The following is a 144179-nucleotide window of genomic DNA, read 5'->3' on the forward strand; positions in this document are numbered from 1 at the left end:
ATCAAAGAATGACTGAATTTTAAAGCTGGAAGGGCTTTAGAAATCACATTTTCTAACTTCTTATTTTTAAACATGAGAAAGCTGAGGCACGATAGGCTGAATTATGTCTCTGAGGTAACACAGCTGGAGGAAAGCTGGGCCAGGATTGGAAAACAAAGGTTTGCCAGTAACTTTATTGCTGCTTCTTACATGTGATGTACACATGAATAGAAGAGGGTAAATACAATATGTATGCATAATGTAATATGTAAATACATTCAGCTATATTTGCATATGACATTTTTTTAAAAACTGCTCTTTCTACTTTTTTTATGTACAGACATGAGTTCAAAGATCTATTAAGCTTTAATGCATACATTCTTAGATTAAAAATTTGTTATTTGTTGAATATCAAACTATATCCTTGATAATGTCACTCCTTTTATCTTTCTGTATTCTGCCTTTCAAAAGCTTCTATGAGAACTTTTCAGGATAATGATAAAGGAAGTAATGAGGTTAGCTTGACATATGCTTAAGTTCTCTTTGATAACCCTGTCTAAGGAAAGGTTCCTCAGGAGACAGAATGGTCTCTGAACTACGAAGAGAAGAACAGGAAGCAAAGGATACACAGACAGGGGTAGAGGTAACAAGAGAAAACTGCAGGACCTGGGCACTGATCTCTAAGTTCCTGCTTGGTCTCTTTTGGAGACCTTTGCTACTTTGCATATTCACCTTTGAAACTTTCTCTGGGTTGCTTCTTTTAAAAAGAGCAGTCTCTTTTCAAAACAAGACATACAGACAGCCAACAATCATATGAAAAAAAAGCTCAACATCACTGATCATTAGACAAATGCAAATCAAAAACCACAATGAGATACCATCTCACACCAATCAGAATGGTCATTATTAAAAAGTCAAAAAATAGAAGTGTCTGTTCATGTCCTTCGCCCACTTTTTGATGGGGTTGTTTGTTTTTTTCTTGTAAATTTGTTTGAGTTCATTGTAGATTCTGGATATTAGCCCTTTGTCAGATGAGTAGGTTGTGAAAATTTTCTCCCATTTTGTAGGTTGCCTGTTCACTCTGATGGTAGTTTCTTTTGCTGTGCAGAAGCTCTTGAGTTTAATTAGATCCCATTTGTCAATTTTGGCTTTTGTTGCCATTGCTTTTGGTGTTTTAGACATGAAGTCCTTGCCCATGCCTATGTCCTGAATGGTAATGCCTAGGTTTTCTTTTAGGGTTTTTATGGTTTTAGGTCTAACGTTTAAGTCTTTAATCCATCTTGAATTGATTTTTGTATAAGGTGTAAGGAAGGGATCCAGTTTCAGCTTTCTACATATGGCTAGCCAGTTTTCCCAGCACCATTTATTAAATAGGGAATCCTTTCCCCATTGCTTGTTTTTCTCAGGTTTGTCAAAGATCAGATAGTTGTAGATATGTGGTGTTATTTCTGAGGGCTCTGTTCTGTTCCATTGATCTATATCTCTGTTTTGGTACCAGTACCATGCTGTTTTGGTTGCTGTAGCCTTGTAGTATAGTTTTATGCAGCCAAAAAACACATGAAAAAATGCTCACCATCACTGGCCATCAGAGAAATGCAAATCAAAACCACAATGAGATACCATCTCACACCAGTTAGAATGACAATCATTAAAAAAATCAGGAAACAACAGGTGCTGGAGAGGATGTGGAGAAATAGGAACACTTTTACACTGTTGGTGGGACTGTAAACTAGTTCAACCCTTGTGGAAGTCAGTGTGGCGATTCCTCAGGGATCTAGAACTAGAAATACCATTTGACCCAGCCATCCCATTACTGGGTATATACCCAAAGGACTATAAATCATGCTGCTATAAAGATACATGAACACGTATGTTTATTGCGGCATTATTCACAATAGCAAAGACTTGGAACCAACCCAAATGTCCAACAATGATAGACTGGATTAAGAAAATGTGGCACATATACACCATGGAATACTATGCAGCCATAAAAAATGATGAGTTCATGTCCTTTGTAGGGACATGGATGAAATTGGAAATCATCATTCTCAGTAAACTATCACAAGAACAAAAAACCAAACACCGCATATTCTCACTCATAGGTGGGAATTGAACAATGAGAACACATGGACACAGGAAGGGGAACATCACACTCTGGGGACTGTTGTGGGGTGGGGGGAGGGGGGAGGGATAGCATTGGGAGATATACCTAAAGTATAATAATAATAATAATAAAAAAAAAAGAAAGGTCAAAAAATAATAGATGCTGGCGAGGTTGTGGAGAAAAGAGAACACTTACACACTGCTGGTGAGAGTATAAATTGCTTCAACCATTGTGGAAGACAGTGTGGTGATTCCTCAAAGACCTGAAAAACAGAAATACCATTGGACCCAGCAATCCCATTACTGGGTATATACCCAAAGAAATAGAAATCATTCTATTATAAGGACACATGCATACGTATGTTCACTGCAGCACTATTCACAATAGCAAAGACATGGAATCAGCCTAAATGCTCATCAGTGACAGACTGGGAAGAAAATGAGGTGTGTATACACCACAGAATACTATGCAGCCGTAAAAAAGAACAAGATCATGTCCTTTGCAGGGACATGGAAGGAGCTGGAAGCCATTATCCTCAGCAAACTGACTCACGAACAGAAGATCAAATACCACATGTTTTCACTTATAAGTGGGAGCTAAATGATAACACATGGACACAAAGAGGGGAACAGCAGACACTGAGGCCTATTGGATGGTGGAGGGTGAGAGAAGGGAAAAGATCAGGAAAAATAACTAATGGGTACTAGGCTTAATACCTGGGTAATGAAAAAGTGTGTAAAACAAACCCCCATAACACGTGTTTACCTACATAACAAACCTGTACATGTACCCCTGAACTTAAAATAAAAGTTAAAAAAAACAAATAAATATAAACAGCAATTGTGTTGTAGATTCAGGTAGTTCTCTCTGAACTCACACAGCTCTTGTGCTTTGTTGATATTGATTCCCAGAACTCAAAAACAGCCTTCAGTAGCCGGCATAGGCTCATTAGTCATCATTTCCTATTTTTACTCTTCCTTTCTTGTTTTCCATCAGAACCTATACCATGAATTGTCAAGTCATTTACTTTAACAAATGTTTATATATTTATCTTTGAAAAGAGCACCGTCAAAAATCTTAATTTCAAGTTCCCACTCAGTTACTTAACTGTATGGCTACAACCAAATCACCCAACTTCTCAGAGCCTTACTTTTTTCCTCTGTAAAACTGGAAAATTTATACTGGATCTGCTACTCTGATGAGATAAAGTGGGAGGTGCTTGTTATTTTTTGGTAAGTGTGATGGGCAAAATTCAAAGATGGGCCCTGAGATTCCCAACCCCTGGTATATGCCCTGTGTAATCTTTTCCCTTTGAATTTGGGTGAGACCTTAAGTGAATATGATGGAATCTCACTCCTATGATTTGGTGGGTAATCGATCAGCTGATTATGAGTTAAGCAAGAGGGAGAAAATCCCAGGTGGGCCTGACCTAAAGAAGGGAACAGTTAGAAAGGAACTGGAAAGTACTTGACAAAAGACATGAAACCAGGGAGATACTCCTGTATCTCTGAAGAAGGAAACAGCCTTCTTGTGAATTACCTACTGAGGGGTGCACCTGTGAATGAAGGAAGGGTCCGAGTGTGGAGCTGAGAGTAGTCTCCAGCTGAGAGCTGGCAAGAAAGTGGGGACCTCAGACATGAAGCTGAGCATGAACAAATTCTACTACCACTTTATAGAGCTTGGAAACAGACTCTTCCCCAGTCAATCCTCCAGATGAGAATATAGCCCTGCTGAGGCTGTGCTGGAATTCTGACTCACAGGAATTGTGAGATAATAAATTTGTGTTGTTGTAAGCTGCCAAGTTTGTGGTAATTTATTATGCAGCAACATAAAACTAATACACTGGGTGCAGTGGTGTGTGCCTCTAGTCTCAGCTACTTAGGAGGCTGAAGCAGGTGGATCAGTTGAGCCCAGGAGTTGGAGGCCAGCCAGGGAGACATAGCAAGACCCCATCTCAGATAAATCATTAAATAAATGCAACTTAAAATATGCACAATGGCCTAAAAATAAACAAATAGAAAACTAATATAATTATCCAGTACTGCATGCCAAGAGGTGAGGGATAAAGAAAGTGTATATTCTCTCTTCTCACCTCCCAGTACCTAGAGGACAGACTTGTGCCCACCTAGAACAACAAATCTGGAAGGAGGAACATCCAGACCCAGAGACCAGATGCAGTGGCAGCAGTGGCAGATGCTAGTGGTGCTGGAGGTTGGGATAGCTTTCAGGTCAGATGTGACTATGGCATGACTTTGTGCCGCACAGGGCCAGGTTCCCTTAGTTCCTGAGTGTTCTCTGTGTTCTAAGGCTCACATAAATTCTGTGAATTTTCATCATTTTCCCAATACATTTATTTCTGCTGCAATTAATCAGACTTGGCTTCTCTTGTTTGACTCCAAGAACTTGGATTGTTATGGACCATATATGTAAGAGTGCCTTGTAAACTGTGACAAATACTATACTATAAATGTAATGCACTATTTTAATTGTTTCTCTGCTCTCGTTTTCCTTTAGGCTCATATGTATGAACTTAGGCCCTCTCTGAGTCAATTCTTGGTGTCATCCTGCATGCTGATAGTCCCATAAATAAGTGTACCTTTATTCCAATAAATACATGAAAATAACATGTGAATCTATGTAAAAATGAAAAGCTTATTGACAGATCAGATAAGTGAGAACATTTAAGGACTCAAAGTAGAGACCATTTCCTGAAGGGCTTGTTTAGGTTTAACATACTTGCTTTCAGTTGAACTCAAAGGTCAAACAAAGCAACCTCTGTTTCTGTCTTACACCATTGAGAAAACAAATGTCTGCTACTATGAGTGTCTCCAGGGAAGAGGTCTCCTTGACCATTCTTCAGAATGAATGGGAGTGTCAGGAGTATGTATTCTGATGGGTTCAGATTCACATCTTCACTTGCCAGGAACCAGAACAGAGTTCTGTATGTATCTTTCCAGACCTCTTACAAATTCCTATTATGAAAGGTGCAGAACAGTGAGTAAATGCAATGAAAAGTTTCATCTTTGAAACTTAATTGCAAAGCACAGTTAAAAGCAAGACAAAACAAAAACCATTGTGTTCTTCAGAGCCATCTCAGGAGCCTTGCAGGTAGTGGGGGAAAGAAGGGGTGAAGCTTTGGCAAGTAACTACACTCAATCCTTGCAGCTATGCTCTGAGAGTTGCATGTTGAGGTTTTGAGGCTCTAAAAACTTTGAGGGTACCTGCTAGCAGAGCTATTTGTTTTGATTATCTAAACCCAGAACCATTGGGTAAATTTACATATGGCCGCTGTGTCTCTGCAAGGCAAAAGACTGTAACGATGACTTTCTCCAGTCACTACATTTGCATCTAGTCTCCAGCAAGAGGAAATAAGTTTTTTGGCTCTGATCCTTGGGAGAAGAGCTCCAGTGAAGCAGAAGGCTGAGGTTCAGTCAGAGAACGCACATTTTCTGAAGCACAGGGAAGGAGGCAGGAAAAAGAGGAATTAGAATGGTGTGTGGTGCTTTGCTGAATAGCTTCCCCAGGACAATGACTATGAGGACTTCATTTAAGTTCCTAAATACAGAAAAATGCTGTCAACACAACCTCAGTAGAGAAAGCTGCAAAAGTTAATAAATACAGCAACTTCGGCCAGCAGTTTACTTGTAGCACTTGGAATAGAAATGATGAATGCACCAGAAAGTCGGCTGCCAAGTGGTGATGGGAGGGGCAGAGTGCCTTGGTAGTAAAAGCTGCTGCTGCAAGGAGAGGCAGAGCAAGGCCAACTGACCTCATGAGTATCAGAGCCAAACTGGAGAGGACTCCCCTGGGAGCTGTCCCTGGCCTGCCTATGTCATGGAGGAAACTGTTGCTCTGATGTTCCCTAAGTTGATTTAACTTTAATGGTATATCCTTCAACACAGAGGGCAGAGTGTGGCCAGGGGACTTGGTAGTCTTGGAGTCCTATGTCATCTATGTGGTCTGATATGGTTTGGCTCTTTGTCCCCACCCAGATCTCATGTCGAATGTAATCCACATGTGTTAGGGGAGTGGCCTTGTGGGAGGTGATTGAGTCATGGGGGCGGAGTTCCCTCCTGTTGTTCCCTTGATAGAGGTCTCATGAGATCTAGTTGTCTGATAAGTGTCTGGCACTTCCCCCTTCTCTCTCTCTCTGTCTCTCCTGCTGCAATGTAAGACGTGCTTTCTTCCCTTTTGCCTTCCACCATGATCGTATATTTCCTGAAGCCTCCTACCCATGCTTCTTGTTGAGCCTGTGGAACTGTGAGTCGATTAAACCACTTCTCTTTATAAATTACCCAGTCTCAAGCAGTTCTTTTTATCAGTGTGAAAAGGCATTTGAGACTTTTATTTCAGAGTCACAGGCTTGGCTGGAAATAAGGATTGTGTACCACTTGATGCAGCAGAATCCACCTGGCAATCAGCTCCTTTTGGTTGATATGAGGCCAGAAAATCTGTGCCTGTGTCCCTTCAGTCTGCATTTATGAACATGGGCTGTGACTTGGTGAGAACTTGTAACTATTAAATTCCCTGTAGACATTGTGCCTCCAGTGAAGGATAGTATAATTTCAGAATTTCAAGGCTCAAAAGATTATAAAGCAGAGCTAAACAAAGCTCAAATTATATCTCCTGGTTCATATAAAAATGAATATGGCTATGAGTGAGGCACTTGATGTTTAGAAAAATTGATCACTGATTTATACACATTGTTCACTTTATTCACATTACCGGAAAATCAGAGCTGCAACTTTTAAACTAAAAGGCTTAAAGTTATATGAGAGAACAAGGGATGCTGATATTTGGAATTTCTTTGACTTACTGCTGGAACCCAATGTGATCAAGGCAACTTTAATGTGCATTCTAATTGGTTGCCTTGGCCAAAGTTTTGGTGTGACTGAGAGAGGGGGGATGATGAAGCCTAGTTAGGAGCTCTGCTACCTACCAGAGAGTGACAACTTGTCCCGGAGTGAAAATATGAACAAGAACCATGTAACAGACCAAGGTCAATAGCAGTGGCACCTCTGTATTGAGCATTTATTCAGTGTCAACTATTGTGCTGGGCTTACCTTCACAACAAGACAGTGAGTATTACCGTCATCATTTTACCAGTTAACAGTTACCTACATAAGGCCATACCGTTAGTAAGTGGTCGAATGATAATGATGATGATATTAACAATCATCATGAGAACTTACCTGGCATTGTGCTTTTCTGTTTACAGAATGAATTTAAATAAATAATTGCACTTGATCCTTATAGTATGTTGGTGTTGCTATTATCATTTTCATTCTTTGTGTGGAAAAACTTGGACTGAAAATTGCCTTCAAAAATAGCACATATTAAAATAGTAAGTCAAAATTCTTTCTTTATATTCATTGAACGTATACCAACTTTCAGCTGTGTGACATTAAGCAAGTTATTTAACTTATTTAAGCCTTGTTTTCCTTGTATTGACTACTCAAGAGTACAAAGAATGAATGCAATGATTATCTTACCTTGTTTGGTGTTGTTGGGGTTCAATAAATATTAGCCATTTTAATATTATTATTATGTGAGTTTCAGATTTTCTTGGGAACTTTCCATGGGACTTATTTTACAAAACCATCAAAAGGACTTTTTAATAAGGTGCTTATATCCTTGAAACAGTATCCTAGTGTAACCAAGGACAAACTGGATGGAAGATGTATTGTTTACTTACGTCTTTTTCTTAAAGAATATTTTCTCCTCAATATATTGATTCAAGAAATGCATAGTTAATGTCTCCTCTGTGTCCTTTATTGTGCAAGACATCGAAGATAAGCCAATAAACCAAACCCGGTCCCTGTTTTCAAAGAGCTTTCATTCCAATGGAGCAGCCATTTATATGGATAATACCAACACACTGTGGTGAGTGCATTTCAGTGCAGGTGTTTCACTTCCAGGTATTTCCTCAAGAGAAGAGAAAACATATATCCAGTAAAGGCCTTGTGTAGGAATATTCATAAAAGCTTTATTAATAATGAATCAAACTGAAATTGACCCAAATGTCTAAAAAGAAGAAAATGGATTAACAGATTGTGATGTATCCATACATACTACAGCAATACAAATGATGAAACATGGATGCAAAGATATGAATGAGTCTTTAAAACATCATGCCTATACCAACGTAAAGAAGCCAGACTATGTTCATCCTATACAACTTATATGAAATTCTATAATGACACTAATCTATGGTGAAAGGAATCAGAACAGAAGTTGCCTGGACTTGGAGGTGAAACAGGGATTTACCAGGAAGTGGCATGGGAGCTTTCTGGAGTGATGAAAGTGTTTTATATCTTGACAAGGAGAAAGGGACATGGCATAGGATACACAGGTGTATGCATTTGTCAAAACTCATCAGACTGAGCATATGAGATCTGTGTATTTTACTGTATGTAAATCCTACCTTAATTTAAAAATTTCTAAGTATTTTTTGTTTTTACACTATTATAAATTGTATTTTTGGACATTTTATTTTCCAAATCTTTGCTATTAATATGAAGCAATACAATTGATTTTTGTATATGAACCTTGCGTCTTCAGACACTGATAAACTCACTAATTATTTCTAGTAATCAGTTTTTAAAAATACAACTTTTTGGATTCTGCATGGTAGACCTCCTTCAATCTTTCATTTCTCTTAACTTCTCTTATGTTTCCCATCTTTTGTCTCTCTGTGCTACACTTAAAATAATTTCTTTTAATATTTTAGTTCTCTCTAGTTTTGTCCTTTCTTCTCTCAAACTCATCTATTAGGTTTTTTATTTCTATATTTGTATTTATTTTATTTATTTATTTATTTTGAGACACAGTTTCACACTTGTTGCCCAGGCTGGAGTACAATGGCACAAGTTTGGCTCATCTCTGCCTCCAGGGTTCAAGCAAATCTCCTGCTTTAGCCTCCCAAGTAGCTGGGATTATAAGCGTGCACCACCATGCTTGCCTAATTTTTGTATTTTTAGTGGAGATGGGCTTTCGCCATGTTGGTCAGGCTGGTCTCAAAAGTCCTGACTTCAGGTGATCCACCCACCTTGGCCTCCCGAAGCGTTGGGATTACAGGAGTGAGCCACTGCTCCTGGCCTGTATTTGTATTTGTATTTCTAGAAATTTTACTTTGTTATTTTTCATATCTGCTAGGTCACTTTTTTTTTTGTACAATTTCCTGTTTGCTGCAGATATTTTCGATCTTTATTTCTTTAAACATGGCTATTTTGTAGCTTGCATCTAATTGTTCCTATACCTGAAGCCTTTCAGAGTCTATTTATGTAGTCTATTATTGCTGCTGTTTCTTTCTCATCATAACTTACTTTCTTGTGGCTTGGTTACCATGAACTCTGCACTGCTCATTGTCTAGAAGACATGATTTCTGGTAATTCCTGTGACTTGGGTGAAGGTATCCTTCTCCAAATAGTTTTGCCTTTGCTTCTGTGAGACATTTAGGAGCACTACCTCTCTGTAACCAATTTATATTAAAGTTATGGCTTGAAGTTTTCTGGTCCACCCGGGGTTTCAAATTTAGGCTAACAATTCTCAGAAGCTAATCTCTAGACAGACTACTCAGGGACAGGTTATGTGTTGTTTTTGTTTTTCTCCTTTATTTAGCACTAAGACACTGCTATCTTAGGACTTTTTTTAAACAAGAGGAACGGGTAATTTTTACTTCCTGAAGGTTTTACCTTTGGGATTCTAGGTTAATATAAGTGGGGGTCTAATATTAACTTTCCAATATGGGTGGGCTCTAGGCTTTTGACTTCTGTCCACCTTATTTTGTGAGGTCTTCAAAACTGGAGCCCAGTTCTCCGTACGTTCTTAAGACAAAAGGCTTTGTTTGGCTGTGTCTCCACCCAAATCTCATATGATATAGTTTGGCTGTGTCCCCACCCAAATCTCATCTTGAATTCCCACGTGTTGTGGGAGGTAATTGAATCATAGGGGCAGGTCTTTCCTGTGCTGTTTGCGTGATAGCGAATAAGTCTCACGAGATCTGATGATTGTATAAGGGGTAGTTTCCCTGCATAAGCTCTCTTCTCTTGTCTGCCGCCACGTGAGACATATCTTTCACCTTACACCATGATTTTGAGGCATCCCCAGCCATGTGGAACTCTGAGTCTATTAAACCTTTTTTTCTTCCCAGTCTCGGGTATGTCTTTATCAACCGTGTGAAAATGGACTAATACAGTTTCTTTTCTAGGTAACTGGAATCTCTTAGATCTTGATCTGGTAATTCTTTATTATCTTGTCAGTTTCTTGATGCTTTAAAGGATACTAGAAAATTATTGTATTCATTATTTTTAGTTGATTTTAGCAGGAGAGTTGACCAAAGTCGCCTAGCTCTTTACTATTAGAAATGGAAAAAATAAAATTTGGAATTTGTGTGGTCTGTCTTTCATCATTTCTAAGTATAAAAGTAATCCCCCAAGTTGATAAGTTTCACTATGTAAATTTTAAAAAAAAAATCTGCATGGCAAAAAAGAAAATAAAAAAAAGAGAAAATAAATCACAAAGAGGACTAATAGACATTCAACAAGCAAGAAAAAGCATTTAAAATTCTAATCAAGAAACTCAAGCTCAGGAGAAAGAGACCGATTTTCTTTCTTTTTAAAAAGTTTACCATTTTATATATTTAATTCATTCATTCTTAGAGATGAAGTCTCACTCTGTTGCCCAGGCTGGACTCGACCTCCTGGGCTCAAGTGATCCTCCTGCCTCAGCCTCCCAAATAGATAGGACTACAGGCACTCATCATTGCACTTGACTTAGTTTTCTTAATATATCAAAAACTCTATATTATTATCAAACTATATCATTATCAACTCTATATTATTATCAATTTACACTATTTTATCAAGTGTAAAATATTGCCTCAAAACTTAGCACCCTAGGGCAACAAACATTTATAATCTCAAAGTTCCTGTGGGTCAGGAATCTGGGAGCATATTAACTGAGTGATTCCAGCTCAGGGTCCCTCAGGATGTTGCAGTGGAGACATAAGTCAGGGCTGGGTCCTTCTAAGGCTTGCCCAAGGCTGAAGGACCCCGGCTAAAGTCATTCATGAGACTCTCAAAAGAGCCTCTGCTTCTCACCACGTGGTCTTCTTTATCCAGGGCTGCTCAAGACCTGGCTACTGGTGTCCCCCAGAGCAAGTGAGCTTGAGAGAGCCACCAAGACAGAAGCTGATTATCTTTTATGAGCCAGTCTTGGGAATGACATACCATCTCTTCTGCCATATTTTATTGGTCACACAGAGCAACTGTGGTACAATGTGGGAGGGGGACTATGTCAGGGTATGAATACCAGGAGATGGAGTCATCTGGGGCCATCTTGGAAGCTGCCTACCACAAACTCCTACAGTTCAATGAGACAAGCAAAAAACAAACCCCAAGCAGAAAAATGAACAAGAGATATAAGGAGACACTATATATAAATACATGTATAGTAAAGATAAGGACAAAGGTGTATCTTTATGTTAAAATACATCTTAAACATCAAAAGATGCTTGACCTCACTCAAATTAAGAATAATGTAACTTAAAACTGTATTGGGGTGCCACTTCTACCCATAAGATTGGTAAAGATAAACACAAAGTTCTAGCTCACTGTATAGTTGAGAATTTGGGGAAACAGAGCCTCATATTTTGTCAGCGAGCGTAGACTTTGGTAAAACCTCTATGAAGAATAATTTGGCAATAACTATCAAAAGTAAAAATATACATATCCTTTGATCCGATAATTTCACTTCTAGGAATTTATTCTAAGTATATTCTGGCACACTTGCAAAAATGATGTCTGCGAGAATATATTTATTGCAGTATTGACTTGTAATAGCAAAAGATTGGAAACCATCTGAATTTCTATCAATAGAGAATTAAATAAATTATGGTAATATACATATAATAGAATTCTATGCATCTCTTGAAAAAGAATGAAGCAGCCCTCTTTATACTGATTTAGAATTTTCTCCAACAGGTACTGAAAGATGTAAAAGCAAGACACTGAACTGCATGTCATCATTTGTGAGAAAAATACGTACATGCTTGCATGTGAACCGAATATCTCTACAAGTATATCCAAAGGGTTGAGACTTGTAGCTGTTTTGTAGAAGGGAACCAGGTGGGTACAGTGTAGGAGTGTGAGGGAGACTTACTTGTTATGCATTTGTTGTTGTATATGTTGAATTCTATACTATGTACATGTATTAACCACTCAAAAATAACTTAAAAATATATTTTTAAAAAGCATACTGTAAGCCTGGGCAACGTAGGGAGTACCTTGTCTCTACAAAAAATTTAAAAATTAGCCTCGTATGGTGGCATATGCCTGTAGTCCCAGCTACTGAGGAGGCTGAGGCAAGAGGATTGTTTGAGCCCAGGAGGTCGAGGCTGCAGTGAGCTGTGATTATGCCACTGCACTCCAGTCTGGGTGATAGAGAGAGACCTTGTCTCAATAAAAAATAAAAAATATAAAAATAAAAATAAAATAAAAGGATATAGTAATGACCTGAAATTTAGGTGCCCTAATCTAAGTTGGCATCAATAGAAATAAAGAGAAGTAGAGCTGGCAGGACATGGTGAATCGTTGGATTGGAGAGTGTGAGAAGAGTTCAACTTGATGATCCACTTCCTGCTACAGGCACCTGAGTAGATGGAAGATAGGGAACCTAGGAGAATACCTCTGATAAGAAAACTTACGTATTTGATAAAATGATTAAAGTTTATAGAAAAAAATACATTTTTAAAAAGTCAAGGCTATTCTTTTTTGTACTCTACTATAAGCTTCTTGCAACTAGATGTTATATTATAAATTTTCTTATAGCTCTTACAGTACGTAGAACGGTGTCTTACTTGTTATAGATGCCCAATAAATATTTGTTAGATGAGTGTCTGAAAATCAAATTTCTAAAACACTGTTTTATCTTTTCAGAAGGTGGATTAAATATTTGCCTAAATGCAAAGTGTGAGCATCAAAGAGGTTGAAAATGTAATATCTCATTATCTCTTTACTCAAGGGTGAAGGGGCATAAGTGGAGAAAAGATGAAGTTTATGCAGCAAATTGCCAACTGGAACAAGGCACAGAATTTTCAAAACACAAGATAATTAGTTTTACTATCTCTTAAAAAAAGAGAAGAGTCCATTTAGCCACCAGAGGGCTCTCATCTTCCCATTTAATAGCAGGCCTAGACCCAGACATGAGATAATGTAAAAATGCAGTTGAAAACTAGAAGAGAATATATATATATGTTCAACTACATTTTTTATTTTGTATTTTGTATATATAAAATACACACATATATAGGTATTTCCTTTCTTCCCCATGAAATGTATACTACAATTGTAAAAACATCCTGCCAAGCCTTCTTATCACAACATAAGAAGATAGAAATTCATCAAACGTGCTTGAAATACTCTATCTCCAAATATCAAGGAGGGCCTCCTTGTCTTTTGTTAATTGCAAAATGAGGCCGGGCGCAGTGGCTCACGCCTATAATTCCAACAATTTGGGAGGCCGAGGAGGGCGGATCACCTGAGGTCAGAAGTTTGAAACCAGCCCGGCTAACATGGCGAAATCCCATTTCTATTAAAAATACAAAAATTAGCCAGGTGTGGTGGTGAGTGCCTGTAATCCCAGCTACTCGGGAGGTTGAGGCATGATAATTGCTTAAACACAAGAGGTGGAGTTGGCAGTGAGCTGAGATCACGCCACTGCACTCCAACCAGGGTGACAGAGCAATACTCCATGTCAAATAATAACAATAATAAACCAAAACAGCAAAATGAATTTGTCTCTAGGGCTCTGTAAGGCCAGGACTGCTTGGGAGGCATGCCTATACACCGGTGGGAAGAAGGAGGGCGCTACAATGGACTGCTTTTCCTTTGCGTAAGCCTCCTGAAATTGGGTTATGTGTTGAAATGTTAATGCTTTGCATAGACTTAGAGGGTTCTAAAATCTAGGATTTCTAGACTCCATGGCATTTACAATATTTCATTGCCTTCCTTTATTGTGTTTGAACTTCAAGTTGAGGAATGGGTGCTGAAACATGTGATTTGGGATCCTCTTGTTGATGCTGTGAAGCCATGCGGACAGTAAGGGAGCTTCCCTTCCATGAACGCCTTCTGCATCCTGGTCCTGCCATCAGCTCCCCTTCCATGAACTCCGTCTGCATCCTAGTGCCGCCATCAGCTCTCCTTCCATGAATGCCTTCTGCATCCTAGTCCTGCCATCAGCTCCCCTTCCGTGAATGCCGTCTGCATCCTAGTGCTGCCATCAGCTCCTCTATACTATGATTTCACACTACTTCTCCCAGGCGTTCAAATTATAACCCGTAAGTAGCCTCCATTGGATTAGTAGAGACTTTTAGTTAAAAGAACAGAGAAAGAAATGGGTATTTATTGGATGCTGACACTGGGCTGAATGTTCTCAGCCTATTATTATTATCAACATCATCATCCTTCTTCTCAGTAGCACTAACACAAAGCAGGTATTGCATTCCTCCTCTCTATATGGGGAAACCAAGCTCTGAAAGGTTGAATGAGTCACCCGAGATGGTAAATGCTGTGGAAATGGGACTAACTGAATTTAGAGTGTCTGTAAAGCTTGTGTTCTTTCACTCTGATGCTTTAGTACCCCCGTGATGTGAACATATACTTTGGGCTTTCTTTGTCCCTGGGATACCACCCCCTGTCTATGGCATTCAGGGATCTCTGGGGCCATAGCTTGCAGGTGGAGCTTTGAGACAGCATGTCCCATGGCTCTGCAATGTCCACTGAGAATGTGGCTTAATGATGGTTGCAGCAACATGACAGGGGCCCCTCTGCATGTGTGGTAGGAAGGGATAGTGCCTCCTCAACCCTTCATCCTTCACAGGAGGAAGACATGGTGGCCCACAGCTGAGAGAATGCACGCTCAGGGATTTTCCCTGACTTCCCCTTGCCTTAAGCAATGTCATATGAACAGGGTGGTGGCATAGGGTTGGTAGTGAAATCTGTAGCCATGCAGGACAGTGGCCTTCAGTAGCTTGTTCTGGAGGCCAAGCCCTAGACCACCATCTTGTAGGCATCACTAGCCACATGAGACCATGTGCCAAACGCAGACCTGAGCAGAGCAGATGGAGCCCTGTAGCCTGGCCTCTGAGACGGAGCCTGTGGGACACCAAGTCCCTTCACTGTCATGTGTGGAACAGTCTCCAACATGAATTTTCAAAGAAACACTCACACAGACAGAGTTTTCTTTCTGAAATCTGCTCTACTGAATGGCTTCATCCTAGGGAGGAGAGACTGTTGTTTCCTTGATGGGATGATGTGGGATTTGGGGAGACTCTTGAATGAAAAGAGAAGAGTTTGGCAAGCAGAAGCGGAAGGATTATTATAGGCCTATGAGTCACAGATACTGCAGGCAAACGACGCGGACAGCGGAGGGTGGGAGGATCCAGAGAAAGGAGGTGAGGCCAGGGGAGCCAAGGAAGAGGAGTGTAGCAGTCAGGGATCTCCAGAGAAGCTGGATCAATGGGATGTGTATGTACCTAGAAAGAGATTTATTTTAAGGGCTTGGTTCCCGTGATGATGGAGGCCGGCAAGTCCCAAATTATCAGGGCAGGCCAGCAGGCTGGAGACCCAGGGGAGAGCCCGGGCCACAGTTCAAGTCCAAAGGTCATTTGTTGGCACAATTCCCACAGGGTGCCTCTCCGGCTCCAGTAGTCTGGCCTCTTGCTAAGGAAGTGCACTGAGGTCCCAGGGAGACAGGAGACAGCTCCACCAGAAATCTTTGCAGAGGCATCTGAGCCATTCCCGGAGCCTGGCTCCACACTCCACCCCAAAGTCACCTCTGCTGTTGCACCCAAAGAGACCAGGCAGTTGGTCATGCCATAAAATGTGCTGAGCACTTGCGTGACTAGGCAATGGCTTTGCAAGAAAGCTTGGAACAAAGGCAGTGGCTCTCTCAGATGATGTTCAAAACAACCTGAAGACCTCAGCTGCTGCCATAGGCAAGGAAAATGGACAAGAATTCCCATACTCCAGGTGGCCTTCAACCTTGGCTGTACATGGGAATGACCTGGAAGTGCTTTTAAGATTTCCAATGCCCAATCGCAGCCCAGACCAATTCAGAAGCTCTGGAGGAGACATCTAGGCATAAGTACTTTTAGAAGGTCCCCAGGCGACTCCGAATCTGCAGGCGAGGCTGAACGGCTCTGCCATATACTCTTAGCAGCAATTTGTATTTCCCCTTTCCCTTTCAGGTCCCCTTCTGTCCATTTGCCCACTTGCATGCCTGTTAAGGCTCGGGCTCAGGAAAGAGGGTGTTTCCACCATAACACCCGTGTCCCTGAGCTTGCACCCTTCCCACAGTGCCTCAGAAGATTTGAAATGAAAATGTTTAATGTTTTCACCTTGAGGAGACAGAAGGAAGGGCTGATGTTCCAGATATTGTGAAGGGAACAGAAGCAGGATTTGGTAGAAGTTGTGTGGTTTAACGGAAAGTGGGTAGGTGTCAGAGCCAGCCAGAATGAGCTCTGTGCTGTCACTGGGTAATTCTTTGTTGGAAAAATCTGTCAACCTTACTGAGCTTCAGTTTCTTTATCCTTAATATTGAGAGAATGATGCCTGTCTCTCTGAGCATGGTGAGACCTAGAGATAATGAATTGCAAATGCCTATCCTGTAGTGGGCACTCAACAGATGGTATACATTACTGGTGACTCTTTGAACCAGGAAAGACACATGAGAAGAGTTAGAAGCTGGAATTTAGCATCTCAATCCCCTCATTTGTCAAATAGGGATAATGCATTGGGTTGAATATGGTCTCACCCCTTTCACCCCCAATACGCATGTCCACCTAAAACCTCAGAATGTGACCTTATTTGGAAATAGAGTCTTTACAGATGTGATTAGTTTAGGATCCTGAAATAAATGATCCTAGACTTACAGTAGACTCTAAATCTGTGACTAGCACCCTTATAAGAGAAAGGACAGGGAGATTTGAACATAGATTCCAGATTCTCTGTAAGGTAAGAGGTGCAGAGACACACAGGGAAGAATGCTATGTGGAAACAGGCAGATATTGGAGTGATGTTTTTAGACACAGTCTAGTTCTGTCACCCAGGCTGGAGTCTAGTGGCACGATCTCAGCTCACTGCAATCTCTACCGCCCAGGTTCAAGTGATTCTCCTGCCTCAGCCTCCCAAGTAGCTGGAATTACAGGCGCCTGCCACCACGCCCAGCTAATTTTTGTAGTTTTAATAGAGACGGTACAAGGGGTTTCACTGTGTTGTCCAGGCTGGTCTCGAACTCCTGACCTCGTGAGCCACCCACCTTGGCCTCCCAAAGTGCTGGGATTACAGGCAGGAGCCACCACACCCGGCCACATTTCTATCATTTTTAAGCCACCTAGTTTGTGATACTTGGCTATAGTAGCTCCAGGAAACTAAAACAGATAATAATAGTAACTATACTACTTCTAAGTTATTGTAACTAAAATAAATTTATATTGCAAATATAACTCAATTTAGTAATAGTGAAATTTTAGCTAAATGTGAATTGGGATTATTTAGATGCTAGATAAGCAGTGTAGGGTGATGATTTCTGTGCTAGGAACAAAGGCCACTGGTGCTTGGAGGGCCTTTCAAGTGTGACTGTGTGAGGGATACAGTGAAATGGCAAGAGTTGAGTTCAGGAAGGGACAAGGTGAGACACAATAAGTCAACACCAAAGAGTGCCCTCTCGGGCACCTCCACTCACCAACCAGGAAGAGCAGCTGGTTATCCTTTGATCTCTATCCCACAAGCACCTCATGCACAAATAGCTTAGCATCTTCTTGGCTCTCATCTTGGGGATCCCCCTTAAAGTTATACTTTCAATGCCATCCCCAATAAGCGACCACAGAACCACGATTCATGCAGCCGCGGCATTTTCGTTAAGCCCTAGAATGAATGGGTAAGTTTCCCTTTGTCATTGTGTGTATAGTCATGCAAATAATCCCTGCCTTCCATGCTTGGGGTCTAAAACGGTTCCCAAGTGGACTTAGATATGTTCCTCTGTGAATTGGAAGGGCATTTTGGAATGGTTCTTTCCTTCCCCTTGATTTGAGGATTACATGGAAATCCACACTGCTGAGTGGGAAAACTCTGAATTGGTGTCCAGCAGTTCTTTTGGCCTCTTCCTCTTAGTTTGGTGATATGTGATGGTAATAAAAGGTCATGATGGCAGGATGAGCCTGGAAAAGGAGAAATACTGGCAGTGATACTGCAATCTATTTTACAAGAAAGAGAATTTTATTTAACCACATGATTTTAAAAATTGGCAAAGTTGCCAGGTGCGGTGCCTCATGCCTGTAACCCCAGCACTTTGGGAGGCCAGGGTGGGTGGATCATCTGAGGTCAGGAATTCGAAACCAGCCTGACCAACATGGTGAAACCCCATCTGTACTAAAAATACAAAATTAGCTGGGCATGGTGGCACATGCCTGTAATCCCAGCTACTCGGGAGGCTGAGGCAGGAGAATCACTTGAACCCAGGAGGCGGAGGTTGCAGTAAGCCGAGATTGTGCCATTGCACTCCAGCCTGGGCAAGAAGAGCAAAACTCCATCTCAAAAAAAAAAAAAAAAAAAAAAAAAAAAAAAAAAAAATTGGCAAAGTTGAGTTAATGCATATATATAAAATGACAACATAAGTGCATTTTAGAATGTAGCTAGAAAAATTTTCATAAGGAATAAAACATGTCTAGATGGGAAGTCTTCAGAATCACGTACCAGATTCCTGGCAAGGTATTGTAACAGTCATACAGTACATGTTTTCCTGACTCTATGTCATCTAACTTCATTATTAGAATCTTAATAAAATTTAGTGTTGAGTGAAGACAAATCCCTAAATTGTAACCAAATATATTTGCTCAGGCCAGACTTAAGCCTCAGCGGAAGGTTTTGTAAGCTCTTACGGTGGAAGGGATCTTTTTCTTCTTCCTGTTAGCATCTCAGAGGAGCTGAGTCTAGCGGAGCAGCTGCTAACAGAGGAAGCTGGGAAAGCCAGGCTTGGCTTCCCAAAGGAACGGCAAGATGAAAACATGCAATCCTCCATGCAGGCCTGCAAATGCCAGGTGGATGACCACCATGACCTTATCCTCAGGCCATGGCATGCATATGGCCAGGGACATACACTTAGTAGGCACTTTATAATGATTTGTATAACGAATGAATGAATCCTGCAGTGTGGTGGAGTGTAGTGTTGTCCAACTTACCGAACTAAGTTGAACCCTATCATTAATATTATTGGATTAAGAAATTCATTATTTTTTAATAACACTATTATTGGATTAAGAAATCAATTTCATGGTCACGACATATTTTAATGGAATAGGAAACAATATCATAGAAAATAAAGGAGCACGTCACCCATATTAAAAGCAAGTATGAGTTTATGAAACTTTTCACACAAGCGTGTGTGTTATGTGTGGTGTTTCTACTGGGTTATGATGTAAAATGTATTTCTGAGGGTATCACTCAAGAAAGATTGAGCACTGTTGGTGGAGTGGAAACTATTTGAGGCATTTGGGTCAGATAGATCTTGATTTGAATTCCAGTGCCACTGTCAGACACTGAGCGTGTTACTTAAATCCATCTGAGCATCACATATGCATTTAAAGTCAACCATATAGTATGCACTGTGCTCGATGAGGGAGATACAGTGGTGAGTAGGACATACTCTTGCCCTCAAAGAAACACAAAATATGCCCTTAATAAGTGTCCACCTCTCTTCAGCACTTCAGGATCTCTGTGACTGATTGGTAAGACAGATGTCTGGATAAAAAGAGATCTTGGAGAAGCTCAATACTGCTTGAGGTTCTTCAGGAGCCAAAGGAATCCTAATTTTTTCTTTGCTCTGTCTTCTTTCTTCTTAAGCATGGCATCAACTCACAGGTAGTAAAAGCTGTGATACTCATGCATTTTGAGGGAAATTTGAGAAATATCAATACCCAAAGCTTCTACCATGGAGCCATTCATGTTATCCAGTCTTTGTTTCCAGAATCATCGTAGGACCGTGATGACAGTAGCACCAACTCTCAAACATAAATTCGAGAAAATGAAAAAGTGGCATTGAATATCTACACGGAACTTCAGAAATACAACAAACACACACACACGCACACACTCATACACACAAACTCATGAGCAATCATAGTAATTTGAACAACAACAAAAACCATGATGTTGAAATTTGGAGGATGTAGAACCTAAGAGTCTAAGAAAGATTAATTTATGCTACCAACAAACACACATTTAAATTGTGGGAAAAAAAGCATGGTGGCAACACAACACTACTCTCTCAAGACACAAAGCAGGCCAGACGTGGTGGCTCATGCTTATAATCTCAGCACTTTGGGAGGCTGAGGCAAGCAGATTGCTTGAGGCTAGCAGTTCAAGACCAGCCTGGCCAACATGGTGAAAACCTGTCTCTACTAAAAATACAAAAACTATCTGGGCATGATGGCACATGCCTGTAATTCCATCCTCTTGGGAGGCTGAAGCATGAGAATTGCTTGAACCTGGGAGGCAGAGGTTGCAGTGAGCCAAGATTGCACCACTGCACTCCAGCGTGGGTGACAGAATGAGACTCCGGCTCAAAAAATAAATAAATAAAAGACATAAAGCAAGTTTAAATTCCTGTAGTGCCAGCCACATAATCAAGGCTGGAAACAGAGTGGCACATCACAGCTATGTCCCCTCTGTCCACCCCTCCAAGGACACGCAGAATTTAGTTGACCTATCAGCTGCCAAAATCATGGACCAGCTTCATTTTGGGGTGCTCTACCCATCAAGTAGCTCTCTCAGGGAGGGGTGCAGAACAATCATAACCTGCATCATTGGCAACTTATACGGTGAAAAATTATGAACTAGACAAGTTTTGTCCTTGGAGTCTACAGCTGACCCTTCCGCACCTGTTCCTTTACTAACAATATCCTCATTTTTACTTTGCCAAGCGCGCCCTCCCCCACATTAAAACTTCCTTTCAAATCATCAAATATCCTTCACTGAGAATTGAACATGCATGAGTTTCATAGGTCACTTCTTTCAGAAGTATTTATATGTTAAATCTGGCTCTCCATATGAAATGGGCGGCTTTATTGGTGAAAGAATTTTTTGTACATTAGCAAGATATTTAGGGTGGCAGTGAGAACAGAGGCCCTTTTCATGGCCCCGAAATAACTACACCATGCAAGAGGCTGACGACATCATGGTAATGATGATGTGCTAGTCAGACTAGACTGGGCCTTAATGATAAACACTTGCCATCTGTCAGGAAGGGGTGAGAAGTCACCTAAGGTAAAATGAATTATGATGTAAACAAGGTTTGTCTTCAACATCCCCCCGCCTCCTGTTTAAGGATCAGTCTTCCTGACTCGGACCCTAGTAGCCCACAGGCTCTCCTTTGAGTCATCAGGGCCATCTAATCGTCCATTCTAGAGCTTCCCTGCACGCAACCCGTTTATCTTCCAGGCCATTCCTCATCTCCTTCTCCATTTCATCAAAGGTATCTGCTATGTGTCCTCTTCTATCAATGTTCATTCACTACCAGTCCACATGAAACTGTAATTTGCTCATCACTGTAAATAGAATTGTGGTATGTAAGATGGACAGAGTATCTGAAATGAGACAATAACTCTAATGTTGAGACTATCAGCTTCCAGGGAAGCCTAGGGTGGAAGATAACTGGTGATGATGCCTGTAAGGTTAAGAAGCTATAAGGAATCCTCAAGTCCGTCTGTATTTTTGAGTACTTTCTAATGGTGCAGAGTTAGGCTTTGTTGGAGATATAAAGAGGTAGACATGGCCCCTCGTCCCAGGAGTTTGCAGTCAAGCAGGTGGGATGGTGAATTAGGCCATTCTTGCATTGCTATAAAGAAATACCTGAAGGTGGGTAATTTATAAAGAAAAGAGTTTTGATTGGCTCACAGTTCTGTAGGCTTTACAGGAAGAATGGTGCTGGCATCTCCTGGGCTTCTGGGGAGGCCTCAGGAAGCTTACAATCATGGCAGAAGGTGAAGGGGAGCAGGCACGTTATATAGTGAGAACAGGAGCAAGAGAGATGGGCGGAGGAGGTGCCACACACTTAGACAACCAGATCTCGCCAGAACTCACTATGGCAAGGCCAGCCCCAAGAAGATGGCATTAAATCATTCATGAGAAATCCAGTCCCATGATCCAAACACCTCCCACCAGGCCCCACCTCCCCATGATCATGGGGATCATGATTCAACATGAGATTTCGGGGAGACAACACCCAAACTATATCAGACGGAGATCTTGGGAGCCAGGCACTTGCATCCACCACTTTAAATAATCTTATTTAATTGTGGTAGTATCATTATCTAACTTTGCAGACAAGGAACTGAGGCTCAGAGGAGTAAACTATTTTTATCCAAGGTGAGTCTCTCTCCAAGGGGCTGACTGGTGCCCCTCTTAGGACAGTAGCAAGTTGGAATAAAATCTGGCATGCCTAAGGTCTTTAAGGAACAGGGGATGCTTACTTCTTTTGCGTTCCTTTGGCGGCCTACATAGCATACTTAAGCTCCTTCTTAAGTATGTGTCCTCTTATTCACATGCTGAAGTTGCTATACATTTTTAAACAAATAATAAGCGAATAATATATTTTTCTAAAAAGTAACTGATTTTCTCTAGGTTCAATACAGATAGCCAGCCATGGGAGTCAGAATTTGAACTCAGATCTGGTCTGGTTCTGAAGCCTCTCTTCTTTCCAGCTGTGAGACAAAGGAGCAAATATGAGAAGCGCGTTTTGCTCAATTCTGCTTGCCAGGAGAATTTCACAAAAGCCCCGGACTGTGAAGATGTTTGGAAAGATGCTTTGAAGACGAAACCTTTAACAGGGTTAGTGTTTATGCCTCTGTAATATACAACTAGATGCACTCTTACACCCAAGCTTTGATGGGATTCTGCTGCGATGGAAATTCTGAGCAAATTTGATGTGATTGTGCAGGTACCGAACCTCCACTTCCTGTCTGTAAGCAGTGGGCTGAAATCCTGGGCTGGAGCAGTCTCATAGGATCTCTCTGAAAGGCTGTTCCCAGGCTGTAGGCCTTGGTCTGTAGTCCCCAGTAAGACTTCTGAATACAACTAACTTCAATTCTTTAAAAGCTTGACTGTTTTCTTTAGTCGGCATGGCATTCCATACCATTCCAGAAACAGAAGCCAGGGGGATACGTGAAGGAGAGAGCAATGGCGTAGTGTGCGGAGCTGATTAGCTGTTAACTAGCAGAATTGAGACAAGGCAGCTGGCCAAATGCCCTGGAGGGGCAAGGAAAAGCTTTTTCAGAGAGTTGGGAAGTGGCACTCCAGTGAGGTCTGAAGCCATGAAGGTTGACTTATTTATTCCACAGTAGCTAGAAGAAGAGGGGTCTTTCTAGGGAGTGTGACCAGTTGAAGCAAAGCCTTGGGAGGAGGAATAAAAATGTGCTGGAAGTGGGAAAAGGGAGCTGGTTAAGGGGCTGAAAGTTATTCCTTGTGGACCACCTTCTCATCACACGCTCTTTGACCTCATTGTAGTTCAATGAAGGGAAAGAGAGTCAAAAGCAGGAGGGAAGTTTCTCTCTAAGCAGACAGGGGCTCAGCAAACCCAGCCTTCCCTGCAGTCTTACCTGGAGCCATTGCCTGGAGAAGAGGGTGTTCAGGCCACAGTATCCCAAGGCTGGGGGCACCTTTGCTCAGAAGCCCCCTGTGGTGCTGCTCCTCAAGAACCTCCTGGGAGGAAGGGCCAGGGAGCCAGGTGGTTCTCCCTTCCCCTTCTGGAATCCTGGCCAGTTTCCATGTACATAACCCAGCTTAATCCATAGAAACAGGAGCTGCAAGGCATGTTCTTTCTCTTTTTCCTCTCCAAGACACGGAAACCTTTATTTTCTCCCTACACCACAAACCGGTACTGTTAAATAATATTGGATAATTGCACCTGTCGTACTCCCCATATTGTGCTGAGGAAAAATAATTGCTGGTTTTCTGCTTTGCCGTTTAGCTGTGACTCCGTCATTTGACTCGGAGCATGTCATTTTCTCCCATTTTAGACTGTGTACAGTCAAACCCTGTGAAAGGACTCACAGATAGCGGCCCTGCGTGTGTGAGTGGGCGCGGGCCTCATTCAGCAACGATTTCTAATTTATACAGCATTGAAAATCCACAGCTATAAATAAACAGTTCTGACTGGCTTTGCTGCCTACTCAAATGCTTTATTAAAAAAAAAAAAAAGTCACCAGCAACTGCATGAGAAAGGAAAACAAGAATGTCTGGATGTGGATTCTGGCTTCTGAATCCTGGGCTTCGGAGTGGGGACACCCCACCTTGGGACCAGCTCAGTGCTCAGCCCCTCCAGTTTTTGGAAAGCCTGGCCTCCTCGCTCCTCGCTCAGCCCCTCACGCTCCCCACGTGTGGGTGCAATGTGTTTGGGGATTACAGTATATGAAACTGGCTTCCTGTTATGACAAGTATTGCAAGTGAGTAGGTGCGGAGGAGCTGAAAATAGCTTAAGAAATGTAGGACCCTTCTGGGGAGAGAATGGGGTTAAGGCATTGTTTAGGCAACAAGACAAGTCTTCTACCCAAATTCAAAATTGGTTTCAAATGTGAGACAGCAACACTGGAACAGAAGCATGAGTATAGGCCAGTCCCTGGGGTAGTGGTGTCGGTGTCCTTCCTCCTCCTGTAATGGGGACAGTTTCCACCAATTTGGGATCTCTTGACCACCTTCTTTTGTCCAGTTCTGCAAGATGTGGACACATTTTTGTTTTGTTTTTTAAATAAAGGTTTTTGGATGACCCGGTACTGCTTTGCTCTGTAAGAAAGAGGAAGGACAGTGGGCTCAGGAGTCAACTATCTGTGTGGCCTTGGACTTGTCATTTCCCTGCTCTGAACGCAGAAGTGTGCTGGAGCCAGTTTGCACAGGCTCTCGAGGACTAAGTGGTTGTCCGCATCTCTTCCCAACTCTACATTCAGCAACATGCTGCCAGCTTGAAAAAGGCCATGGTGAGAGTGTTTACACCATGGAAATGAGCACACATTATCAATCAGAGCCTAACATCTTTTCCCCAGAGAGCTGGTTGTTAAACATTTCCCAGCACACCACCATCAGAAACTCAGTTTGCTCATTTGTAAAATGAGAACATAACTCATCTCCTACTTACAAAGTTTCCGTGGGCTAAAATAAGTGGGAGTGGTGATAAATTACTTGACACTATACAAATATTGCTGGTATCATCATGTGGTTGCTACAGTTGTCATTTTCTATTAAGGGCCTAACATAGTGCTACGCGATCTGCAAACACCATATACCTTTTAGCAAATGTTTAATCAGTGTGTTATTGTTTTGTTGTTTATCTTTTCTTAAGCTACTGCAGCACCGAGCATGCCCTTGTGTGCTTAGGCGTGTGCTCAATGGGAAATGGTTCCGAGACATTTCTAGTGTTGGAAGAGATATTGCACAATGGCCAGGCATGCTGCAATCAAGGTTTAATTTGGTCCTAGGGCCAGTAAAGCCACAAATAGAAATTTGCAGGCTCATCCCCACCAAGAGCTTACTGTGACTGAGAGTTACATAGCCCGAGTCACCTCTCGGGTGTGGAAAATTTGGGTGATCCCCTGAGGGCTTCACGTTTGGGGAATTTCCACTGTGGCAACTGCTTCTGAGCTCCCGCTGAGACCAGGTGCTTGGAGCAGTGAAGAGGCAGCAGTAGATGTGGAGAAAGAGGTGGTATTCCCAGCTCCATCTGGAAAAGACTTGAGGCCCATATTAACAGAACAATAGAAAAAGAAGTGGGGATTAAACATGTTTCTTGGTGCCTGTCCTGGTCTTCCCTTGGGCTGCCTTCCTCCCTGAGATATTGTGTCCTCTTCTGTAACCCTTCAAGACCACTCTTGCTCATTTTTACCAAATTTCTCCTATATAATGTTAGGTTGGGAAGTCCAAGTCCAATTTCCTTCAGTGTCCACACCCCAACCCATATGAGCCTAGTGACATACTAGTAGACTCAAATATGTTTACCCACCAATAGCCATTTGCCATTTGTGTTCTTTAAAAAATGTGCCCACAAATAAAGGCCAGGAAAATAACACTAGGAAAATCACAGCAGGGCTCTTGAATCCTTGTTAAGCATCTGGAAATCAGCTTTGTTAAACCACACACTAATTCAGAAAAGTGCTTTGTAGCAAAGCAATCTCAACAGCCCTTATAATTCTATCACTTCCCATCCAGATTCTTCTGCAAGTAAAATGTATTAATATACCATTTATTTGATGAATTAATCAGTATTCAAATGGAAGAGGTTTTGACAATGTCACTATGTTTGATGTTTATACCTGCCCTGAATGCTTGCTCAGAAGAGAAACAGATTTCCCCGTATTTCTTATAACTTACTTTTCCATTGTCTTCAATTAATTTGCTACTATCCCAAGTAGACAGACAACTTCAGTAGTAGCCATCTCCCTACATTTTTAGATCACTGAAAAAAATGGAAGAGCAATCCATGAAAATAACAGCTTACTGAAATGCTTGTTTTTTAAAGAAAAGTTGGGATTATTTAAAAAAAAAAAATGGCCCAGGACCGGTAGCTAGGAGATCTGAGAGAGAGAAGTCATTGCCTTGGTTCTGACACTAAGTAACCCTTTTGCCTTGTGCAGGGGTAACTTCTCATCTAGGTCCTCAGCATCCTTCTCTGTAAACTGAAGAGTTTAAATGACTCTAAGTTCCTCTCTCTCTCTCTAGATGTTCTCTAACACCAAGTTTATGTGAGTTTCTTTGGCCAGATTTTAACCAGAGACCATCCTCCACGAAGGTCAAAGGTAATTAATTCTGAGATGGCAGGAGTTGTTTTTGGCCTGTGCAGTCAACCTTTCAAAAAACCAAGAGTTCTCAAGTTAAGCTACCTTCACGAACCTCTTATTAAATTTAAGTATCACTCTCTGTCCCTCCTACTTTCTATGTTGCTCCACCACCTCCCTCCACCAGAAAAAAAAAAAAAAAAAAAAAAAAAGATGAGAAAAATCTCTTGTGTTTTCTTCCTTCTTGGTTCTTGGAAAATGGTGTGCAATCACTTCCTCTTCTTCCGTGGCTGCCTCATGTCACCTGTACAAACAAGAACAGAGACAGACCTCAGGCTTCAGGCTTTCCCTAATGGGTATTTTTGTGTGGGTAGAGATTCACTCTGACTTGGGGCAGTGGAAAGTTGAACACACTTTTCCCGAGGTGACAAGATACAGTTTTAGGAGTTATGAAAAACAGCTGCCACGATGACAGGGGCAGAGAACAACTCTGCCATCCTCCCTCAGTGCTGGGTTCACAGTTAGCCAGGCACCCACGACGCTGTTTGCCTTCAGGTACTCTGCATAGCTAAGAGGAGGCATATTGCTGTGGCTCTGAGTGAGTGTTTGCAGGCTACACACAATCCATCAGCAAACTTTGAGACTTTGCAGATGGAGATGAAGAGACCACATCAAATTAGAGAGGAAATAGAAGGGTGGATGTTCACCTAATTGGGGTCATTCTGTGACCTCTTAGCAAATGAATTCATCAGCCTGGTGGAAAAGTACTGGCATATGGATTAGGTTTGAGTAAGCTCATTAGAGGGGCATTATTCTACTGAAATTATAGCATTAGATTTGTAGAATGACTTCTATTCAGCCAACAAGTTGGTACTCCATATTTAATGATCATAAATCTTTGTGTAAGCTCTGCAATTTATGAAATTTCATTAGCTCATTATCCTTTGTGCTTGTTGCCACATACTGTCAATGCTACTTTAAAAACTTCTCCTCCATTCCAGAACTTACAGCACTGGTAGTTCTGGCTTGGTATTCCTGCAGCAAATCCATGCTCCTAATTCCACAGTTCACCCTTCAAACCCTGCCACCTTCATCAATTCTATCCTTAACAGTAAACACTGGATATCTTATACTCACTCCATTCTGTTGGAACTCCACTTCTTAGAGGCTATCGTGACTGGTGACTTGAAGTCCTGTTTGTGGCCCCTTAATCACACTGATTTCCTAGGATGGCCACCTCTTGATCATGCAGTCCTCATGGCTGTCCTTGTATTCATCTCATGCAAAATTTTCAAGATCAAAGCTCTCTCTTCTTCCTCTGCTCCTCATCAATTTAGACTACCCCAGTCACTTCAGCTGAGGCTTATTGTTTATCAAGCTTTATGGGTTTCACATTGTTTTCATTGGTGTGTCTACTTCTTTCTCTTCTGTTTTTCTTCTGTTTTTCCTTTTTTTTTTTTTTTTTTTTTGAGACAAGGTCTTTGCCCAGGCTAGAATACAGTGGCACAATCTCAGCTCACTGCAGCCTTGAACTGCTGGGCTGGAGTCCTCCAACCTCAGTCTCCTGACTAGTTGGCACTAGAGGTGCACACCACCATGCCCAGCTTTTTTTTTTTTTTTTTTTGCTTTTTTATTAGATACAGGGTCTTGCTATGTTGCTCAGGATGATCTTGAACTCCTGGCCTCACCACAAGGGATCCTCCCATCTCAGCCTCCCAAAGTGCTAGGATAACAGGCAAGAGCCACCACCCTTGGCCTTATTTTCCATTTTTGATGTGAATTCTCTCCTCCCTAGTTAGGCCTTCTCTACATTAGGTCTATAAGTACAAGCACAGTACCTCCTCTTTCTGTAGAGTATACTCCGGGCCTTTAATGAATTCTTTTTCAATTAAATAACCAGCTCACATACAAGAGGGACAATATAAACTTGGTCAATATAAACTTCTCAAATTCCTACCCCTGCAGTCACTCTGAGGATTCCTAAAACTTTCTTTTATCCATGTTGTTTACCAATCCCCAAGCCCTCAAGCCTAACTGTAATCATAACCTCAGTCCTTCCACCCCAGGTGTTGAGGACTGAAGATTCCCTTCTCCATTTAAGAAATGCAACAGAACACGAAGGTCTGGAGAAAAGCCACCCAGGAGCAGATGTGGTGGTGTGAAGCTCTGCTGGGGGAGGAGAGCAGGTGGCTCCTTCCATTGGATTAGAGTCCTCTGTCCAAAACCAAGTAGCTAGGAGGAACACTCAGAAATGCCCACATACCCATCCACATGCTAGAGAAGGCACTGTTCCCAAATGGGTCTCTGTGGCGCTCCCAAAGTCATTTTATTCTGTAGGGACTCACATGAAATGAACATTGCAAAAATCATGTTTCTTTTTGCTTCTAGCAGCTGGGAACTGCGAGTGGGGTCTTAGTCTTGAATTCTCACAGAGTTAAGCAGTTTCTAGGCTTCTTTAAGTCTTCAAATTTATCTCTGACCAAGCTTTTTATCTTTTTCTTTTTTTTTTTTTTTTGAGACAGGGTCTTCCTCTGTCACCCAGGCTGGAAGGCAGTGGTGTGATCTTGGCTCACTGCAACCTCTGCCTCCCAGATTCAAGCGTTTCTCCCACCTCTCAGCCTCCCGAGTAGCTGGGACTACAGGTGTGCGCCACCACACCTAGCTATTTTTTTTTTTTTTTGTATTTTTAGTAGAGATGGGGTTTCACCATGTAGGCCAGGCTGCTCTTAAACTCCTGAGCTCAAGTGATCCACCTGCCTTGGCCTCCCAAAGTGCTGGGATTACAGGTGTGAGCCACCACACCCGGCCCTCTGACCATGTTTCTATAATGCGTAGTTGGAAATAAGGAAACGGTTGACTTAATAATAGATCATATATCTTACCCAAACCAAATTCACAAAATGGATTTTAAGTTGTAATTGGAAAATTACGTTTATTATAAATATTTTCTTGATTGAGAAGCATTTTTCCCAGTTGAAAGTATCCTAGTTGGCAGATAGGAAGTTAGATTCACCCCGACTTGTTTTATTCCTTTAACTGCTGTCAGATAGTACCAAGGGCTAGAAATATTTTTATAGCCCTGATATTTCGCCTGATATTCTTGACCAGTTGGTGCTTGGCTAGTGACTTCCAATCGGGCCACTGGAAGCAGAGATTCCAACTGTGTCTCAGGAATTCAGAAGCAGATTCTAGCCTCCATCTTTGCAAGATCTGAACAGAAACTGCAGGCATGGCCAAGAAATTATTGTTTCAATCAACATCATCATAGATACCATATATAATTATATGCCTTATTATTCCAATAGTTAGAACTCAGGATAAATAAAAACATAGTATTCTCAGAGATTTACACCTGTGTATCTACAACCACAAAAATGAATGCCAGGAATTGAAAATTTGAAGAACATTTGCCTGGTTTCAGTGGGCTGACTCAGAAAAGGGCAAGAAGATTGTTGGTTGGAGGGATAGCAGGTGTTAGAGAAATGAGGTCTGAGCACTGATAATCCTATGTTCACACTGCAGAAGTCTAGGGAGGACAGGGAGCTGAGGGCTGGCTGGAGAAACTCCTGGGGGAAAGAGGCTGAGGAAGAGGCAGGGAAGCTAATCCAAAGCGGGCTCTTTTTGAGTTTAGGGAGATGAAGTTAGGACAAGAAAGGCAAAATGGAGATAAATTTTTGTCATTGACTAAATGCTGCCCCAGCAGGACCATACTTTAGAAGTACCTGTGGAGTCATCGCATGATAAAATTCTTTTGTTATGGAATAAGCAGAGTTAATAAGACAAAACTCATCTAATTCCTTCATGAATAAAACAAGGAGGTGGACTAGATGGCCTCTAGGCAGCTTTCATCAAGAAAATCTGCCTTTTAAAAAACCTGGTTTATGGCAAATAATATTAAAAGAAAGTTTCCACGTCATTCTGTCCAAGACATATTCCCAGCGCCACTTGGCCAGGCTGGAATTTTCAGCTTACAGTCTGTCCTTAGGATGAGAAGGACCTATGGTCTTAGGGGCCCCGACAAAGGACAGCCTGACTCCTGGCATGTGTCCATCAGGGGCATAGGGAGAGGGGTCGCAGGCCCTGGGTAAGCTGACTGTCTCTCCAACCACCCCCACATAGCAGAGGCCCTGCCATTTGGGCCTGGAGGTGCTTAGCCCCTTTCTGTGCCCCATATCTCTTGTGGGATGATTTTCTCTTCCTGAGGAGCTTGTGTGCTGGTGTCAGCATCCTTGTGTGCTATCAATCATCAAGGAAAAAAAAGAAAATTAAGCACGTAAGGGGCAGAGAAGGGAGCCTTTGATAGGATGTCCTGATTGCCTCTTGCCACCAGTCAATGTGGAAGAGAACCTGCCCCAGGCATGCCTGGGTGTTCAGTCATGGTCATGGTGAGCCAAGCTCTCAATGTCTTGCCAGAGACAGCTTCCCCCATCTGCTTCTATCATGGTTTGAAGTTAACATTCCATCTAACTCCTCCCAAAAAGTAGAAATTGAATCTTTCTTGGGGGATGACTGGTCCCAGTAACTGACTCTGTGCTTGCCCAACCCTCTGCCTCATGACACAGAAAGGCTAGCCCAGGGCAGGGAGTGAGATGGTGACAGGTCAGGCCAGGCAGCCCTGAGGAACCTTTTGTGAGCTTTTTGAGCCTCAGTGCGTTCTTGAAGGACCTTCCTGTGGGCCATGACAACACTTGCCTCCTTGACGCTCAAAGCCAGTTCCCTGCAACTGCGTGCCCTGGGAGGACCTCATCATATACTTTCCAAGTTAACATGTGATTCCCAGTATGGTTTCTTATTGCTGTCCTTCTTGCTCTCTTGTCCATATTCACCCACTGATGTGGCACAGGAGGAGGGAGAAAGTGAGTAGATGTTCAGCTATTGTGACCATCACCACCAACACCCTTCTCAGTCCAGCAGCCCACTGAGGAGAGCACCACACTGCACAAGGATGCCGTAGACAGAATTATCCACCCTGGGAGGAGTCCAGGGTCCTGAGATGTAATAGAGCCTTGTCCTCAGACCAGCAGCCTCAGTATGTCTGGAGTATGCGTTAGAAGGGCAGAATCTCAAACTGCACCCCAGATCCACTAAGTCAGAATCCACACTTTAACAAGATCTCTGGGTTCCCCAAGATCCTCATTTTGATGAGAATCAGAGGTCTACACAGGTTTGAGAAGCGTTGCTCTGTACCAGTGGTTCTGGATCCCGATTGCAAGGTAAAATAACTGGGAAGCTTTAAAAAATACCCATGTCGAGTCACCATCTCTAGAGATATGGATCTAATTGACCTAAGGCAGGCCTGGGAATTATTATTTTTTAAACTCCCCTAGTGTTTCTGTGATGTAAAAAGCCAAGGTGGAGAACTACTGCTAGAGAGATGCTGTCACATTGAGTGGGTCTTGACTGATACTTCGCCTGATATTCTTGACACTTGGTACTTGGCTGGTGACTTTGAATCGGGCCACTGGAAGCAGAGATTCCAATTGTGTCTCAGGATTTCAGAAGCAGAGATTCCAACAGATTCTAGACTCCAATAGCCTGACCTCCTATTCGCTATAAGTACCTGAGGACGTGCATCATCTCTGTCCGTCCGCTGTCAGGTAGCTGTCACCTTTAATCACTTGCAGCTGGGAAACTGGTAATTTATACATCAACTCGAAGGGGAGAATGAGGGAGAATAAGATGACCAGCAGCAGTGACTAACTCTGTATGCCAGGTCCTGCTGTAGGCGCTAGATCCTCAGCAAGTCATCTGAGGTTCTCCGTGAGCCCAGGAGGAGGCCACTAGCATTATCTCCACTAGGACAAGAGAAAGCTGGGGCACAGAGACCTTCAGTGTCTTACTCAGTGTCACAGGTACAAGTGGCAGGGCCAAGATAGAAACTGAGGCAGTTTGGCACCAGAACTTTTCTTCTAACCACAGCCCCCGACTGCCTCCCTAAAGCATTCATTTGAATGTCTCCTGTCATCAAAGGGGGCTCAGGCTGTGGAAGGAGGGAAAACATAGGCTTAGCTCTGGCTTTGGACAGAATACGTGGCTATCTATAAGTTTCCAGAACCGAAGATCTGGAGAAAGGCTCACTGGTAGGGGAACCAGACAACTGAGTGCCCAAGCCTAGACGATATTTAACCTTATGAATACTGGCACAGCAGGAATAGACAGTGATCATCTCAGGCCACCTGGGCTTGGTGGTCACTGTACTTAGAGGCTGTTTGATCACTGAGGAATTGAAGTGCATCGCCGTAGAATACATGGTTGGTTTGCGGCCAGGTGAGGGACATACCCTTTTTTTTTTTTTTTTTTGAGACGGAGTCTCGCTCAGTCGCCTAGGCTGGAGTGCAGTGGCGCGATCTCGGCTCACTGCAAGCTTCGCCTTCTGGGTTCACGCCATTCTCCTGCCTCAGCCTCCCGCGTAGCTGGGACTACAGGCACCCGCCACTACATCCGGCTGATTTTTTGTATTTTTAGTAGAGATGGGGTTTCACCATGTTAGCCAGGATGGTCTCGATCTACCCTGGCTTTCTTGATTCCTATTCCAGTGCTCTTTCCCCTGTTTAATACTTTCTGCCCTAACATGCGTGTCTTCAACAACTCTCTAACTGGTACGCCTTGTCATCACCCTCCTATACTCCTTAAAACTCCCTGCCCGATACTCTACAGCCATTGGAGTCACTCCTTATCTGTCATCTCCAGAACACCTTTGCAAAAAGTTGTACTTTACACCTAGGAAAAAAGGCCCTTGGATATTCTATTGTCCGCACTGATTGAGGCAATGAGAAAGCTGATGGAAATAGGGGATTTTAAGATGAAAAAGACATACCCCTAATCCGTAAGACACCCGAGGTCTAGTGGAAAAACAAATCCCTAAAGCAGTAGTGAAACAGCAGACATGATAAAATGGTAAGTCTGGTGACTGGGAGATAAAGGGGGAAGCACTGGGAAGGACATGAAGTCCAACCTGGGCTGACCAGGGAAGGCTTCCTGGAAGAGGCGAGTGTTGAAATGAATGAGTATGAGCCAGGCAAAGACTGGAGGATAGGAGAGACAGAACCCCGTGGACGTAAGAAACAACATCAACGTGGAGGGAAAACCAGCAGTTTGGTGCCACTGGGGCACAAATATAGAAGAGGAAAAGCCAAAGCAGGGACTGGGTCACAGAGGCCTTTGTGTGTCATTCCAAGGGTGTGGACTTTCTTCAGTCAATTGGGGGAAGCCTTAGAAAGTGTTTTCAGTAGAATAGGACATGGGGAAATGTGTTCACATAGGTTATTTAGCTTTCAGCAATGTAAAAGTGTTCACTGCATTGCAACTTTAACAAATCTAATAATTCTTATTAAATTATGTATAATTAATAAAGATCTGTTCAAGATTTAATACATTTCTGATCTTATTCTGATGTTAAATAGGACCTTTTACCCATTCTCTTCTTTAAAAAGTTAAAAATCTAGAAAGACCTTGAGAGGTAAGTACAGTCATTTACAATCGTCTCTTTCACTTACTTGAAAACTTGCATGTACATGAGGTAATTAAGGGTCCATATGATGCCAGCTTATCTGTTTATTGGGACCTAATTATAGTTAAAAATTGGATGCAGTACTTAAACAATGAGGCCTGTTAAGAACATTGTGTTGAGAATAGTAATTTCAATAATAATAAATATGATGATAATTTTGTTTTTTAATTCAATGGGTGTTTAAAATTCACCGTAGAGTAACAATTTAAAAATTAACTCAATACATTATTGAACTCAATACAACTGATTTTAAAAGTTATTGTTCTCTAAGCTCTAAGTAATCAAGTTTTTCTCTGTACTTCTTATATCTTAAAGCTTCTTTAAATATATATATAGAGAGAGAGATTTGGGGAAGGCATCAGAAATCTTTACCCAGAACTTCAAGGAGCCAAAACTAGTTAGAATTATATGTCAACACATCTGAAATGTCAACACATTTTTTTTTTTGCGATAATTTTCTGTGATTTGGAATCCTGATTGGGAAGTAATTTTTAGTATTCCATTTTTTTAAGTGTTTGCTTTCAAAGAGAATTTTGCCCTTGAGAGTTTCTTAAACCAGTCAAATTCTCCAAGAGTAGAAAACATGTGATACATCCAAGTTGCATGCTTATTTCTCCAGGGTCTCAGCTTCCTCTCAGAAATGCACACTCTGGTACTGAACCTTCTGAAACTGTCAGGTTTTTTTTGCATACACGGGCTTATGTTTTCACACCAGTTCATAGATTGGGCGGAAGATGGCACTTCTGCCATCTCTATTTTGATAGAACAGAATGGCATGTGGGCGAGTGATGTGGGGGACTGGGTGTGACTCTTTGCCTTCCTTATATACAGAATCAGGGGAGAGTTCCTGCGCTTCTCCTGGGGTAGGGAAGCAAGTCATGGGTGTTTTACAGCCTGACTTTCTGGTAGTTACTTTTCCAACAATAAAAAAATATTCTGGGGTGGGGTGGGGAGAGAGGAAGCAGGAAGGAGAATGAAATCTTCCATTTTAAAATTAACTAAGTTAAGATGATTTTTTTTTCTTAGGAAGAAGCAACAGGATTGTACCCACCTATAATGAGAAAGCTTAACTTACTGACATATTCTCATTGCTGAAGACTCTGTCTGAATGAGGATTTCAATCTCAAGTCTAGGATGTGATTTCGTCTGGTAAATGTCTTATGGAAGGCTGAGGAGCAGCCTAATGAGGCACTGCTGAGTTGGGAGGAGGCGGGAGGAGCTGAGAGAACTATCTGGACTCACTTCCCTCAAAATGAAACCTTGATATTTTCAAAGCTTGTGTCCCTGGAGCCCTCACTTGGGTTAGGGGGAGACCCCTAATTTTATTTATTCATGCTAGGGATGGTAATACCTTGTTCTCTAGGTCCTGGGCTTTCTAAAGAAGATTATTTTTAGCTCTAAAGTTAAATGACACATTGTTTGGGGGAGGAGGGGAGATCCTTTGATGGGGTCCTTTAAAAGAGTGCCCCACCCCCAACGCTCTCCTCTTGCCTTGGCAGGACCTCTTGGCAGGACCTGTCTGAGTCCTTTGGACAAAGACAGTAAGCATCATTGCTTCTGTTTGGGGCTAGTTTTTCTTTCTGTTTCCAGGTGAAGGGGAGAGGCGGGCACGGAAGAAGCACATCTGTAGCTAAGAAAGAAATACACTGACCCCATTTCCAGTGGTTGAGCTTCTCTCCAAGTAGGTAGATGCTGGCGATGAAGACGTAGCTGAGAGAGAAGAAAGCTGCTAGACCCACGGGGCTGAGTTTGGCAAATACAGGATACACCCAGGTACCCGTCTCAAAATAGAGCCATAGGATGCTGCAGGAAAAAAGAAGTCATGGTGTTTAGAGCAGGAGGAGAAAAACAAGCCATTTTCTCATCAGGATTAATGAGGTACTGGAACCCAGGCAGGGGAAAAGAACCCATCAGGGACGTTTGTCAATAGCTGTAGTATTTCCACAAACCTAAAGAAGTGAGGCCTTTCTGGGTAAATCAACTTGATTCAATAAGACATGCTGTTTGATGGGCTGGGATGGGCTGCTTTACCTAATCCATTTAAATTCAACATTGGTGAAAGAATATAAGAGAACATAGGGCCAGGCACTGTGGCTCATGCCTATAATCCCAGCACTTTGGGAGGCTGAGGTGGGTGGATCACCTGAGGTCAGAAGTTCGAGACCAGCCTGGCCAACATGGCGAAACCCCCGTCTCTACTAAAAATACAAAAAATTAACCGGGCATGGTGGTTTAGGCCTGTAATCCCAGCTACTGGGGAGGCTGAGGAAGAAGAATCGCTTGAACCTGGGAGGCGGAGGTTGCAGTGATCCAAGATCATGCCACTGCACTCCAGCCTGGGCAACAAGAGTAAAGCTTTGTCTCAAAAACAAACAAATAAACAAACAAACATAGAACCATCGTTAGCTAAAGAGAGTATGTGGGAACATGAATGATCCCTTTCCCTGAGAGGTATGGCCTGCTGAGACATCGAACCTGCTATTACGGCATTCATTTTGCTGGCTCTGAGCCAGAGAAGTGGGGTTTGCTTTTTTGGATCTAAGAATCAGGTGCAGCTTTCCATTAGCTCTCCAAGTCTGCTGGGATGAGGGAGCAGAGATGGAACGTTATTGCCCTAACACAATATGCCTAGGATTTAACTGTCAGCCCTGATTTTTACCCATGCATATAGCCATAAATAGAGTGTTAAGCAGTAATGCATGGATTTGCAGGGAGGCTCAGATCTTGCTTATGTGAGGATAGGCTGTAAGTCTTTTCTGGAAGCCAAGAGAAGGAAAAGAAATGCTAGGAGAAGAGCCACGATGTCTAAGTGAAGCCTAAAAATGCAGTTTGCTGGAAACCAACTTCACTGGAAGGTGCCAAAGTCTGAAATAACTTTAAAAAATTAAATGTGGGGAAGCTGATGCATCAGCTACAGTTCATCATTGGTTAGGAGCACAGAATCTGGAACTGGGCTTCTGTGATTCAAATCCTAGCTCTGCCACCTAGTAGCTATGTTACCTCCAGCAATTTTGTCAACCTTTCTGTCCCCATCTCCTCAATGTGTAAAGTGAAGATCCAAACAGCATACACCTTCTAAGGCTGTTGTAAAAATTACAGGAGTTAACACGTGTAAAAGACACAGAACAGTGCTTGGCACATTGTAATATCTGACAAGAGTTCAAAAGCTTCCATCTCCACTGAGGGATGGCACAATGGGAGTGCTCTCAGAAAGCCTTCTTTGAAGTTGCTGATCTCTTGTAACCATTAGGAAAGGCCAGGTTATGCTTCAAAAACAACATTTAAATTTGAATATCCCACATTGTCAAAGGAATTCAGATGGAAGAATGAAATTCTGTGCTTAAACTTTCAGAAACCCAAGGGTGATCTCTGTCATTTCAAATACTTGAAGTTTGTTAAATGGTTTGTGGAAGAGTCAAGGGCTATATTCAGGACCGGGAGTAGGGTGAAGCAAGAGAGGCCCTAGGGTGTAAAACTTAAGGGATCATCTCTGCATCAAAGGACACAATAAACAGTGTGAAAAGGCAATCCATGGAATGGGAAACAATATTTCTAATCATATCTCTAATAAGGGGTTAATATCCAAACTATGTAAAATATTCCTGTAACTCAACAATAACAAAAAACCCAAATAACCCAATTAAAAATGGACAAGGGATTTAAATAGATCTTTTACAGAGAAGATACATAAAAGGCCGACAAATGCATGAAAGGATGTTCAACATCACTAATAACTAGAAGAAATGCAAATCAAAATGACAGTGAGATATTGTCTTACACTCATTAGGATGGATACTATTTTTTTTTTAAAAAAAGACAAGATAGCAAGTGTTAGTAAGGACATAGAGAAATTGGAACACTTGTTCATTGTTGGTAGGAATGAAAGATGGTACATCTGCCTTGGAAAACTATATGGTGGTTCCCCCCAAAATTAAAATAGAATTACCATCTGATCCAGCAGTTCCACTTCTGGGTACACACCCAAAAGAACTGAAAACATGGCTAACATGGTGAAACCCCATCTCTACTAAATATACAAAAAATTAGCCAGGCGTGGTGGCAGGTGCCTGTAGTCCCAGCTACTTGGGAGGCTGAGGGCAGGAGAATGGCATGAACCTGGGAGGCAGAGCTTGCAGAATTGGAGATCACACCATTGCACTCCAGCCACTCCAGCCTGGGCGACAGAATGAGACTCTGTCTCAAAAAAAAAAAAAAAAAAAAAAAAAGAATTGAAAACAAGGACCTGAAGAGATATTTGTACACCCATGTTTATAGCAGCATTATTCACAATATCCTGAAGGTGGAAGCTCCCCGAGTGCCCACTGATAGATGAATGGATAAATAAAATGTGGTCTATACATAGGCATTAAGAAGGAAGAATATTCTGATGCATGCTACCACACAGATCAACTCTGAAGACATGCTAAGTGAAATAAATCAGTCGTAAAAGGACAAATACTGTATAATTCCATTTACATGAGAAACCTACAATGTCAGATTCATAGAGGGAGAAAGTAGAATGGTGCTTGCCATGTGATTGGAGGAGGAGGCAGTGGGGAATGCTATCTATGGTTTTGATATGGTTCGTTTGTTCCTACCAAAACTCATGTTGCAATTTGGTCCTGCGTGTGTTGGTGTTGGGAGGGGGAGCCTAGTGGGAGGTGTTCGGGTTATGGGGATGGATCTCCTAAGAATGGTTTGATGCTGTTCTTGTGATAGTAAGCTCTAGAAATGGATTTTTTCTATGAGAATGGGTTCTTATAAATCTAGGATGCCCCTCAGGTTTTGCCCTTTTCACACGTGTCCATTTCCCCTTTGATCTTCTCCGCCACATTGTGAGGCAGCAGTAAGGACCTTGCCGGGAGCCAGGGCCATGCCCTTGAACTTCTCAGCCTGAAGAATATGAGCTAAATAAACCTCTTTTCAATCTCTGATATTCTTTTATAGCAACATAAAATGGACTAAGCCAGGGAGTTATTGTTTAATGGGTAGACTTTCAGTTTGGGACGATGTAAAAGTTCTGGAGATGGATAGTGGTGATGGATGTACAACAAGGTAAATGTACAAAATGCTACAGAGCTTAAAAATGATCAAAATGGTGAACCACTTAAAATGGTTAAAGTTGTAAATATTGTGTACCTTTTACCACAATTTAAACATATCTAACGAGGTGTCAATTTTAGGGTGATATAAATGTAGGGCTGGCATTTAGTTCCTCGCCTGGGCCCTGCTGGTATCACTCTGCTTTCCCAAACTTGTCTGGATGTTCCCCCCAGATTGAGAATGAGGTGACTAGAACAAACAATAATTATCATCATTATCACTAATATTATAATTCTTTTTTTTTTTTTTTTTAGATGGAGTCTCGCTCTGTTGCTCAGGCTGGAGTGCAGTGGTGCAATCTTGGCTCACTGCAAGCTCTGCTTCCTGGGTCCAGCAATTCTCCTGCCTCACCCTCCCGAGTAGCTGGGATTACAGGCGTGTGCCACCATGCCCAGCTAATTTTTGTATTTTTTGTAGAGACAGGGTTTCACCATGTTGGTCAGGATGGTCTCAAACTCCTGACCTTGTGATCCGCCCGCCTCAGCCTCCCAAAGTGCTGGGATTACAAGCATAAGCCACCACGCCAGCCTAGAATTCTTTAAGATATGCGTTCCATGGATGCATTACAGGATGCCCACAGTGATTCTTACCTGCATGGCTACTTCTCATGGCAGGACAAAGAAGGTATATGGCATAGAAAATAAATAGTTTCAAGTAGATAGGGCTAGGAGTTTGGAGTCAGTGAGGAGCTCTGAATATACTCCAAACAAGTTGCATCACTTAGTTCACTTTGTTTACTTTATATAGTTGAAATTAGGGCTTCTGAATTCCCATGCACATTTATGTAAGATAGTCTATAAATAAGGACATCCCCCCAGAGGCTTGGAAAATTTCTGTTTACTTCATGTTTGTTTCCTTCAGCATAAGGCTTGTAAAGGTAAGTTCCCGAGGTAAGCTAATGAATTGTGTACTTTCACAGATAAAGTGCAAGGAATGTTACAGGTGTGGTAGCTGACAGTAGGAAAAGTAACAGAGATACAGAGTATGAGGCAAGATGATAGTAATTTACCAAGGGTGCTCAGCAGAGAGGCATGAGTGAGGACAGAGTCACACTTTTAGTTGACATCACTTCTTTATGGCTTGCCCGAATATGAGGGGAAGGTGGGAAGAGAGAGGGGCCTGCCCATGCCCTGCCTCCATCCACAGATCTGCGGTCCATCCATATTGAACCCTTTTGTTTCTTGAATGAACTGAGCTCTGCAGTTTCTTGGCTTTCACACCTGCTGTTGTCTTCACTGGGTGAATGTCTGACATTTTTGTTTCCTGGAACCTACTTCTCTTTGCCCTGTGTCTGGCTGAATCTTACTCACGCTTCAAATCTCAGCTTAAAAGTCTATTTCTCCAGAAAAGATTTCCTGAAGCTCTCTCCCCCAACCCTGATTCGGGTAAATGCTTATGCCAGGTGCTTCCTCCACCCTGGAACTTACCTTTGTTACTTATTTGATTGTTTTTCTCACTAGTTTGAAAGCTCTGCAGGGGCAGGGACTGTCTCTGTCATGCACATTTATTTGCCAAGTGCCCAAAATGCAGCAGGTTCTTTGAATTTTGAAATGAATGGCTGTGTTGGGTGGCTCTGTAGGATGCTGCTATGGACAGCTCTCAGTTGCCTGACTCACCAAGACCACGATAGGCTCTGGAAATTTGGAAATGTACCCAGTGGCCTTTCAAGTTTTGGTTAATCTCACTTTACTAATACTTTGAAGAGGCCAATGACATTGCCCCTCAGTTCAAAGAGCAATTTCACATCCTTCTTGAGCCATCTGCTACGTGAACCTTTGTGAGGTGGACTGGGTGGGCACCAAATGGCAGCCAAAAATTAATCTTTTAGGGTCTCCTTATCCTAAATCTTAGAGTATTAAAATGGCTATCAAGAAATTCATAACTTCTGCATCTTATCAGTAGAGAAATACCTACATCTGTGGGTGGCAGATAAACAGATAACGGAGTTTTGTGGGCTTTGGGCATATAATTCTTTCTTTTGGTGTTAACCCTCATGTCACATCTTTCCAGCCCAGGAGAATAAAATAGAAAGAGTCAGGAGAAACTGCAAAGCTAGAGTGTTAGTCAAACAGTTTACCTAGATGTTGAAATGTCAGCAATGATGAGAGTTATTGGGGTGGCAACCTCATCATGGCATTTAAAGCTGTTGCCCGACCCCTCCCTGAGACACCCCCTTCCAGTTTGAAGCCTCTCTGCCCTCAGGGCCCATGGTTTTCTAACTTCCTGCCCTTCTACTACCTGGTTATTCCTTGCTACCTTTGCTGCTCCTTCCCCCTCCTGTCCCTGAGAGGAGGGCCTTTCCCTGGTGTTTGCTTCTTACTTATCTTCCCTCTCTCCTCTCTCTCTTTCCAGCAATCTTGTCACTCCACGAGGGTTCAACTATCTGCATCTCCTCAGCCCCACCTTTCTTGAGACTGCAGGGTCTGAATTTCTGAATGGAAATTCCTCCAGGCAGGTGATTCTCAATCTTGTCTCAAAATTAGAATTGACTTGAGGGCCTTAAAAATTCCAATGCTGAGGGCATATCCTGAACCAATTAAACCAGAGTATTTTTGAAATGAGACCTAGATATGGGATATTAAACTGACTGTTTTACTTATACCCAAAACTATTTCTTTCACAATTCATTTTCATCTATCAATGGAATCACCATTTTTCTTGTCTACTAACTTAAAATTTTTAGAATTATCCTAATTTTTCCGTTTCATTTGTGTGGTACATGTCAATCAATCCATAAAACCTATTCTGTTGTTTCAACAATGTGTCTCAGGCACGTCTCTCATTTCTGATTCTACAGTTTTACTCTCTTCATGCTGTTATTATTTCTGATTTCTGTTACAGACATTTTGGTTGAACAAGAACTAAGGTTTGAACAGGAAAGATGAGAAGAACAGGAGATGAGATACCCTTTCCTGTCCTAGTCCTCCACCTCCATCCCTCTTCAGTTTGGATCCTGGCTGAGCTGGACCCCGCATGTTGACAACAAGGATGTGTTGTGTGGTGTCTTTTTAATTAATTTTCATATATGAATTTACAGGTAGGGTAAGGATTTCTTCTGCAGAAAACGGTGCTGAGATTCCAATCCCTGCTGAGTTGAGGTTATAAAGCTATGGTTGACCTGGATGATCCCAGTTGAAGGTCATATTTTAGGAACGGGTAACAGTGGCTCAGGGAGGGAGTTCACCACATGGTTGGTTCTGAGCAGGACCAACCTTGTGTTAGGGAAAATATTTATTCAATAAAAAAAATGAATAAAAACCAGAAAGAGAAGCAGAGAATTGCTGATTCTGGAAATGGCAAGGTGGCTGGTCCTGGAACTCAGCTTAGTCCACCCCTTGGCAGCTTTTAATGTATTCTCAGGGTAAGATGTGTACATGTATTTGTAAATGAGGTGTGAATTTAAAGAACTGTTACTTCTGGGAACCCAGGAAGCTTTGCTGAGGGATCTTACCCTGGCAAGCATAGTATAAAAGAAAGTAATTCTCTCTCTTGCCTCATAGGAACTACTTTGGGGAAGGGACTTTACAAACATCTGCCCCAAGGCTGGGTGATAGCTGCATATCTGTGCAGTGCTTGTACTGGGCATGCAATACCTTACACACTAGCAGGGACACCTGCAGCATCAGTAGGTTTCTGGTCTACCAAGAGCAGTGTGATGATGCAGTCCAGGCCAGCTGGGGTGGTTACTGTGGCGAGTAACATTGTTAATTCTACCAACACAGGGGGCTGATGGGTAAATGACACTGTTGGCATCAGCAGTGGGCATGGTGTGCTAACCCTTAACACTGTGCCAGGTGGGGATGTTGGGCCCAGTGGGGATTATGGTTTTGCTATCTGTGTGTAAGAACAATGCTCAGAACAGTGTGCAGCATGGGTTGTGCAGTGCACAACAGGGGCATGTGTGAGCACTTGGCAGATTATTGGGACTCCTTGGAAAATTGGACCAAGACCTCCAAGGCAGAAGGGTGCTTGGGGATATCACTGGAACTGTGAAATAACCATACATAAAAAGTAAGACATTGTGATCAAAGTACATAATGTGCTGGTTAGTTTTTATTTTTATTTTGGTTTATATTTTATTTTGTTTCCCATCTCTTGTCACTCCAACGTATTTGAAGCACTATTGTCAAGAATGACATTTTAAAGCATAATTTGCTGGCCAAGTTACAAATATTGCTCACCCTCACTTCCACTCCAAACAAACAAACAACAGCAACAACAAATGCTCCCATTTTCTATACTATGTCCAACCTCCTCTAGTCTGCTATCTGCAAGCCTCCATGAGTGGGTAGTTCCAGGGATATTTCTCATTAGTCTCTTTCACAAACAGATCCAGCAAAGAGAATTACTGACCCCTGCTCTCACGCTTTCTGCACTGTCCTGGCCTTGGGACTGTGCTCCTGTTGTTTACTTTCTCTCATTTTTTCTAGCTCCAGTCCTGCCGGTCCTTCAGGGCTCAGATCCAATGCATGCCTTCCACAGCGCCCTTCCCACACCGCTCAGCTGGATGCAAACGCTTCCTTTTCTGTGGCTTCTTGTGTTTTTTTATGAGGTTTTACCGCTTTCCATCTTCTGTACTTATGTACTTGTATGTGTGGGTCATCTCCACTTATTAAGGATAAACCCCCTGCAGGCTGAAGCTTGGCCTTATATAACATTGCTTTTCTGGGCAGGACCAACCATGTGTTAGGGAAAATATTTATTCAATAAAAGAATGAATAAAAACCAGCAGAAGGAACATTTCTATTTTTTTGCTCCTCACCACTGCCTCAGGGAGAACTAGGTGAGGTGTTTTGGGGTAAGAGAGAAGGGAGGAATAAGTGAGCTACCATATTTAAAGGTGACTAATGCTTTGCAAAGGAAATGAAAGATTTGCAGTCATTACTATTTTGCAAAGCTTTATTTTCCCACTTAGGGGAGAGCTCTTCAATTTTGCAATCTGAAAAATAACTAAAAGCAACCACCACATGTAAGGCGGTCCCCACGGTCTCAGGGACTATTTTTAGGTCATTTGAACATGGTTTCGGCAGTGAAATGCTTCTCCAGCTCAGCTTCAGTGCTGTTTTCCTGACTCATGTTTGTTTCTCACGCTCCCTCTGGCCCAAGCCCATGCTCTTTACCTCATTCGTGTTATGCCATTTCCCCATTTGACTGTCCAAACTGGGCACATCTGACAGTGGGCCCATAGCCACTTCCCTAAAACATCTCCACGAGTGTCTGCAGTTTGTAGAACTTCATGGCCATCTGTGGCTGTGAGGAGCCAGGGGCCCTGGAAACTGCGTAAGGGTGGGGATGGCAGGCACCAAAGAGTCTGAGCTCCTCTAACCGGGACGTGAACAGAAATAGAGATGCTTCCATCAACAGGATTGCATCAAACACCCTCGTTTAAGTGTCTATATTTGATTTGTTCTAGCAAAAATGGGGCTTAATGGACCAAATACCAACCTAGTATTTTTCATGAAAGATGAAATCCCAAACCACCTCAGCTCCCTAATGGGCACTGGGGCCCACCTAGTCACGTTCCTGCTGGTGACAGGTCTCCATCCCTTCCCTCCACTCCCTTCATTACCAGTACTTTAATGTCTAATCCAAGCACATAGAGCTGGGAACAACACATGAAAGATTTCAGAGTGCAGAGCTAGGTCAAGCTTTGTGCATGTCCATCCATCCAGCATTTAGCTGAATGGTTTTGCACACACTGGGAATTGAACAAATACCTGGCCATGTAAACACAGCAGAAAGACAACTGGATTTGGAAAGAGAAGACCTCAGTTTTAGTTGGCTCAAGTACCAGCTTTGCATCTCCACCCCACCTGTGCCATATGACCATGGGCATGTCATCTACCCTACTGGAGATTTAGTTTTCCAATGCTAAGTCATCTCTAAGTCACCTCCCATTGCTCACACTCTCTGATTTTATTTGTGGATTGATTGATGTTGTCATCAGTTGGCTAACATCAACTCCCCTGAGTTACCAGCAATGCCACCAACTGGTCTACCTGTCTTGTTCCTCTTCAGTCTGATGTCTACACTGCAGCCAGAATTGTCTTTCTAATCAGCTTTCTTACATAAACCACGTCATTTCATTCCTCTGATTATAACACTTTTCTACAGAAAAGCACTTGGTTTAAAAGTCCAAGCTCACTGATGTGGATTTACGACCTGGCTTTACCCTGTCCTCCAATTCAGCCATACCCTCAGCTCCTCAAGCCCTTTGCAGATGCTGTTTTTTCTGCCTGAAGGTCTTTTCCATGTCTCTTTTGACCTATTCTTACTCATTCCTTGGGCCTCAGCTTAGACAGTGCTTCCCTTTAAGAAGCCAGTCCTGCACATCTCTCTGTGTGCCCATAGCATCCTGGGCTTATGCCTATTACAGTCCTATCACCCTGTCTCCCACTGTCTGTTATGCTTCTCTTTCCCAGACAGCCTCTAAAGGTAGCAGGTTTCCTGAACTTCACTGTATCCTCCGTATTTTAGCACAGTGCCTGGTGCTGGTGAACCACTGAATGGATAAAGGATGCACTTGTACCTGGCTCCCTTCTTGTCGCATTTCTTTCTCCAACATCCTAATTACCTGCATCATGGGGACACCCACCCAGGTACTGACAAACCAACCTCCTGGCTACTACTTCTCATTTTTATAGACACTACAATTTTCCCCAATAACAGCAGTGGCCTTAGGTGCTTTTTATCTTCTTGGTCCCCAAAAAAGGAAAAGAACAACAAGGGTCAGATATGTGAACTGATAATCAACTTACAAGTCCTTAGGTAGAATACATTAGTAAGTAAAAGGTAACAACATATATACGAACTACAAGATTTACACTTGGCAATAAAAGAGTAAGTTAAAGACCACCAAAAAAAAAATACAGCATACAAATTCATGTGTATAATCAGCTAGCTTCCACTTTGCTTCTCTTCCATACATGCAAGAACAACAACAACAAAATCTTTATGTGTCTATACTCTTACCCCAATCCAGGTCCCAGATACTCTGTCTTTAGCGATATATTCCTTTGTGTTAAGCCAGATATGGCAAACACATAGCATATATCTTACCACTGTCCATTGTCATGCTATTGAAAGTCATTGCCTAATAATCACACAACTTTTTCTTGGTAATGCCTCAGAATCCTTTTCAACAGAGTGCTCCAGACATCAACTATCAGTAGGTCCCAAGCTTAAGCCTCGTTCTCTGAAAGTTCCTTTGTTAAAATGTAAAGGCTTCAGAGGCTGAAGAACAATATAGAGCACCGGAGTCTTGGGGTAGATTTATTGAGCAAATGCTTTCTTTAAGATGGGAGAAGAAAGATTTGGGTACTCAGGGAAAGAGGGGCACAGAAAGGTGGGAGGGGTAGACACCACAAAAGGGAAGGAAGGGCTAGGAAGAAAACAGCGGATGAGGTCTGGGCACCAAGTTTATTTGCTCTGAGACAGAGTCTGGTCGAGTCCATAAAACAGGCACTGCTAGAGCCCAAGTTCTTTGCAATGCACTCTTTGTCTCTCTCTCTGCTTCCATCCCTGACAGAGCACTGAACTGAACGAAACTTCCCCACACATAGGGATCGGAGGGTCATCCAGACTGTCACACGTGAATAGCTTGTGTGAGTCTAGAGAAGGAACACTGATTAGCTTCCAATCTGCAGGTCTTGAATTCAGCAAGCCTCTTTCTTTCAGAAGGAACAAAAGCATAGTGCTAGATGAGAAGGTTATAGAATGGAAGAAAAGTTTCTCAGTCACTGGGTGAAAGGCCAAGCACGTTCCCTTGATTATAGACTATTGGGCAGCGTTTCTGAAAATGAGTGTTGCCAGGTGGTTGAATGATGAAATCTAGGCCAGCTACTGAAATCATCTCCCATGCAATTGCCCAAATGCCTTCTAGGAGCTCTGATGCCAGCTGCTGATGCAAATAAGCCCATAATGAAACAGGTAACAGAAGTGGACAAACCTAGCACGCTCTGCCCACTAAATGCCTTTTTAGGTAGAATGTAGTTAGATGCCTCAGATCCCTCAGCCATTCAAACATGTTCATTGAAGATAGAACCAAGGAGCAACATTTTCTTGAGAAAGCAAGATGCGTGGCTTTGCAATGATTAATTCTTCATGAGAGAGAGAGGGGAAGTTGTGACTTGCTGTGTATGTGTGTGCACACCTGCATGTTTCTGTGCTTGGGAGGTTTCCATCAGCATTAAAATCAAACAATAAGAATGCTTCTTACCTGGAAATGTAAACATGATTAAATCCTTATTAAACCAAGATAAAGGGATTCTGACAGAACAGTACACATTTCTGGAACTTCCCTCAGGGTCGTGAATGACAAGCCTAAGTTGACTTTCTCCATGTAATTCTTACCGGCTGATATAAGCAATGCTGGCAGCAGCCAGCAAGGTGAGTCCTGTCTTCTTTGATGGATAGGAGTGAGGCCTGAGGATGACTTCAGCCAATGTGATGGGGAATATGAAAGTGTGCTGGAGGAGAGAAAATGGCAAATCAGAATGGCAGGGTGTCCAGGGTGCCTATAGTGCCCATAATTCTCTGTTCCCCTTCCAGTCTACCTCTTACACACTGCTAGATGAACCTTTCCAGGTCATGCTCCCTAGAGGCCCAAGGACCTACAGTGGCTCCCTCTTGCCTACTACATTAGTCCAAACTCCTCTGTCTGGCTACCAAGGACTTTGCAATGTGTCTCACCCTCCCTCCGGTCCTGCTTATTGCCCACTGCTCCCCTCTCCCCACTTTTTTTTGTGGGGGATGGCGGGGGTGGAGATGCAGTCTTGCTCTGTCACTCACCCAGGCAGGAGTGCAGCGGCGCGATCTCGGCTCACTGCAGCCTCTGCCTCCCAGGTTCAAGCGATTCTCCTGCCTCAGCCTCCTGAGTAGCTGGGATTACAGGCATGTGCCACCAAGCCCAGCTAATTCCTGAACTCAAGTGATCTGCCCGCCTTGGCCTCCCAAAGTGCTGGCTTGGCGGCTTGGCATAAGCCACCATGCCTGGCCCTCTCCTAAAACACACACACACACACACACACACACACACACACACACTCTCACTCATGCATACTCTCACAAACATTCACACATTCATGCACAAACATGCACACTCACACTCAGGCATATATATATCCATGCACATCCACGCACATGCACACACACGTTCATGCATACTCACAGATATTCACACGTTTGTGCACAAACACGCACACTCACACATACCACTTCGGCATATTCTCACACACATTTGTGCACACACATGCACATGCACACATCCATACTCTTGCATATTCTCACACACATTCATACATTTGTGCACATATACACACACCCACCCCTCCTCTGTTAGACTGAGGCTGTCTCCTTCACCCTCCATTGTGCTCGGTATGCTCCCTCGTACTTCCAGCCTCCTGTCCCTGCTTCCTCTCCCTGTGTGGACTGTGCCTTCTCTCCCTGGGATTCAAATCCTCTATGTTCTTCGCAGCCAGTGCAATCTTCCATGACACTGTCTCTGAATTTTCCTCTTGCTAATTTCTCTCACTCAACTCGACTGCATTTATATCCTGTGCCATGTAGTCTAGCACTTATGGTGTATATTCGTACGCTCTGGGGGGCCGGAGAACACGTTCCACCCAGTTCTGCGTTTCTTGTTGCACTTAGCATGGTGTAACTGAGCTCAGTCCTGCTGAGGGTGGTAAGTGTGTGGGGTATGCGTGAGCCTCCCTCTGAAACCCCATGTCCTCCCCCTCCTGCCCTGCCTCACCCCCTCCTTATAACCATCTGTTTTCTTACATCCTCCAAACCCTTAACGGTAGATTTTTTTAAATGACATAATCAAGGAAATAACTTTAGGAATGGTGGCATTTTCAGATGCAAAGACTGCTGCAGCCTGCTGTCGTCTTGGTTATAGAAGCTGACCTGGGAAAGGTCACTGGAGTATGTGTGCCATGTCTTTTCATTTATTGATAACATTTATGAAGTCCTTCTGCCACCCTCTGAGCTTACTGGAAACATCTAGTAGTGCTAGTATTTTGCATTTTTTTGTAGTTCCAGCTATCATTCCTCCTTCACTCCTGCTTGCCAGTTTCCTCAGCTCGTGGCTGCCGCTTTCACCCACAGTCTCCACCTGCAAGCTCCCTCCCCATCTTGTTCCTGAGCTCCAAGGCAGCGGTGTTGGCCCCTCAGTTAGGGCAGTCTCTGGAGCTCGGGAATGTCATTGCGTTCCCATGCCCAGCAATGCAGCTGGAACTCTGGGTGCTGGCTCTGGGCAGTCTTTGCTGTCATTCACAAAAGTCTTGTGCTCAGGAGGCATCCCCAGGAAGCAGTAGCTTCCTCCCATCCGAGCTGATCTGGCTATAGCAGTCGGATATCATGATGACCCACAGATGACCAGAAATGGGTCAAGTTTTGGTGAGGCAGGAGCAGGGTGAGAAGGACCAAGCTGTAAGTACAGGGCAGCACTGGGTGAAGAGGACCTCTTAGGGTGCCCCAGTTAGGGCCACAGTGGGGTGGCCCAGAGCACCTGGGCATCTCAAGGGCCCTGGGCACCCTGAATTTTACTAACAATGCCTAGAGGAACAGCATTGCAGACAAGCTACAGCTTTTAGATAATCTGCTCAAGGTTGGTCCTGAACATACTGACTGGTTGGAGAAACAAATGGAAAGACTCCCAGGCCCCCGTCACACCTTGCATATTTCAGTCTGATTTTAGGCTGCAGCTTCTGTGTCTCTCCCTCTAATAAAAGAGCATGGCATCCAAAGGCACACAGTTTCTAATCTAACCCTGGGCTAGTGACCAAATCTCTCTGAACTTCAGCTTCCCCAGTTATAAAATGGGGACATTTTATAACATCTAGTGATGCTGCTATGGGGATTGACATGAGTGCGTGTAATATGCTTAGTCTTTGGCCCTGGAGAGCTTCAGTGAGCATTTGCTGGGGTTGTCACTATTATCAGTGTGACTGTTGTCTTTCATCTCATCGGTGGGCCCAGGGTGGGGTGCAAGCAAGGGTCTGGGATATCCATGGCTTCAGGTGCTTAGATGAACTCTGGCCTGTGGTCTGCAAGAGGCTGTGGCATGCCAGCTGCTGGAGTATGGTTGTCCCTGGGGCTCCCTCCCCAGCCCACAGCTGGTGCCTGCATTCCCAGTCAAGGCCACCTTGGAGCCCTGCTGATGCTCAGTGACCAACAGGGATGCTGTCTTCATCCAGAGGCCACCTCAGCAGGCAGGAGATGGAGCTGTCTCCCGGCACAGCCACCTGCCCCTCTCTCCCAGCCTTCACTCTGCTGCAGCCAGGAAGATCCAACCTCTATTAAAAACCATTAACAAGCCCATTATACTGGCCATGGATCTGACGAATTTTATTAACCCTGCCCACAATCAGCAGCTCCCATCCTCTACATTAACGATCATTTGGAACAGAATTCCTGTGGAATAATGTAGTGTGTTCGCGTTAGGAGTAAATGAGTTCACAGTGATTAATGCTTTTATAACAAACAACTCAGGAATGCATGACTGGTCACCTCTTTCAGGAGCCTGCCCTTTGCAAGTGACATTCAATTGGATTTCCAAATGAATTCTCCCTGATGGCTTCTGGGAAATTTACTTCAGTGATGTCATTAGTGATGGGCCATATACCTCGACTTCATCCTAGCTAAAAGGTCTTTGCAAGAATCACATTTTCCGGTCGGGGCTGGGGACAGGAATGAGGAAAAGAGCCTTCTAAATATTGAGCTGCAGTGAAGAGCTAAACATGATGCAATAAGCCTTCTGGTGTTTCAAACGTATGGGTATTTCACCTCACTTTGACATAAATCATATGACCTTTGTCAGACAGCACATATTTCCAAAAAAAAAGGAAGAACAAATTCAGTAAGAGAAAAATCAAATATGTTTTTGCTTCCAAAAAATCTAATAATTAGGCTGGGATTGACATAAATTAGAATGCTGCCAAAAATTACTGGAAACACTGACTCATTCTGTATTTCAATTAACAGTTTCTCAGTTTCCCTTATAAACAGTGAAGCTGACAAAAATTAATTATCTCAGAGGGGGTAAAATATTTCCTTCCAAAGTAAACAAAACATCAAGGGCTGAAACAATAGCATGTGTAAACAGAGGGGATCTAGTGGAGCTATCTTTCCTTGTCATTAAAGTCATCATTTTGGTAGATTTTCCTTTAAATGTCTCTTTCCAAATGCAACGGTTATAAAGAGATGTTCTTCTCCCATCCTTTTCTACTCAATTATACCTTCCCCCACATTCCTCCATAAAATGCCAACTTTCACCTGAATATCTTGGAGTGAGAACTACAAGCATGAAGTATTAAGTATTAGTGTAATGATCACACTAGATTCTCTGCTTATAAAATAGCCTTGCAGATAAGTACTAAGATTTACCAGCCCATGGAAAATTTGTACGAGGTTGCATGAGTGACAACATGGAAAATAGTGATAATGATTTGAGCACTTGTTTGTACTCACCCCATACAGGTAGATAAGTGGCTCCATCAAACAATTTCCCTGCATATGAGGCTAAACTTACAGTAGGATGAAGTTTGCCTGACCCTTGAGAAAGAAGCAAGCCTTAATCACTGAGATGACACATGGATCTGACAGGTCTTTATCACTGTCATGGAAGCGCCAGAGACTGAATCTTTAAGGCTAGGCTGATCACACTCTTATCCTAAGGTTCCTGCGGGGTCAAGAGCACTTAATTTTCTCCAGTGAAAAAAATTCAGAGAGCCTACATATTGTAAAATCAGATGATAACATAAAAAATATGTAATCTCTGCTTCTTTCCTCTATTTCTTTTCCCTTCTGGACTATCTCTTGTGTTGAGTTTGAGTTGACCAAGATAAATAAACTGACTTCGACCCTCTCACATGGGTCATCAAGAGGCTTTCTCCTTCAGATGCTGTTTCTATATCACCTGCTGCATATTTGCCTTAATACTCTCTTCCTCTCCTCTATTCAGGTCACATTCCGATCTGAGAATTAGTTCCTGATATTGGCTTTTCCCAAACTGAGGTCCTTTCCTCCAAGTCTCTACAGTAATACCTTTGGTTTGCTTATGGTACTAACAGATAAATATTTTTAAGTGAAGTTTTAGTGCACTAACAAGATCTCATTTCTGAGTACATTAAGGAGGATTTCTTTTGTTTACAATATATCAAATATATCATTTTTTAATTTTAAAAAATGGAAGCCTTCACAAAATCTCTTTGGGGAAAACACATGACCAAAATATCAATTAAAACATAAATGTAAATACAATAGACATAGAAATGGAGGCAAAACAAACCTTAATCGGATGCCATCATATCCAGGCTTATTATTATGCTGCTAGGTCACATTTCTTAAGCTTGAAAATTGCACGCAATAAAGGCATGCAGTAATAGTTGTTTTGTAAATTCCAGTAAGGCAATCTCTGGTTTTGATAATACCATCCATTTGCCAGCTAAAAACTTTGACCTCCTTCCTCACTAACTTCCTGTGCTACAATTTCTGCCTCTAACTCCCTACAGGTAGAGACAATGGTGATGGTCCATGACATTTTTAGGAATATTTTGTATCTGAAAGCAGAGACCATCTGTATTCTCTATGTTTCTTACATCATTAAAGATACAGTTTTGCTTTAAGTAAATCTGATATCTGGAAATCTGGAAATGTGCACATAGGCTATAGAGCTTATGTCTCTATGGGACTTAAGAAAAAACAACAACTTCCAACTACACTACCTGTAGGAGTCTTTTCAGTCTCAGAGACTGAAGTTTTTAAAGAGAATTGGGTTTGTAAAAATTCTCTTTTCTACTTTGTAGGAACTCAAGTGCACAGGCTAGACACCACTGTTGTTAAAGAGTCAAGATTAAAATTCATGGGGAGGAAGGGACTGGGGAGAGAAACCACCCACAGAAAGAGCCACTGACTTCTCTTTGCTCTCCATTGTCAACCTAGGTGGGCTAACACAGGTTCCCCAGCTTGCAAATGCAAGTTATATGGCAAAGAGTAGTCATGTTTGCAATTTACTCTGAAATGCACCAAAAACAAGATGAATAAATGGATGCACAGGTGGAGAGATTTATGAGAAAGCAAAAACAGTAAACTATTAACAGTGGAATCTAAGTGGTGGGTGACCCAGCTATTCACTGTAAAATTCTTTCAACCTTGCTTTATGTTTGAAATTTGTCATAATAAGACATTGCGGGAAACATGAATAGTCTTTACTGATCCGGAAAGAGAAATGAATGCCCCACTGGGCCAAGGAAGAAAAGCATAGTGTTGTTTATGAACTCTTATGTGACTTGAACAGATGGTTAAATGACAACTTTATGAATCTTCTGAAGAGAATTTTTAAGGGATCTTTTACTTACTACGCTGCTGTCCTTTGGGTTAATATGTAGTTTGACCAATATCTCAAAGCATCATTCTATCACAAAACTAGTTGGCTTTGAAGGAATCCAGCCTGGTGAAGAAGTGGCAATTTGGATTCTATCCAGTTAAGGATAAGATTTTTTTTTTTCAAAAAGGTATGGGATCTTAGGACCCTACAATCAGGAATCAGGAATATATCCGCCTCTTCCTGCCCCCTTCCCCTCTCTTTCCAAAGCATCCAAATCCCTTCTTCCTATTGAGCTCTCTCTGGAAATAATAACACCCTACACACCTGCTGTCAGTGCTGACTCACTCCTTTACTCCTTACACTCAAACTTCATTCACTTTTCTACCAAAATGCTTCTCATAGCTGCTTATTCTTTTATCTTCCCAGGCATCACTTCCTTAGCTTTTCCCTATTTTGGTACCTACAATCACTTAGCTTTTCCCTATTTTGGTACATATAATCAGGTGCATAGTCTGGTACGTTGCAATCAGGCAAACCTAAAAAAGAAGTTTTAATGTTGCTACTCCCCAGCTCAAAAACCTTCTGTGGCTCTCTATTGCCTCTGTCCACTATCTATACACCTTCCCTCATCTCAGAGCATCTCAGCAGGCTCCCTCCCTTCTACTCAGTCTCCTTATTATCCTTTTGTTTCAACCCATTTTTCTTCTCTAGTATTCTTCCCTTTTTTCATTTTTTAAATTCTTTAATTTTTTCTCTCCCAATAGCCCCATACATCTTTGAGATACCTTACTAAAAAAGCCCATTTATTAACATGAGAAGATAGAAATGAAAATTAGAACTCAGAAGAACACTGAAACACAAATACACCAACCAGAAGGCTTACTGGGCTTCTATTGTTGAGATTCAAGTTTAGCAATATGTTCCCAGACAGATAAAGTAAAAAGAGAGAGATGAAATGTACACACTTCCTAGTTTTTGTTTTTCAGAGAAATTAAAGTTTTCCCCCTAGGCATTAGGCCTGAAAGAAATTACTACCATTGCATTTTCATTTTAGCGGGACTAAGCCTCATAGTGACCTCAACAGTGTCCCCATAACAAACAGTTCAGAGGTCTAATTTCCATAAACTGATAATATCTGAAGGCAAAATAACGAAGCTCAATCAAGTGAAAGAGATGCTGCCAGTGAGGAGGTAATATTTTATAATTTTGTAGCCTTATGTGATCTGAGCAGTAGAGGAACTCCAGAAGTACCATTTTCCCCATGGGTGTTTTGTTTGTTTTTGTTCCAATTGTGAATCGGACACCAGCCAGGATTTTATTCTTTGTTTAAAGCCTGGAGTGCAGGCATTACCACTGTTGATAACACAGTTATCTAAATACTTGGAGAAGTTAAAAGAGTCAATGCTAATGTTGAACCCTTTTATTGCAAATAAGAAGGCTCACCAAGGAAACCATCCCCAGCCCTTCTGTATTTGCAAGGCTGTGGCCTGTCCTGCCTTCTCATGGCATGCTCACTCTTCTGTCTGTTCTGCAGCCCCTTTGGTCTGCATTCAATGCTTCAGTGCTTAACAATATTCCATTTTGTTTTTCACACTGTCAATTTCATGTGTTTTTTTCCCCTTCCTTTTCTTATAGAGATGATAAACTCTTTGAGGGCAAAGCTCTCATTTATTTTTTCAGGACTCCCCTCCAGCCTCTCCTTAACACATATTTTGACTATTTTTCTTGTGCACTTGTCCACTGTAGGATCGAGTCTTTAATGTGGTTTGCAGAGATCCCAGGGATCTGTCTTTCTTCCCGTGTCCTCTCTCTAATTAGTCTGCACTCCCACCTGAAGACCAGGTTTCCTCTCTCACTGTGGATACAGCACTCACCTGTCCCTCCCTCCCTCAGCCCCCTTGGCCTTCACATCACCTTACAGGGCTCAGTGGCCCTTAGCTGAATCCTGAAACTCCAGCAGGTGCCCTGTCTTGGCAGAACTGAAGGCTCCTGTGCTCATTCCCCTCATGACATAACACTTGTACGTTCGCCTAATACTGACCAAAGTCTTCCAGAGATGGAAGCAACTCAAGGCTTAGGGTCACCATTTTCTCTCTAGTGCCTACCACAGTGTTTAATCTATTCTGGCCACTTAACATCAGTGACATTAATGAACGAGTCAATGAAACAAAGTGGGGCAGAAGAGGAAGAGAGGTCTTCTGCACAACCTGGGAAGCCAACCCAGACTTGCTTCACTGGATGCCAGCACCCACATAGCAGGCTGCGTCCAGGATGGCAGGGTTGCAGAATCAACCCCACTTCCAGCTGGTGACCTTAAGGATTTCTCACGGCTGTAAATGGCACCCCAAAGCTTGGAAATGGGTGTTGGGAGTCAATATACTTTGGATATTTGTCCCCTCCAAATCTCATGTTGAAATTTGATCCCCATTGTTAAAGATGGGGCCCAGTGGGAAGTGCTTGGGCCATGGGGGTGGATCCACTATGAACAGCTTGGTGTGTTTGAGTAATGAATGAGTTCTCACCCTTAGTTCCCATGAGATCTGGTTCGTAAAAAGATCCTGGCACCTCCTCCCTTCTCTCTTGCCTCTCTTCTTCTCTTTCCATGTGACATGACATCTCCCTTGCCTTCTGCCATGAGGAAAAGCTTCCTGAGGTCCTCACCAGAAGCCAGGCAGATGCTAGCAGCATGCTTTTGCTTCCTGTACAGCCTGCAGAGCTGTCAGCCAAATAAACCTCTTTTCTTTGTAAATTACCCAGTCTCAAATATTTCTTTACAGCAATGCAAAATGAACTAACATGGGGGCTACAGGAAAGCCTGTGAACAAGTATGACTCTTGGAAACAATCAATGGGTGCCCGCTCTATAGTAACTAAATGGTAGACTCAATGAAAAGGCACCACTGAACAGGAGCTGGCAGCCCTGCAGGAAGTCAGAAGATATGGAGCCAGCAGAGACTGTCCTTTGTTCATCTTGAGACTCACTGGTCTGTGGCTCTACATTCTGAGATGGGGCCAGGTGGAAAGGCCCCCGGGTTTTGCTTGGTATCTCCTCCATGCCCCTCCTCTTCATCGATCTGCAATTCACTTTCCTCCATGCTTCTTTGCCTGGCTTCACATGGTGCACATGGAGACTTGTTTTAAAGACAGAAACAGATGGGCAGCTCTCTGCAAAGCTGCTCCAAGTTGGAGGAAAGAGATTGTTCTTTTAAAGAAAGAGGAAGTTTAGGAAGCATGGGGATCTACTCTCACTTTTGGGAAACTGTGTCTCAGGGCACTATCCCTTCCTTTCCGATATCTCATCACGATGTCAAGTAAGGGCTCAGAGTGTGTAAGCGCAGCTGGTTTCCCTGGGAGATAATAGTGGTTCTGGAAAGCACCCTGTAAGCACAAACTCAGGGGCACAGTTCCAAACCTTCCGCATGACTGATCCCATGACAGATGTTTCCACACTTTCTCCTTCCTGCCTCTGGCCGTCTCTCCCTTGCTGACCTATGAGGGTTTTCTAAAGGGACGTGCAGGCTGTTTTGTGAGAATGGCATCTACTCACTGGTGATTTTTCTAAATGCACATAATCAGTTGATTTAGGGTTATTCAATCTCTTTCTCTCTCTCTCTCTCTCTCTCTATCTGTGGGTGTGTGTGTATGTGTGTGTACCTGTGTACCTCTTGCTAGTGGAGAAGGGAATGGCTAAGAGTAGGGCCTAAAGGTAAAAGACAAGAAGTTGTTTTCCTAGGAAATGCCTTCATTCAATACCCATCAAGTATCTCTTAAGAAGCAGTTCTGCTTCAGCATTCTAGGTAACTGAAAGGTATATAAGATATGGTCTTTGAACTCAAAAAATATTAATAAATTTCAACTTATATCTATTGTAACCCTACAGTGTCAATCTAGGACTAGGTGAGTCCTAAAGCATTATGTAGAGGAGGCTCTGAAAATGTTAGACAACAGTAGGCAGCACCACATCAAGCCTTTGGAGTCCACAATGAAAGACCACAAGTCCTTGTTTAAATCAAAGAATGAGTTACGGCAAAATCTTCCTATCCTAAAAGACTCAAGGATTTCCCCTCAACAGCTTTTGACATTCCCAAGCTGTATCTAACAATCTCAGAATGCGCCACTAAATTGTGTTTTGTTATTTCAACATAAAAGTTCATTTTAATTCCCTATTATTAAAAACATATAACTACATGTGAGAGGTTACTTTTTCAATTATGAACATTTTTTTTCTTTTTTGTTTTTTTTGAGACAGAGTCTCGCTCTGTCACCCAGGCTGGAGCGCAGTGACATGATCTTGGCTCACTGCAACCTCTGCTGCCTGGGTTCAAGCGATTCTCCTGCCTCAGCCTCCCAAGTAGCTGGGATTACAGGCGTGTGCCATTGCACCTGGCTAATTTTTGTATTTTTAGTAGAGATGGGGTTTCACCATGTTGGCCAGGCTGGTCTCGAACTCCTGACCTCAAGTAATCTGCCTGCCTTGGCCTCTGAAAGTGCTGGGATTATAGGCATGAGCCACCCCGCCCATCCATGAACTTTTTTTTCTTGCTGAGAATCCAAGAGCAAAACAAAACAAAAGCAGAAGGCCATCTATAGGCTAACAAGCTAAAGACGTCCAGTAGCATAGTAAATTTATGAGTTTGACACTCAGAGAAGAAATCCAGCTGGAGACAGAGGTTTGGGAGCCATCAGAGTATGGACATCACTGTGTTAAGTGGTAATAGATGAGATAACCCAAAGAGTATATGAGTTGGAGAAAGAATAAAGCATATAGGAGAAAGCACTGTGGAGACACACCAGTTGAGTCAGGGTTTCTAAACCTCTGTACTGCTGATGTTTTAGAATCCAGAAGTCTTTGTGGTGGGGGGTAGGCTGGCCTGCGCATTGTAGGATGTTAAGCAGCATCCTTGGCTTCTACCTAGTAGCAAGCCTTCCCCACTCCACAAAGTTGTGACAATTAAAGCTGTCTCTAGACATTGCCAAAGTCCCCTGCAGGGCACAATCCATCCTGGTTGAGAATCCTCGATTTAAGAAATAGGCAAAACAAAAGCATTTTGCAAGGCTGATTGACAGGAGTGGTCAGAAAGTCCAGAGGTAAGGAAAAGAGGGAAAGAACTATTTCAGGAGAGATGTGTCCAATGTCATGGAGTGGTAATCAGGCATGGGCACCAAGTCTGCTGGGTTTCCAGACAAGAAGGCTGTTGGCAAGCATGCAGGCCAGGTGCTTGCCCCTTGTGTTTCCAATGAGCCTGTCCTTCCTTCCAGGCTAAGTCCTCCATTTCTTGTTGAGTGTCTGGGACCTTTAGGGCTCAACCTCCTGTTCAGCGGATTCTTGGATGTGGAGCCAGGAGCCTGAACACTGAGGGAAGGTCAGCATAGAGATGCTCCCCAGAGGCCACTGCCGTCAGTTCCACAACCCTGAGGTTGGCTGGGAATCTTAACAAGTTTGTAAGTGTAAAATTTGGGTACCTGCAACGCAGGACCAGTTGGCAAGAAGCCCACTTGCTTAGAATCTGCTACACTCCTGAGAACGCAAGCCTGGGGCATTGAGACAAACTTCCCATGGCTAAGAAATGTGGCTCACTTCCTTATCACGGTCTTCTCAGGAAAAACTGAAACAAAATTTCTCCAAAGGTCACAAAATTCCTTCTCACCACAGAATAATACAATGTGGTTTTTAGGAGTTCCTAGTTGTGTTCAGAGGGAGATGCTAAAGACACACACACGCTTTTATTCATAACCAATTTGTACCAGGCGAACTCTCCAGAATACCCCTCTGAAATGATTGTGCACTTTTTGGTTTCCAAAGTCAGAAGGCACAAAAAGCACAAGGGTTTGTTTTGTTTGTTTGTGTAGGGCACTTTAGCTTTCAAGCTGAATTTTCATGGGTAAATTAGTTTCTAATAAAAGGAAGAGAAATGCTGAAATCTCCTCTGCTTTTATGAGGCTTTTCTTTTTATTCTGACCTCAACATAAGAAGAAACTTGATTGCTATTGGACTGTTAAAACTCCAAATTCCATAGCAGCCATGAAAAAACTTGTTCTGTTTCTATTTGTGGAATTCCACAGGCATGGATTTACTTTTCATATGCACAACAAATGAACCTCATTCCTAGCTTCTTTGCCCATCAACAGGAACCCCTGGTTGGATAGCATCAAGTATGTCTCCCAGGGCCAGCAGCAGCCCAGCAATAGTGATGAGGAGGGAAACTGACCTATCACAGGCTTTCACAGAGATAGAAAGGGGCTGTTTCTTTTTTCAACTGTTTCTGCTCTTCCCCTGATGGCCTCTCTTTCATCTGGTTACCACCATGTCCTTATTCCTCTGCTTAATTTCAGACTCTGCCTCCTTTTCTCTTTGATTCACTAATTCTTTGGAGACATGAATACACAGTTACCTAATTAACATCTGACCACGGTGGATGTACAGAGGAAAGTATCAGCCTGGAAAACTTTCTGCCAGAGAGTATATGCTTTTAGCTACCGCACCAATCAGAACAGACATTGTTTCGCCTCAAGCAAAATATATGTAATTATGACTCTATGCATCTCTTTGAACGTAAGTCAGTCATGATTAGACCACATGTCTCAGATCTAACAACCAAAAGCCCTATAGATATTTCAAGGCACCGGTAAGCTTCCTAGCAGTGTCCTCATTTATAACTTTCTGTATAAAAGAACAACCCAAAGTTTCCAAATATACAGTGTCAGCTACAGACGCTGACACTGTGGGTTGCTAAAGGCTTTCCCTCTGCCTCTAATGCTTCTTGGCCCCAGCACACCCCACTCCACCCCAAAGGAAGAGGAACTCTGGGGTCAGTCAGAGTCATAGAGAAACTACTAAAGTAAGAGATGAAGTCTTCATTAATTCTCTCATGCCATAATCATTAAGTGCCTACCTCATGCCAGGCATTGTGTGGGGTGCTAAGGATCGGAAGGCAGACAGATATAGTCCCTGGCCTTTCAGACCTTACAGTCAATGGGCATGATTTCCTATGAGCAAGTAGGGAAACAGATACCAATCACAATACATGCTATGAAGGAAAAAAAACAGCAATCTAGGTACCAGAACACAAGTGGAGGAACGTACTTCATGGAAGGCAGTCAGGGAAAGCCATTCTGAGAAGACCATGTCTAAGATGTGTTCTAAAAGCTACGGGTGAGCCATGGGGGAGCAGATAGGGAGCATCTTGGGCAAGGGTGCAGCACACGCGAAGGTCCTGGTAGGAGAACGAACTTCAAGAGCTGCAGGGCACAGTAAAGCCTGGAATGGCTGGAACATGGAGTGCCAGGGGGAGAGAAGTTCAATCTGTGTCTGCAGCATTAAGCAGGGCCCAGGTTTACCAGGTTTTGTTGGCCATAGGAAGGAGTTCAGGTTTATTCTAAGTGAAGCAGGAAGCCACTGCTGAATACTAAAAAGGGAAATAACATTTCGCAATTGATTTTGCCATGGTCTGTAGGGGCCCGAAAATGAAAGCTGGAGGACCAGTTTGGAGATGTTGTATTTAGGTGAGAAATAAATGTGGCCACGAGGGTGTTGGCAGTGGAACTAGAAAGTGAACAGATTTGCTACCTATTTTGGAGGCAGAATGGATGAGAGTAGCTAATGGAATGGATAGAGTGGAGGGAGGTGGCAGAGTCAATGCTGGTTTCTGTCTTGGGCAATTAAAAGGATGATGGTTCCATTTCCTGAGATGGAGATGCTCAGAATAGATGAGAATATAATATATTCAGTGAGATATTATGATATAATACAATATATTCAGTGAGAGTATAATATATTCAGCTCTGTACATGTTGATTCAGAGATACCTGTGAGATACCTACTGATGTATACAGGAGCAAGGTCAGGTAGCAGCTAGCTGGAACTCAAGGTAGATCTGAGCTAGATACTCAGCACATGGAGAGAACAAAAGCCATGGGAATGGATGGATGCCAGTTACTGGGGAAAGGGCATTAGCAAAGCAGAGGTCCCATGGGTAGCCTGGAAGAACACCATCCTTTAGAGGGCAAGCGGGGGATCCAAGCGGAAACTGAGGTAGGAGAAGAACAAGGGAGTGTGGCATCAAAGGGTTAAAGAAGCAGAGTTTCAAGGAGAGAGAGGTGCCCAGTGCTGCTGAGAGATGAGGAAGATGGGGGCAAAAACAGGTGCCTGGAATTTGGTAACATGGAGATAATTGGTGACTAGAGTATGACGAATGAGCAGAATAAGAATAGGTCCTAAGTACAGGTCTGAGGGCAACACTCTTGGGTTACGTTCCATTCCAAGAAGCACACTTGTGTGCTTGACTGACAGCGTTTGCCCCAAAGGAACTCCCAGTTAGCCAGCCCTTCTCCCACCTCTGAAAATCTTTGTAGGAAACAGTTCAGGGCTCAAGAAAATGAAGCTATGACTTGAGGTTTGCCTCTGCTTTGGGTGGTAGGAAGAAGAGTTGTCTTTCCACATCTTTACTTTCATCTTATAGAGCAGTCAGTTCCAAAGACTGGAGGCCAGAGAACAGGACTCAGAAAATTGCTCAAGCAGCAGGTGCCATTCTGCTTCCAGTAAGGCCAAAGGGACAAAAGACCCCAATATGATTCACGAGAATAAAAGAGGTTGGGAAATTGGGGAAAAATTAAAAAACAGCCACTATGTTGGAAGAATTTACACCTTGGGGCATTAGGCAGCCAGTGCAGGCCTGGGGCAGACCTGAGAGTTTGGTTTCTGGTTAAATCCCTGAATGGCGGAAAATCCCAATTAACAAATAGGACTTGCATTTCACCTCTCCCCTCCTGAGGAGGCCCAGGTAGTTCTTGTAGGCTTGTGTGCATAACTTCCATGCTGATACTAACAGCCAAGTAAATCAGGCAATCCTGGGTGCATTAAAACCCAATCCTGAGAGTTTAATAATATGCAAACTAAATAAACAGCATGCACCAGGAAACAAATACAAACTCATCCTTAATTGTTACATTGCCTAGCCTGAAAGGCAAGCAATTTGAACACCTCAAGCAATCACGTTATGATCAAGAGCCTTCTCTTAATTGCCAGAAACCCTACAGGCCTCTCCTCCAGGAGAGGATCAGAAAGGACAACACTCCAGCAAATTCATCTATAATCACAATTTAGCATTATTACATAGCAGCCTGTCCCTAATAAAGGGATGAACAAAATGAATTCTTTAATCACCAATTTTCTTTCTTAGCTGATGCCTGTCCCTTTAAAATGAGTATTTTAGAAACTTTGCATTTTCCTCTGAAATGTACTCTGACTTCCTGCACATGATCCTCCCCAATCTATGTTATTTTATCTATTTATTTATTTACTTTGAGATAAGAACCTTGCTTAATCGCCCAGGCTGGATTGCAATGGCACAATCTTGGCTCATTACAACCTCTGCCTCCCAGGCTCAAACGATTCTCCTGCCTCAAGCTCTCAAGTAGCTGAGACTACAGGCATGCATCATCACACCTGGCTAATTTTTGTATTTTTTGTAGAGATGGGGTTTCGCCATGTTGCCCAGGCTGGTCTCGAACTTCTGGGCTCAAGCAATCCACCCGGCTCAGCCTCCCAAAGTGTTGGGATTACAGGCGTGAACCACTGCTCCTGGCTCTGACTACATTATTAACTGGAATTAGTGATTAGTTGCATAGTGTAGAGATCTGTGCCTTTAAGAACAGTAGAGATGCTTCCACAGGGAAGGAACATAAGCTTGCACAAAAGGCCTTTTCACTATGTTGTCTCCCATATGAATTGGTTCTAATCTACCCCATACCGCTTCCAATGTATTCCTATATGTCAGGATAGTTTCTTACCATGGATTCAAATTCCCATTAATATTTTTTCTAGTCAATATTTCCTCTTCTACTGACATGGAGGTCATACCCTCCATGTGTATTATGAGAGCGGTTATTTTAGAAATTATAACATGCTTATTTAACCTAGTCATGGCTGACATAGGTCACTATCTGTAGCCCCTCATCCCCCAACAGTCCAATAGGACCTTAGAATACCTCTATTCCAATCACCCCCTCTCAGTTTACACTCTATTTTTGCTTGGCATTTTAGCTCATTTTGGGGGATTTTTTGTATTTTTAGTCACTACACATTGGACAAATTCTTTTCCATTGCTTTTAGTATCCAAACCTCCATTCTGAGATCCTATTTCTTCTTTCTAGAGTATTCCCTTTAGCATCTCCTTCAGAGAAGACTTGTGGGTGGGGAAGTCTGCTCTAGTGTGTCTGAAAATGTCTTCATTTTGCCTCTATTGTAAAAGACACTTTCAGTGAGTAAATAGGTTGACAGTTTTTTCCTTCAACACTTTGGAGCTATTATTCCATCCCTGGCTTTGCTATTGCTATTAAGAAATCAGCTATCAATCCAGCCATAGTTTCTTTTTAGGAAATCCATCCTATTAATCTGGTTAATTTTTGGATCTTCTTTTTTGTCTAAGGTTTCTGTAGTGTCACACAGTAGGTAGATGAGAGTGGTTTCAGTCCAGCCTTAGTCCTGTATGGAATTTATTTTGCACTTCTTGAATCTGAGGATTACTTTTGCATACATTCTGGGAAATAATCAATGTTTATCCCTTCAAATATTGCCTTTACCTCACTCTTCTTGGTACCTTTTATTCTGCTTTATTTTAGTGTTGGGAATTTCCATTACTTTCTTGCTGGTAAGCCAAGCATTTAAAAAAGATTTTTAAGAAATATTTTTATTCAATGTTTTGGGTGTCTTATGAAATATTTTTTTTTCATGTTACTGTTTCGCTATATGGCCAGAAATGAAATCACTCAGGACTTTTTTCCTTTGAATGAATAACTTTCTCCTCACATTAAAGATCATGGGCATGATTCAGAAGGAAGCTGTTGATCCATGAATTTTAAGGTCATGGATCAACAGGGTTCACTTGGGAAAACGGAAGCCCATCCAGGGATTCCAAGGAGGAAGGGTTTCAAGGCTTAGGAAGCTGTTGAAAAGGGAAGGGCAGTGAAAAATAAAGGAAATTTCAACCAGATGGGGGTGATTCATGGGAGCTCACCAAGAAGCTGCTACAAATGTCAAAAGTCTTCATGAACTGCTACCATTGATCTCAGCTACTTGCCGGATGAAGTGTGTGATTCCTAGGTGCTTTTCCAGAAGCCACTGCTAACCTCATGTCTGCAATCTTCCCACACATCTATTTGAAACTACCCACTAGGGAATAATGGCTTCTCTTCCTCCACATCTCATGAGAATGCCTCTCATTGGCTGACTGTTGCCTGGAACCATATGGAGAAAGGGATTCTAGCAACAGTGGATGGCTCCGGGTTTATCCCCTGCAACGCAGTGGAGAATGGAGAAGAGGCAATGGTGATTCCAAGTCAATAACGATTTGCATGGGTCGTTAAAGTATCACTGATAGCACTTTATATTGCACATGTAATATATTTGTTTCTGACAACAATGCGGAGAATTAAGAATGGTAAACATACTTTGCCTGTTTAAAGGAACCCAATATCAAGAGAGGTTTATTAATTTTTCTGAAACCACCAGCAAGGCAATGGCAGAAATGGAATCAGAGTTGAGGTTTTCTGGTACTTAATTCTTTTCATGAAATAAAAAACAAACTTGTCAATTATTTTTACAACTTGGACATAGAGCTAAGAAATTTTGCTCCTCCTCTCACACCAATCTGACTTTTAGGGATCAAGCTCTAACACTTTATTTCTAGTAGCTTATCCCTTTCAACTTTTTAGCCCAAGTAGACATTTTTAAAATGTGAAGGGTCATTTGTGAATAGATTTGAGTTACCAGATGGTCCATTTCCTGATGACCTATACCTGAAGATGATTAGATTATATGCATTGTGCTCTAAAAGTCACCATCTGAAAAAAAAGAAGCCACTAAATCTAAGGGTCATTCTCATTGGACACGCAACTCAATCTTCCAGTTGTCAAATATTCAACAAATACTTCTGAAGTGCCTTTTTTTTTGCCAGACTTACAACTTCTGTGATCCTGATGATATTTTAAGCTTCTGACTCTGACATTAGGTTAGTGAAGTATTATTTTAAAATATGTCAGTAAGAGTATGCATATTAATTAAAATGTTCCCATATGTAAGCCTTAAACTAAACTCCCTGTGCCAGTTGGAGACAAAAGACCTTTATTAAATACTATTAGATAGGTTAAGTATTTTACTATTTCTGCCAATCACTGCTACAAAATAATATTCATTGTCAAGCATGAAATGGGTAAAAAAGGAAATCTCATCTTATTATCGTCTCTTAGAGTCACATGTCCTAAGATGATAGCAAAACCAGCATTTGCAAGCAATGGCCATATCCTACTCCTCCTGATCAGTAGGCCTGTTATTATCAGGGTTGAATTCTGTTTCAATGCCATCATAATTACATTGCTGGTTCTCTGAGCAGATAGAGGGAGGATGCACCAACACACCTAGAGATTTTTGTGTTAATCGAGGTGCTCTCAAATGGCATCTGGGGCCATTTTAATTGTCAGCCACCGTTAAAAGTTTGCAAGTACACTCTGCCCTCAACATAGAATCCCTAAGATCAGTGATCTGAGTGAGAATCAACAGAATCCCAAATTTGAGCAGACCTTTTACTTACACTTCAGTAGATACTGGCGGGTCCCCCGTCTCTCACATGGCTTAACATGCATGATCTTCCTAGAGACAGAGCTCTTTCTTGTCCTCATTTCTAAACCCCTCTTTAGTTTTACCCCATTGAAAAGTTTTAGAGGAAATGACAAATGCAGCAAATGCATGAGAGTGACAGAAAGGGGATGAAGCTAGGGTAAGTAGGCCGATGATAGGTTGAAAGAGTTGATGAGATTGAGGAAAGAGATGGCAAAACAAGGACCTTCTATACAAATGGACTTGGATCTTGGATTGGAAGAGGAAGATAAAGGGCAGAGCTGAAAATTCAGAAACTCAAGATGAGAAATATCTAAGAGCTAAGGATCCACGTGACAGACATGTAATACATGGGCAAGTGTAATTACACTATCAAGAGAACTACCAGGAAATGCTCTGCAGAATTATTCCACTGGCTGGTAATCCAAGGACCTGGAGGTGGGAGGAAGACGAGGAATTGGACAAATTCAAATTTCCAATTAGGCATAAATGGCTTCTTAGTAGGCAGAGAAGATGATGAGACCAGGAACAAGGTGTGGGGGCTGGTTGAGAACCTGTCAGCAGCTCCCTATTCAAGGCAAGGACGGAACTCCACAGCCTACAGTGTGTCTGCCTCTGGGGTTATTAAGCAACCAGAAGCATGACAGGGCCTTTTCCATGCTGGCTATTTAATCAGGAAGAGGAGTGTCAGTTCTAACCTGGCAGAGAAGGCGCTCTCATCCGCTCAGCAGGCTGCTCTCGGGGATTTTTCATGTCTGTCTTGAGTTCATGGGAGTTTGGCTCTTTCCTTCCACTTAGATTTTTAGTTTTTGCTCTTAGTATTTCAGAGAGATTTAGGATCTTCTGTTATGAGTTTCTCCAGCCTGGTTATTCTCCAGCATCAAGTCATTCTTCCGTTGGGGTGTTACACATGGTTGCCATGGAAGTGAGCACTGGTTGATTCACACAGGAGAGGGACTCACTAGCAAGCCCTCAAGGGCACTGAATAATTCTAATTACTAAAATTCCTAGTAACTTCTCAGAAGACATCTATACTTTTTTGATCACTAAAATCCTTTGACCTTGATTGAGAAATTAGAATTTTTTTTTTTTTACTGGTTTTCTTCTGTTTAAAAAGCAGCCTGTTGATAATAGGAAATCACTGAATAATGGAATTTTAAAAATATGCTACTCTTGAGCATACATTGGAAGTTCTTTGAATTGGGATTAAAAGGAGGAAAAAAAGAAAAGGCATGCTTTCATCATCCTGGTCCCTGCTCTCCAGAGATGAAGAAAGCAAACACAGTGAGTACCTAGTTCTAGCTATGGAAAACCACCAGTGGACTGGTCGTCCTCTGGAAGTGTTCACTGTTAGACTTTCCTCTGTTTAGCTTAGGATTTCTTGAGAGGCAAAATGCCTTTATTGTGGTTATTCAGGTAACTCTGCTTCCTAATCCCAGTTTAGCTTCTGATTTCACTGTGGCATTTAAGGCATTCAATGTCTCAGGTTTTCCCAGGTAAATGACGGAAAAGATTCTGACCTACTCTAGGTTAGGAAGTTAGTGGAATGAATTTTTTAAAAAAGGGTGACTAGAAAGTTGTTTCAAAACAAGGAACCACCCATCAATAACACTGTAATGCTAAAACCTGAAATGATATCCAAGTAAATATCTGGGTGTGGTGAATGATTCCACTTTATTTCTGCTCGGGAGCTTTGGTACATGTTCAGCAATGCTCTGAACAAGGGCCTTTCCCTCAGGATGCCATGGAGACATTCACACATTGGCTTAATTTATGTATCTCTATTCTCCCTAGACTCACATGAGAAGTTATTTCCCAATACTAATTGCTGGTCATTGTTGCCAGTCATGTTTTCTCTTTCTCATGTAGACCTGGTCTAGAATATGGCAAGAGCAGATTTTAGAATGTAATGGTACAAGGGGGTTGGACCCAGTGGCTCACGTCTGTAATCCCAACACTTTGTGAGGCTGAGGCAGGTGGGTCACTTGAGCTCAGGAATTCAACCTGGTGAAACCCCATCTCTAGTAAAACACAAAAAATTAGCCAGGCGTGGCATGTGCCCATGTGCCTGTAAGTCCAGCTACTTGGGAGGCTGAGGCTGCAGTGAGTGGAGATCATGCCACTGCACTCCAGCCTAGGTGACAAAGCGAGACCGTGTCTCAAAAAATAATAATAATAATAATTTAATGGTACAAGGGATGGGGAATCACAATTGGGTGACTTGATGTGAAACAGTTGCTTTTGAGATTGTGATTTTAAAGACATTTCATACTCCCTACCTTGGAAAAGTGTCATTTAAAAAATGCATTGAGATGTTACCATCGGGGGAAACGGCAAAGAGTACACAAGCCCTCTATGATTTCTTAAACTTACATGTAAATCTACAATTATCTCAAAAAAAAGTTTAATTAACAGTGAGTTAAGGAATAGAGTAAAGGAAAAGTATGCAGATAGTAGATGCTGGCTATGTGTTTATACAAAGATTATGGAGGAAGAAATTTATTTTTTTCTGACTATGGGGCTGGGCTTGCCTTGAGTAAGGGATGTATTAAGTACATGAGTATTAGAGAAAACACAGGTTTGTGACTTCAGATCATATTCTAGACCTAGCTCTATCACTAATCAGTTCTGTGGTCTTGGGAAAGTTGAATAAACGACTGAAACCTCAGTTTCCTCTTCTGCAAGGTGAGCGGTTTGTAGAGATTGAGGCATTTCAGCTCTACGATTCTAGGTTGACATTTATGTCTCCAGGAAGCAACACAAGGGAAGATGAATTAGGGCTCACTATTTGATAGCAACTAACACTGACTCAGATCACAACCAACACAGATTACAAGCAATTTACAAAGACAATGAATGTTGTATTAACAGAATCAAAATGGGCATTTTAAGTGTGTATCAGAAATATATTTTTACTCTCTTCTTTTGCCTGGAAAACAGAATAAAGGAAAAATAATATACAGTATATTTCCAGTGTCTCCCTACAAAAGAAATGTAGAGTCTGAAATTCAGGCAGAGCTTTTGTTTTTTTTAGTAAGTCATGGAAGTGATTCCAACACTAACCCACCCTATATGATGGCAACATCTCTTAAATCCCCCCAATCTTTTACTCTCTAATCTAATTATGAGCACTTGAAGGTAGAGACTATTCCAAGTTCAAAACCTTCTATCAATCTCCTTTGCCTACAGAATAGAAACAAAATCCTTAGCATTCATGTCCTTCAATATCTGACCCCACATCTCTTTCCCCTCTTTGATACCTTTTCCCCTCTTTGATACCTTTGCTCTTGCCAAATTAAGTGTACTAGGTTAAATAGTGTCCTCAAAATTCATGTCATTCCTGGAATCTCAGAATGTTACCTTATTTGGAAACAAATGCAAATGTAATTAATTAAGATGAGGTCATACTGGAGTAGGGGACCTTAAACCAATCTGGTTGGTATCCTTATAAAAGAGGAGAAGAGGCACAGAGGCACATATCTGCAAGGAGGAATAGGTAAAGACAGACACACAAACAGGGGAAATGTCATGTGATGACAGGGCAGAGGCAGCAGTGATGTGTCTACAAGCCAAGGACTGCTGGCAACACCAGAAGCTGAAGAAGACATGGAGTAGCTTCTCGTCTGGAGCCTCCTGAGAGAGTATAGCTCTGCCAGCACCTTGGTTTTGGACATCTAGCCTCCAGAACTGTGTGAGAATACATTTCTGTTAATTTAACTCACCCGGTTTGTGGTGCTTTATTATGGCAGCCTAGGAAACAAATACACGGATCTACTTACTCATGGTGCCCTGAGCCTGCCTTGGGCTCAGACATTTCTCTCCTTCAGCTCATTATTCCTCATACTTGCACATCACTTGCTGTCTTTTCTATCCAACCTTTGAACCCCAGCTCAAATCTCCAACTCATTCATCATCTGTTCTAATCTGTGCAGTGGGAAGTGACTTTCCCTTTAGAAGTATGCTCATGGCATTCATTGGACCTTATCCTGCACTCTTTGACAGCATCTTGCGGCTTGTTCTTTGACTTTTTACTATTTTCATGATGGGAATATTGTCTTTTATCCCCTGCTGGCCCAAATGGTGCCCACTCTGTGCCCAGGACATGATGAGATTTTAATGAATATTGGTTGTTGGGTTAATGCTTTGGCAGTGGATGCAGAGTCATGCAGCATCACTCTTTAAAACAAGAATCCCGTATGTGTAGCTACATGAAACACAGCCTCCAGGTTTTCTCCATGGTCTCTAAAGAAAGTGGCTTTTTTATCATTCTCAGCAAACTATCTCAAGGACAAAAAACCAAACACCGCATGTTCTCACTCATAGGTGGGAATTGAACAATGAGAACACATGGACACAGGAAGGGGAACATCACACACTGGGGACTGTTGTGGGGTAGGGGGAGTGGGGAGGGATAGCATTAGGAGATATACCTAATGCTAAATGATGAGTTAATGGGTGCAGCACACCAACATGGCACATGTATGCCTATGTAACTAACCTGCACGTTGTGCACATGTACCCTAAAACTTAAAGTATAATAATAATAAAATAAATAAATAAACAATAATAATAATAATAAAAGAAAGTGGCTTTTTTGTACCCTACATGAAGCACTTCGGGGTGGTATTGGTACGTTCAGAAGGTGCGGCAAGGTGGGGCATTGATTCTGGCTGCAAAAAGGAACATCTGGTCACAATCCATTAGTCTGCTCTGTGATAGTTCCGAAAGCATGCTGTCCCACATCTTGGGGTAAATAAAGCTTTTACTCTCTTGCTTCTCTTCTTCTGATCAACTTGCCCTGCTCATGTTCCAGGCCAGTGTTGCAGAGAATATAATTGAGGTCAATATCCCTTTAGGCAGTATGGAGGAAGGGCAATCCCGCTCACCCAGCAGGAGTGAGATGGGGCTGGTGTAGTGACTCATATCAAGTGACATTTGCAAAGGGAGGCCTACCGTTCACTAGCGAGATGCCAAGCAGTGTCTTCTGTTGGGCCCCTTGGAAGACTGATGTTTAGCCAGCAATTCTCTTTTAGGAAACAGGGGCAGAGAGGGGAAGTGGAAGGGAAGAGGAAGAGTAGAAGAACCTTTTGGAAAAACCTGAATTTGACACTGTCAATATTTGGGAATGTGCTGTCACCTTTATCAATATCCTACTGCTCACTACTTATATCCTTTGAGATCTGATATCTCCTTCTCTGACCAGCCATTCTGAGCTTTACCTTTTCTACTTTTACCACACTTTGCATCTGTATCATACAATCTCTATCAAATTATATACGTAGTGCCTTACTTTTTCTATTGATAGGTAACTGCAAAACTTTTTTTTTTAAAAAGAAAATACTTAGAACAGAGGTCATTATTACATGAGTTTTGCTATACGTAGTGTAAGACAGCCTTTTCAAAACTGGGGTGAAAAGGGTTACAATGCAGAGACCTAGGTTTGCATTCAGCGGTGTTATCTTATAGCATAGGAGGCTGAATAATGGTCCCCAAAGATGTCTATGTCCTAATCCCTGGGACCTGTGAATATGTTGATATGTTACCTTGCATGACAAAGGAGATATTGAAGATGTAATTAAATTAAGGATTTTAAGATTAAGAGGCTATCTTGAGTTATCTGGATGGGCCCATTGTAATCCCAGGTGTCCTTATAAGAGGGAGGTGGGAATGGCAGAGGCAGAAAAAAAGGTGATGCGAAGATGGTGGAAGCAGAGGCTGGAGTGATGTGCTTTGAAGGAGGAGGAAAGGGCTATTAGCCAAGGAAGGTAAGTGGTCTGCCTGGAAGAAGTAAGGAAACAGAGTCTCCTCCAGAGACTCCAGAACGAATGCCACTCTGCTAGTACCTGGATTTTCTCCCATACAACCCATTTTGAACTTCTGGCCTCCAAACGTTAAGATAACACATTTGTACTGTGTTCAGTTATGAAATTTGCATTAATTTGTAATAGCAACAAGCACACTACTCTGTTCTCTCACCTTGTTTATTTATTGTGTGTTTACTGCTTATCTTCCCCACTGGGATGTGTGTATAGTCCACAAGGACAGAGCATAACCAAGGCTCTATCCTCCCCCCACACACTCTCAAAACTGCCCTTGAACAGGTCACCAGCGAGTACGAAATTGCCAAGTCCAGTGGAAAGGTCTGATTCGAGTCCTCTTACAAGATCATCATATTCACCTCTCAGCAGCTTTGGACATAAAATACTTCCTCCTTCTTGAAACATTTTTACACTGAGCTCCAAGAGACGACACTGCCTCGGGTTTCCTCCTAGCTCACTGGCATCTCCTTCATGATCTCCTTTGTTGAATCTCCCTCCCCTTCCTCCCAACCACTGAAGGCTGGAGTATTCCAAGACTTAGTCTCCTGGAATATCTTACCTAACCATAACTACTCCCTAGGTGATTTTATTAAATTTAACTTTAAAAACAATCTGCATAATGAAGATAATCAGATGTATGTCACCATCCCAGAAAGCTACCCTACACATGTCCAAGCTAGAGCAGTATGTCCAGCTGCCTGTTCCACATCTTGACATCATTATCTAATAGGCGTCTCAAACTCACGTGCCCAAATGGAACAATTGATTTCCTTATTCACAGTCCTTGCACCTCCCAAGCCTCTGTAGCCATGCTCCTTCCCTGTGGCTTAGGCTAAAAATATTTTCTCTTTCTTTTTGCCATATGGATTATTAAGTATATACATGTATGTTAGGGAGGGACAAAGAAGGTGTCCCTGAAGAGGTGACTTTTTCTATCATACTCAGAATAAAATGCAAACTCCTTGCAGGTCACATGAGGCATAATCTGAAACCTGGCTACACCCTGTCATCTCCTCCCTCCTCATTCTGAACCAGCCATGCTGGCCTTCTTGTTTTCTAGAGATGCCAGTATTTCCTTGGAGGCTTTTTAAACTCGCTGTTCTGTCTGCCTGAGCCTTTCTTCTGCCAGAATGTCCTGTGGCTGTTTCCTTCACCCTATCCAAATTTTTATTAAAATATCAGCTCATCATAGAGGCATCCCTTGGCCACCATAATTTCCCTGTATGCTATTAAACCTGCTTTTTTTACACACACACACCCACCCACACACCACTCTGTTCTCTCGCCCTGTTTATTTACTGTGTGTTTACTCACTGCTTATCTTCCCCACTGGGATGTGTATATAGTCCACAAGGACCGATCTTTTCAATGGTCTTGTTCATTGCTGCATCTTCAGCTCTTAGAGTAGGGCCTTGTACATAGTAGGCATCTGATAAACACTTTTTAGCACTTCCTTATGTTAAAATCAAATGTCTTGCTTATTATTATAGATCTTAGCTATATTGCATATTACATTAGGTATGTAATATCTCTCTTAAATTTCTTAAGATTAGGGACCATATTGATGTTTTTCTTGTCACCCACATAAGGACACAACAGCCCAAAGCACATACGAGTGATTTTCAAATGAATGAATCTTCATTTTGTCTTTTTGATTTGAACTCGGCAATGGAAATCATCTGGGGGCCTTCTTTTCAAGTGTATGTTCAGTTATGTCAGGTGTTCTAGGTAAGAGGCCCATAAATGGAATTTGGAGGGCTCATGAACCTCCTAAAATTGTACATACACTTTTATGGGTATTTGTGTTTTCCTGGAAAAACAGTCTATAGATATTTTCAGGTTCACAGAGGAGCCACTTCCCTAAAGGTTGAAAACCACTGAGTTGTGCCAAGGTATGCAGACTGTGGGTGACCTATGCCCAGGGCTGGGGCTTAATTGAGGGTGAGGAATCAGGAAGGGTGGGAGGAGTTTGCAATGCTTGGGATGAAGGGTGGCTGACCTTACTCACCCCCACTTAGCAGCCCAACAATTTCACACCAAGCTTATGGGTGGCAGAGAAAAATCTGTGATTGGGTCAGAATGCTAATGATATCATCTGGCATGCTATGACTGAGGGAGAAACTAGAAGATTTTAAGTTTTACTCCCTGGGCATTCCCAGCACATCCCTGGGAGAGGGCTCAAAGGCCACCCAGGCCAACTAGCCATGCCTTGCTCATGAGTTACAGTCAGGCCAGGACACGTAGGGCACAGAACCCCTCCTGTCCATGTTCTTCCTTCAGCAATAACCATGTCCCTCCGCATAACACCACTATGCCACTGCCTTGTGTAAGCATTAACTCACTATTTCAACTTCGTGTGTGTACATTAGACTCAACCAGATTTAAGATTGCTAGATGTCAAAACCCTCATTAAATATCAATCATAGTGTCACACATGTAGTGGTACTTAACTGCTCTTTTTCAAGTGAATAAATGACAACATATTAAATAACTAGGTGGCTGTATTTGGGACTTTCTCCAATTTAAAGAGCCAGGGAAAGTCCTGTCTCTCAATGGCAGATTGTTTTGAAACCCCCATTGACATCAATGAAACTTTTTTAGTTCTAAGACTCTGTGGTCATGGATTGAGAATAAGCTAGTGGATCTTGGCTGGGAATTCTTAAGTTTTACATGAGAATACCTTATATTCATGCAGTCCTTGACAGTTGTTAAAGTTTGCACACACATTCTCAATAATCATGTACTATTTTCAAAGATAGAAGGGGCTCTGAGGAGTTCTCTGATCTATTTCACCTCTCCTTTGGGGCAACCTGAACAATTTAGGTTGATTTCCAGAGAAATAAGTCCCCCAGCTCCCCTTGGGTTAGGATCTGATAATTTTCTCAGTTACTGAGAGTCCTCTTACTGCTATTTAAATCTGTCTGCTCTGATTCTATCTTTAGTAGGCATTTAGATAAGACCTGAGGAGTTAATGTTTTCCTGGCAAAACCTGAAGGGCTACTTTGCTGTTCTTTCCCTTGTTTTATGAAGACTGGAGAACTGCTTAGCACTAAAACAGTCAGATTGATCTAGTTTAATTAAGGTGCCCTGTCCACGGTGGATGCAAATATCTCACTGATGTTTCTATTTAGTCTGAATACATAACAAGGGCAGGAAAATGTCTGTTAGAGACACAATCCACTTAGAATAGTCCTGCTGCAATGACAAGTTTCCAATGAGCTGCAAGGGTTGAGCTGGGAGCAGCCCAAAGACTTGATTAGTCATGAAGGTCCTACAACCACACTGTGTCCAAGGGGAGAGTGGTATTTCTTACTTTGACAGATACTACTCATAACAACTGGGGCAGCATCATAAATGGCAATGGGGAGAATATTTCAAAGCTAAGGCTAAAATAGCAAACATAGGGAGTGTTGAGAAATGAAAGAAGCTTTCAGGACAGCATGGCGCTGGCAATGGAAGGCAATTGTTCTTCTACTGTGGAAAGGAAAAAGGAGCTGTACAGGGAACAGGGCCAGCCCCACGCAGAGGCACCTAGTACCAAATGCCCAGCCGGACTGCCCATCATTACTCTGGCTGCCATAATGGTGATTTCCCAGAATTGTATTCCTTCCTTTGGACTGTCATGGACAGGCACTGGCAAAATGTGGGAAATGTTAACAAACTGACACAGTAGCAGCCATTTCTACCATGAGTTCACACTAGTATTTAAGAACTTGGCAGAGAACTTTCCTTGAGGAAACAGGCCAAGAGGATTTAATAGTGAGGACAGAAAATGTCCAGAACAAGGAACACAGTCTAGAAGACAGAGATGAGATATAGTTATTAGGACACTTAATTTGGAGCAGACACCAAAAGAAGGCAGGAAGTTTGAGGATGACTGTGTTAGGGACACCTAAGGCCAGTTTTGCTGATACCAACATTTTTCCTAGAGATGGATCTGTTGAGAGTTTCTTCAATCAAATTAAGAGAAACATAGAAACATCTGCATATGACCTAGGGTAGCTTCCTCCTCCTCTTCTCTCCTTGTCACCATTGTTCCACTTCCTTTGACCCTTGCTCCTTTTCTCTGAGGGATTCAGGTTACTTGAATGACCAAAGGGCAAAGGGCAAGGTCCACAGCACCCCTCAGCTTGTGAGGCACAAAAATATTTAAGCATCTCCGTCGCACAGTATCTGCCTTGCTAATTAGCTCACGGATGTGATGTATGTTATCCAGCTCTCTGCTTCCAAAATTATCACAAATCCATATGGCTGTTTATTTACCAAGGTCACAAATATTGGATACCATCATCATAACCATTTGAAAGAAATCCAATTTTACATCAACCCTAAAATGGGGGGGAGATGGTAGTCATTGTGAAAAAAGCTACAAGATGAGCACACAAACCTTGAGAAGGTGTTTGCTAGGTGCATTTGGCCCCACATAAAAGATACTTACAAGACTCTGCTTTTTTATTATTTTAGTAACAGCTAGCTCAGCCAGTAGTTTCAAATCTCTTCATTTTCTTAGAATTTTGGCTTAGTAGCATACAGATGAGGATTCGTTTGTTTTTTTTTTAAGTAAGAAGTCACACTTTGCTATATTGATCAAGCAAAGCGAGGTCCTTTTGATTGCCTGGTGAATTATGAAACAAAACCAGATCGAATCACAAGTTCTGGACTTACTGCAGCAAAAGGCAATGAAGGGTGCATTAGCCTTGGATTTCCATCCTAGCTGTGCCTCCTACGAGTTCAGTGGCCTCAGGCATATCACTCATCCTTTCTGAGCTTTTATTTTATCTTATTTTTTCATTTGTAAAAATCAGAATTATAGTAGTTCTCTAAAGAAGGCTGTGTGAATTAAATGAGCCCATACCTGAAACACATGCTTTGTACAATATGAAGTACCATTTCTTTAAAAAAAAAAAAAAAAAAAGCAGGAATATTCACTACATCAGTGTCTCAGATTAACATTCATGGGAAACTGGGAAGGTGAAGAGTTTGACAAGAAAAAGTTGAGAGGAGGAGGGTTCCTGAGAGGTCAGACTTATGTAAGGTTCTGGTCCTGAACTCTAAAAGAGTTCAGAGCTGTGTTCTATTAGTCAGTCAATCATCAATAACTCACTGAGCACAAAATTTAAGCTGAAATTAGTTTTTTTCTGGAGACTGGGGCTTGTGGCAGGGGCAGTGTTAGTGGACTGAGTTGTTTTTCTGAGTTGGTCATCTCGTGAGTTTTAAGACCATGGAAAGATGGGCAAGAGTGAGGGTAGAAGAAAGTTTGTGAGTGAACTTTTGAGGAGTCTTGACATGCCACTTCCTTGTGCCTTTCCCCTGGTTTTTTTTTTTTTTTTTTTTTTTTTTTTGAGGCGGAGTTTCACTCTTGTTGCCCAGGCTGAAGTGCAATGGTGCGATCTTGGCTCACTGCAACCTCCGCCTCCCAGGTTCAAGCCATTCTCCTGCCTCAGCCTCCTGTGTAGCTGGGATTACAGGAGCATGCCACCACACCCGGCTATCCCCTGGGGTTTTAAATGTCATTACCTTCACGGAATCTAAGACCTTTTTATAATCTCCTGGTTGATGTGGAAATACATTTGTAAGTATCGAGAAGCTGAGTTAGGTCTTTGAACAATTACTTCGTTCACATTGTGCCAAAGGTTCAGTTATCCTCCTCCAACCGAGACCTGGCAACCTCATGCCAGCCCTGCTTGTCTCGGTCCCTGTTACTGATATTCAGGTTCCAGTGACCTAAAAATCTCAGAACAGGCTCTGTTTACTATTTAGCTTCTCCAAAACACAGCCTGAATAAAAAACCAAATGGAAATGTAGTCCTAGAAATATGTAAATGCTAATCCCATTTGTGATGCAGGATTGTGACAAAGTGTGTTACTTAAGTAGCTGCTGCTCAGCTATGAGATATTCTTTGGATGTTGGGGTGGGCTTTTTTTTTTAAAGCTTGCTTCATTCCGTCCATACTTCGGAAGTTTATGACATATTTGCAGAAGTCGCTTCTCTTTCAGGCCTGCCCTCTCAGAACTGTATGTCTTTTCAATGACTTCCTAAGCAACATGGCAGACTCTCACCTGGACATCTCCTGTGTTCTCAGCAGACTCACTGTAATTATAGCACTGGCTTGTGTTCATTTCATACCTTCAATATGCCCTTTAAATAAATAGTGATGAGGTGGATTGGATGCTGGGAATTGAGACATTTGGAAACATAAATAAGGCACTTTGGAGTTTTCAGTACAGAGGCTATTGGTGTTCTGTGTTCGCTGAATTTTCCCCTCACTCACCATTGCATGATTCAGCCACACTGGGATGATAGTATCTAGGACCTTGGGGTAAATGAGATCTCGATTGTAGAGAAAGAGGATCCAGAATGCCAAAAATACAAACTGGAAAATAAAACACAAAAAATAGCATCATTAGGCTTGTTTTTAATCAGAGCTTTCTAAGATAATCAAGGAAACACAGCTAAATAAAAACAGATAACCATTTTAAAGATATCTTACATATACATTATAGGAATGTAGTACATATACATTATAGTAATTCTACAATAAGCATTCTTCCCTTCATTTCATTGCTATATCTGCTCTTTCTGGGGATTCCTCAATGTGCCAGAGAGTTAGAGATCAATTATTTGTCATCGTGGCAGGCAGAGAAGATATGAATAAACAGGATTCCCAGACCATTAGTCATTTATTTTAACCAATAACTTCTTTTTCTAAACTTTCACCAGGAATGCTGAGAGTAGGCACACGGAGTGGCTTGAGTCATACACGTTCCTTGTCCACCTTCTAAATATGCGTGGCTAGGGGAAGCAGGAAGGCTGAGAACCGTAAGTGCCAAGCTCCCAGGAAAATGCACAAGCTAGCTGACTGAGGGCTGGATCTCCCTGGTGCTCAGAACTTTGAATTGATCTCCTCTTGTACTCCTTGCCTTTCTTGTCAAAGCATCTATCCTCTATGCTACGAAGTCAATGCATAGATAAGGAAGTTAAAAACTATTGAACTTCTGATCTTCCTATCTTCTGACATTTCACACACTCCATTTCTAAGCCTTAAAAAAATAAACAGACTTCATTGTTGATTTTAAAAACTTGGCTATAGCCAGATTTGGTGGCCCATGCCTGTAATCCTAGCACTTTGGGTGGCCAAGGCAGGCAGATCACTTGAGCTCAGGAGTTCGAGATCAGCCTGGGCGACATGGCAAAACCATGTCTCTACCAAAAATACAAAAAAGTAGCCAGGTGTGATAGCACACACCTGTAGTACCAGCTACTTGGGAAGGTGAGACAGGAGGATCACTTGAGCCTGGGAGGTTGAGGCTGCAGTGAATCGAGATCACACCACTGTACTCCAGGCTGGGCAACAGAGTGAGACTCTATCTCAAACTGCCCCCCCAACCCCCCAAAACCAAAAAGCTTGGTCATTAGAAGATTTTACATGGGCAGAGGTAGAGGTATCCTGCAAAGTAATAGGTATCCTTGCTCTGTTATCAGAGAACTCATTAGGGCTTAGAGAGCTGCATTTTGCATTTAAGTTAAGTTCCGTACTATAGGAAGCAGGACAATGAGAGGTAGAAGAAGGTAGTCATTTCTAATTATAGGCCCCTGCTGGGCAGCCGGCATGCCTGATCTCTGTTTGTTTCCATTCTAGCTAACGAATGGAAAACATGAACAATGTCATAGAAATGTGGATGGCATCAGCATGCAAGCTTACTGTCCCTGCCATATGTCTCACTTCTGCCTGACATCCATCCACTCAGCAACATGAATGAGGCACCCACTGTGTACCCCATACCAGGCTGTCTTTCTCTCCTTGGTTGTCTTTTCCATGTGCCACCTTTGAAGGTCTCATATCTTTTTTCAAAAAAAAAAAAAATTATTTGATGGTTTTCCACTTGCAGAAGTAACATATACTTATCGTAGCAAGTGAAACAAGATGTATAAAAGGGGAAAATTAGTCATCTCCCTCCCCAGGGCTCTGCATTCCCATCACCCTGATGGAACCAAGGTTGTCTCAGTTGTATTTTGATTAAGAAAGGTCTTTCAAACTTCCCCATTAGACAGCAATAAGGACATTGTACCAAGTCTTTGCAGAGGTACAAAAGCTAGTGATAAAGCTGATCACTAATGTGCCCTATTTCCTAAAGACACTGGGCAATGTGGCACAGTCCTCAGACAGGACATTGTTGTAAATGCAGTGGGTGTGGTTTCCAATTATGAGCTCCCAAACAGCTTGGCTGCCCAGGAGAAGCGTCTGTCCATATGCACATTTCTGTTAGATTATGTACACATCTTTGTAACTTACTGTGGATACGGGAAAAGCCAGTGTGGTGAAAAGCAGGTCTCTGAAGGCAGTTAGGAACTTAATGTCTTTTCTCCCTTTGGTTCTTTTCAGCACATCATCCAGGCAGGTGACCCCGTAGAAAATGGTCTGCAAGAGCTAAATCCATTACAACAAATGAGGGCATTTTCATTTACTTTAATTAATACCTTCTTCACTGATGGAAAACTCCATCCTTCTGAGAGTAATGTGGCTTTGAGAGGGAGAGGGCTGTTGGGTTGTTTTGGTTGAGAGCCAATTCAAGGGCTGGGCTTCCAGCTCATTGGGTCCTGACCCTGCTCGCTAAGACTGATTGAGTAAATTTGTTTAGGGGACAATAATGTGTACAGTATTTAGTGTAATGGACTTGAGCTAACATGGAAACAAAATAAAGAGTCAGCCTAAAAGGGGAACGTAAGGAGATGGACACCTTGACGGCAAGAGGTTGGAAGAACCAAATAAACAGCTCAAAGGCAAAGAGGCAGATACAGGGTGGACAGAGTCAGGAGTCTTCCTGGGAAGGAAAATTAGGAAAAATGCCTAGTGCTGAAATCTCACTAGAGAAACTGGAATCAGGTCAAGAGCATCACCACAAATCTCTGTGCTCTCCCAAGAAAGGCACACAAAAGGGTGCCTTGCTCAGCCGAAGAAGAGCTGGTGCACTTTCTCCCTTAAATAGGGCACCTGCAGGCCTCACCGAGACAATCTGGCCACGGCAGCAATTTAAATCCAAGGGGATAGAGCAAGCCATGAGCGCTGGTGGGTTACTAAGTGCTGTGTGGTCCCCAAAGCCAGGAGAAAGAGAAGGAGGGTATTTTTCAAGAAAGTAATACGATATGGAAGGCAAGCTTTGTACATTCTTGTTGCTTTGTACAATTCTGTGGTGTGTCATTTAAGGACTGGTAGAGTTTGGGGGGTGGGGTTAAGTTAGGCTTGCGACAGAATCCATCCAAATCCCTGAAAGCCCTGGACTGGTACAAGAGGGATGGTCTGGACTCTGCTTTTAGGCTATAAGTCAGGACGGTTCTAGAGCCTGGGGAGCTGGGCTGGGGATGGATCAAGGTGGCTGTTGGGGAACAATCTCTGAGCTCTGGACTCTAGGAAAGACCTAGCAAAGTCAGCCACATGCTGCTCCTGGGCTGAGGGCGTAGGCAGGAGAGGATATAGAGGTGGGTCAGACCAGCTACACCCATCACCCAGGAGCTTGTTAGAAATGCAGGACCTCCATCCCATCCCAGACTACGGAATCAAAATCTCTTGAAATGGGGACCAAGAGTTTGTTTTTTAATAAGCTTCTCCAGAGCTTGTTAAAGATTGTTTATCCAGGTGGGATGAGGGGAGAAATTGAAAAACTACCTATTGGGTACTAAGCTGATTACCTGGGTCACAAAATAATCTATACTTATATAACAAACCTGCAAATGTACCCTTGAATGTAAAATAAAAGTTAAAAAAAAAGAAATTTTTGGCCAACGTTATTAAGATACACTTTACAGAATATAAAATACAGATTTTAAATGTAGAAAAAGATTATTTAATCTTTATGTAGGCTAAAGCTAGAACCACTGAATGAGACACAAGTTTAGCACTCAAAAATCTTACTACTGAAAGCTATAAAGCGGACGTTTATTCATTACTTGGTGTGTGCCAGGCACTGAATTATGTGTTTCATTCTCATAACAACCTTTTGAGCCAAGTCCTATCATTAGACCCCCTGCTCACCACCATTTTACAAATGAGGAAACAAACCTGCCTAAAGCTTCCTGGCTGGTAGATGTCAAACCCAGCAGTCCTGTTCTTGAGCTAGACTTTTAAAAAATAAAAAAATTATCAGGTTTCTGAGCATAGTTCAGATAAAGCATTGTGGGAGGTCAGAAGACAGACAATTATCTCCAGGTGGGAGAATGAACGACAAGTTCACAAAACACCGATGCCTGATTCCCACCCCCAGAGATTCTAATGTAATCAGTCTGGGGCTAGGGCCTAGGCATTGGGAGTTTTAAAATCCTCCCAGGTGATTCTAATCACGGGCAGCTGAGGCTGAGAACCACCTGCCTGGAGGAACTTCCGTTTGGAAATTCAGACCCTGCAGTCTCAAGAGAGGCGGGGCTGGAGAGATGCAGGCTGTTGAGCCCTCATGTGGAACAAGATTGCAGGAAAGGGAGAGAGGAGAGAGGGGAGAACAGAAAAGTAGGCAGCAAACAGCAGGGAAAGTCCCTATCTAAGGGACAGGAGGGGAAGGGGACACAAAGGTACTAAAGAACAACCAGGGGGTAGAAGAGCCAGAAGACAGGAAATCATGGGCCCTGGGGTGGAGGAGGTTTTGAACCAGAAAGGGGTGTCTCAGGGAGGGGTGGGGCAAAAGCTTTAAATGGCAGGAAGAGGTTGCCACCCTAATACTTCTCATTATTGCTGGTGATTTTGCCATTCACACGCTCAGGGCTGCAGAATTTGGATGTGTAGTCATTTGCACAGGGAGTTGGGAGAAGTTCCCTCCTCTCTCCCTCCCCCACCAGTAGCCTCGACTCACCCTGGTTTCACTTCCAGCCGCTCAGGCCGCAGCAGGCCAAGCTGCTGCTGGAGTTAGGAAGAGCAGGCATAGGCTTGGGCCCAGGGGAAGAGGCCTGCGCTGTTCTATCAGCAAGGCAATTAATCCCGTCCTGAGCCTGGGCCAGGCCTTCCCTCTCTGGGGAGAGGCCGCCTCCACCCGGCGTGTGAAGCCCATGTGACCCGCTTTCCTCAGGCTGGAGCTTCCTAGAGTCATCGTGAGTCAAGCTCCTCCTGACTTTCTCCTGCCTCTCCCAGTCACAGGATGTGGAAATCGGATTGGGGGAAAGAACGCATTACTCAGATCCTCCGGGCCTTCTCCAACAATAAAACCTTGCTTTACGCCTCCAACTTGTCAATCCCCTCTCCCTCTCCACCACAGCTCATGGTTACTTCTCAGGCATATGGCACACGGGCCTCTCTAGATGCCCACGGTGTGTGCCAGGCAGCCCTGTCGCCATTGAGCTTACTCAACATTGAGGCGTCTTTGTCCGAATTCACCAGAAGCAGGTGGAACCCCCGCGTGGGGGCTCAGGAGGAAGGCACTAGGGAGCTGCCAAGGAAAAGAAACCTACAAGAGCTGGGGCATGAAGGGGCTGCCAGGAGCAGTTGGGGCACACAGAGAGTGAGAGAGCCTCTCCCAGGCTCCATGGGGAGGCTTCCAGGAGGGCAGCAGGGACAGGTGTGGATCAGCCCATCCCACTGGAACGGTCTGCTTATTCTCCAAAGACGATGCGATGTTTGTAAAACTCAGAATGAGCTTGACTCACGATAACAGACGGAGCGATCAGGGGAGGCAATGTTAGCTGTTATGGGCTGAGTTATATCCCCCACCAACCACCACCAAATTCATATGTTGAAATCCTAACCTCTGGGACCTCAGAATGTGACTGTATTAAAGTGGTGATGAAGTTAAAATGAGGTCATGATGGTGCACCCTAATTCACTATGACTGGTGTCCTTATCAGAAAAGGAGATGAGGACTACAGACACACACAGAGGGAAGACCACGTGAGGACACAGGGAGAAGGTGGCCATCTGTAAGCCAAGGACACAGGCCTCAGGAGAAACCGACCTTGCCCACATCTTCAACTTCCAGCCTCCAGAACTATGAGAAAATCAATTTCTGTTGTGTAAGCCCAGTCCATGGTAGTTTGTTACGGCAGCCCTAGGAAACTATACAGTAGCGTTAAAATATGATCGCCACAACTGGTCTTCTTTGAAGAGTCTTACAACAAAATTACTATCATTTACATTTCATAACTATTTTGGCCACCCAGAAAAGCCCAGACGTAACGGCATCTACTTATTCAAAGTTTATTTCAGACCTGCTGCTCCCTGATTTATCCTTTCTCGTGGTTCTTCCCTAATTGTGTTCCCACTGCGTGTTCCGTGCCTTTTCCTGAAATGCTGCTTCTCTGAGTTCGTTAGCTGTCTTTTGTTTCTGTTGCTAGCTGACAAACTAACACCTGCGACAAAGCTGAATTGACACTTTTAAATAACTAATGCAATTCAAGAAACTGCAGTTAAAGGATATTTAGTTTTTACATTCATGTGTTTTCACAAACCCACAAAAATCTTCAAATCGTGGAAGCTTAGCCTTTCCAAGTCATCAAGCTTATTCTCTTGCCTTTAAGCCAGAGCCCTCTCCCTTTAAACTACCTTAGGAAATGAGAATTTCTTCTATTTAAAAAGTAATTCCAGGGAGGGAGATTCCACAAGTTTCCTGAGCAAGACATTACAAGTCTTATTGGATGAGTCAAGTAATCCAACACCTAACTCAGGACTGTGCCTGACTCAGCCAGGCGGGACTTTCTTATTTCTCTCCTTCGAAATGATGCAAGAATTTGCGGTGGAAGACTACACCAGAAGAAAACAGCAATTGGGGGCTGTGATGAGTCCTTTATATAACGGTGGTGGTTGTGTTTGGGGCAGGTACTTTGCCAAGTATATCTGTATTCGTATGGAATACAGGATTTCTGTCGTCATTCATACACATTTAACTTAAGAAACTGAGATTAAAGGATGCAATAAAGAACACAGGAGGAGAAAGAATGTGCAGAACCACAGTTTGGAATAATGAAGAGAAAAATGAGACCAAGAGCATCGAGGGACAGGTTGGAACGAAGTACCAGAATGCTTGGCCAATGTTGCATAGCTGAGGACAACGGGCTTCAGTACAGCAGTAGGGTGGCTGTGGGATAAAATACCTTCATGATGGGATGGTCTCATGCCTGTTAGAACCATGTTCTGGTCATTCACTCATTCAACCAACATTCACGGAATGTCAGTTAGGTACCAGAAATTGTCGGTTAGGTACCAGAACATAATACAGGCTGGGGAAAGCTCTGTGTTAGTGTCTTTATCTGGAATTAGGAAAAGAAGAAGTGGAAGAAGATGATGAGGAGAAGAGGGAGGAGGAAGAGGAGGGAGAGAAACCTTTTCTGTATGTTTGGTATTTTACACGATGCAGGTCAGGTTCCATGGGAAACAATCTGAGATTCTGAGATGTGCCTGCAGGATGTTCACTGAAGAACACTCTCAGACATCTACGAGAGGCAAAAAGGGAACAGGATTGAAGTGGGGTGGCTGAGTGCTGTGCAGTTGCATGGAATCAGCTGATCCCTTGAGGAGCTCTGAGCTGAGCTGCTCCTTCAGAGCTGTCCGGGAGTGCAGACTTTGCACCCCATATTGGATGCCAGTTATTGCAGGCAGCAACGCCAGGGAGGGGCCTAAACCTTGGTCGAGGCAGCTCCCTTCTGCTGGGGGCAATTCTGGGAGGGGATCTCAGCTTTGCACCATCAGCAGCCAACACTTCTTCTGAGAGCTGGGGACTGAGTACCTCAGCGCTGGGGAGGTATGAGGATCTGGGTGCCTTATCAGAATATCCACTGCACATGAGAAAACTGAAGCACAGAGAAGTTAGGAAACTCACTCAAAATCACACAGCAAGTGAGCACAGCCAGTGTTCTGGCTTCAGAAGCCAGGTCTTCAATCACTCATCTCTATACTGCGTGCAAAGAACCTACCAAAATGCTGTCATAGTTACTTGCTCAATAATTTATAGCTGCTTTATTTTGGGTGCTGGTGGTGACTATCACATAGTTCTCTCAGTCCTTACCCTTTCAGCTATCGAAGTGCATCTTTGTGAGGCAGAAATAGTTAAGTGTATTTCTGACTCCATGTTGCTGAAGAGTGCCATAGGGGCTGGGTGCGGTGGCTCATGCCTATAATCCCAGCACTTTGGGAGGCCAAGGCAGGCGGATCACAAGGTCAGGAGTTTGAGACCAGCCTGGCCAACATGGTGCAACCCCACCTCTACTAAAAATGCAAAAAAAATTAGCCAGGCCTGGTGGCGCATGCTGTAGTCCCAGCTACTCAGGAGGCTGAGGCAGGAGAATTACCTGAACCCGGGAGGCAGAGGTTGCAGTGAGCTGAGATCGCGCCACTGCACTCCAGCCTGGGGGAACAGAAGGAGATTCCATCTCAAAAATAAATAAATAAATAAAGAGTGCCATAGATTACTTAAGGTTGGACCCCAAGTGTTGAAGTGGGTGCCATACTATAAATTCAACCCCATCTTCTCACTGTTCACAGGCTGCCTTGGAGTTTAGACCCATAGAGTCCTCCCAGGTCCTCTGTTCCCCCAGCCCCAGGCCAGCATCCCCAAGGACTTATGTGGTAATGCCACTGTTGTCAGCATGAGAAGTTGAGGGTGATGACAATGGAGCTGCCTGGGGCTTGGGCAACTTATGAAAAGGGAGGGAAAGGTCATGCTTCTGTTGTTGAAGGGGGTGTCAGGGGCGTGGGGAGGGAGGGACCCACTCAGAATCTCCCCTGGAGATCCCAGTTATGTGGCCCCACCTCTAACAATGTTTCAGAAGGAAGTTTATCTTTAAAAAGAGGAAACCTTAATAAACTGAATGAATTCTGCGAGCCAAGTTGTGGCTGCTGAGCCTTGCCCTAAACCCCCTAGCTCATATTCCCTGGGATTAGGGACAGTCCCTGGATGGAAATGGGGTGGACAGAGAGCAAGGGACATAGCATTTGTGGAGGACTCAGGCACTGGATGATCTGAGCCAACCTAAGCAGCTTGAGGACACCCATGGCACTGCCTTAGTCTCACGCCTAGCCTCTGGGGTTCCCCATTCTGCATGGCTGTCTGCTGGAGCCTGCAGACTGTACCACCAGGACTGCCTGGTGCCTGCGGGCAGCTACAGCAGGGAGAGCAGTGGCTCGGCAGTGGTCCTTCTCCAGCTGGGAAGACGGGGCACGCAGCTCGGGGAGGGAGAAATAGGAGCCATGAAGGGGAAGGGGGTGGATGACTCCTGCTGGCCTCCACCTACTAAGTCACCCTCCTGCATCACCTTCTCTACCCAGAGAAGTTCACCATCACCTCCCCATCTTCTCTCCCCACCGTCCACTGCCTAACACCATGCTGATGTCATTCTGAGCGCTTCCCACCTGTCAGATCATTTCTCCCCCATGGCTACCCTATAGTTAGCTACTATTTTTATTTCTATTTGACAGATGTGGAAATGAAAGACACAAAGAAGTGCCTAGCCCAGGGTCTTGGGGGCAGCAAGCAGTGGGACTGAGGTGCCATCCCAGAGATCACAATTGTAACCATTGTGAAACACCACCTCTCCCTCCCAGCAGGGAATCAGTAGCCCCTTCCCTGAGGTCAGTTTACTCTCTTATTAGGCAGAGACTCCTATCTGTCCTCTCCTACCTTCACTCTCCTTAGTCAGAAATGGGTCACCTTGACCAATTCTCAATGGCACCTTAGCCACTACCACCAACCCCAGGGGAGTAGCTCAGTGCAACTCTTGTCTGTCTCCCCTTCCAGTCCCCTGGGATAGCTTCAAGGGGAACTGGGGCAATGCTCTCAATGCCAACTGGCACAAAAGGGGGCTTTGCTCTTACAAAGGGGACACAAATGATACTCAGCCAATTATAAATTCAAGCTGTTTACGAGGAGGGGTGTACATTTTCTGGTAAGCAGGATTGGATACTAACTTCCCCAAACTGAGGTAAAATAAATATAAGAATGTGAGCACAAGTTGTGAGACCTTTATGACTTAATAAGCACAACCACCAATTAATTAGTCATGAATGAACACTAATTAATCATTAGGAAACACAACCGTTCATCAGCCCATGAGATCTCAAGAGCTAGACATTTTCAGGTCCAATATTTCACCTTAAGCATATTCAAAATCTACATTAAATTGATCCTTTGAAATACACTCAACCCATCTTCACCAGTTGGGAAGCATTTCATTAGGTCACACTTTCAAGATGACTCCTAATGGAGCTCAGAAAGAAAATCACCACAGGTAAGCCCCTCAGTTTATTTACGAGGGCCAGAAGATACCAGGAGAGAGGGACTGCTCAAGGATGCAGAAAGGCTGAGGTCACGTCAACGTACCAAGTTGCAGCTTTTTAATATGTGGGTATCCTGTGCCAGGCACTGTGCTGAATTCAAGGTAGAAATATAGACAGTTAGGGTTGGCAAGGACCTAGGAGAAAAAGAACTTCTGTTTTGGAGCCAAAGTTTGATTGGAATGTTAAGACTCACATGGCAGGGAGAGAGGGAATTAGAAAACAACACTACACATAAATCAGCGGAGACTGAGAGATGCTGTGAAAATCAGAGAAAGGAAAAGGAAATTTGGACTGGAGTTGGTCAGCAAAGATTTGGGGGGAGTATATGTGATTCCCAATCTTCTATGAAAGAAGCAATGTGGTGAAGAGAGGTAAGTAGGCCTTTCTTCTAAGGACAGAGAGAACACTGGGCAGAGAAGTGACAGCAGGAAGCCCAGGGACCAATAGTAGTGAGACGCAGTCCTTACTGCGGAAGAGACCAGCCTCCCAGGAAGAGGGAACCTGCTGGTTGGGCAGGTGAGCTCTTGAATCGGGAGTTTGACATTGGGTCCATGAGGCAGGAGGGAGCCACTGTGGTTTCCTGAGCAGCAGACCACACTTTTAGATCCAGGTCATGGTATTAAAAAACAAACCAAAACCAGTGCTTTGAGAAGATTAATTTGGAATCTGAGTGGCTGGATTAGACCATGAAAGGACCGTAAAGAGATGATATGGTCATCCAGGAAGGCTTCATATAAGCCTGGAATGAGAGACAGTAAGGTTGAAGAAGAAAGGATGAACTTAGTAAAAGGAAAACCTAATAGGATTTGGTAGCTGATCAATCAGGGAAGCAAAATTGGGATTAACACTAGGAAATGACAGTATCACTGACAAGATAAGAGACTTTTCTCACTCTTGGAAAATAAGGGCTCTTGGAAATGTAGGTGAGCTAGAATTAAAAAGTCAGGACCAGTTGTGTGTGTGTGTGTGTATATATATATACAAAGAAGTAAGGGAGCTGGTTAATGAGTGTGGTGATAAATCTATTCTTAGCCACACATAGTGTGAGGTAGGACATTCATACTGGAATTGGATTTTATTAGAAAGTCAGTCCTAACTACAGACACACGTCCCTTTTAGTTGACTGTTTTTCATAGAAAGTCAATAGAGACACAAACCTTAGGGGTGTGTGTGTATGCACGCGTGTGTGTGTGTGGGTTTTTTGTTGTTATTGTTGTTGTTTACTGTGGTACTCCTAGTTCTACAAAAAATATTTTTTGTTTTGTTTCTGTTTGTTTTTCTCATAAAATTCCATGATTGAAACAAGTAGTCACCTTGAAGTTTTCAAACACACTGGAGCTGTGTTCAGGGTTCCAATTTTTCAGGCCCAAATAAAGAGGCCACTAACCAACCAGTGAGGAGGAAGCAGCCGCTTTGGGCCTCTTTGATTTTAACTCTCTCCACTTCCACCTCCTTAGCATTTCAGAGTGTCACAGTTTCTGATCACATACATTCTCTGCTTGTCAAACGAGGATTACGATTCTGAAAACAGATGTTTATGTGGCACCCAAGATTTTAGTCAAAAACCTCAAATATTAATTCACATCCCCAAATGATTCCCCATTATTAGCTTTTAACTTTAAAAGTATTTTTTAAAACCTATTCCTCAAAGTATTTTTTGTAATCTACTTTTCTCCCATTCATTCACACTTCATCAGAATGCAGTCAGCCAGGTTAGGAAGACAAGAAAGGATTAAGTCATAAGATTGGTTTTTAAAGAGTTGAAAATGTGTATTTGCCATTCGGTTGGGTGATTTGTCCTTTAAGATGGAGGCTGAACCTATAAAAAATTGAGGTGGGAGCTGAACATGGCAAAATGTGTTTGCTTTTCTTAGATAAATCTGTTAGTCTGTGTGTGCTGTAAAATGGCATTATTCCTTCATTGGAAATTACACTTCCTACACACCATACGCCACTCTGCCTTCTCTTCACAGACTTCCCCAAGCAAAGTTCAAAATGCCTCCTGCATTTGTAGTTAATCCCACGGTGAAACCATTAGCATGGTCCCCTCTTTGAGCTCATCTGAAAAGAGCTCCAAGATGAGATTTTTTTTTTTTTCAAGAGAGCATTTAACAATGAGCCAACACAGAGATGTTAACTATAGATAATTTCCAAATTGGGTTTATCAGAGCAAATTGTTAAGTAAACGAAAAACCCAAAACTCACAAAACGGTGAAGAAGGAAGACAAATAACAAATTTGTGTATTTAATAAAATTCAAAGATGATATGTGTGGCAGCACTGATATTCTAGAGAAATGGATCGGTTCCTGGTACGGCCATATGGACTTACCAGATTAAGCAGCGTCATATATTTCCACCTTGCACCATTTGCCAAGATTTCGGATTTCACCTCGTCTTTTCCTTCCTGTGAGATGTAATAATTGAGGAAAGTATACCAGCTCAGAACAAGGAAGCGGTATATGCATGTAGAAGTCTTCGTCATGGCTAGTGCCGACCGGGGCACCGTGAATGTCTTGAGTAGTTTCTGGCGTCTTTCTGTGGGTCACAGCTCAAGTTCAACAGCAGGCCAGAGAGCTATAAACCACACCCCTCTGGGACTGAGAGTTCCAATACAGGCTGAATTTGGTTCTCTTTTAAGCTCCTTTCCTGATAAACTTCAGAGACAGGATTACTGGTTTTCAGATGCCTGCATTTAGATAATGATAGATAATCTGTAGATTTGCATAAAATACAACATGTGGGCTTTGAGAAGGGCAGGTAGCAATGCAAGAGCTGTACATTGTACTGTTTCACTAGGGCACTGGGGCAGAGGCATGGTTAAATGAAGTAAGCATGAAATACTAGAAAAATCTAACGAAATATTTCCATGGCTGTATTCTTTTTTCTTTTCATTTGCATATAACAAGGAAGTTGCAACCTTATCTCTTGAGAAAAGGAGGAGCAGGTTGATAAACCAGTTCATGGGTGTGCTTAGGGCATGAACAGTAGAAAGGAAAAGTGTGTTGTAATTTTGCTCCTGAGGTCTCTGAGATTCTAGAAAGTCTGCAACAACCTTTGATCCTCCAGGGAGCAGCTCCAACGGTTTCTTTTCTTTTCTTTTTTTTTTTTTTTTTTCAGTTTTGTATCTATACCCTAGAGAACCAAGAGTAACCCAGGGCTGTCCTAGACACTCCATTTGCATAGGCATTTCTGTGCCCTGAGAGGGAAGAAGCAGCACAGGAGACCATCCTTACTGTGGCTATGACCCCAATATACCTGACTTTAGACGTTGCTGGGAGAGGGTGAGAGTCCCTGCTCTGCCATGAATAGGATGAGACATGGCTGGGCTAGGCAGCGTGCAGGACTAGGCTCTGACTCAGGCTCCACAGAAGGGAACTGAGGAAGAACTAGAAGTGGATGCCTTGTGACATCGCCAGCTTGTTTCCCTGGGCAACTGACTCCGAGGGGTGAGCAAATCCCTCAGAGAAATGCTCCTGACACAGTTATGTAAGTCTGTAATGGGTGCTTTTCAATGACTTAACCAGGGCTTAAAAGTACTAGCAGAAAGAACTGTAGGCTGGACAAGGAGGACAAAACATAAACAAACCCACCTCCTAAGAGTCAACAGACTCCCAACATCAGGAACGGGAGATGGGGGGAGAGAAAACCTGAGCCCGCCATGGAGGTCTGCATTGTAACCATGTTTTATTTTTCCATCTGTTGGGGCTGCTATAACAACATACTGTAAACTGGGAAGCTTGGAAACAACAGAAATTTATTTCTCAGTTCTGGAGGCTGGAAGTCCAACATCAAGATGCTGACAGAGTGCCTGGTGTTTAATGTGGGTCGGTTTCCTGGTTCATAAATAGTGCCTCCTGGCTGAGTCCTCTTGTGGTAGAAGGGGCAAACAAGCTCCCTGGGGTCTGTTTTATAAGGCCACTAATCCCATTCATGGAGACGCTGCCCTCATGACCTAATCACCTCTGAAAGCTCCCCTCTCCTAATGCCATCACCCTGGGAGTTAGGATTTCAACACAGGAATTTGCAGGGAACACAAACATAGACCATAGCAAACCATTCTCAAAGGAAGGGGTGATCTGGGAAATGGGTACATAAAACTCTGTACAAAACTCCACAGCCTGGGCTAAATTGCAAATAATAACAGAAGCTAATACTTTTATAGTACTTACTGTTTGCTAAGCATTGTTCCAGTTGCTTTACACATATTAGCTGATTAGCACTCTAAATAACACTATGAGGTAAGTACTATTATGTATTAAGTACATTTTCAGATGAGGAAATGGAAGTCCGATCTGCTAAAACGATGTGTTCAACACTTCGTAAGAGGCAGAGCTGCCATCTGAACTCAGTGTAATGGTTAATATTGAGTGTCAACTTGATTGGTTTGAAGGATGCAAAGTATTGCTCCTGGCTGTGTCTATGAGGGTGTTGCCAAAGGAGATTAACGTTTGAGTCAGTGGATTGGGAGAAGCAAACCCACCCTCAGTCTGGGTAGGCACCATCTAATCAGCTGCCAGCGTGGCTAGGATAAAGCAGGCAGAGGAACGTGGAAGGACTAGACTTGCTGACTCTTCTGGACTTCATCTTTCTCCCATGCTCTCACGATGCTTCCTGCCCTCGAACATCGGACTGCAAGTTCTTCAGCTTTTGGACTCCTAGATGTATACCAGTGGTTTGCCAGGGACTTTTGGGCCTTTGTCCACAGACTGAAGGCTGCACTGTTGGCTTCCCTAATTTTGAGGTTTTGAGACTCGGACTGATCCACCACTGGCTTTCTTGCTCCTCAACTTGTAGACGGCCTGTTGTTGTGATTGTGTGTCAATTCTCCTTAATAAATTCCCCTTCTTATATACATACATCCTATTAGTGTTGCGGGAAGTCAGGGACCCCAAACGGAGGGACCGGCTGAAGCCATGACAGAAGAATGTGGATTGTGAAGATCTTATGGACATTTATTAGTTCCCCAAATTAATACTTTTGTAATTTCTTATGCCTGTCTTTACTGCAATCTCTAAACATAAATTGTAAAGATTTTATGGACACTTATCGCTTCCCCAATCAATACCCTTGTGATTTCCTATGCCTGTCTTTACTTTAATCTCTTAATCCTGTCAGTTGAGGAGGATGTATATCGTTCCAGGACCCTGTAATAATTGCGTTAACTACACAAATTGTACAGCATGTGTGTTTGAGCAATATGAAATGTGGGCACCCTGAAAAAAGAACAGGCTAACAGCAATTGTTCAGGGGATAAGAGAGATAACCTTAAACTCTGACTGCCGGTGAGCCGGGCAGAACAGAGCCATATTTCTCTTCTTTCAAAAGCAAATGGGAGAAATATCGCTGAATTCTTTTTCTCAGCATGGAATGTCCCTGAGAAAGAGAATGCGCACCTAGGGGCAGGTCTCTGAACTGGCCCCCCCGGGGCGTACCTCTCTCTTATGGTCGAGATTGCAGAGGTGAAATAAACTCCAGTCTCCCATAGCACTCCCAGGCTTATTAGGAAGAACAAATTCCCGCCTAATACATTTTGGTCAGACTGGTTGATCTCAAAACCCTGTCTCCTGATAAGATGTTATCAATGACAATGGTGCCCGAAACTTCATTAGCAATTTTAATTTCGCCTTGGTCCTGTGGTCCTGTGATCTTACCCTGCCTCCACTTGCCTTGTGATATTCTATTACCCTGTTAAGTACTTGATGTCTGTCACCCACACCTATTCGCACACTCCTTCCCCTTTTGAAACTCCCTAATAAAAACTTGCTGGTTTTTGTGGCTTGTGGGGCATCACGGATCCTACCGACATGTGATGTCTCCCCTGGACGCCCGGCTTTAAAATTTCTCTCTTTTGTACTCTGTCCTTTTATTTCTCAAGCCAGCCAACGCTTAGGAAAATAGAAAAGAACCTACGTGATTATCGGGGCAGGTCCCCCGATATATTAGTTCTGTCCCTCTAGAGAACCCTAATCCAACCAGTGTACCTGCCTACAAAGGAACAATGTTGCTCTGCACACTCTGAGACTCCCACTTTGATATTTCTCCTCTCCCTACTGAGTCCCCCCTTTTTTTTTGAGAAGGAGTCTCGCTCTGTGGCCTAGGCTGGAGTGCAGTGGCGCGATCTCTGCTCACTGCAAGCTCCGCCTCCCGGGTTCTCGCCATTCTCCTGCCTCAGCCTCCCGAGTAGCTGGGACTACAGGCACCCGCCACCACACCTGGCTAATTTTTTTTGTATTTTTAGTAGAGACGGGATTTCACTGTGCTAGCCAGGATGGTCTCAATCTCCTGACTTCGTGATCCGCCCATCTCGGCCTCCCAAAGTGCTAGGATTACAGGCGTGAGCCACTGAGCCCGGCCGAGTCCCTTTTATTTTTCTCGCCTCTCATCAGAAAATTATCTCAGAAAAGGATCAATATGCTTTGAAACTTGGTGCACATATGAATGAATGAATGTCTCCAAGGGTGTTTTCATTTTAGACACCATTGTTGATTTAGAGGTTTTATTCCTTTATACAAAAAAATATCTCAAGCCTAAGTCTGCAGATGGGTAAGGATTGAGGCAAAGGTAGGAAAGGAGGGGAAGACAAAGACCCATATCTCTGAAATGTGTGTGTCCAAACCTGGACACTGGCCTTTCACCACCTAGATGTTATTTTTCTCTGCATTAGCCTCATTGCCCACAGATGGGGCCTCTCATAAATATTGATAAAATTATTTAAATTAATTTGTAAGAGTTTTAGTGTTTTACATTGGGATCCAATGAATTGTTAGCATTTTAATAAATAATAACATGTAATATATAAGGATTTAACATGTAATATCATTTTAATACATATTAATAATTAATAAAATGATATTTTAATAAATGACATGTAGTATATGTATATAAGGATTTAATAATTACACGTAATATATGTATATAAGGATTACATTATGAATTAAGGATTATGAATTAAAAAATAAAACTATTTCTTAATTCAACATCTGCATTTTCTTATAAAACTTTTCACAAAATTGTTGCCAATGAAAAATCTACATTGCAACCATATTCATATCATAATTTGTGTTCCTGGTTGAATAACCAGATCCATTTTCATGAAGCAGCCTGACCATCTGTTCCCCACCATGAGACCAGGTGGAGCTTTGGAGAGAAATGAATGTCACCTCTTAGTTGCACGTTATAAACTAATACATACTAAGCGTGCTGTTTGTCTGCCTTTTCCTCTCTCCAAGTATTTGAGGGCTTCACATCATATCCAGGAGAAGTGGGAAGGAGTTGTTCAAAAATTTGATTATTTTACACAGGAAATTTTAAACATTTAAAAATAAGCATACTTCATACTTTGATTTGGATACTACACAGGCCACTTGGTTACTAAGAGTGACTTTCTTTGGAACTCTCTACCCCCCTGGGAGTCTGCAACATGATTCTTTAGTTTCACAAATACTTATTAAGCAACAACTATCTGCCAGGCACCTTTTAGGCCCTGGGGATTCCCCGAGGAAGAAGAGAGATGCAAACCCTGCCCTCATGGAGCTTATATTCTAGCAGGAAAGATGGACATTAAGCAACAATAAAAACAGGTGTTAATTTATAACTATGGCAACTTCTGTGAAGGACAAACACAGTGGACTTATTAGAGGGGATGGCAGTATCAGACCTGGTGTGGGTAGGGAGTCAGGGAAGCTAGCCCTGAGGAAGCCACGTGTGAGCAAGGCTTATTCTCCCAACATGCTCTTACTATCCTTCTCAGTCTGTTTCATGAGCTCCTCTTCCTCCACCAGCTCCTTCTGTGCTGGCATTCCCCAGAGAGCTGGTCCGGCTTACCATCCGTCTCCCAACACATACTCACCCTAGTGATTTTATCCATGATCATAATTTCTACCACTGCCTTCCAGTTTGTGACCACAAATTATATACCTCTGGTCCAGGCCCTCTCCCTATCCCCACCAAGCTTCAAACACATCTTTGACTACCTGTTGGAATCTCCTGAAAGAGATAGACATGCCTCAAACTCCATACGTCTAAAACGAGCTCACTGACTTCCACCAAACCAGGCTTTTCTTCTCTAGTCTCTGTCTTGTGACCACGGCCTCACCATCGGCCTGGGAGCTTCCTGTGTCCTCCCGCTTTTTTACTCCTCAAATCCAGTTAACCACCAAATCCTGCCAAGTTCGTTTCTTACATCAGGGTCAAATCAGTCCCTTTCTTTCCATCCCTTCTACAACTGCCCTCGTTCAAGTGGCCTCCATCTCTTGCCACCACCATAGCAACCAGCAACCTAGCTGGTTTTCCTGAATCTAGTTTGATGCCCCAACTCTGTTTTTCACAAGGTCAGTGAGTGATTCTCTCTGAAATGCCACATACCCCACCAGCTCATGTCGTTTTACTACATCAGCATCACCCACAGCATTACATCCAAGTTTCATAGCTTTTAATAACCTGCCCACTCTCCATTGGCTCTCTCCAGCCTCGTGTTGCATCCCACATTGGATGTCACTCCAACAACACTGCATTGACAGAGCTTTTCACCTACACCTGGCTATGTCACATACCGGCACCTTTACCCCTACTGTCTCCTCTCCCTGATGCCTCCTCTCAACATATCTTTGACTGGTTACGTCATAACCCTCATTTAAAATGCAGCTCAGCAGCTTCCGTCTCCAGGAATCCTTCCTTGATGGCCACCAAAACCTGACCATCTTAAACATCTCCCTCCTGTCTTCTTTAACCTGCTATGCAACCCTGCATATTGCATAATGATTAGGAATTAGTCTTTTTTATACATCATTATCTCCTAGGGTTCACATATGATGTGTTTGAATTCCCAGAGCTTAGCATAGTGCTGGACACACAGTAAGTACTTAATAAATATCTGCTGAATAAGAAAACCAATAACTCAATTTAAAAAATGGGCAAAAGACCCGAATAGACATCAAAAGAAGACATACAAATGGCCAACAGATATATAAAAAATGTTCAACATCACTAAACCTCAGGGAAATGCAAATTAAAAGAGATATCACCTTACACCTGTCAGAATGACTGTTATCAAAAAAAAAAAAGAAAGAAAAAGAAGGAAAGAAAAAAGAAAACACATGTTGGCAAAGATGTGGAGAAAAGAAAACTCTGATATACTGATGGTGGGAAATAAATTAGCACAGATATTATGGAAAACGGTACAAAATTTCCTCAGTAAATTAAAAATAGAACTATAATATCATCCAGCAATCCCACAACTGGGTATATATCCAAAGGAAAATGAATTAGTATGTCAAAGAGACACCTGCACTCCCACAGTCATTGTAACATTCTTCTTTACAGTAGCCATGACAAGGACTCACCCTAAGTGTTCATCGATGGATAAATGAATGAAGAAAGTATGGTACGGATACACAGTGGAATAACACTTGGTCTTCAGACAGAAGAAACTTCTATTTGTGACAACATAGGTGAACCTGGAGGGTATTATGTTAAGTGAAATAGGCCAGGCACAGAAAGACAAATACTCCTTGACCTCATTATATGTGCAGTCTAAAGAAGCAGAGAGTAGAATGGAGGTCACCAGGGGCTTGGGGCGGAGGTGGGAGTGGGGCTTGGGGAAAGTTGGTCAAAGGATATAAAATTTCAGTTAGACAGGAAGAATAAGTGTAAGAGATTTATTGTACAATATGGTGACTATAATTAGTAATAATGTGTTGTATGCTTGAAAATTGCTAACAGAGTAGATTTTAAGTATTCTCGGCGAGGCATGGTGGTTCACACCTATAATCTCAGCACTTTGAGAGGCTGAGGAGGGCAGATCACTTGAACCCAGGAGCTTGAGACCAGCATGGGCAACATAGCAAGACCCTGTCTACTAAAAACACAAAAATTAGCTAGGTGTGGTGATGCGCACCTGTAGTCCCAGCTACTTGGGAGGCTGAGGTGGGAGGATTGCTTGAGTGTGGGAGGTGGAAGTTGCAGTGAGCCTGCATCACACCACTGCACTCCAGCCTGGACAATAGAGCCAGACCTTGTCAAAAAAAAAAAAAAAATACTCTCACCGCAAAAAGGGGATAAGTATGTGAGGTAATGCATATATTAATTAGCTTGAGTTAGCCATTCCACAATGCACACAGATTTCAAAACATCATGTTGTACACCACAAATGTATACAATTTTTATTTGGCAATTTAAAAAATAGTAGCCGTTATGAAAATATTTGCTGAATAAATGAATATGTAGAATACCAGGTGTACCAGTCTGCCGAGCCTTACCCTAAAGCCGGCTCATTCATTAAAAACCTACTGTGTTCAACGTGTTCAGCTGCTGGGTTGTGGGGAGGAGGTGGAATACAGAAATGAGTAAGACAGCCTGAGCCCCGGAGGAACTCACTGCCAAGTGGCAGAGACAGGTATGTAAACAAAAAATTACAGCACGATGTGATAAGTACTATAATAGAGGTATGCACAAAGTACTAATGGAGCCTAAATTATCCTGCACATTATTCTGTCATTCTAAATATATGGAAGATTGAGCTAACGATGAATGCATTGAGTAAGTCATGGGAAACTCCAGACACCAAGTAGGAGAAGATAAGGATGAAAGGAGTCCCACAGTAAAGTAGTCATGGCCACCGGCACAAATAACAGTTTTTCCTGGTAAAGATATAACCCATTTCTTGCCCAGTCACCAAGGGATAAGATACAAAAGGCAGGGAGTCAGGGCAAGGGGCTTGAGTTCAAGCCTGTACACGCTTCAGGACCCGGAGCTGATCAGCCATCAGCTTCACTGGGGTGTTAATTTCCTTTGGTATGAAATGGGGTTCAGGGAACCTGCAACAGTGACTATCTCATGTCCCAAAGCTGGGACGCCAACTGAACTAAGGGAGCAACTGACCAGAGCTGGCCTCTGAAGAAATGCCCCAACCCCACACAGATTCACACACCCCCACACATACCATGGCGCCAGCTGCAGCGGGAGGGGTTGGACGACACTCCTAGGTGACGTCTGCAGGTTGAGTAGCGATGAGCAGGAAATAGGGACAGAGGGCACAGAGTCCTTGAGATTATGGTGAACAAGTCTGCTGAAGTGTGGTTTCATTTTGACACAAGAGAGGGGTTCTCCAGCTGCTGTTGCTAAACAAACAGCTAACCAATATAGCTCTCAAATGTTAAACTTGAAGACAAGGCAAGTTGGCGGGACTTGTACTTGTTCCACCTACCCTTGTAATCTGCACAGAGCCCATCTGAGATGGCTCATTCCCTTTACAGCTGATCTGTACTTCCACAGTTCTTGCAGAACTGTCTTACCTTTGCCCATCCAAGGACTAATAGTCCCATCATTAAACTCTCAGCTGAGGGAACTGCCTTTTCCCATTGGAACCCTCACTGAGGCAGCCAATCACTATGAGCATCTCCAGGGGTGTCTGATACATCTCTGTGCCCTCAGCACTATTCATGGTAGCAGGTAAATTCTAAATGCTGATAGAGATTTGTTGTTTGCCCAACTATCTACTCCAACAGTAACACACTTAGGAGTCCAACTTTCCCCCGGGGCCCGAGCCATGACCCAGCACAGGCAACCTTAATAAACAGCTTGCCCCTGCCTTCCTCAAAAAATGAACTTCTCTCTTTCTAGGACTGGCAGGTTTCTTTAGGATATGGATTCCCAACTTTGTCCTCCTGGCTCGGCCCCTCTATGAAGCAGCCAAAGGCCCTCTCAATGAACTCCTAAGCCCCACACACAACATACTTCCCAGTTTCCATAGACTCTAAACCGCTCTCATCACTGCACCTGCCCTGTCCTTACCCAACATCTCTCAACCCTTCGTTCTCTATACCACTGAAAACCAAGGAATAGCTCTCGGGGTCTTAGGGCAACAAAAGGGAAATCCTCCTTCCTTTACCCCTGTGGCATACCTCTCAAAACAATTAAACAACACTGTCAGAGGGTGGCCAACCTGTCTTAGAGCATTAGCAGCAGCGGCCGTTTTAGCTCTGGAAAGTAAAAAACTAACATTTGGCCAAAGCACCACTGTCCACAGCTCTCACAACTTACAGGATCTCCTCTCCCGGGCGTTAAGCTCCCTCTCTCCTTCCTGAATTCAGTCACTCTATGCCCTCTTTATTGAAAATCCTGAATTCAGCCTCACCAAAAGTGCTCCCCTCAACCCAGCATGCCTACTCCCCATATCCTCTTCCCCTTCTACTCATTCTTGCACTGACATTCTGGATCACCTGCAGCCACACTTCCCTCACATCTCCTCCGAGCCTCTCACTAACCCAGATGACCAACTATTCATAGTTGGCTCCTCTTCTGGAGCCCCCGGCTCTCCCAAAATTGCTGGGTATGCAGTAGTTACCTTAAACCATGTAATTGAGGCTAAAACCTGACCCCCAGGAACCTCCTCCCAGAAGGCAGAACTCATAGTGCTCACCAGAGCCCTAACCCTCTCCAAAAATAAATGGGTCAACATATACACAGACTCCAAGTATGCCTATCACATTCTTCATTCCCATGCTGCCATCTGGCAAGAGAGAGGATTCCTTATCGCCAAAAGAACCCCCATTACTAATGGCCCCCTTATTTACCAACTCCTTCAGGCTGCACACCTCCCAACTGAAGCAAGAGTCACATACACTGTTGAGAACATCAAGCAGGATCAGATGAAATCTCAAAAGGAAATAGAAAGACCGACGAGGTAGCAAAACAGGCCTCCCTTTCTCCTCTTCCTGCCCTCATCCTCCTTGTCACCCCAGCAGTCCCACCCAAATACCCTCCCACTGAAAAGTCTTCACTACTACAGCAAGGAGCCTCCCTTCAAGGGGACTGTATAATCAAAAATCAAAAGCCTGTTCTTCCCCAAGAGCAAAGCAAGGAAATTCTAACACCTCTTCACCAATCCTTCCATATCAGTGCATGCCCCCATACCTACTCCTTCGCCCTTGTTTCTCCTCCCCCCATCTATTCATCTCACTAAAGGACATAACCTCAAACTGTCGTATATGCTCTGTTACTTCCTCCCTAGGGGCCCTCCACCCTCTCCTCATCCCTACACACCAGCTCAGAGGAACACTCCCAGGGGAGCACTGGCAAGTAAACTTCACCCACATGCCTCCCGTCAAAAAAGCTAAATATCTTCTTACCCTCGTAGACACTTTTTCAGGCTGAGTAGAAGCATTTCTTACTCCTTCAGAAAAAGCTGCAGAAGTCTCTCAAATTCTCATATCAGAAATTATCCCTAGATTTGGTCTCCCAAGCCCCATACAATCAGACAGTGGGCCTAGCTTCATCTCCCAAATTACCCAACAAGTCTCCCCATCCCTTGGCGTTGAGTGGCGCCTCCATATCCCATATCAGCCCCAGTCATCCGGAGAAGTCGAGAGGGCAAACGGAATTCTCACAACTCAGTTAACCAAACTCACACTTGAGATCAAAAAACCTTGGACCTCCTTTTTACCCATAGCACTGGCTCACATCAGAGCCAGTCCAAAAGCCCCCTCCTTCCTCAGTCCATTTGAGTTAATGTATGGACGCCCTTTCCTCTTACAAAACAGACTCCCTCCTAACTCTCAATTAGGAGAGTACCTCCCAACACTCTCCCTCATCCGTCATCCCCTCCACGAACAAGCTGACCAGGCCCTCCCAAAACTCCACCAAGGCCCCACCAACCAGGCACTCCTTCCTGGAGAATATGTCTTCCTAAAAACCCTTATTTCAACAAGTCTCACACCAAAGTGGGAAGGCCCTTTCCAAGTCCTTCTCACTACCCCCACCACAGCCAAACTTTCAGGACACAAATCTTGGTGCCATCTTTCCAGGTTAAAAAGATCCCCTGCCGCTGACCCGCCACCGACTAACCAACCAGCTGTTTCCTGCAAATACTCCAGCACTCTTCTTGGACCAACTCAACTCCACCTAATGCCCATCCCAGAAGACCCCACTCTTCCCCCATGAACCATAACAGACAAGTTATCACCCCTTACCATTAAGTATCCAAACCCTTATTAATGGAAATCATCTATTACGCTGCCCTTGCAGGAATCACCCTACTTACTCTATTCTTTGCCATAGGACTATATACTGTCTCGCCTCCTGGGTGGAGTTTCAAACAAAAAATTTCCATATCCGTAACATTTTGCCTCATAATCCTCCTTATAGCAGGTATAATAACCAGCAGCAACAGTTGCCCCTCCTAAATGTCCTGTCTTTGCCCGTCCTGCCGTTTCACCCTCTTCCTTCACTGCACCACAGAATTTCATGGTCCTACCCAGAACATCCCACCCTCACCGCATTCCTTGATTGGATCACCGATCTTATATTTCAAGGGGATTTACAAGAATTCACTCCAGATGAAGCCGAATTCTTTACCTTTACACTTGCTCTCTGTCTATTTACTCCTCCTCCTTCTCACTACCGCTTCCACCTTCAGCGCACCATTCAACTAACCCCTCCCAGGCCAAGGCCTGCTGGTTCTGTGTACACCCCTCAGAAACCATATCGAAGGATGCCGTCCCAGTTCCCCTCAAAGACTGGGTCCTCATCAATATAATCCTCCACCCCCACTACCAAAGTTTCGGAGGAGTAAATGCACTCAAAAGTTACAAACTTAATCTTAGCTCACGTACTTCAAAACACAAGGTTATCTTAGGAGCACTTACCTCAGACTCAAAACTAAGCCAACAAGCATCCCTATGCATAAAGCGTGAACTTTCCTCAGGAGTCCCCCCTAGGCACCCTCTCCTCTAGCTTATGCAACTATACCCTAACACTCACTCCACCGACAGGCATCCAAACAGTAACAGTAACAAACCCCACACAAACTCTCAAAATCTCCAACCCCCCTCAGACCCGAGTCACGGGAGAAACATCAGGATTCTGCAATAACCGACACAGGCTCTGCATAGAAATCGCAGGGTGGAGCACTTGTCTAGACCCCGTCCCCACTTCCAAATGCATGGAAATCCCACTGCCTAACACACCCTCAAACAGACTACTTATTGACACAAAACACTTCTTTCTACACTTAGAAAACTCAACAGTAGGAGCTAGCCAGCTCAACTCAACACACCCCCTTCAACCCCTAACTGGAGCGGCTCTAGCCTCCTCCCTCCACACCTGATGCTCAGAGAACAACATTTTACATCCCCTTTTTGCCATACATTTCCAATTCTGCCTCCCTAGCCAAGGTGTATTCTTTCTATGCAGCACCTTCACCTACCTCTGTCTCCCCACCAACTGGACAGGCACCTGTACACTGGTCTTCCTCAGCCCTAAAATAGGCATAGCTCCAGTAGAAAACCTGCCTCTCCAAACCCTAAATACTCAAATCCCACACCACAGGCCCCGGGCCATACAGCTTATCCCACTACTCGTAGGCCTGGGCATCACAGCAGCCGCAGGCACAGGAGTAGCAGGAATCGCAGCCTCCTCTTATTACCATAAAACCTTATCAAAGGACCTTTCAGATGGTATAGATGACCTTCCAACTTCTATATCCACCTTACAAACTCAGCTAGACTCCCTAGCGGCAGTCGCCTTACAAAATCACAGAGGTCTCGACCTACTGACCGCTGACAAAGGAGGACTCTGCATTTTCCTAGATGAAGAATGCTGCTTTTATTTTAACCAGTCAGGCTTAGTTTAGAATGCAGTAAAAGAAAGCTCAAAGATGGCGCCCAAAAGATCAGGGAAAGCAGCTCCTCTACCTGGCCTTCTTGGCCATCTTGGTCTTTCAGCACCTGGGCCCCCTGCCTACTCCCTCTCCTTGGACCTTTTATAATTCTTTTTCTCCTCCTCCTAATCTTCAGGCCTTGCTTAATACACCTCTTCACCCAGTTTTTGCAGAATCGTATCTGAGCCTTTGCCCATGGAATCATACAGGGCATGATGTTAATCCAGGAGTGTCAACAATTTCAAAACTAAAGCCACCCCCACGTTCCAGCCTTTCCCCTATTCACTGCCCTCTCAGCCTGAGGCAGCCAGACAAAAAATGGCGCCCCCTTTCTATTAAAAGGCTGGAATGTTAGGGTCACTCCGACCAGACTGTTTCCCCTCCCTTCCCATGGGTCTTACAATGCAGTCCTTTGTGACCTCCGCACAGCTCCCCCAGGGCTAAAGACAAACCCCTCTTCACTGACCCCTCCAGTAACTGTCCAGGCAGTTACAGGATGCAGTTAACCTGTCTGTTCACCTTGCATAACAAAGCTGGCAAAAAACATCTCCAGGATGCGGTCAAGACACCTGCACCCCCGACTCAGCTCCCTCACCCCGACCCAGCCCTCCTGCACACCCAGCTCAACTCCCCGACCCTGACTCAGCCCACCTACACACCCAACTCAGCTCCCCAACCCTGACCCAGTTCCTCGCCCTATAAAGCCCTGCAGTAGTCTGTAAGCAGGGCTGTCTCCTCGGCTTTGGTCAGGAGGTAGCCCGGCAGGACTGACAATAAATCAGCTTGCCTGAACTTGGGTCTACTGGCCTCATTCCTTTCTCAGCTGTCCTTCCCATTATCCCTTACAGTAGGTTGATTCTTTTATTATTATGTAACATCGCTCTTTGTTTCTAAAAGTTTCTTTGCTTGGATAAATTCTACTTTATCTGAAATAAATATGGCTATTCCTTCTTTTATAAAAAATAATTAATGCTTAGACAGTATTTTTTTAGTCCTTTGATTGTCAACCTACTTATTTCATTGAAATGAAAATGAGTTACTTGTATATAGCATATAGTTGAGTCACGGTTTGTTTGGGTTTGTTTTGTTTTTTATCCACTGTGCCAATATTTGCCTTACAATTGGTGTATTTAAACCATTTACATTTAAAGTAGTTGTTATTAGGGCTCAAGTCTTCTGTTTAATTATTCATTTTCTCTTTGTTTTCTCTCCTTCTTATGCCTCTGGTCCTTTCTTCTTCCTGTGTGTTACATGAACACTTTTAAGGATTCCATCTTGATTTACTTACAGGGTTTTTGAATGTACCTTTTTATGTAATTTTCTTAGCAGTTGCTCTGGGTGTGACAATATGCAAATGTAACTTATTACAGTCTACTGGCATTGATATTTTACCACTTCAAATTAAGCATGGAATCCTTACTTCTGTTTTAATCCCTTTATCTTTTCCCACTTTTAAACATCATAGTCTTGACTGTCAGATGCTATTATAATTTTTTGTTCTAATCATTAAATATGATTTTTTTGGCCAGGTGTGGTGGCTCACGCCTGTAATCCCAGCACTTTGGGAGGCCGAGGCGGGTGGATCACGAGGTCAGGAGATCGAGAACATCCTGGCTAACACGGTGAAACCCCGTCTCTACTAAAAATACAAAAAAATTAGCCGGGCGTGGTGGCATGCGCCTGTAGTCTCAGCTAATCAGGAGGCTGAGGCAGGAGAATGGTGTGAACCCAGGAGGTGGAGCTTGCAGTGAGCCGAGATCACACCACTGCACTCCAGCCTGGGCGACACAGCGAGACTCCGTCTCAAAAAAAAAATATATGATTTTTTAAATTCCTGAGAAGAGCTAGTCTATTGTCTGTCTGTATTCCTGACTTTTACATTGTTCTTTCATCTTTCCCAATGCTTCAGGTTTCCTTCTTTGATCATTGTCATTCAGTTTGTGTCACTTCTTTTCTACTTCCTTTAGGCTTGCAAAAAATCCTTTAAATTTACCTTCATCAGAGAATGACTTTATTTCCCTTGTATTCCTGAAGAATAGTTTTGTAAGAGATCGAATTCACTGTTGACAGTCCTTCTTTCAGCACTTAAGAAATGTTGTGCCGCTTATTGGGGCCTCTGGTTTCAGATGAGAAATATGCTATTATTTGAATTTGTATTCCCCTGTGGTAAATGTGGCGTTATGCTCTGGCTACTTTCAAGATTTGATCTTTAGTTTTCAGAAGTTTAATTATAGTGCGTCAAGACATGGATTTCTTTGGGTTTCCTATTTTAAGATTGTTCAACTTCTTAAATCAGTAGGTCTATGTATTTTACCAAATTTGGGGAGGTTTCAGCTTTTTTTTTTTTTTTTTTTTTTTTCAAATACCCTTTCAATACCACTCATTTTCTGCTCTCCTTTTGGGAATCCAAGGATATGAATTTTTGATCTTTTGTTATTGTCCTACAGCTCCTTGAAGATCTGTTCATTTTTTTTTTTTTCCAGGATATTTTCTCTCTGTTTTTCAGATTAGGTAAATTCTATTCATCTATTTTGAAGTTCTTTGATTCTATCCTCTGTCATCTCCATTCTATTATTGAGCTCATCCAGTGAGTTTTTATTTCTGTTATTATATTTTTCAGTTCTATAATTCCCGTTGGTTCTTTTTAAATAATTTCAATTTCTTTGCTGATATTTTTTATTTTTGTTTCAAGAATTCATAATTTTTCATTAAAGCATTTTTATAATAACTGCCTTAAAATCTTTATCAGATAATTCCAGTATCCGATTCGCCTCTGTGTCAGTGATTATCTTGTTTTCATTAAAGTTGTGATTTTCCTGATTCTTGGTATAACTATTACTTTTCAGTTGTATCCAGAATCATTCCGTTTAACCAAATGAGTGTGAGCAACTCTGCAATGAGTAATCTGCCAACTTTATTGTTTATTCTGTTTTTAACCTGAACATTTTGTACTTTGACTATTAGGAGACTCTAAGCCTTATTTAAATATTTTATTTTAGTAGTCAGCCACCCTGCTTAGGTTTGGTACATGGGTCCTGCTGGCCTGACTTTTGTACACTGTGATTCGGATGGCAATTTAATTTTCTGGGCCTTTGTGATACAAGATTCATCTGTTTGGTTTATCTAGTACCATGGGGGCTCCCAGTGTGATAACCAAAAATGTCTCTAGACATTACTAAAAGTTTCCTGGGGGAGAAAATCACCTCCAGTTGAGGACCATTGCTCTCAAAATCAGAAAAACTCAGTGTCCCCAGTGTGAGACATGGCATGATCCTATGAGGTGAGGCAGATGGAAACTCTTCTAAAGCCTTATAGAAGCACATTAGGACCTTATCCAGTGTTTTTATGAAGCAACTCCTTTCCCTGGGAAGAGGAAAAGGCTTTATTTGCTTCTTTCTATATCTGCCCACACTTGCACTCATGGAAGATGTCAATGATGGTTCCTATGATAGACCAGGATTTGATTTCCTGTACAACACAGCTCAAAGATTAATCTAGCCCTTGACGGACAAGTGGTCTTTATTAAGGCATTACAGTGATCAAATTTCAAAGTGAAATCCTTTCAGAATTACACATGTATGTGTACATACTTATATTCTGCTTTAAAACATGCTGTCAGGCCGGGCACAGTGGCTGACGCCTGTAATCCCAGCACTTTGGGAGGCTGAGGCAGGCGGATCACGAGGTCAGGAGTTCGAGACCAGGCTAGCCAACATGGTGAAACCCCGTCTCTACTAAAAATAGAAAAATTAGCTGGGCATGGTGGCGGGTGCCTGTAGTCCCAGCTACTCAGCAGGCTGAGGCATAAGAATCACTTGAACTTGGGAAGCAGAGGTGGCAGTGAGCCAAGACTGCACCACCGCACTCCAGCCTGGGCGATAGAGTGAGACTCCATCTAAAAACAAACAAACAAACCAACAAAAACACAAAACATGCTGTCAAAGATCATTATCTTTTTTGGTTGTTAGTTGATTTTTTTTTTCTACATTGCTGAAATGACATCACATGACCTTTCAAAAGTTTTTGCTTTTCTGCCTGAAAGCACAGGGCAGTGTTTCATAAAAGCAAGAAAAATGTTGCTGTGCTTTTTAAAATCTCCTTATCTTGAAAAAAAAAAAAAAAAAAGCTGCCAGATTGCTCAGAGTTCCTCGCACTCATTTGGTTAAAAGGAGCTATTTTGGTTAATCGTTTACTGCCCTGTGGATAGAAAGCCATCCTCAAACTGTGTGAAAATAAAACGAAACCTCATAGAACACTTGTTTACAAAACGGCTGAAGTTGAAGGTCACACCCATCGGCCTCCGTGGTATTTTCTCCTTGCTAAATAAGTCTGCATGATTGCATATTAATAAATCATCTGGGATCGCTTCACATTATCTAGTTGGTTGAGGTTCATGGACACTAAGCATTTTCCACCAATCTCCTCTAGAATGCTCATGGTATTTTAGGCTACTCAGCATGAGTCCAATTTGTTTTGTGGGTGCCCAAAATAAATCACACACCAGTGTAAAATAAAATTAGCTTCTCTCTCTTATTTTCAAAGAAAGATTTCTTTGAACCCTGGCCTGCTGCGGATAATAATGTTTTGTAGATGTGAGCTCCGTGGACAGAAGTACAGCTGATTATCAGCTGGTTAGAGCAACTGTCTCCTGACCCTAGACTCCAGTACCTGTTCCCTTGTATACTTTGGCTTGAACGATGTCGAAATTTCTTTCCACCATGTTTTGCCCTTTCCCCTCCTGTGTTTACCTTCTAACATTCAGAGGGAGTGATGTCAAAATGATTTGGAAAAGGCCTACATAGGTTGTAGATGGAGTGTAGCCATTTATCTTCAAGGCTATCCTCAAACCATGAGGCTGCTTTCTCAATGAACTTGCTTGAAGTGCTGGGGAGGTAGCTTTTTTTTTTCTGTTCTGGAAAGCAATAATTACTGCACTGCATCCAGTAACCTCATTTCAGGGATTCATTGCATGACAATACCCTCCCCACCACTGTGGTCACATAAAACAGTTTTTATGTAGTCCTTGGCCCTTGAATGGGGCAAATGTGACCATCCCTGTTTTCATCAATCTGGCTGTAACTTTCAAAATGAGCACTGGATCAGGAGCAAAAAGAGAACACAGAGTCCAGAAGCCATCAGGCTACGTGGCCAAGTAGGAAAGTCTAACCTGCAGTCTGGGTTCTTGCTGTTCAAGGGTCTGTTGTCTACCACTAGCGTCATCCTTAGGATGCCATGAATGAGAGGATGCCTGAGGAAACATCTGACAGCTACCAGTTGACTGGAGGGGCTCTCAAATCGCTTTCTGTTATTTTCATGAGGCTGCTGGCCTGCAGTGAAATGCTGGCTTCTGAAGAAGTGTGATTTCCAAAGCTAATCAAGGCAAAAGATTTTCACATGGCGGCCGAGAGTGTGAGTCCTAAGTCCTAAGTTACCTACCTCAAATCCTGGCTTCAGCCGGGCATGGTGGCTCATGCCTATAATCCTAGCACTTTGGGAAGCCGAGGCGGGTGGGTTGCCTGAGCTCAGGAGTTTGAGACCAGCCTGGGCAACACGGTGAAACCCCGTTTCTATTAAAATACAAAATAAATTAGCTGGGAGTGGCGGCTGGCACCTATAGTCCCAGGTACTCAGGAGGCTGAGGCAGGAGAATTGCTTGAACCCAGGAGGCAGAAGTTGCAGTGAGCTGAGATCACACCACCGCACTCCAGCCTGGGCGACAGAGCGATTCCGTCTCTACAAAAAAAAAACAAACACAGAAACAAAAACCCTGGCTTCACTTGTTCCCAACCGTGTGGCCGTGGGCATGTTCATGAAACTCTCTGTGTCTCAGTTTCCTCAACTATGAAATGGGGATGATGATAATAATACACAACTTACAGCATTGCTCTGTGGACTGGAGGAGACAGTGCTTGTGGAGTACTAAAGACAGAGCCTCTGAGGTCATAAGCGCTCGGTAAGCATTAGGTTTCAGGATCAGAAGCACTTGGAGAATGTCTGTCCTCACAGCCACAACCTGGCCAGAATGCCCATGTGGCCCACAACAAGTACCCCATTGCTAGAAAATGTGTTTGCCGGAACAACTTCTGCAGTGTTTCTTCAGCATGGCCGAGATGCTAAATCTATCACTAGGCTTTCAATTGCTAGCAGCCGGAATTCTTTCCAGAAAACATTTGGTGAGAACAATTTCCAAACATATTTCACAGTTGTCTTAAGGCCAACATTAGCTTTTAAACTGAAGAAAAGTCTTCACTCTTGACCTGGGGCTTTCCATTAAGACTGTAACAACTCAGAATTTCCCACTGGCCCCTGCAATTTCTTAGGAATTGAAAAAAGCAACTGCAATTGACCTAAAGTCGCAAGTTGGTGAATTATCATTACCTCTCTCTTTGCGGCAGGGTGGTGGAGAGAGAAGGAATGTGTGTGTGTAATTAGTAGACATAAGCCCATTTAAAATTATTGTAACATATTCTTTATTTTTTAATAACAAATATACCATCTATATAAATAAAAATAAGTACTAAAGTTTATTAGGCCTGTCAATACGGCTTAAGTATGTGCACGCACTTTACACACATTCTCTCATTCTCTCATTTTTTGTTTCCTACAACCCTCTAAAGCAAGTGTTATTGTGCTATATTATAATCAAGGAAGCCACATCCAAGGATATGAGTGTTTAAATAACTGGTCCAAGGACACACAGTGGATAAACAGCAGAACTGGGACTTGAGGCCACGGCTGTCTGACTCAAAAATCCATTATCATATGGGGACTCTCTGTACTATCTTTGCAACTGTTCTATAAATCTAAAATTATTCCAAAATAAAAAGGTCATTTAAAAAAATAAAATTTATTGCCGAAATGGTTCTACTATGCCATTTCTCTAAGTGACTTATAAAAGGATTTTGCTTTGTTTATATACTGCATTTCTGAGAAATCTTGAAAAATAGAATGCTGCATTTTCACCTGAGGATCCCTCTAGCAACTCTATTCCCAGAGTATTGTCTTGTACTCCTTCATGTAAAGCACTTAGAATAGAGCTTGACACCTGGAAAGCGCCCAATAAATGTTACTTATCATCATCATCACCACCATCACTATCACCATCATCATTATCATTGCTATCTTCATAAATCGTCATTTGTTACATTAAATCTTATATTTTTTAAAATTAGTAAATACGTTAGAGTCCCCACTAGACTGTGAATGACTGAAGAGCAAGGACAGAATTCTGTAGGTCTTCAATAACATGTTATGAGACAGATAAACCCCTATGCTCACAATTACATTCTTCAACACTGAATCTTTAAACAGGCAAGCAGTTTGTCTCTGTCTCTGTTTCTAATTTGCCTTTGCCCTGGGGGAGGAGAGATGTTGCCAAACATCTCCCTAAGACTGTGACCACTTTGTAGCTCCCATCCAACTTTATAGCCCATTGTTTGGGTGAGGGATGAAATGGACTTAAAAGCTGTTCATTCCAAAGGTGGTTTTCCTTGTGCCCGAGCTCCTTTAGCTCGAACTCAATTTGACCCAGCTATCCTCTCTGCTGTGCTGCATGTCAAGGAAAAAAATCTATAAATGGGAACAAAATTAGTGTGACCCTCATGCTTCATCCCCAATTTAAAAGAGCCAAATAATCTTTTCTTGCTGTCATGTTAAATGTTTCTCCTGCCATGTCCCCAATTTCCACTAAATGCCAACAACTGTTTATAAATTCCTGGGCTCTAAGAAGATAAGGACATAGTCCCAGAAGCCTGATGCATCAGGATATGCAAACTCTAAAAGACAAACGTTTTCACTGCGGCTTTGCTGACCCAGTACGCTCTGTGCATTCACTGAGGTGCCAGCCACATCACATGAGATTGCTTAACACTTGACTAGGGCACTGTTTTAAAGGATGTTAGTTCTAGGCGATTACCGGAAATACCCTCTAGCTCAGCACTATCCAACAGAACCGTCTGCAATGATGGAAATTTCTGTCTCTGCGTCATCCCATGAGGTGCTCACATGTAGTCATAGAGCCCTTGAAATGTGGCTAATGCAACAGAGAAACTAAATTTTTAATCTTATTCTATTTTAAATTTTGGAGACTTAAACAGCCCCATGGGGCTAGTGGCTACCTCAACCATCCTGGTTTACCCAGGATAGAGGGGTTCCTTGGAATGTGAGAGTTTTAGCACTAAAACCAGAACTGTTCTGGGCAAACTAAGACATTTGATCACCCTAAACTGGATCCCTTTTCAAAATACGTTTGGCATTTTTGGAAGCATGAAACAGACATGTACCAGCTACGGTGTAGATTCAAAAAGAAATGAGGAAATAGGTAAATAACTGAGCTTTCCTTCCCAAGCAAAGTACAAATAAATGTTTTCTAAAAATTATTGAATTGGTGAGACCATAGGGTTGACCCTTACAAGTGAAGTAGTCTATGTAAAATCTCAGTAAAATTCTGAGCCGGGCCGGGTGCGGTGGCTCACGCCTGTAATCCCAACACTTTGGGAGGCCGAGGCAGGTGGATCACCTGAGGCCAGGAGTTCAAGACAAGCCTGGCTGACACGGCGAAACCCCATCTCTCCTAAAAAAATACAAAAAATTGGCTGGGCATGGTGGCAGGCCACCTGTAATCCCAGCTACTCAGGAGTCTGAGGCAGGAGAATTGCTTGAACATACATATATGTATGTGTGTGATACATATATATGTGTGTGTGTGTGCGTGTGTGTGTGTATATATATATATATGAATGCCAAAAAACACACATGTCAGTGTGGAAAAACAACCTGACTTGTTAGATTTAATGTTCATGCACTGGAGAACAACATTATTTCCATTTACTCAGAAAATTCTTCTGTGGGGGGTTAAGAAAGTGAATGTCGCAGACATGTTCTGCTGTGTTGCACTTTATCCTGTGTGTATATGTATTTTTAGATTAATACAAGTCATGTGCTTTATTCCTTATGTAATTTATAAAGTTACACAAAATATAAAGAGGAATAAACTTCTCTGAAAGTTTTTGGGGAAGGAAGGTAACCTATATGTAATAGTGTCCTTTAAGTGCACATGAAAATGTGCATTCTATAATGAACTGGATTCATTCTACTACAATAATGCATGCTATAATAAACTTGTCCTCAAACTACCTGCGGAACCCACCAGTAACTGACTTGACTGCATTCTGAATCCCACTGGAGAAGGAAAGGTGATTGGGTGACCACTGAAAAATCGTAACTGTCTTGAATTCCTGATCCCAGCCAAGGGTGTGGTTAAGAACCACTAGAAGTTTCTTACTGGATATAATTATCCTGGTAAAAGCTTCTCTGCCTCATAGCTCATCTACCTGCCAACCAGAGAGCCCAAAATTCACCACCAAAGATGGATTCCTTCAGACTAAGCCTCATCTTCTATTAAAACACAGATATTTTCTAAGATTGGTCATATATGACCATATATTAGCACCATATTGTAATTAATTTTTTTATCTTTCAAATCGATCTCCACTATCATGGTCCTGAACACTTTTGACTATGCATCCTTATCAGTAAAAAATTTTGAGCCGTGTCCCCAATATATGTATATTTATTGGTAATGACTGTCAATCCATACATTAATAAGGAATACTTATTTGAAGAAGAATCCCACTGTTACTTTTTATTTTGCTTCATTTTGCTGTTCTTATGGTTCATTTGACTTAAGTCAGCATCCACATTAAAGTATATATGTATGTCAATACTACTGGTTACCCGAGCCACAATTGCTCTGCAAGTAATGATGGCTTGGATGTCTTTGAGTCACTGAGGAGAGTTAAAAACCATTCCACTTTCAGCAGTCTAGCATCTGTTACTTGGATTTTTCTCTCGCCGATTCTGTTGCTTCCCATTTAATCACGTTTTTGTGCATTTCTTTTTCTTGTCATTGGGCTGTTGGAGGATGGTGGTAGAGACTACAGCCCAGTTGCTGAGATAAATATGAGCCTGAAGTCACGGCCTTGGGTCCAGTTCCTTTACAAATCAATTTATTTGCAATCTTCTGGAAGTGGTTACCAAACATTATTGTGCAGAAGAATTACTTAGGGATCTTGTTAAAAAAACAGGATTCTTAGCCAGGTGCGGTGGCTCACACCTATAATCCCAGCACTTTGGAGACCGAGGCAGGAGGATCACTTGAGGATGGGAGTTTAAGACCAGCCTGAGCAATACAGCAAGATCCCATCTTTGCAAAAAAAAAAAAAAAAATTAATTTTTAAAATTAGCCGAGCATGATGGTACACACCTGGAGTCCCAGCTACTCAGGAGGCTGAGGTAAGAAGATCGCTTGAGCCCAGGAGCTTGAAACTGCACTGAGCTGTGATGACACCACTGCACTCCAGCCTGGGTCACAGACAAGACTCTGTCTCAACAATAACAACAACAGCAACAGAAAAAACACAAAAGGAGATTTCTGATCCCTCCCCAAGAGAGATTCTGATTTAATAGGTCTGAGGAGGGGACAATAATCGCCATTTGTAATAAGACCCCCTTCCCCGCAGCACCACCCACACCGGCAGTCTGGGGTCAGGCTGTGCTTATACCCCAGGAAATATTGGAGGAGTGAGAATGGTGGTTATCAAAGCAACCTTGGCATTGGGTGAAATAGTCCAGACTTTATTACATGGTGACCATTCTCAAAAGCTTGACCTTTGTCACAGAACTGGTAGGGATAGGGCAACGGAAGGAGGGTGTGTGGGTGCGGGAGTGGGTGTGTGCAAACACGAGGCCAGGTTTCTATCAAAGGTGCTAAACAGAATTGGTTTCCCTTTTCTCTCTCTCAACGTGGAAGTTTGTTTTGAATGCACATATTTTAATAAACTAAATGACACTTTATAAATTACACCTTTTCAATGTTACACCTCCAAAGAATCATTTCTAAATTCGTGTCTTGTTAACAAATGTGCCCTTTGTGCCCCCTCAAAAAAGAATGGTTTAAAATGGGCATCTTGGTTCCTGGTTCACTATGAGATTCAGGTCAAGTGTGAATTATGATCACCAGGTAAACATATTACTGTGGCACTGAAAGAATGTAGGGATCACAAGACAGACTTCCAGGGGTACATTTTGCTACTTGCTACAGATGAGTTACTTAATTTGGGCTGTGGGGAGGAGTTGGATAATTTATTTACTAAAAAGCTCTTAAGACCCCAAATCTGTAAGCCTATTCCTCAGATCCTCAACATACCCAGATCTGTCTGTGTCCCAGTGTGAACACACGATAACACCTTCTCCTAAAAGTGAGACCCTAGATCTACTCATAAAGTGAATGACAGTTATTGCTGAAGTAGAAATAAAAACATATTTCAAATACAGTTTCTTCATAAAGTCCTATGGCAATTTTTACCCTTTCTACATTTTTCTTTGAGGCCTAACCTTGAGAAATCAATAAGCATAATTGGTTAGAAAATTGAATTTCTTTCTCTTTGCTTACCGGAATTAATTTGGCAAGCCATAGTTAATTTAGTGAGCATGTTTGCACTAACCATATTTTGTATGTCTAACGCATGGTATACAATTGTGCTCTGTGATCATTGTGAAATGGTGCCTGCGGCCTGTGTTACAAAAGTTCAGAGCTGCAGCAAAGCTTTAGGGAGACTCGCACGATGTGAGTGGGGGGCAGTTCTAGCTTCCTGATTCCATGTAGGGCATACCCTCAAGTGTAAATCTATTATTTGCTGCCAGTTGAAATCCTGTTAGTCCTCAGGGAACAGTTTTCTGGAGATCATTCTAAATCAAATCCATGGGATTTCTAGCCCAGGATCCCTGAGATTTGTCAGTTTGGTTCAATAGGAAGACCTAACAGCTAGGACATTCCAAAAAATCATGATATAGATGGTTTACTTTCAGTGCCTTGACCTACTGTCACAGACCACTCTGCCACTTCACCCTGCTGTCTCCTTCCTTCTGGGGCTTCCATGTACCCCCAGGAAAACTCATTCTCCCCTTTCTTGTGTCTTGGGATGGTTTTCAGTGTTTGTCAGTGTGAAAGGAAAATAAATCTCGGGAGCCCACAATCACTAAGCCAAAGGGAAGTCAAGCTGGGACCATCCTTCCACTTCGTCCTAAATAAGACAGCTACAATGAGATAACTGCCTCATGATTAGCTAACAAGAAAATCCCTTGTGGACAAAGGACAGACAGACCTCAAAGTCATCCCTCTGCCCACGTGAGACAAATGCATATCTGATGGCTTCCTTTGCCCTATTGTTTCCAAACTAAGGCATAGTGATTATTCCTCTCTTCTCCTCTCACAGGTAAATTGTGTATTCAGCGAAAGGCTAATCAGAGACTCAAAAGAATGCAACCATTTGTCTTTTAGCTACCTATGCCCTGGAAGCCCCCTCCCCGCTTCAACTTGTCCCGCCCTTCTGGACCAAACCAATGTACACCTTACACATATTGATTGATGTCTCATGTCTCCCCAAAATGTATAAAACCAGGCGTGGGTGCCCTGACTACCTTGGGAACATGTCAGGACCTCCTGAGGCTGTGTCACGGGTGCATCCTTAAACTCGGCAAAATAAACTTTCTAAACTGATTGAGATCTGTCTCAGATACGTTTGGGTTCACACTAGGGGCCTATGGGCTGATTTCATCCCTAGCGAGTGAAGAGGAGCTGTGGTGAGGGTAGCAGAGGGATGTCAGGCTTTGCTGAGTGGAAGGGGGAGCAGCCAATAGTGTGGGGATATGGGGGCAGGGGTGGTGTCCTCTCCCCTCCTCCACGACGCCCTGCTGGATCACGCCACCAAAAGACTAGGCACCACCACATGTGTAAATACCTGAGATGCTGGGAAACCATGCAGGCTGGGCTGTGCTAAAACCCTTTGTTTTATTCTGTAACAAGGGATAGGGAAAACTTTTCCTGATTGTAAAGAAAAAACTCAATTACAATTGGACCCCTAGGCTTCTAAAGGAAAATAGGTGAGAGAGAGAAAGGGGCGTTTTCTCAACTTGATGGCATCCAGTGTTCCACAACTGTGGAAGACTGCAAGTGACCTCTGCCTGGGGCTGCCGCTGCTCATCTGGATAGGTGAGTCGGGTGTAGCCAGGCGTGGGTGTGTGCACCAAGGCAGCACAGGGCAGGACAAAGCCCAGCTTGCTCTCATCTGCGTCTCATTGGATTTGCATTATCTAGGTCTTCAGAGGGAGATCCCTCAGCCTCTGAGCCTGCAACGCTGTCTGTATCTTACCAGTGGCCTGCAGTAGCAGGAGCCCCATATTGGGTGGTGAATCTACTAGTGACTTCAGTGGTTGGAAACTTGGGAAAGTTTAGGCTAAATTAGAGAAGGAGTGGTTCATAGGCAAGCCACTGAGCGGGGGTTAAGAGATGAGAAGCACCTGCCAATGATTTGGAAAACACAACTTGCTGGCACCTGCCTGCTCGGCAGTTTCTTTCTGCAGGTTGTGAGCCCCTTTTGTCATTGTCAGTGCCTAAGGGTCCAGGAATCACCGTATACCCTAGGAGTTTGTTAATAAATCGCCACGGTGAGTTGGGTAATGTTTGAGAGCAAAATGAAATAAAATGTCCTATATGTGTTTAAGTTATAGAAAACTAGGAATGGAAGATAAAAAGGCTTTCTGCTCTTGGATCCCAATTTACCTAGTGGGCAGGAAGCCTCCCCAGTACCCCTTCCTCATTTCTGACCAAAGCAGTTAATGGCATTAAATGTCTTCATGTGGTCTCACGCTAGAACTGTATTGGAGCAGACATCTGGCAACAATTTACTGGCACACAGGATAAATTTTCAGAAAACCAAGTTGCAGTTCTGAGAAGCTTCACAAATCCACCTTGCTGGCCACCCACTTCAAAGCCCCTCACCCTCTTGGCAACTGTTCACCCTCCCACGCTGGTACCTCAGACGCCTGCGATAACCTCTGACGAACTCATCGGACAGCCCTAATCTAACAAGGGAAATGCAGAGAGCTCAAGACAGAGATCAACACTCTGGACGGGGATTTCCAGGCCCAGATCAGCACTCTGCTGAGACACGCTGTCTGGAAAATCAGAAATGTGATGTGGGAGTGCACAGCCCCGCGGCCCCCTCACCTGGCCATGCAACCGCCTCTCCATCCAAGCCAGTGGTCAGGCAGGGAGGAAGGACACTCACCTGTAAGCTATTTAGACATGGCCTCACCTTGTGGGGTTTCCACAGAATGGATCTCTTCCAGAGTATGATCATCATCATGACTGGCGATGATGAGGAGCTAAGGATCTCCCTCTCGGGTGGGTGGGAACTCACTTTGCAAGAAAGGTGGCTCTGGTTTGGAGACTCTCTGGGCTGGTTGGCTGCTGGGAAGGCTGTCAAAGGTGAGCAGGCAGCATCATACCTGACCAATGAATGGCAGCAGCCAGGACTGCTGGGAAGTGTGGGTGCAATTGCTGGCAAGAGCCACCTTTCTTTTTGGTGAGTGGGCGTTCAGAGGCAACTTCCCCTGGAGCTGGCATCCTCTGTCTGGAGTAGAGAATTGGAATGCGCAGGAATTGGGGAGTGGAGGTTGTGTGTGTGTGTATTTGTGCACATTGTGACTGCAAGTGTGCACAAATGCAATACCACGTTTCTATCTATAAGGCTTAGGAAAAGCCTTCTTTTAATGAAACCTCTATTTTACAAGAGGCTACAAGAGCTTTGGGATTTTCTTCCACGAAGTAACATGATTTCGCAGTGGATTTCAAACACGTTTTAAAGCACCAGAAACCTCTCTTTTTTTTTCCTGCCCAAACACAATCATATACAAAAGTCACAGATTAGAGAAGAGATCAAAGCAGGGTTGCCCTGATTAAAGTGTGTGCTGGCCCCAGAGATCCAAACCCTCTATTGATCCTCCTCTCTATGGCCAGAAAGGCCCCAAATGAACTTATGGAGGCCCCAAGGACCCCAGAGCAAAATGTACCAAACTGGTGAGTGAGTAGGATAAGTTCTGGCTTTCATGTCAGACAGACTTGAGTTTGGGTCCTGACTCTGCCACTTGTGTGCAGTGAGGTCTTTGTCCACTCATTAACATATCTGCTTCTCAGTTTCCTCATCTATACAATAGAAATAATAACCCTTATATTGCAAGGTATCTACAAGAACAGGAGAAAAATACATCTAAGGCATGTGTTACTAAATCCCCATACCTATGAGCCGTGGCTGGCACATAGAGTCTTTACACAATGTATTGTTGCTATATGACATAGTTTGGATGTGCGTCCCTGCCTAAATCTCATGTTGAAATGTGATCTGCGATATTGGCTGTGGGGCCTGCTGGGAGGTGACTGGATCATGGGAGTGGATTTCTCATGAATGGTTTAGCACCATCCCCTTGGTACTGCCTTGCAATCATAACTGAGTTCTTGCAAGATCTGGTCATTTAAACGTGTGTGGCACTTCTCTTGCTCCTGCTTTTGCCTGCTCCCACTTCTCCTTCCACCATGATTGTAAGCTTCCAGAGGCCTCCCCGAAGCCAGGTGATGTCAGCGTCATTCTTGTACAGCCTGCAGAACCATAAGCCAATTAAACCTCATTTCTTTATAAATTACCCAGCCTCAGGTATTTCTTTATGGCAGTGCAAGAACGACCTAATACACTATGGTTAGTTCAAGGAAGCTTTGGATATGAGCTGTCTATCGATAGCCAGGAGAAAAAACAAATGACAGTGAGGAGACTTCCCTTAGCTCAAAAATTTTATGCCTGTTACTATCCCATTTGATATTCTTTTCCCAATGGCACCTAAGTGCTTTGTTTAGTATCTTCTCTTTAAAAACAGGACAATCAAGACAGTAAATACATAACCTACAGAATGAGAGAGGATATTTATAAATCTCATGTCTGGTAAGGTTCCAGTATCCAGAATATACAAAAAGAACTCAGCCGGGTGAGGTAGCCCACACCTGTAATCCCAGCACTTTGGGAGGCCGAGGTGGGTGGATCACGAGATCAAGATATAAAGACCATCCTGGCCAAAATGGTGAAACCCCGTCTCTACTAAAAATACAAAAATTAGCTGGGCGTGGTGGTGCGCACATGTAGTCCCATCTCCTCGGGAGGCTGAGGCAGAAGAATCGCTTGAACCTAGGACGTGGAGGTTGCAGTGAGTTGATATTGCGCCACTGCACTCCAGCCTGGCAACAGAGTGAGACTCCGTCAAAAAACAAAACAAAACAAAACAAACCAAACAAACAAAAACCACACACACACAAAACAAAACAAACAAAAAAACCTCTGACAACAACAACAACAACAAATCCAATTTAAGAATGGGCAAAGGACTTGAAAAGTCATTTCTCCAAAGAAGATATACAAATGGCCAAAAAGCACGTGAAAAGATGCTCAGCATCCTGAGTCATTAGGGAAATGCAAATCAAACCCAGAATGGGCACCACTTCATACTCACTAGGATGGCAATAATAATTAAGAATGCAGAAAACACCAAGTGTTGGCAAGGATTTGGGGAAATTGGAATCCTCAGGCACTGCTGGTGAGTGTGTACAATGGTACAGCCTCTATGGAAAACAGTTTGGGAGTTCATTAATAAGTTAAACACAGAATTATCATATAACCAAGCAATTCCACTCCTAGGTATATACTCAAAATAACTGAAAAAAGACAATCAAACAAAAATCTTTACATGAATGTTTACAACAACACTATTCACAACTTGCAAAAGGCATAAACAACTCAAATGTCCATTTACTGATGAATGGATACACAAAATGAGTTATCTACATAAAAAGAAATATTATTCAACCATTAAAGGAACGAAGTACTGATACATGCTGCATTTTCTGTGAATCTTAGAAACAATATGCTAAGTGAAAGAAGTCAGACACAAAGGGCTACATACTGTATGATTCCACCTAAATGAAATATCCAAAACAGGCAAATCCATAGAGACGGAAAGTAGATTCGTGGTTGCCAGGGGCTGGGGGGACGTGGGAATGGAGAGTGACTGCTAATGGATAACAAGTTCTCTTTTAGGTTAATGAAAGTGTCCTGGAACTAGATGATGGTGATGCTTATACAATATTATGGGTTCACTTGATGCCACTGAACTGCACACCCGAAAATGATTAAAATGTGTTTTATGTTGTGTGTATCTTATTGCAACAAATAAAAGGCAGGACAAGTATCCATCTAGCCAAAATATAGCCTGTGCATTTTTAAAGCAATTTTAAAGGTTTGGTTTTCCTCTTTGACCATCTTGCATGGATGCAATAAAACACAGTTCTGAAATGCCAGGACATCTGTCTGCACTAAAGAAGTCTCATTCCAATTTCAAGGCCTCACTTGCCTCTGGAACTGGCCTTGAGAATGGGAGGGCCTACTCCTCCCTCAGCAGCTGACGTAAAAGGGAGAACTTCCTGGAGGCCAGCCAAGAGCCTACTGGGGCATAATCAGGCTGCCCAGCTTGTTGGCTTGGACATGGCTCCTCTCCACTTAGGAGGCCCTGCCCACTCACATTCCAGGCCTCAGCTTGCCATGTTTTCCTGTTAAGCCCAGAACCCTTCCCCTGGGTCCTTTCCTCAGAGGGGACATGTCGGGAGCCACAGTCTCAGAGATACTTGGGATTTCAAACATGATGCAACTCTAGGGCTGACTTTGGAATTCTGTGGGCTGTGCTTGGCCCAGATCCCACCTTTGGGCCACTTTTGCTGCTGCTATTATTTTTAGTTGGTGTGGCAATCATTGTGTGCCTTTGTACAGTTTTCATTTGGGAAGACTTAGAGCTCTTTAACTCCACTCCATTCGATCACATCCTTGTTTAGCAATGATCATCCTTTTGCATTACAAACTAGAAAAGCAACTCGGTAAGACTAACAAACTCTCTTCAACCAAGTAAAGGAGACTCCTTGTGGAGGGGAGCCCCTGCCCGCTCACCTGGATGACCATGCCTCACATCTGCCAATCACATGCAAATATTTGTCCTGTTCTGAGACATCCTCCTGGGTCCCAGCTTTTTCTCTTGAAGAGAGAGTTTGATTTGATTTTGTATTGTCTTGAGCTACTTCCTGCTTTATCATTCAACAGCCTAAATTTAGTTCAACACTCCATCTTTACAGTGCACATTTCCAGTGCACCATCAGAAGCCGAAGTAACTGTGAGTGGGAGGCATTGGAGCCGGCTGGGAGGTAAGCATTCGGGCCAGCAGGGAGGAGGAGTCGCCCATGTAGCAGAGCTGGATGACAACATTCCCACACTGCCCTCGGACACATCACAGACCCTGGTACCACAGGATCCCTCTGATTCAACTGAAGAGAGATGCAGAGCTGCATGCCACCAAGTAACTAATCCGTTCTTTTCTTCTTACATCCATTGAGCAGTGTGCGGTGTTGGCACAATGCACAGTACTTGTTAACCACTCCAGGAAAAGAAAGAGCCACTCATTCTGATTAGCTGTCAGAACTAATTTTAAGCTATGTTATTATATGGTAAAGAGGAAAAAGGAAATACAAGGAAACTGTACTTAAAGCCAGTGCCTAATCAGGTTTTTTCCCCTTCGTCTGTTTCATACAAAAGCTCCCTGGAATCACTGGTGTGAACCATTTCATTCCCCTCTTCCGGTGTTAATTACATGTGATATTCTAAAATATACACTCCTCTCTCCAAGTAGACCAAACCAAGCCCTTTGTAAATTGCTCACTGCCCATTTGTTTTCCCCAGGAGCTCCACCTCATTCCCTTGTACCTCCTGTTCCTCCGTGGGGCCACAACTCCAGCAGCAATAAGTATAGAGTAATTATTTCTGCCAGAAACATTCCCCCTAAAAAGGGCTGGGCCGACTTTGGTGTGTGTATGTGTGTACTTGAAAGAAAGGCATATAATAATATCAGGCCTCTTTGTTTTCCCTCTTTTAATACCCACCGGTTCTCCAAGATGTCATTGGCAAACACAACAGCATTTGCTTTTGTTCCCTTTACAAATATTTTCCTCTCAAGGCCTATTTCTTTCTTAAAACTGCTGCGTGTCTCACTACGGAAAGCAATAGTTCTCAATTAGTAGACTGAATGAACTCTGCCTGTGTGGTTTTGATTTAGGAAATATTTACTAAGCTTTTGGTCCAAAACTCCCCAAAATCTGGAGCAGCTGATAGTCTCTTGGGTAACTGAAAGCAACTCAAATGGTAGGTATTTGTGTTTCAGGTGGGAGTGGGGGCAGAAGAGGGGACTTGGGAAATCCAGTTAATCTATCTATCACTTCTTTTCCAATCATGTCATTATCCATTCAACAAATAATTGCTGAATGCCTAATATGTGCTTGCTGCTCTTGGGTGAGTTGGGACCACCAAGTGTGACCATTCAACCCAAGGAGAACTCTTATTACTCTTGCAAAAACAGAGCTGGGCATTCTCTAACAGTCTAGAGATTTTACTGGAGTAAGGGACAATCATATGATTTGTCTTTTGTCATAATACAAATTATATTCATTTTTTAAAATAAAAAAATTACTTACATTTGTATCTTATGGTAAGCATTTCTTCCAATATAGGGAAATGCTAAATGTCTCCAGATTTCTGCATAGGGCTTACATGTTGCATAGATTTGTGACAATCTTGAGATTTGGTTCCTTGAATGGAGTCTCTAATACAAGCTTTCTACTTGGATTGAATGATCAGCCTTGATGGTCCCAACTTGCCCAGGAGTAGCAAGCACATAGTAGACATTTGGAGAGAATCCATCTTTCTATCAACATAGATTTGGACTAGAAGGTGTCAATGGAAGACCCAGAGATTTAGAATGGAGAATCCAAGTGGTAGAATGAGTTATGAATAGTGGAATAGGATTCATTAGATTTAGATTCTTAAAGAGGCCAAGTTGGACTAGATTCTAGAAAGACTGTGGTTAGAGGTACTATTTTTGTTCAAGAACGGAAAAAGGTGAAGTAATACACACTTGTGTACAACCAATCAAATTAAACATCTACCATATAAGAAAGATGATGTGAAAAATAATCACATACTTCTATTAACAGAGTTATCCAAGTGGCCTGAATCATGCTTGTGAGTCCCACGTGTGGTACCCAGAACAGAAGAGAAGAATCACACCTGTGCACTGGGCCACGTTTCACTTAGGTCTGGGGCACTCCCAATAGGAGGAAGAAACAGCTCCCCGCAGAGTCATTTTGTCATGAAGAGTCTGGATTTCAGAGTTCCAATGCCCAAATTAAATAGCTTAAGCTTGGGGGGCCAAAATTTTTTCCCAAAGGTGTCACCTATGTGTAACAGGACCTGTGGCTCTTAATCAACTGCCTGAGTTTTCCAGAGTATCAGTGAGTATTCCTTGAGCAGAAACATGACCTTAATGGAATTCGTGGCATGGAGTGACAGGGTGTGAGTGCATTCTGGGTAACTGGACTTTCCCAGTGTTTGAAATTGTGCCATTTGGTTTCCTGACAACTGCTATGGAAAGTTGGGAAAGACAGAAGGTGAAAAGAATCCAGACATATTTTTATCTAAATAATGACATCTTAAAGACAGGCACTGAATGGCCTATGCAGCCCTCACTGGTAGAGGATGTGCAAAGAACAGCAGAATGAAGTCAGAGGCAGCTTTCTTTCCTGTTCCCCTTGGGGACTTTACAGCTGTCTCCTCTCCAGCCCTTCCATATCCCCTGCAACTACCAATTATCTTGAAAATCAAAAGCAGCTTTTGTTCAAGCAAAAAATCAATATGTCTTATCTTTGAATATCTCCAAGAGTATTCAAGCTAAATGGGCTTTCTCAAAAGACACATCAGCCAGGACTCCAGAATTAACAGAAGTGATGAGCCTGTGTTTATTAGGGAGTTTCAAAAAGCTTAACACGAAAACAATGCCCCTTTCCCCCTCAAGAGATATTGGACAGATACCCAGATATCCGTCTGCCATAGAGATTGAGATTTTGTTTCACTCAACTTGGAAGAGTTGGGGAGATTTAAATCTTGAAACTAACTGCAGATGAATAATACAAAATTAGAGCTTGCCTTGATGTTCCTACCAGGGACACATCCATCTCATTATTAGGTCACTGCGTTTGGGGTCTCAACTGAACTTCCCTCTGGCTGGAGATAGTTACACTGTACAACAGTTATTTCTCACACTTTAGTGTGCACACAAATCACTTGGGATCTGATTAAAATGCAGATTCAGTAGGTCTGAGGAGCGCCCAAGGATCACAGGTAATCCTTGGGCACTCCTTGAATCCACTGAGCACACTTTGAATAGCAAGGATGTTGTAAATGTACTCCAATTGTAAATGAGCCAAAAGATATGGGTTCAATCCAAGTAACTTGACTTTGTACAAGTTACTTAATCTCACTAAAATTCTGATTTTTTTCTCTACAAAATGACAAAGACATTTGCCTCACAGTATTAAGAGTTCAATGAGATAATCAGTAAAGCACTTTATAACTCTACATTGGTTGGTGATCTTGAAGCTTTCTAAGGGGAAATAAGTGCTTGCTTGGATTGTCCACCAAGCATGTATCAGGCAGCTGGTATCCTATGGGCTTTTCCCAGCAGAACTGAGAAGAGGAAGGTGGGGGAGCCCAGCTTCTCGGTGACTGACAGTCCCCATGGCTGCTGTCTTGGGGAGTGGAAGGGTGAGCAAAGGTTAAACTGATTATGGTGCTGCCATCAGAGGCTGGTTGAGAGGCCCCTGGAGAGTGCAACAGCTAGCTGTGTTCCCTCTTCATTTCTGAAGGAAAGCCAAGGACACCTATTTCTCTTTCGATTCTGCTTCTTATTAAAGACAAAGGATGGAATATAGAAAAAGTTGCTTTAACTGAGATGTTGGAATGAATGAATTTTAGAGACAGATGGAGTGATTCTCTCCTAAGATTAAAAGTGATAACTCATGGAAAAGGCCTTTGAGACCGAAGGTCCTATTATTGTGGAAGCTCATTGTTGAAAAAGACCAACTGGGCCACACGCTGATCATGTTGAATTGGCAAAAAGCTTATAATTCATCCAAATGAAAGTGGCTTCCCTGGGTCTTGGCTGGTTATGCAGGGTTAGAGTTAGTGTGAGAGCTATGAGAAATGGCTAGGGTAAAGGTCAAACAAAAAACACATTCCCTTGAATAATGATGAAACTTCTGAAGCAAATGCACATGAAGCCCCTATGATGTTCTATGTTTCTCTAAATCCCTTTTTGCTTTGGTTTTCTGCCAGAAATGGATGCAGATGCATCAGCTACCTCACAAGGAAAACCTGTTCTCACAAGTTTTATCGCACCACTTGGCAGAGAAAAAGGCTTGGGTAGAGGCTGAGAACTTTCACATATAACCAGAAAGCTCGGGAATTCAGCCATCTTGACTTACCGCCCACCGCTGAAAAGAAACTTTCGCAAACTCTCAGAGCCAGGATCTAAGAGTCTCCTCCTAATCAGAAAAGGAGGAAACTCTACAAGGTCCAACTTTCTCTTTAAAGGAAATTCTGTAAATGGCTACAAAGCCAGGCCATTTTAGAATTTCTCACAGTAATAAGGAGCTCAAAGACCGGTTGGCATGGTTCTCTCGCCTCTGTCCTTCTCGTCTCTTTCCTCCCAGCCTCCATTGGCCCAAGGCAAGTTCCCTCAGAAGACTGCACTCCCAGGAAAATGCCAAGCTGGGGCTGGGAGGGATAAAGGCTGGTACAAAAAAAGGAGCAGGAAGAGCAGTTCTTTCTATTTGGGCCATTCTATGTATTTGGAAGTCCATGAGAAATATAAGAAGGGCTCACTCTAAAGAGTAAACAATGTAGATGGCAGGATATGTGACTGGGAATCTGCTGAGAATGTCTTCACATTACTCACAAGTTAATAATTTCCCTAAGAGTGGGAGTTTCTTGAGGATGTTTAGGATTTATTTTTAAGCCTTTTAGAGCTTTGGAATAACACTCACAGTTTCTTTTTTACTATTTTCATGGTGTTCAGAGATTTCAAGCCCACATTTTAGAACCCACCCACCTTCAACAGATGTAGACAAATTAGAAATACGCAGGGACCTCTCAAACTCATTACAGAGCTTATTTGGAACATGTGAATTATATATGCATTCTCTACCTCATTATCTTCATGGGACACTGTATGTTGATTTCGCTGTAAATCTGCAATGGTAGCATCTCACTGTATATAACCTGCAACTGTGTCCCCAAGCTATTATCATTTATGCTAATGACAATGCTACGTCCTTTTCACAATTAGTGCTGTGGAGTATATAAGTCAAGGGGCATTTGCTACGAACCTACTAGGTAGATACCAATGCACTAGGGCCTGGGAGGGAAATATGCCCTCAGAAGATTTGCCCCTCCCTGCCTGGTAAAACAGGCTTCTGAAAAATTATAAAGGGAGGAAAAAACCAGTGACGAATCTGCATTTCAATCAGATCTGCCCGTGTTTCCAGGTTACCTGATGGGAAAACAAACCATCGAACTTGCTTACCATTTGTTGATTTCACAGATAATTTTATTCCGAGTGTGAGTAGACCTGGAAGACATGCAAAGATCAATGCAATGTGATTAAATGAGACTGAATCAATAAATTCCAAAAAGTATGGCACACAGTAAGAGTATAATAAATATTGGCTCTTATTATTATCATCATCATACTTATCATTATTTCTGTCATCAAAGACCTCTAAATCTAGTAGAATCCATGACATGTATTTGTAATACAATGAAGAAAATATACAGATTATATTGTTGGCACAGATAAAATTCTGTAAGAATTCAGAAAAAAAAGAGAAAATAATTTCAGACTGAGGATAAGAATTGAAGACATATAATAATAAAGAAGTCCAGTACCCTTATTCCCTCAGTATGATGTGTCTGAGAAGCATGGTAATATGCCCTTCATACAAGCACTCCAAGTATTCCTGATTTCCTTAATAATATACTATGGCTCTATGCACCATTAATTGATTCCAATCCTTTCAATATCTGTTTATATCTTTAGTCATTTGACTATTAAATAAGGGGGTCTCCAAGTCTATTGTTTGCCAACTGTCTATTTTTTTTTTTTGAGACGGAGTTTCACTCTTGTTGCCCCAGGCTGGAGTGCAATGGCATGACCTCTGCTCACCGCAACCTCTGCCTCCCGGGTTCAAGCGATTCTCCTGCCTCAGCCTCTCGAGTAGCTGAGATTGCAGGCATGTGCCACCATGCACAGCTAATTTTTTTGTATTTTTAGTAAAGACGGGGTTTCTCCATGTTGGTCAGGCTGGTCTCAAACTCCCGACCTCAGGTGACCCGCCCGCCTCGGCCTCCCAAAGAGCTGGGAATACAGGCATGAGCCACCGCGCCCAGCCGCTGAGTGTCTTTAAGTGGTAGAATTATAGTACTTGTTTGGTAATTCTGTGGTCACTCTATTTTTATCTTCACGATTTTATAATTTTTTAATCTCTTATCAGCCTTTCAGTAGTCTAAGTAAGGAATTTCAATATGTCAATTAATTGCCCCAAAATAATTCATCCAATCACTTTACTCTTTGAAATGCTTCCTGGCAGGTCTCTAAACTCTCAGTTATCGTTTTAAGGTATGATAACAGAATGGAACACAGAAGTTCTTGTGTAGGTGTACCTTCATTAGGTTTAAGAAGGTGATGATGTTTCCATCCTATTGTTAAAAACCCCAAGCAAAGGGACCAGCTTCAGGTTGCCAGGAAACTATTCATGTCATGGGCCTTGGAGCATTGCTTGTTATCTAGGTTACAAATAATAATAATTATTATTATAATGCTTAATTGTAAATTGGTAATGGCTTTTTATGAAGTTGCCTAAAAGGAAATTGACATAATATGATTAATGTCTCACACATTCTTTTTACTCCTTGTGCTTGTGACTGTATCAATCAGATTACTTATTGAGCACCATTTACATACTCTGCTTTGCGCTGGGCCCCGTAGAGATGACTAAAAAAGTATGTGACAGGTCCCCTGTGCTGCAGAAGTTTTAAATCTACCAGAAATGACATGAAATATAAGAAGACAGCACATGATCTCATATGATATCTATAATGAATGTTCTGCAGTAAGTTTCAGGTAAAAAGAGCTTTGATGAGTTCAGAGGGGAGAGAGATCCGTGTTGACCAGAGTAGTTAGGGTAGGGGGTGTATTTGGGGGGCTGAGGAGAGCTTTTTTGGTCTACATTGTGGAGCAGAGATGGCCTCTTGTCACAGCCCTTAGTACTCAAGAGCCTTTAGAAGTAAAAATCCCAAGTGGGCTCCTCATCTAATAAAGACTATCCTGTGAGTTCTCGCATGTTTTCAAAGGAGGCAGCTATAAAGAACGGAGTTCTGTGAGTGCTTTCATTCACTCCACATTATTCTCCAGCCGAACCCAATGATCAATCGCCTTTCCCTGAGGAAAATGTCTGAGTTATCTTGTCAGGGAAGATGAAAGTTGGCTGTCATCCTCCTACTTGCCACAGAGGAGAGGGGATTGTTTCTCAGCTGAAAGGGAGCAAGTCTGGTCATATCCTCAACATTATCATATGTCAAACAAAAACCACATCCGCCCTCTTTTGAGAACGTGCCTCGATGTGATGGCATGGAGCGATTCACAGTGCAAACACCTGTTTCCCATAATGGCCAAGTGTATGTTTTCTCTTTTCACAGATTAGCCTACACTCCAGGGAAAATTAGTCAGAATAACAGAGCCAGGGTGAGTTTGGGTCAGGCCGATCCAAGGGCCGGCATCTTGGATTTAAATTCGATCTGCCAGGGTCTTCCTTGGTCACAGTCACACTCTCCCAGCTTACTGCTACCTGTGGAAGAGGTTTAACGACTGAAAAGGCATGACCTGTGCAATGAGCATTCCTAGAAAGTCTTTCCTTTGTTTGCAGTGGTGGACCGTGGGCCATGGAACTGCCTGTAACCAGCATGAACATCCAGATAAAGAAGCCTGGATCAAAGCCTCTCAAAGCCAAGCAGAAGCCTCTCTGCCACTCACTCCATAGGCTCATACATCTAATCACCATTAGCTGAACACCTATAACTCTCTGGGCATCTCTCTAGGAACCGCCCATACAAAGATGAGCTCTAAGTCTGGGGAGAGATAGGCTGTTTCTCCCAATGAGAAGAGTTAATGGCAGAAAAGGGCATAGCTCTCCAAAGTCTAAAGGCCTGCATAGTGCTTCTCCTATTGAGGCTTCTGGAGACTCCAGAGGCCATCTCAGACACTCCATCCACCATCTGATCTGGTAGACCTAAGTTCTCAAGTTGTAGAGCAGCTTAAGTAGTAGCTTGGATCTGCTCTGCAGATTTTTTTTTTTTTTTTTAATGGAGTCTTGCTCTGTCACCCAGGCTGGAGTGCAGCGGCACGATCTCGGTTCAGGGCAACATCCGCCTCCTGGGTTAAAGCAATTCTCCCTCAGTTTCCTGAGTAGCTGGGATTGCATATGAGTGACAACACACCCAGCTAATTTTTGTGTTTTTAGTAGAGACGGGGTATCACCATGTTGACCAGGCTGGTCTCAAACTCCTGACCCCAAGTGATCTGCCTTCCTCAGCCTTCCAATGTGCTGGGATTACAGGCGTGAGCGACCACGCCCAGGCTGCAGATCTTTCTCTTGTTCTCAACTCTGTGCAAAATTGTGTGGGTCAAAGATAACTTGGAACATAGATGAGAACAGCACACCTAACTATGACATCCACTGCCTCCAGAGCTCAAAAACTCACCAGCTGTTGTGCCTCTTTCTTGGTGGTAGAAGGTGCAAGATATCACAAATTTGGCTTCATCTCACAGGGAATACCTCCGATCACTGTGCCCCTAGAAACTTCTCCATAGGTTTGGTTTCTACTGTCTGCCACTAGAGAAGTATATCGCAGATAAGGGCTGTTCCTTCAGCCTGGGTCTAGGAGTGAAAAGACACTTGGAACAGGGTCAGGCAGAGCTGCAGACAAGAAGTAGATCTGAGAGCAAGATATAAATGGATGTGGTTACAAGCCTCTGAGACGTGGGAGTTATTTGTTATCACAGCAGGAGCTAACTGATACATCTTCCTATACCTTTTATTTCAGCCTAATGTGATTCGTATCCTGATAGATGCCTCATTTTTTCTTATTATCATTTCTTGATTTGCAAATTAAAGTACCCTTTTTCATCTTTTTTGTGCCTAAATCCAGCCTTCAATTCACAAGTCAGTTATTTCTTAATCCTTAGTTGGAAATAATTTCTCCAGGTTTAACACCCAAAGCACTTTAGTTGTGTCTTTTTTTATAGTTTATCACTTTCTATCTCGCACTTTATGATTTCTTTGCATGCCTATTGTAGCTGCTGTGGTTGATTTCCTAACATCTACTCCATCTAAATCTGTTAGTCTAAACCAAACATTGTAATCCCATCTTTTTATCTGTGATTGTTTTTGCAATGGTATTAGAACAAAATCCTGGTCAATGATAAAATACAAGAAAACTCTGGAGGACTTCCAGGAAAAGTTTCCCTGCTTCCCACCTGCCCCCACCCCCAAAAAAAGAGCAAAGAAAGAGACAGAGGCAGCCCTTCTGCTATTACTTCTTTGTCTACTTTGCTAACAGTGTGACGATTAAGCAAACCTAAGGGAAGAGAGCCAGAGCCAAGCTGAAATAAGCACAGAGGAATGCCCTGTGCAGCTCCACATATATGTCCACTGCAAGCATTCTCCACGGCACCAGTGTGGGCCTTGACCAATGCAGACTCAACGAATTTATTTCATAAATAAGTAAAAGGAAAGCCTTTCAGATATTTACGTTTTGGATATAAGATCTTTGAACAAAGTGTAAGACAACGACAATTATTGTAGCCTGGAAAGTTGGTAGAGAAACTACTTAATCAAAATACTCATGTATACATAGTTTTTAAAGCAAATAAACAAAAAGATAAAATTATTGAGGAAGAACTCCTGCAAAGAAAAAAATAGGGAAAGAACTTTCTGGAACAGATATTGAGTAATCTCACTTTCTGAAGTCTCTGTAAGCTAGGATAAAGATTATATGGATTTTCATCTGTACAGGATTCTGCCATAGAATTCCACTGAGTGCAGCCAAACTAAACAAGGATGGGAACTGGAGTTTTTGATCAAAGACCACACATAAAAATAGAGTAGTTTATTATATGAAATAAAATCAACAGATATTTTTGTATTCATATATATATATATACATGTGTAGTAGTTTCATAGAGCGGCCATTCTCCTGTTGCCTCTAAGGACTGCACTGTTTCTCTGTTGAACAGAAGAGCAGGTGACTTTTCTTTGGGACCTTTCCACAACTATGATCTTGAACCTCCAAAATGGGAAGTCATCTTTTTGAAGCCTGAAAAAGTTGTGTTAACCCCTTGAATTGCTCAACTTCCTAGCATGGAATATATTAATATAAAGCTCCCAGTAAATGAATACTTTAAGTAAAGTGAATGAGGTTCTATAGAGTTTTTGTTTTGTCTTACAAACAGTGGAAGATGTTGGTAAACTGGTTGACTGCCGCATGGACAGGGCGGTTGAGGTTTCAGTCCTTACGAGAAAAAGGACAATTACAAAATCCATTATATAATTATTAATTTCTGGTTTCCTTCAGCCTGGAAAAGAAAAACTCAGTTTTCCCTTGATCTGTGATTCTCTTTTCTCCCCTACTTTAAATCCTAAATGCATGGATATTACTGGGGAGAGTAACAAAAGCAAGAGAGACATGGTTACTGGTAAATTTGAAACTGAAACTCCCATTTATGCAACCGATACATTAGGAGGCATGAAATTCTGTCCTACAGCTATTATTTTTTCCCCTTGCAATACTGAAAAAAAAATTGCTTCATTCAACTGAAATGGTATGTCTAACATGACAAAATGCTGAAGAATCAATATTCAGTTGCAAAAGTACAGTTATTTATTCTCTCAGACACACAGTGAATGATTCTCAGGCATTGAAGTGCTCAGCTTGTAAAGGTAGTGCAATCTCAACGTAGTCATTCCAGTATGGTGCAGGATTTGAAAATTTTATGTAACATTTCTGTCTTTGGTATCGATTCTCAAGGAAGTGTAAAAATAAAATCATTCTTTATTCTGCGACTCAGTTTACTGCTTTTACAAATGAGCGCATTATATGGCAACATTCTTAGCACACAGCCTTGAGAAAAGCAGGCCAGTTGTTCTCCTTTGCTTATTTCCTTTAGAAAATCATCAATCATCGGCTCATCGAATCCCCATCCTGCAGAAAGCAAGTTCTCAGCACATGGTTGTTGCATCAAATACATGGAGAGCAAGCAGCTTTGTGTTTGACCTTTTGAGATAAATGCTAAGTGGGAATCCAAGGGGCAACTTTGACAGGAGCTAGTATGGGAAGAAGGCTAGAGCATAAAAGAAGAGATGGCAAGCTGGGGTCTGGGCTGATCCAAGGCTAGTAACTAAAGAGATCATAGGGAAGCAGAAGAGTGTTTTCTTTGCCTTTTTTTTTTTGTCTTGTCTTGTCTATTAGAAGATATAAAATTGACATTTTATGAGACACTGATATTTTAAACATTTATGTCAAAGATTCATTTCGTACCAATTCTAAGTTGCCTGATAGTGTGTTGCTGTTGGTTGACTTATTTAACTGAGTAGTATTATGAATATTTAGGTAGTTAACTAGAAACTGAAAAGGACCATTTTTTAAACATTTCCTTAGTACTTTTATTTCCATTCACTCATTTATATAAAATAATTTTATTGAGTAGGAAGCTAAAAATGAACACTGGATATGAGGTAGCTGTGATAATGGGACTTGCAGACCTTGGCCGTAGGTGGCATAATTGACCCAGAGCTCCACGATTGCACTTTGAAATACACCACCACAATGTGCCAAGGATGTGCGACAGTAGGCAGCCCACATCCCAAAGCCCAAGGCTACGCTTCCCCTGGGCTGCCCCTGGCCAATGGCTGAGTGTGGCAGGGACATAAGGCAGGCTCTTTCCTGAAAGACAAGGGCTTCCTGTGATGGGCATCATGGTCCAAGGACTGCCCTTTGAGATTCCAAGGATACTCAAATCTCTTCTTTACAATGGCATAGTATTTGCATATAACCTCATCCTGTACATCATCCTGTATACCTTAAATAATCTCTAGATTACTTAAAATACCTAATACAATGTAAATGCTATGTAAATAGTTGTTTCACTGTATTGTTTTATATTTGTATTTTTTTCCAAATATTCAATCCGTGGTCGGTTGAATCTGCGCATGCATAAGCCGTGGATATGGAGGGCCAACTGTACTTTCTCAGAACCACACTGCAGTCTAAGACACTTGCTCCCAACCACCCTTCCCTCCTTCCATCTTGTCTCACCTCTGAGTTCTAACGGCCCTCAGCCTCCTCTGCCTTTCTCCCTGTCTTTCTCCCAAATTTCTTTCCCCTCTAAATCTGCGTGTCTCCCTCTTGGAGAGTCCAAATTAGCACATGGTAGGGGAAGGAAACTAGTCATTTATTATCTTGCTGAGTTCTTACAGGGGCCTACAGGATCTACAATCTGACCCCTAGCTCCTAGGTGGGAATAAGTGTTAGAATAATCCTAATCACTAGATTAAAGCTTTCTGTACCTTTTCCCAGGAGACGGTTTGACTCTCCAAGGTCAATGGTGTTGCTGACCTGGTATCCTTTGTCCTGGATGGCAATATGAAAGTCTTCTTAGCTTTAGCCTTTGTAATCTCTTTTAACTTTCACTTAGGGCATTTTCCTTTTGACACATCTTTACTTTAGATGTATCATCACTTTGGAGCCATATAAACCTGGAATAAATTACTTAAACTACAGGAATCTTAATTTCCCCATATATAACTTGGGAACAATAATAATACCTATGTTGTACGGTCATTCATTATTTGTTCAGTAAATATGTATTGAATACCTACTACGCTCCAGGCATTATGCTGTAAAGAGAATTAGTTAAAATATATAAAGCATGAAGCTCACAAGTTGGCTTATATTAGTTGTTCAATAAATGATATTATTACTGATTTGTTGTTATTTTTGTTATTGGCATGATGATTGAATTGTAATTCTGCTCTTTAAACTGAGAAATATTTTACCTTTTTATGGTAATTTTTGCATAGAGGATCTTATTCATTATTTGCTATTTTTCAAGTTTAATCCTTAGAATCTTAAAACCCCACTTCTCCCGGTTTATCACTCTCTATTTACATTCAAATTTCTTGAAAAAATTGTCTATACAGCCTGACTCCATTTATTTACTTACCTTCAGTTAGTCCTCAGCATGCTCCAATCCAGTTTTCCACCTTCATCCTTCCCCAAAACAACTTTATCATATATCATCTATGGGCTCCTTGTTGTTTATATGCATTAGCTTGGGCTGCCATAACAAAGTACCAGAGACTGGGGGTGTTGAACAACAGAAATGTACTGTCTCACAGTTCTGCAGGCTGGAAGTCCCAGATCAAGGTGTCAGCAGGGTTGGTTTCTTCCGAGACCTCTGTCCTTGGTTTGTGTCTTCACATGGTGTTCCCTCTGTCTGTGTGTGTCCTGATTTCCAGCACCTTGGGAGGCCGAGGCAGGCGGGTCATGAGGTCAGGAGTTCGAGACCAGCCTGGCCAATATGGTGAAACCCCGTCTCTACTGAAAATATAAAAATTAGCCACGCTTGGTGGCACAAGCCTGTAGTCCCAGCTACTTGGGAGGCTGAGGCAGGGGAATCGCTTGAACCTGGGAAGCGGAGGTTGCAGTGGGCAGAGATCGTGCCACTACATTCCAGCCTGGCGACAGATCAAGACTGCATCTCAAAAAAAAAAAAAAAAGAAAGAAAAAAAAAGCCCCATCTCCAAATACGGTCACATCGGGAGTTAGGGCTTCAATGTATGAATTTTACAGGAAACAATTCGGTTCACAACATGCTACTTACTTTTTTTCCTTTGCTTGTTTTACTTGACCTTACAGGGTAATTCGAGAGTACTATCCACACTTACTTTCTTGAAACCTCTTTTCTCTGGATTTCTGCAACCCTGACAGGCTCCCAATTTGTCTCTTATTCCTCTGGAAAAGGAGACCCTTTTTCAAAATTATCTTTCACTTTCTGACAATTAAATATTGAAGTTCTTCAAGACTTTGACCTTAACTTCTTCCCTTCCACTCTCTTTCTAGGCGTTCACGTCCATCCACACGGCTTCAGCCTACGTAGAAAACTCTTGTTTTTTATGTGGAGAATAGAAATGTTGTCTTGACCGTTCTATGCGTTTTCCCCTGTCTGGAATATAACAGACATTGAGAAAAACAGAGGGTTTTTTTTTTCCTGTTCAGAATGATTGTTGTATTGAAACATATTTACCCCATAAAATCACCTCTTATTCCATCGTACCAATACATTCATAGGAGGGAATTTCCAGACTAATCTCAGATGAATTTGTGTGGCCCTTTACAGAGCTGACCCACATGTGTAGCTGTTCTTGACATGAAGCTGGTGAGGCAAGAGGGGAAATTCCAAGCTGCAGAGTGCATGAAAACAGTTTTTTAAAGTTGACTGATAACCATCTCCATTGCAACTGTTCTGTGGCTCTGTCGTTTTATGACTAAGGACTCTGATGCTGCTGCCACACACTGCCAATGGGGAATTTTTGTAGTCTGAGCTGAGTTATTTCATTTGCTAGGCCATGGTGAACAGTTTCAAGATATTATAACTCTCTTGATGTTAGATGTAATTATACAGTTCCTGAGATGGTGCATTACCATTACCAATTAGAAATGAAAATCCGGGAAGGGTGTGAGGATGGAGGGGGAGTGAGGGATGAGAAATTGCTTAATGGATATAGTATACCTTACTCGAGTGATGGTGACACTAAAAACTCAGACTTCACTACAATATATCCATGGAACAAAGCTACACTTGTACCTCTTAAATTTATACAAATTTTTCAAAAAAAATGAAAGGGGTAAAATTCAATCATTCACAAAGAATGGGTGTGTTGAGTGGCTATACCAGGTATCAAGTATAGTGCTAGTGAGTGGAGAGGCAAGGAAAATGGAGGATGAGAGGGTCCCAAATACAAGCTCCTCAACCTCATCAATGTCATGACTGTGCCTGGACCAGCCCTGTTCATTACAATCAGAATCCCTCCTGTGCATCTTGGACATAAGCCTTAGCTAGCTGGCCAGCGTCAGAACTGACCCTGCCCGTGTTTGCCCCAAGCCAGCCTAACTCCACTTTTGATTTAGATATGCAATTCTGGCCATTCGAGCTTCTTTCACCAGGAACTATTTAATTATATGCATTCCATGTTCGTCCTGAGGTAAATTAGCCTAAGTGATTATTGTATCAAACCCTCCAACTAAATTGTGCTCAAGGACATCTAACATATTAAATGTTATATAAATGAACATAACTGGACTTAAACATAATTTTTAAATAATACATGATATTTGTACCTATTTGTGGGGTACATGTGATTTTTTTTATATATGCATACAATGTGTAACAATCAAATCAGGGTATTTAAGATTTCCATCACCTCAAACATTATCATTTATTTGTGTTGGTAACAATTTCAAATCCTCTCTTCTAGCTAATTTGAAATATACAATAAATTATTGTTAACTACAGCCACCCTATTATGCTATGCAACACTGAAACTTTTATATATATTTTATATATATAATATATATTTATATATTATATATGTTATATATATTATATATATAATATATATTATATATAATATATATATTATATATTATATATATTATATATATAATATATATATTATATATATTATATATTATATATATTATAATATATAATATATAATATATATAATATATATATTATATATATAATATATATAATATATAATATATATAATATATATATTATATATATAATATATATAATATATAATATATATATTATATATAAAATATATATAAAAGTTTCAGTGTTGCATAGCATATATATACAAAAGTTTCAGTGTTGCATAGTATATATATATATATATATATATATATATACTTTTAATCTATTAACCAACCTCTCTTCATCCCCCCAAAACACACCCTTCCCAGCCTCTGGTAACTATCATTCCAATTTCTACCTCCATGAGATCAGCTTCTAGAGCTCCCACATGTGAGTGAGAACATTGGATATTTGTCTTTCTGTGCCGGGTTTATTTCACTTAATATAATGACCTCTGGTTCTACCCATGTTGCTGCAAATGACAGGATTTCATTCTTTTTTTGTGGCTGAATAGTACTCCATTGTGTATATTTACCACATTTTCTTTATCCACTCGTCTGTCTGTGGACACTTAGGTTGATTCTGTATCTTGGCTATTGTGAATAGTGCTTTAGTAAATGTCCAAATTCTGCCAGGCTCATACCTGTAATCCCAGCACTTTGGGAGGCTGAGGCAGGAGGATTGCTTGAGGCCAGGACCAGAGCAACATAGATAATGATAATGCTTGAGATCAGCCAGGGCAACATAGAGAGATTCCATCTCTACAAAAAGCAAAAAAAAAATAGCCAGTTGTAGTGACATGCCTGTGTGGCCCCAGCTACTCAGGAGGCTGACAAGGGAGGATCACTTGAGCCCAGGAGTTCAAGGCTGCAGTGAGCTGTGATCGCACCACTGAACTCCAGCCTGGGCGACACAGCGAGACCCTGTCTAACAAAAGAAAGAAAGAAACAAGGTGTAGGTATTCCTTTGAGGTACTCATTTCCTTTCCTTTGGATAAATACCCAGTGGTGGGATTGCGGGATCCTGTGGTAGTTCTGTAGCACCCCCAGGTGGATGTGGGGTATGTCAGTGGTACTCCAAGCATGTGGGGTGCGGGGGCGGTTAGGGCCCAAGGCAGGGTGTAATCTGGTGGGGGATGGGCTTCCCAAATGCCACTGCACTGCCACTGCTTGGGTCCAAGGGGTGTGTAGGACCCAGTGTGAACCCCATCTTTGGAACAATGCCTACTGCAGATGGCTGTCTGTACTGGTCTCAGAGCCCCCAAAGGCCAAGGGCCTCTTCTGAGCCTAGGACTGTGGGAGTCCACTGTGCTTGTGTGGACCACTGGGGCCTCTCCCTTACCTTCTCCCCCAGCGAATCCTGGCTGCCTGGCTGCTTTGCTGCCCTCTCCTTCCCTGCCCCCAGGGTCCCCTGTCACTTTTCTGCTGAATTCTAGTGTGATCTCTGAGAGGCTCTATTCAATGTGCGTTTTTCTACGCGCTGTTTTGGTTCTTCTTTGTGGAGGAGGCGAGTGCTGGGCGCCTCTTGCCAGGCATCTTGAAGCCTCGTCCGCGCTGATGTGTTTATATTCTTTCTATGGTTCTAACTCAGAATAGTTCCAGGAGATATTGGTTGATTTCTTGGATTTTTCGTTTCTTTCTTTTTGTCTAACAAGTTTAATTTTATTTAAGAACAAAACGGGCCAGGATCCTTGGCTCATGCCTGTCATCCCAGCTTTTTGGGAGGCCAAGGCAGGAAGATCACTTGAGTCTAGGAATTCAAGACCAGTCCGGGCAACACAGCAAGACCCTATCTCTACGAAAAAATAAAAAGTAGAAGAAAAAAAAACAAAAACCAAAAAAATAACTCCACAAAACTTAGAAATCTCCCTCTCCTTAGGTGACAGAGTTCCCTTGTGTTAGCTTCACCCAGTATGCATGAGGGAACCTCACCCCACCTTATCTAAAGCCTTAGGATAGGGACAAATGGGATTTCTAGACATGTGCCCAAATCAGTGCAAAGGGAAAACCTCTAACCAGTAAGAATGATGGGGATACACATACCTTATGTGACTTTTCTTTGAAGAAAAAAGTAAAAGGAACAGTTTCACCTATTTCAAGTGCAGTTAAATGTGATCCAGGAAAATGAAGGTGATTCCTATGCTGGAAAGATTTGTCCCTCCCATCTCTGTCCCTTTTCCCACAAATACCTATGTATGTTTTCTGTATATGGGGCTACCACTGAATTTAAAAGGCACTTGAAGACTTCCGCAAAAGAGGAAATGAAAGAGGGATAAAAATGAACTTCTGATTTCAGCTGAACTTACCCAGATGGCAAAAAGAAAAAAAAAATGTGACAATGTTGACCTTAGAAAGCAGTATAATAGTAAGAAAAGTCAACTTGAGCTCAACTCCAATTTCCTATTTGACGGCTAAATAAATGTTAAATGACTTCATAAATATTTTTAAATGAGTGGTTTTTGGAGTGGGAGTGGTGAAGAAAAAAGGGAAAAGAGGTTAACTACCACACATAAAACAACCAGTTCATGCAGCCTATGGCCAATTTTTACAGCTGGATTTTTATAAACTGCTTGAAGAGTTGGGTGAGGGATGGGTTTATGATGTTACCATGGCAGTCCTGCAGTTTTTTGACAAAATATTGTGACACTAAAGCAGATGTACTGTGGGAGGTAGACATAGCGGTTGGGACAAGTATGAAGGAATTTAAGACCCTCACTAAATATTTCAGCGAAGAATGTCTCGCCGAACTGCCACTGGATTTAATTAGCTGTGGAGTGAGAGGTGAAGGGTTAATCCAAGGTCAGTGTGGAGGACAAGGAAGCCCCTGACACATGCAGCTATTTGATATTTGCTGAATGCCACATTGCAGTCAATTGGAATAGTAAATTAGCCTAGCAGGAGAAAGAACAGGCACTTAGTTTCTTTAAATCAATTGGATATGACGGTGTTCAATTATTTAATTTCCATATGCATTTCTCTGAGCTTCTTTCTGTCAATCCAGTAATTTCTTCCGAAGTGTTAAAAGTGCCTGCCAAGCAAGGAAGACGTATACTCCAACTTTCAAAGTGAGAAACAATTTGATTGAGCTCAATTAAGAACAATTGAATTGTATTTAATAGTGTTTGGTGTCTATATTTGCCTCTTTATACGACTTCAAATGTTTTGTTTTGTTTTGTTTTTCTCATTCACGGGGGGAGAAAAAGCTGTCGGGCTGACATTTTTTCCTACCCACAGAATTCAGAGCAAGCTTGTTTGCTTGAATAGAACAAACTCCAAAACCCTGTCTAGAATAAAGGAAAATTTCTCAGGCATATTGAGCACCTCAATCATTCATTAATTGAGTCAACAAATATTCCTTGAGCATCTGTTAAGGACCAAGCATTGTGCAAAGCACTGTCTTCCCACCAATCAAACATAGAAACCCGATAGGTTGGGATATAAAACAATGGCATCTCTTCAAAGGAAAGCTTTCAGGTGGGCAGAAGGTATTCTTAGTCTACTAACTCAGAGTGATTAAATTGTTGGTCACCTCTGTAACAAACTCAAGTTGCAGAGAGGTTAACTGATTTGTCAAAGATAACCAGCTACCTTAGTATGTGCAAATGAAGTAAATAATTTTCTGATTTCTATTCTCTGATTTAACTACTAGATAGATTTTCCATGGTATTTCTCTAATCAATTATTTGTCTACATACTTACAGTAAGGGCACATTTTGACTTTTTTTCATTTCTTAAGAATTTTTACTGATAGTAAACTCACATACACACTCAAAAGTGAATAGTCTGACTCGAGTGTTGTGAATGAGCAAATATCTTCTATTCCAAATTAATGTGGTAAGGAAGAGAGAAGAAAAATCAACCAACTTTAGCAAACTTACAGAATAGTAAACTCCCAAGAGTCCTCAGTCATGTTAAGGTGAAAAGAAAATGTGAGCCACCATTTAACCATGTTATCACATTAGGGATCAACCATGCATCCAAGCCAAGTTACACCAAGTACAGTGTTAGCCAAGAAACGCTAGCCTTAGCAGAAAGCACTGAGCAATTCTAACACCACTGATGTCTGCAGAAGTGCTTTCAGGAGCTCCATTCAGCAACAGGCTTAGAGAGAATAGTTAAAAGATTAGGCCCAAGGCTGGGTGAATGCTACTGCATTTGCCAGCTGCCCTTCAGGGCTGACCTTGGAGCTGAAGCACCTGACAGCTGTGAACCAACGTCAGCAGTTGTGGAAACAACATACCGCAGTTTCTTTACCCCTAACCCAACAGCTCATGCAATTTGCTCAGTTGAAATCTATTTCCTGAATGCCTACTCTGCAGCAGGCATTGGACTGCCTGCTAGGAATATCGTTCTGGACGAGACAGACAACACGCTGTCCTTGTATCATCCAGTAGAATCCATGGTATAGGAGTGTGAATTAGTGATCCAGATATTTCATTCAATTGACTTTTTAATTATATGGAGTTGAGCGCCCTTTTGCTCTGGTCCCACTAGAGATCTCTTGTCCTGGAAGACGCAAGGAACAAGGACCTCTTCTTCATGGAGGTCCTTGACAGGAGATGTGCCTGCCTACCCAGCGCCTACATGTAGCAGAATGTCACAGAGGGATGTGGTCAGATTCCCCAGAGCCTTCTTTGGATTTGCAGTGCCTACATGACTCTCACAGCGCTACTGGGAGCTGTTAAATGCATGCAGCCGATCTGGCAGTGGTAGTTACATTCTACCCACCTTTGATGCTCAATCCGTCCTTGGGAGCTCTCCTCTTCTGCAAGTGACTCCTGCAGAAACCCATCAACATATGTGTCTGTGTGCGGAAGAAACATTAGGAAGAACAAGACCAGGAACACGGTGCTCAGTTCCATGATATGTATTTTCATGAGATTCTTAGTTGGCTGCATCATAAATGTTCAAACTAAACTAACATAAATTACTCTTATTGCTTCATGAATCTTGATCTTTATAAAGGAAGAGGCTTTATAAAGAAAAGAGGCTTATTTGGCTCACAGTTCTGGAGGCTGTACAAGGAGCATGGCACCAGCATCTGCTTCTGGTGAGGGCTGCCGGGAGCTTCCACTCACAGAAGGCGAAGGAGACTAGGCATCATACAGCAAGAGGAAGAAAGCGAGAGAGGAGTACCAGGTTCTTTCGACAACCAAACAATAGATCTATTTAAACTAGTTGAAGCAAAGCAGCATCAAAACTTGTGCCCAAAGAATGACTATCATTGTTAAAATACTGAAACACGAAAGGTTCCCTTGTCCGCCTAGCAAGATGTACGACGGGGAGTGGCTGGCGTCTTCAGCCCCCCGCTGCTCAAATCTCTAGCGGAGAACACACACGGGCAGGCTGTGGGGCTTCGACCCCTCGGCCCTGTCTAGGGGTGAATGTTTACAGCTCCTGAAGCCCCAGTGGGCGTTATGTTGCAGGGTGCTCTTTTAGTTTGCCGTCCACCGGCAGCTTGTGTTAGTCAGCTCAATTAGACCCTCCACCTTGTAGAAAGGACAAAGGAATTTCTGTATCCTGGGGTTTCTACCCTTAGTGGACGGGAAGAATCGGATCACACGTGGGCTTGAAGAATGGAGTGAGTGCAAGAGTTTTATCGAGAGTTCTCAGCAGATGGGGGAGCCAGAAAGGAGATGGTTTTCCCCTGGAGTCCGCCACCGACCCTGGCTCTCCTCAGACTGCCCTAGCAAACTCCACGTCGTTCTGCTGGTCAGTGGCCTATTGGCATGCCCGGGCTGGGGCCAGTACGTTCCTCTGCCGCGATATCCTCTTTTGGACCGCCAGCTGCTTCTATCTCTACCTTGCTAGGGTCTCGGGTTTTTATAGGCCCAGGATGGGGGCGTGGCAGGTCAGGGTGGTCTTGGAAAATGCAACATTTGGGCGCGAAGGCAGAAGTGCCTGTCCTCACCTAGGTCCGTGGGGGTGGAGCCCTAGCTAGGGGCCACGCCCTTCCTCTACCCAGCACTTCTCTTCCCCCACTTCCCTATCATTTATAGCGACCACACTCTTCTTTTCCCAGCACTTCCGTATCAATACTACTTAAAGCTAGCTTTGAAAATTAGTTGTTTGTTCCTAGAAAGGGTGAAGGACACCAGCTCAAAAGTATTCGTGTTGAGGAGATATGAGATGTCGATGTCAGTTAATCTGTTCCACTGACCCTCAGATAGCCAGACAATTATCAGAAAATTCTTCCTTTTCACTGGTAGTAGGAAAAACACTTCCATGAACACAACTCTCTTCTTATAAAATCGGATGATTATTTGGATATGCTTAGTATCTTTTAAAACCATAGGTTAATATACAGCATAGAAGAAAAGCAATTTAAGAAAAGGCTGGCTCTGAAACTCCAAAGCCCTTAAGACCTTCTCGAAATCC

The 144179-nt window shown here is 42.6% G+C and overlaps 1 protein-coding gene and 1 non-coding gene across 3 annotated transcripts; one reads left to right on the forward strand and one right to left on the reverse strand.

Annotated features, from left to right (window-relative positions):
• The first annotated feature begins 22499 nt into the window (after positions 1-22499).
• Positions 22500-22641, forward strand: LOC129039759 (small nucleolar RNA SNORA67). The gene has a single exon (XR_008503461.1). It is a non-coding gene; the product is annotated as a small nucleolar RNA SNORA67 (small nucleolar RNA).
• A 2936-nt stretch (positions 22642-25577) lies between these two features.
• ADTRP (androgen dependent TFPI regulating protein) lies at positions 25578-91908 on the reverse strand. 2 transcript variants are annotated; one of them, XM_054492402.2, is made up of 7 exons: positions 91776-91908; positions 90850-91206; positions 80570-80704; positions 78548-78649; positions 47866-47981; positions 36062-36213; positions 25578-27204 (listed from the first exon to the last, which is right to left on the reverse strand). In XM_054492402.2, the coding sequence occupies exons 2-7, from the start codon at positions 91000-91002 to the stop codon at positions 27170-27172; spliced, it is 693 nt and encodes a 230-aa protein (XP_054348377.2). In that variant the 5' UTR covers positions 91003-91206; positions 91776-91908; the 3' UTR covers positions 25578-27169. The 2 variants fall into 2 exon arrangements, with proteins under 2 accessions (XP_054348377.2, XP_063521870.1); XM_063665800.1 differs by lacking the exon at positions 91776-91908 and having other exon boundaries at positions 90850-91228.
• Positions 91909-144179: the final 52271 nt, after the last annotated feature.

This window comes from Pongo pygmaeus, chromosome 5, assembly GCF_028885625.2.
Source record: "Pongo pygmaeus isolate AG05252 chromosome 5, NHGRI_mPonPyg2-v2.0_pri, whole genome shotgun sequence".
Lineage (NCBI taxonomy): Eukaryota > Metazoa > Chordata > Mammalia > Primates > Hominidae > Pongo > Pongo pygmaeus.

Coding starts and splice junctions, on each gene's coding strand:
- ADTRP (XM_054492402.2), bottom strand. CDS start 91,002: ATGACGAAGACTTCTACATGCATATACCGCTTCCTTGTTCTGAGCTGG. Junction 80,705..90,849: donor ATATGACGCTGCTTAATCTG/GTAAGTCCATAT, acceptor TAATGGATTTAG/CTCTTGCAGACCATTTTCTA. Junction 47,982..78,547: donor TGTGGCTGAATCATGCAATG/GTGAGTGAGGGG, acceptor TCTCTCCTCCAG/CACACTTTCATATTCCCCAT.